The following is a 144,179-nucleotide window of genomic DNA, read 5'->3' as shown; positions in this document are numbered from 1 at the left end:
TGCCAGGGGTCTTGACCCAAGTCAGAGCCGCAGCAAGTGGCTTTCTAACCAAGGCTAAGTTTCTCCTTCTGCTGCTCATTTCTATCTATCTACCTACCCTATCAAGTTCATCATTTTAAGCTTTAACATGTAAAGAGCTTGGGAATTGTCATTCCTATTCTTAAAACACCAACAAAATAGCTGGACAGATAATAACTTTTATTATACACATTAGAGAACTGAGGTTTCAGTTCTGAAAATCTGGAGAGATAGATCCATCCATGGAGAGACAGACTAAATCTTCTAACCTGGACTGGAAGTCATTGGAGATCTAAAGTGATAGAAATACTTAAATGGTAAGTTTGCCTAATTGCTGGAGGATGAATGTAGACTGGCTTAAGAGTGACAAATTACTGGAAGTTGCAGTCTACTTGTTTGTGTTGTACTTCCAAGAACCACACCAAGTTCTTATAATGTATATCTGAGAAAGATTCCCTCCTGGCTCTAGTAGAGGGAAGGGGAAGACTTTTCAACAGCACATACATACTCTCCAAAGGAAAGGACTAGCCTACACCTTATTCCAGCTGGGGGAAAGGGATTCCTTCTACTCTAATTATCTCCTGTCTCACCAAAAGGAAACAAAACGAAATACAGCAAAACAAAAAAACAAATATAATCAACAGGGGTCAGTTTCGGATTGGCACTATTTGGAAATTTCACACCCAGAGAAGAGAATAGGACAAAGGAAGAGAAAGCTAAACTACTGAAGAAAGACTTGTGAAGGTCACAGCCCAAGGACACTGAGTGACTAAAAATGTGTGATTTTGGAATAAGATTATAGAATGCAGCCTCTTCCACCTTACTACCACATCAACAACACTTAAGTATAAAAACAGTGGGTCACATCTGAAACGGCTGTAAGATAAAGATTCTCTCTAAGGAAGATTATTTAGGGAAACCCAAAGTCAGCAGCTTAGACAAAAACAGGAACATTAAAGGAATGTGAATTGTTTGTCACCTACAGCTATAGGAAACATCAAACACATCCCAACTCCTAGCCAAATTAACATTAAATCTCACAATAAACATCTCACTATTACCTGATAAAAACTATGCAGCTTTCAACAAAATTGATTAGAAGGCATGTCAAAAGGCAATAAAAAAACAAAGTCTGAAAGGTAAAAGGAATTGTCATAATCAAACCCAGATATAACACACATGTGGAGATTATCACACAAGGAATTTAAAGTCACTATGGTATTACGTTAAGGGCACTATTGGAAATAATAAACCATGCAGGAATAAATGAGTATTCTAAGGTGTATGGCAATTGTAAGAAAGAATGAAAAGGAAATTATAGAAATCACCAACACTGTAAGAAAAATGATGAATTCCTTTGATGGATTCATCCGTTCATGACATGGCTGAGAAAAGAATTAGTAAGCTTGAAGATAGATTAATTGAAATGGAAATAAAAACATTAAAAAAAAACAGAGTAAGAAAGAACTGTGAAAAAATTTCAAAACATATACATTGCACAAAATTCGAATAGCAAAAGCAGAAAAAAGAACAACGTGTAATGAGTATTTGAGGTAATTAAAGGCAGATTTATTTTTTAATTAATGATATATATATATAAAACCCCAGATTCAGGAGGCTAAAAGAGTGACAAGCAGGATATATACCAAAACCAATAACTATAACACATAACACATCTAGGTGTATCATATTCAAAGTGTAGAAAACTAAAGACAATCTTCAAAAAAGCCAGAGGGTGGAAACACCGTAATTTTAGAAAAACAAGAATAAGATTTATATGACTTCTTGTCAGATGCCATGCAAGCAACAAAATACTATAGTGAAGTGTTTAAAATTTTGGATTAGAAAAACAACAACAAACAACAACAAAACAACCATGAATTCTATAGCCAGTGAAATTCTATTTCAAAAGTAGAGAAATAAAACCTCTCCAAATAGATAAAAACAAAATAAACTTTTAGGGAATTCATTGCAAGCAGACCTGCCTCAAAGAATATTAAAAGAATGACTAAAAAATGGCCAGAAACTTAGATCCACATAAAGAAAAAAAAAAAAAAAAAAAAAAAGAGCATAAGATAAAGAATAAATGAAGATAAAATTAAATCTTTTATTTTTCTTATTTTAATTTATATTAAAGATAGCTGTTTAAAGCAATAATAGAAATAATAGCAATGTGTTGTTGATTATAACTCATGAAAACGTGAAATGTAAGACATCAATGTCACAAATGAAGAATAGCAGGGAGAATTTGGTTATAAGGTATCTGGACTACATGGGAAGCGGTATAGGTTTATTTGAAGGTGAATTTAGATTTGTTAATATATATGAGGTCAGGTAATTAAGTTTATGAACTTGTTTCAATGCTATTACTAACCTTTTTTTGATATCAGAGGGATTACTCATGATGAATTTGTACCAACTGGACAAACAGTTAACCAAGTTTACTATTTGGAAGTGCTGAAAAGGCTGTGTGAAAAAATTAGACAAAAATGGCCTGAATTTTTTGCCAACAATTCATCGCTCCTGCATCATGACAATGCACCAGCTCACATAGCACTGCGAGAGGGGTTTTAGCCAGTAAACAAATAACTGTATTGGAACACCCTCCCTACTCACCTGATCTGGCCCCCAATGACTTCTTTCTTTACCCAAAGGTAAAGGAAATATTGAGAGGAAGGCATTTTGATGACATTCAAGACATCAAAGGTAATAAAACAGCCCTGATGTCCATTCCAGAAAAAGAGTTCCAAAAGTCCTTTGAAGGGTGGACTAGGCACTGACATCGGTGCATAGCTTCCCAAAGGGCGTACTTCGAAGGTGACCATAGTGATATTCAGCAATAAGATATGCAGCATTTTTTTTTGAATGAGTTTACGAACTTAATTGGCCAACCTCATATATTATAAATACACATGGAATGTTTGAAAAACTGTCACAATTAAAAGGAGCCTAAGTTAGATATGATGACTAAAAGTAATATGGTATCTTGGATGAGATCATGGAACAGAAAAAGGACATTAGGTGAAAACTAAGAAAAATCTAATAAAATATGGTCTTTTGATGATAATAATGAATCAATCATTTTCATTAACTATAAGAAATACACCACACAAGTATTAGCTCTTACTGTGGGAAACTGGTTGTGAGGATTATAGAAACTCTCAATGTTCTTAGCAACTTTTCTGTAAATCTTAAATGATTTTAAAATAAAATGTTATGTGAAAAGTGCTTGGCATTTAATATATGACGAAAATAATCACTTAAAATTATTTAAAATGTGTTGTAATTTCACAATAAAATTATATATAACATGTAGCAAATAAATGACTCACCAACAAATCTCGGCCTGATTTTGTTGCAAAACAAGACCAAATAAAATAACCTAACTTACATAATTGGTAAGTTAATCATAATCATCAAAGAACACACCTTAGAATAAATGATATTTTGTTATTAGCTTGATGGTATATACAAAAAATTTAAAAAAAAAATCTTTGGAATCTCAAAATATATATTCATCATTTTTAAAGGAATTACTTTTTGCAGAAAGTTACAATGCACTTTAAAATGTATTTGGTCAATCTCCAAAACCAGGGCCAATACACAGGAAACAGAAAATATTTTAAATAACCATTGTGAAATACTACTTTTCTGTCTTAAAATATTTGGGACATCCCCGAGATTGCCTAAATTTCAATAACCAGGAGCTTACTTATCCTCTTTTTAAAGTCTATAAAATCTGACTGATGGCACAAATATGATGAATGGATTCTTTGAAGAAATACACTGGGGATGCCAAAAATATATATACACATTGTAAAAGATGTTATCTTAAAATTTGTATACATTCTTTTGGCACCCTCTGTGTATAGTACATTCAAAGTAATGAGATTCCGTTAAAAAAAATGACGCTATTACATTTCTTGGGCTCTACACAGATCTGTGGGGAAGTAAGAAGACATATACTTAACAATTTTCCTGTCTTATATGCAGCTAACTTGGTCAAAATAGTAAAATTCAAATGAAGCCTATCCAAAAGTTCTCTCATTTGAATGATTTTGAAATATTTTTAAATGGGTCATTTTGCCCTTAATTTTCAATGTTTCTTGCATTGCTAGCACTTTTGAAAAATGCCTACTAAAATGGCCAATTTAGGTTGATTCCTGGTAGCTGAAAAGAATTTTTAGAGTCAGTATATCTCTGATGTGTCTTTAAAATCCCTACTTTTCAAAATGAGAAATTGATAGGTTATTTTAGATATCTCTAGATGAGGATGGATAACCATACACAATATTAAAAAATGTGTCTATGAGTAGGACCACATATGAAAGATTCTGTTTTTTGTTTAATTTGTTTTGTTTAATCTGAATTATTCTTGACAGAGGAATTGGGAGATTTTTAACACATAATCAGATCTTTAACCCTTTTGTATTGTATCTCCTGTTACTAATTTGTCTTTTAGCCTTATTACTCTATAATTAAGGGGAAAAAAAAAAAGCCTGGTGGTCTGGTGTTTAAACTCAATGACCTAGGAATACCTGCAGTTGAAACTCATTTTCTCAGGAAAGCAGCAAAGGCCTATAAATACTTGGGGCCACAAATATGAAGAGAGTAGTTATCTAGCTTTTTAAAATAGTCATTTTGCTCATGCAGTAATCTAAACATTTTTGAATGATTTCATTTGAGAAAATTGTGTAATCTTCTGTATGTCGGGAATTAAAAGAAAGCCTGAAACTTGCCTTCATTATATAGCAGATTCATATATGTACATTAAAAAAAAAATAGTTTCAGGTGTACAAAACAACATAATGATTAGACATTTACACGCCTCACAGATTGATAACCCCACCAAGTCTGCGACCCCTCTGACATCGTACATAGCTATGTCAATACCATTGACTATATTCCTTATGCTGTACTTGACATCCCATGACTATATATATTTACAAGCTCATTTTGCAAGGTCATCGTTACCCTGATTTCAAAACCAAAGACATTTTTTAAAAAAGAAAACTATGGGCCAATATCCCTAATGAACATAGCTGCAAAACTCCTCAGAAAATATTAGCAAACCAAATTCAGTAATACATGTAAAAGATCATATGTCACAATCAAGTGCGATCCATTCCTGGTATGCAGGGTTGGTTCAATATCCTCAAATCAATTAATGTGACACCATATAAATAAAATGAAAAATAAAAATCATACGGTCCTATCAATAGATGCAAAAAAAAATTTGACAAAATCCAGCATTCATTTATGATAAAAACTCAGCAAAGTGAGAAAAGAACAAACATATCTCAATATAATAAAGGCCATATGTCACAAAACCACAGCTAATATCATACTCAATGGGTAAAAGCTAAATGTATTCCTCTTGAGATCAGGAACAATACACGGATGCCCGCTTTCACCACTTTTATTCAATATAGTACTGGAAGTTCTTGCCACAGCAATCAGACAAGAAAAATAAATAAAAGGCATCCAAATGGGAAAGAAAGAAGTAAAATTGTCATCATTTGCAAATGACATAATACTATATATAGAGAAAATTTTTTTAACTTTTTAAAAATTTATTTAAGTGTGTTTTTCCAGGACCCATCAGCTCTAAGTCAAGTAGCTGTTTCAATCTAGTTGTGGAGGATGCAGCTCATAGTGGCCCATGTGGGCGTTGAACTGGCAACCTTGTTATTAAGAGCACTGCACTGTACCAACTGAGCTAACTGGCTACCCCAGTACTATATAGAGAGAACCCCAAAGATACCACCAAAAAACTATTAGAAGTGATGAATGAATTCAGTAAAGTAACAGGATACAAAATTAATATTTAGAAACTGTTTGCATTTATATACAACATAGCGAACTATCAGAAAGAGAAATTAAGTAAATAATTCAATTTATAACTGCATCAAAAAATAAAATACTTAGGAATAAATTTAACCATATATGGGCTTTTTTAGGCTTATATAGGTATTTGCTTTAGTTGCTGATATTTAAAAATAAGAATGTTTCATGTAAAGATATGAATTCTAGCTTCTTTGGAATAACAAACATATTGGTTGAGCACTCTGAAAAAGAGTGTTGGAACTTCCTGGTCTGGTCCCATTTTGTAAGTCCATTTGGGTTATTTGAAAACCAGCTTCTAGAAAGGATTCTGAAAAATTTATGAACAATATTGATTTTCTATATGTATTCAAGGGAAAAAAAATCCATAGCTTTCATGTCTATAGCTTTAGAGAAAAATGGTCCCACTCTAAAACTATTGCTCATGTTAAAAAGCAAGTATATTGCTTTTTACACACACATTCATTTTATCTTTTCTCCACTCTTTCACCCCCATAGTTCTTGATTCCAAAAATGTTCTTTTAACAAAGATAAATATTTATAAGACTTGACTCACAACATTGTTAATCTGCCCTCAATTTTTTTCTTCTGCCACACAGAACAAAATAATTTAACCTAATATTTAATATGGGTTCTCTCATATTGACTGTCTCTTCTGTTTGAACTGTAGCTATATCATCACTTTTATACTATAAGCATTATGTGGTTTTAAGATTCTGTTATGTAATCACAGGTTTCCTATTCTTTGTCATGTGTGACTTTAAAAAATAATGCTAGTAGGAATTAGAGAAGCATCAAAAGTAGACACAAATAAAAATGATTCTTTAGTTTAGAGCCCTAAAACATATAGTTTTTAAAATGTTAGTTATAAACAAAACTATAGTTTTTAGATAAGTTCATACCATATTTAACTTTTTTACTTCTCTATATTGCCTAGCTTTTCCCTGCATTTCATTTACACAATTTGAAGTTTGAGTATCAGGTTCAGCCTTTCTGTTTGCCTCATAAAAAAAATACAGAGATTATTCCTTATATCAGTCAGTAGACATGTCCTAATTTAACAAACTGTGAGTGAGAATTTGTCAAACAAAGTTTATTCTTCACCAAAATTTTAGATTCCTATTGAACAAGCCCATTTACTCATATTCCAACTGACATTGGCATTGTTATTTTTCATTCGATCAGAAATCCAGTGTAGACATTTACAAAACAGACACTTTGTAAATGTCAATTTACAAAAATTAGACATTTACACATTTAGTGTAAAATTGCTCTACATCAACTCTTAGAACATACTATTCAGTTGTAATTATTTAACATATATACAAAAACAATATTATAACGATATGTGTGCTCCGATTATCCCAAACTTTTAATTTGACTATGGAAAACAATATTCAAAGGAAATCATATGTAATAGTATATTTTTTAAAAGCAGATGAAACTGGGCTGTAAGATTAGAACACAAAATGATGATCACTTACTCTGTCCCCTTTCATAGTACCCCTCACTCAGCACCCCAAGCAAGTTCTATATAGCCAGTGGAATTTGAGAAGTTAAATTTCAAAAAACATTGTGTTACGTAATAGTGTTTCCTTGGCAAAAATTTTATGTTATCAATGAGTGTTTAATAAATAGGTTATACATTTCAATGCTGCTTATCAAGAATTTATATGAGTACTGTAAGAGAACTTCTATACCATGGGAATATTGACAGCACTTGAGAAAATGCCTCAATCATAATACAATTAATAATAGCTTCTGTTTTTAAAATAGATTTCCATTATTTACAAATAATTTTTCTAACCGTCATCTGTTTAATCGCCACAACAATTAAGCATATATATATATATATATATATATATATATATATATATATATAATGCTGAAATGAAAATATATTTAAGTGGTTATGCCATATGCCTAATGTCTCATTAGAAACAAGTTAGAAAAACAACGATGGTTTTTGTTTTTGTTTGTTTTTTATGTTTGTTTTCATTTAAGCAGTTATTTATTGATCACCTGCCATTTGCTACTTTTGCTACTTACCTGCCATTTCTTGTTTTGGGAGGTAGAAAAATGAATTAAGACATTAACTCTGCCCTGAGTGAGCTCACAACTTCATAGGAGGTACTTACTATTATTATTATTAACTTTTAACTGTAACACAGTGGGAACAGGATATGTACCATAATAAAGTTATGTGCAAAGCAATGGTGTGCTGGGAAATCAATGGCAAGGGGGTTGGGTAGGTTGGGTGTGGGAGAGCCCTAACTTGCCGATTCATACCCACCGTGGCTAATTTCAAACTCCTACCAGTTTAAATATTGGCTTGAAATTTCTGAATATTTAATATTCTGTTCTCACAAGTGGGTATAAGACAGCTTCAATTTACCACTGGAAGTATGGTGGAAGCATAAGGAAGGCAGCAATGAATTCTGCCTGGAATGAGGGTGGGAAAGGACCCAGAGCAGAGAGAATTTGAGCTAAACCTTGAGGATGAGCAAGCAGGTAGAGCAGAGAACAGGGAAGAAGAATGGTCTATGTGGAGGGAACATTATGCACATTTAAGAACGATGAGAATTCATGGTGTGCTGGGGCTCTAGAAGCTGAGTTTACAGTGAGCTAAATTGTTAAAAACCTTGAGTGCTGAGCAAGGAGTTTTGATTTCGTTATATAGAAAATGGGAGCCTCTGGAGGGGCCCACACAACTATTTAAAGAACAGCTAATAAAATAGCCCAAGCACAGATGGATTCTGCCAAATGTTTAGACCTTCTACACACATGGCAACCTAGTTATTTTTAAGAGTTATTTAATACTCTGATAATAATCGTTCTCATCCCTTATGTCCTCCATTGTAATTATCTGATGAAGCAACATAAGGGATAAAATATATGGTATGAGATTTAGGAGAATGAAATCAGTTTTAAAAAAAAAAACATATTAAAGTGGAAAGATAAGCAATGAATGCAAAATTTTACCAATTTAGAAATTTCTTTTTAAATTTTCTTGTGATAAGGTATCTCTTCAGACTGAATCACCTAAGATCTCAGTGGGTTTTCGATTGTAGCAGTTATCTATGTAGATGGCATTTATTATTCCAAATTTTGTCATATTGGTAAATAATACTGAGATGTTAAACATCCACTTTATCTTGGTGAAGCCAGTCTCTCTTGCTTGATAGTCTCTCTTTATGCCACATTTAATAAAACGTCTGAACAAAGATAACTAGTATCTGAATCTAATGTATCAGTGCTTCCTGAGGCAAAATTATAAGGACAGAATAGACAGAGATATTCAGATCTGGAGTCAAAGTGATGTTTTTAGGTGGACTGGTTTCATGGTTAGACATATATTAAAAGTTTCAAACTCAGTGATTTTTATATAATGTGTTTCTCCCATCTTGGAAAAGGACAACCTCATAATTCATTCTAACAAAACTATCTGCATTTTAGTAGTAATTCCATTGGTCAAATGTTTTTATTTTTCTTTTTAATCTCTGCTGAGGGAAAATAAAAACAGATTGCCAGAAAGGCTTATAAATAATACTTCAATGTAGCAAACAATTTTACTTTTGACACAGTTTAAAAATTTATTAAAGAGTTCGTAAAGTAAGGTCAGGCACTGAAAATTTTTACCCCTGGGCAAATAACCTCCCTGGTTGAATATTTGTGGATGACCACCAATAACATTACACCTGGTTTCATTCAAGCAAGATTCTGTGAAGTTAATTTTTTCAATGAAATTAAATAAGCTCCACAAAGAAAGGTATGATTAGGATCAAATAAAGATCATTTGACAGTCAAAAATTATTTTCCTTTCAGTACTGTGGTCCCTCAGATACTAATACTACTGGTTGGCAAGCTGAATATTTATAATCCCCTTCTGAATCTATATCCTATATATTTGGAAAATTGTCCCTTTCTATCTTTTTATTTATGATTTTGTCCATTTGGAACTAGCTAAGACTTTAGTTGCCATAATGGAGAGGATAATAATGGAGAGTATTGCTAAAATTCTTTTAGGGTAAATATAATTATCAAACTATCTAATATTCCCCATAGAAGATAGCAATAGCTTACTTATTAAGTTATCCTTTTGTTCCTTTTCATTTCAATTATCATATGCATCAAAGCTTACTGAACCAACAAAATGAACCATTGGAAAGTTCTACAAGTCAATCAGATAACTTTTTAAAACATTGGATCTTAGTCATAATGTTTCCTTAGCAAATTATTAATGATTTTTTTTAATATTGCCAAAATCTAAAACAAATATTAAGACATAATTATAAGATCATATACAGCTATCTTCAACTAAGGGATTATGTTTAAGAATCCTTTATATACCACATTTATATATATTCTGTTTAAGAATCCCTTATATACTACATATATAAATTAAACAAGAAGCATTTGCTCCTATTTTACCTGTTTTGGGATGTTATACTGGGAGATATCTTCTAAATGACTGCTACATTTTTTTTCCTTCCTAAATAATCAAAATTTTCTAATTTTATCTGCTTGTTATTTAAAGTCTAAAATATTTGTTTCTAGATACCCTGTGTCAGCATTTGGGACATGTACCTTTTGAGCAGAGAGCTAAGTATTTGCATTGGCTATTTTTTGAGGATGGAGTTAAATTCAGTCATTTATTCTCATTCCAACTTTCAATTTGGCAGTTAATTAACAATTATCCTATTAAACTAAACACTTTAATCAAAGAAATGTACTAAAGGTAATGTTGGCAGAAAAACGCTTCTACATCTGTTCAATTTAGAGTTCTAATCTTACTCATGGCTAAAGACCTGTTATTTTTTTTTCCTTGTCAAAATATATGACTGCTTTTATGTTAAAAGTATCAATATGTAGCCTTCTGAACTTCTTCATTCTTTTACTTGTTATTTCCTGCAATTTCAATAAAAATCTATACAAATTACTTTTCTACTTCTTCCCTAATTTGGTAAGCCTTATCAAATACCATTTGTATTTGTCAAACATTCATTTATATAATTTCAATAATCTTTCTTCTGTCATACATTCATTTATATAATTTCTACAACCTTTCCCCATAATTATTAAATAATATTAAATTTATAAATATAAAAAGTAAAATTTCAGAAATAAATAAAAATTAAAATTATAAATTGTTTCTCAATTTTCTGTATCTATTTGTGTGTGTAAAATAGAGGAAAAGAGAGACAAAAAGACAGATTAAGAGAGACTGAGATGAGAAATAAATATATTATTATTTTTAATATGATCAACATTTGAAATATTTAATAAAGATATTTATCAAATCAGGCAATGCAATAGATTTATTTCAAAGGATGTGTCTGTATTAAGAATACTATTTCAAATCTGCCAGTATAGACAAAGTCTGCATAAGGCACTTCATTAGAAACCTTAGCTGTTGAATTAGGATGCTGGAATAGCATTTTGTAATCTATTGTTATATTATAACAACAGAGTGAGATTAGTTTTAGAGTATTAATTTTCCTCTTTTCCCCTTTCTTTACTAGTACCATTATTTAGAAACTGTTATTTGTTAAATGTTAAGCCATTTGATGATATAGGCACAAATACTATGAATACTTTCATATCATAAATGATTTGGTGCTGACAAAATATCAAAGGATTTTGTATTTATCTTCATCTTGTAAGCCCAAGAAGATGATTTGGTGCTATGAATCCAGAGCACTTTAGAATCAGACAGATTTATATTTAGATTTAAACTGCTATTTTTCATTAATTCAAGCTTTACTAATAAAAATGCTTTATTCTGATAAACTGTACATGCATATAATTGATTCAGATATAATTTACATTCCATAAAATTCACCCTTTTGAACCATAAAATTCAGTACAATCACCACTACCATCTAATTTTAGAACATCTTTATCACTCAAAAGAGAAAACCCATAGCCATTTTCTGTCAATCTCCATTCCCAACCGCCATCCCCACTCCTTCAAAATCACAAATCTGTCTTTATGGTTTTGCCTATAAGTGAACATTTTATGAATGGAATCATATAACATGTGAGCCTTTGTGACTAGTTTCATTCACTTAGCATGACATTTTCAAGGTGTATTCATGTTGTAACATGTATCAGCACTTCTTGCTTCTTTATGGACTAATAATATTGCATTGTGTTTTCATTTCTGTTTATTTCAAAGTGTTTTCTAATTTATCTTGTGATTTCTTCTGTGATATATTGATTATCGAGGAATGTGCTATTTCTTTTTCACCTATTATGAATTCACTAAATTTCATTTTAATTTAATTTATATTAATCCCATTGTTATCCAAGAACATCTTTTTAATGACTTAAGACCTTTAAAATGTTTTAAGGCATGATGTATTGCCGAAATATGGCCTAATATATAATCTTGATTTATGAATCAAGGAATTTAGATTCTGGACTTTCCTCATCACTACCATGGTACATCTTTTAGTGTTTCTTGGCCTCAGTTTTCTCAGCTATTATGGTTTGCATTTGAATTCTGTTTCTGTAATTAAGAACAAATATATGTCTTGTTGTGTTTTCTCTAGAAGCCTTTGTTAAGATTTTAGTAAAAGAAGAAAATGTCTTTCCCCAAATTGTCAAAACTATGCTTTTTTATGAGGGAGCGTAGTTTCCCCTTCTCATGTGTTTATTCTATTGTATCTTGCAGTGTCCCATATTCATTACATTTCTGTCTATTTGATGGCATCCTCTGTGGCTAAGAATTATACCAAACCTCACTTAGAGTGTGGTGGTGTATTTTTAACCAAAGCATTTCAGATGTGTCTCCAGTAATCTGTGAATATATTTATTATGTTTTATTTTAATTATAATCAATTTAGAATTGATTGGGGCTCTTTCTTCTCTCAAAAGTGGTTTTGGCATATGCTGGGTATAGGAGACATTTCCCTAAATATCATCTTATTTTTATCAAATGAATATATCATTTAGACCTCTGCAAACCTTCAAATGTTTACATATTCGAATTTTAGTTTCTCCTGATAATATTGAAGTTGAAAATATAACTGTAAAATCTGATGTTGTTGAAGGTCAACTTTAAATAAAATTACTGTTTGTATGTCTTTTTCATGTGCTATGTATTTGTTTATTTCTTTTTTCATTCTTGATATTACTTTAAAGGTTTATTTTATAAAAAATAACTTTTTCTTTTTTAAGTCTCCTCAGCTTCATGCAGTTTGGGATTTTTTTTTTCTTTTTGTTACTTAAATTTTAGATATGGAGAGATTGAGCAATTTTTATATAGAAGTGATATAAATTGATTGTTGCTTTCCCCGAATTGTCAGACCTATAAAATGAGGAAAAGTGAGGAGAGCAGGACTGGATACTTTATAAAATAATATGTACTCTTATATTCTTTGCTAAGATTGTAGGGCTTGAGAATAATAATGTGAATAGCTAACACTTCCATAAATTGAAAATGCTGCCAGATACTGTTCTGAGTGCTTTATATATATATTAATCCAAAGAATAACCCTAGGATTTTTAAGACTCTTCACAACAACCCAGTGGTGTGAGTAAAGTTATTATGCTCATTTTACACAGGAGAAAGCAGAAGCACACTGAGGTTAAGTGTTTTTCCTAAGGTCACACAGTAGACTCCAGAGATGGTGATCAGACCCACTGTGGAATCACATAAACTGTAACAATGGAACAAATTAGACAAGGAAACCACAACAGAGGCCATTATCCTCCTTTGGCTTGCATTGCTATTTCCTCCTTGCTGCTTGCGGTCTTCAGAAAAATTATTTCTCTGTCCTATTGAAGTATAAAATTAGGCTCCTCTTCATACTCTGGCTGCAGTGTCAGGCTCTTGTTTTCCTAGCTCTTTGTCTTAGATGAGTTTTAAAGCAAATATGTTAAGTGGGAAAATCTAGCTGACTGAGTTTTCCCATCAATTGTAAACATTTTCAGTTTGTCAATTCTACATTAATTTGAACATTACTTAAGAACATGCAAAATTTGTGTAACGTAGTCCACAGATTTTGATATGACTTTGAGTTCATTTGGAAAAAAAATAAAAGCTCTTTTTGTTTGTCTCATAATAGTTCCTTCCATACAGTGCACCATTTTTTCCTATAGATGTTCTTATGGCTTATTTTAGGCAAACATCTCTATATGGCTACTGTTGGCTGACATGAAAATTCTCAGGGCATGGTATATATTATATATACAGATGGTGCCAAAAAAAAGGTATACACATTTTAAGAAAGGAAAAAACTATATTAAAATTGCGCTGATAGTAACCACTTTAAGCACCTCTTGTAATTGCAGAAGTCAAATGTGACCTGCATTCATCTTTTGTTATCGGCATATATTGAGTATGAAAATTTCAATAGTTTTTTCCTTTCTTAAAATATGTATACATTTTTTGGCTACATATACATATAAATATGTATATACATATATATTTATACATATATGTATATATACACATATATACATATACATATATACATATACATACATACATACATACATATATATATATATATATATATATATATATATATATATATATATATATATTTGCTAACAATGGCTAGCAAGTTCCAAGATGACGGGACCTCAGGAAATCATAGCCTATGAAAATAAATTATAGAATAAAGTACCATTTGATGTCTTGCTTGTTTAGTTATTACATAAAACTAAATTTAGTTATTACGTAAAACTAAATTTGTAAAGTGTTTTGTTAACATTTTTTGCTAGTTAGTTTACATATGCAACTTTTGAAGTGGGATAGCTTCCTAGCTACATTTAAAGATAATAAACCAGGTACAACTAAAACATCACTTCCCTTTATTTTAGAAGAACTAGAACACATCCCAATATATATACCCACATATCCACAAATCACATATGTGTGTTTATTTTCTGTAGTTGTTAGGAATCCTAGGCCACTCCCAAACCTTTTATTCTTTCTGATTTTGCATCCTAATTTGAGCAGGAAATACAGATTGGGTGACTGTTTTTTAAATGTTACTATCCAATGTCATTTGGACATATTTACCCATTTATTAATGTATTATGAACATGTTGAGTATACATTTTATGTCAAGCATTAAATTAAAACACTATGATAAAGAAATCAATTAAGGTCATATCTTCATAGATCTTACATAAGGAAAATAGAGAAAATCTTAATGAGATAAAATTGCAAATTAACATAAAATTTTAACTGTGATTAAGTGTGCAAAGGTAGACTGAAATATTTAGAATGCATTCAAAATATTTGCTAAATATTGCTATTAGAATCTACAATACATAAGATTTAATTAGCCAGAAGGCATTTGTGCAATCTGAAGGAGAATGGAGGGTAAGAGGGTGACAGCAAACTGTCTGAACAATCTAGTAGCCTACTTGAGAAGATAAAAAATAAACAGAGATTTGAATAACAGTGTAGAAAAGCTGTGTGCTGATGTGTGGATAGAGTATCCCTAAAGGAAGAAAGAGGAAATGCTCTCTTTGAGGCATCTTGGGCAAAATAGTGTGCTTAGCATGTTGGAGAACTAGCAGGAGGCCAGTGTGGGAGTAAGTGCAGTGACAAAGATTCTTTCCTTGTCCCACCTCTAGCCAGGCTCCTCTGAGCCATCTTCTCTACTAGGCCTCTACCTTGGCCTCTAAAGACTTGAACAAACACTGACATAATTTCTAATACCTCAAAGTGGCAATCCCTGGGATTATCCTCGCTCCCTCAAAGTGCCTGCATAAGAAAACTCTAGGCTGCCAAAGAATTTACTATTTGTTCTAGCCAAAACCTGCTGAAAGGTGGGAGGGTAGGAGCCTGACTATGATAAATGACAGTTAGCACGCCCAGGTGAGTTTCACATGGACCCTCCTTCCCATTTTTTGTAATTTCTTTTACTTCCTCGACTCTCCTCAAGTCCTGCCATTCCTCCTCCCTTCTTTCTCCTTCTCCCTTAAAATACTCAGTGGCCTGTGCACAGATTACAGTGGAGCTCAGCTCTTTGTCTATTGTCAATAGTTAACCAAATCAAATCTGTTTTCACCACTTTAGTTAGTGATGAAAATCTCTAAGTCAAAGATATTAGATAGGAGCCTGGTCACATTGAGGCTTGTAATCTATGGTTAAAACTCTGGATTCTATTTAATATAAAGTGGGAATCCATTAGAGGTTTTGAGCTGAGAAGAGGAATGATAAGACTTACGTTTTCAAAGAACCTGTCTAACTGCTATGTGGAGAAACATCTCCAGATAAGCAAGAGAAGAACTTGAGAGACCAGTAATAAAGCTGTTTCAGTGGTGCCGGCAAGAGATGGTGGTCTGTTGGTCTAAAATACTAGTGGTGGAGAAAACGTGAAATGATAAATTTTGGCTATTCTTGAAGACAGTGCTGGTTGGAATTGTCAATGCATTATGGGAGTTAGATTTTAATATGTGAGGAATGTTTATATACATACGGAAAAATAAAATATGATTTTATACTCTGGTCTAATACCTGTGTCAAATTTATAAATGATGGCAATATCATTCCAAAACAAAGATTCCATGGAAAAAAGATAGGGGCTAATTTATAAAATCAGACACATGGTATGCATATCCCACATGATTTTTTCCAGATTAATTAAAAGTAACAACTGATAAAGATAAACAAACTTAGTGGACTCGTTGGCAGATAAAACTGAAAGGGCAATATAGTTGAGGAATGTCTTATATAAGGTGACATATGCTGTTCCCAAAGAAATACTTGTTTTTCTTAGACATTGAGAAAAATAAGAATACAATTTAAAGAGACAGTTTTTGCTTTCAGAAAATATATTTATATGAAAAACAAATTTAATAAGCCAGTTGTATCATCAACTAGAAATAAAGTTTCTACTCTGGTAGTCACAACTTTGGAAAGTAGAAAAAGTAACTAAAATGTCTGGGAACTTTTTAAGAGACAATTCATGCCAAAAAACTTTGCTTTATTTGTTATAAGTATCATAATCTTCATCTTAAATTTTATTAAGTAGCACACATTTATGATCCTTTTCCAGACACTAAGAATAATTATGTATTTTCTTTCATCCATTAACTCACCCAGTATTATCCAATGAACATGGAGATATGCTTAATGTATTTGTCACTTCTGCAGTGGAAAAGGCATATATCTGAAAATTTACCAGAGAATGGTTTGAAATAGCATGTTCTGTTTATATTTGAATAATTGAAAAACTGCATTATTTTTATAATGCAAAATACAGAAAGGAAATGTCACAAAATGTGTTTTAAACGCCTAATTGAATTTCTGTGAATTTATACTAACCAAGAAGTTTCTTAGGGAAAGTTAAAGTGTCAGAGTGTGCGATTTTTATGCTTATCCAAGAAAGCAGACTTCTAAGGATTTCATATACTTGACAACAGATGGACCTAAATTGAAATCCTGCTTCTATTATTTATAAGTTCTGTTACATTAAGCATGATACATAACTTCTCTGAACCTAGGTTTTCTCATCTCAGAAATGGGGTTAATAATATGAATTAGATAGATTCTTGTATAATTTAATCATACATGTATATACGTAATCGGAATAGAGTGCTTTTCAAATTTCATTGAAAGGCTCTAACTCAATAAATGTAGATTTTGGGGGAGCTGGGCTTAAGGTAGTTTACTGTCTAGTACTTTTAACAAGAAAATAAGTAATATATTACAATTTTTCTAATAGCTGTGTTATTGTAGCTAGTGTCCAATTTTTACTTACTTATAAACAGTCCTGCATTCACATTTCATGATAGACACAGAACTCAGTGAAATGACATCAAGCAAAAGATAAAAAGCAAAAATTAGTGAATTGGTTTACCAAAAATGTATTCTTCTGTAGGTTTCAGTCACTCGGCCTACTGCTAGAGAGTCAATGAGGTTCACACATAAAGCATACTTTCTCCGAACCTGTCAAGAACAGTTTTGAAAGAACATTTTTGGCAGCACAGTATTATTTTTATGATTTTTGCTCTTCTATATGTTTCTTCAAAATGCCCTCTAGGAAAAAAAAAATAATAACAGCTCTTTGCCAGTATTCCTAAGCTATATTTGCTGGTCTTTATAAGATTGATTTATAAAGATCTTGTACTTATTTTGTTAGATTTATACCTAAGTATTTCATTTTGGGGATGCTAATATAAATGACATTGTATTTTAATTTCAAATCCATGTGATTATTGCTGGTATATAAGAAAGTGATTAACTTTATATATTAACCTTGGGTCCTTCAAGCTTGCTATAATCACTTACTAATTCCAGGAATTTGTTTTTTGTTTTTTTTTTTTTTGATCTCTTTGGATTTTCCAATAGACGATCCATCATGTGTGAACAAAGACAATTTTATGTCTCCTTTTCTAATTTATATACTATTTATTTTCTTTTCTTAGTGTATTAGCTTGATTTCCCGTACTATTTTGAAAGAAATAGCAGGAGGAGATGACAATAGGAGATGACAATAACTCATTAAAAAATTCAATGTGTTAGGTGACAACTGTGATAATCATCTTGAGTCCCTCCAATAATTCATGACCCATAATTTAGTAAACATTGGTATAATGGGAAAACACAGAATTTACTGTTAGATAGTACCATAGCCTGGGTGTTTGTGTCCCCCCAAAATTCATGATAAAATCCTAATACCCAAAAGGATGTTATTAGGAAGTGGGGTTTTGGGAGGAGATGGGGACTAATTTCTTATTTAAAAGTTCCTAGACAGCGAGCTCCCTTGTTCCTTCTACACAGCATAGCAGGTCCCCACCAGATACTGAATCTGCTAGCATTTTGATCTTGGACTTCCCAGCCTCCAGAACTGTGAGAGATACATTTCTGTGTGTGTACGTTACCCAGTCTGTGATATTTTGTTATAGCGGCCTAAACTGACTAAGACAGATACTGTGTTTCCCCGAAAATAAGACCTAACCGGAAAATAATCCCTATCATGATTTTTCAGGATGACATTCCCTGAACATAAGCCCTAATGAGTCTTTTGGAGCAAAACTTAATATAAGATGGTCTTATTTTAGGAGAAACATGGTAGGCGTTCGCTCAAATTAAAGTACCAGTGCCATTATCTCTAAACCTTGGGCAAGTTACTTGATTTCTCTGTATCCTAGTGTTTTCTCACAATGCTGAACTAATATACTAACTTTAGAGGGTTGTAAGCAAGCTTGCAAATAATATATGCACTCAGTAATCTATAGCTTATACATTATTTAAATCCTAGGATTTGGAAGCCTTTCCTGAGCTGCATGCCATGATTTCCTTTTTTTAATCTCTAAAAACATGTAGAGAGGAAGGTGTTAAAAAGGACGTAACCTAAATATGCCAACAGGTTATTCAGACCTTATATTGAATAGACTGTGAGCAAGTTGAGGGCAAGGATTATATTTGGTTTATATTTATTTAGTACCTAGCACAGTGTCTAGATATGGTATGCACTCAAAAAAATTTGTTAAATCAAGTAGTGAGCTCATTAGGGTTTATTACTTGTACCAAGTACCTATTTCCAACTTTTTGATAAGAGTCGTGATTTTGAATCTTCACTTTTTCATAGTAAGATTAAAAAACAAACAAACAAACAAAAAACTGAAAAATAAGTATATCAGCCAGAGAGATCTTAAAAATGCAAATCTGATGAGGCGCACAAAAGCTTTAAAACATTTCAACAGCTCTCTCTTCAGCATCTCATTTAACTTATGGAAAAACTAGTCCTAATGGAAGCTTGCAAAGTTCAACATCAGGAGTGAGTGAATGTTTTATGTAAAAAGGCCATGTTGTAAATATGTTAGGATTTGTCGACAAAATGTCTCCTATACAACCACGCAAGTCTCTTAGTGTATCATGAAAGCAGCCATATACTCGTAGACACTGTGTAAATGCATGAGCATGGTTGTGTTCCAATAACATTTAATTTTTCAACACTGAAATTTGAATTTAATGTTATTGTTTTGAAGTGTCACAAAGTATTATTTTTCTTCTAATTGTGTTTTCAATTATTTAAAAATGTATAAATCATACAGAAAAGACTTTTCTAATTTCCCAATTGAAATCAGGTTTCTTTGTTATGTTCTTCTACAGCACTCTCTACTTCGTCCTTCATGGCACTCATATTAATGGGTGATTTTGTTTTGTTTGTGTGATAATTAAAAAAAATATATCCCCTTCCATTAGTCTGAAAGTTCGTGAGGGCAAGGTTATTTTGCTCAATACGACAGTTACCTCAGCCTCTTCGCCAGTGCTCAAAGCACACTGGACAGTTAATACAATTCGTTGAGTGATTTAATGGCTCCTTGTCTATGAAACTCTTATAAAAAAAAAGGTTGATTGGTAAATGCCTTAACTGAAAATAAACAGGACTAGAAAGAACGTAGATTTACATAACAAAAAGGTTAAGAGATGTTAACAACAAGATTACCTACTGTATTCAGACTTAATCATCTTCATTTTGACAGACCCACCAAGCTAAACCTCAGTTGACACTTTGTCCCAAGTTACCATACTGGCGTTACCCTGGGTCACCATATTAAATTTCTGTTGTGATGCTCACAGCAGCTCCATGGAACAACCACCATTAAAATGTCCATGTTATTGATTAAACCCTTAAGGATCATATAGTGGTTCAGTGAATTCTTCTATATAAACAGTTAGTTAGTGGCAGAATTGAGGTTCAGCCCAACTTAAATTTTGTTATTCAAATTGGTAATACTTTGATGACAAAGTGAGGCTGATAAAGACTTGATGTCTTATTCTTTTTGTCTTCATCAGCTCGTCATGGCCCTCAATTTTGTCAACAACACAGTTTAGCAAGGAAATTGGACCTTTCTCAATCAGAATGATTAGCATGAATGAAAGAGGCAGAAGAAGGCATGCGAAAAGTTACTTTTCTATTCCAAATTATTTATCTGGTAAGCCATGGGGCAAACATATGTTTATTCTAGGCTCTCCATTTAAGTTACAGATCTTCTAGTCACAAAAATTTTCCATTAATCCAAGGTCTCTATTGCAATAGATGCACATTTATATTACACAAAACTCATAGCAACAGACAATAGTTTAGTGGCTACCAGAGGGTAAGGGGGGGAGAGGGTGTTAGGTGAGAGTAAAGGGGGTCAAACATATGGTGATGGAAGAAGAACCGATTCTGGGTGGTGAACACTCATGTCATATATAGATGATGTATTACAGAATTTTACACCTTATATCTATGTAACTTTGCTAACAATCATCACCCCAAAAAACTTTAATTAATACAATATTAAAAAAAGGTATAGAAAACCAAGTCATCCTTTCTAGGCAAAGGCAATAGTTAACATTTCACACAGGATGTCCCAATTTATTATTACTTATCTGTGGAATTTTTAGATGCATGCCATTTGCAATCTACAGTCAGATACCTAAATGTATCAAGATAACAACACATTTGGGACAAAAAATAATTTGGGTTTCTAAGAGTGTGGATTTGATTGTTAAGAAGGACTAAGGGTATATTAAGTAGAACACTGCTAGCACATATAAATCTACTTAATTACACTTTCTGATCCTTACACATCTTTCTCACACTTGTGATGATCTTTGTCATGTAGGATATTTCTGTTAATTTGTGATTAAAGATGAGACAATTCAGGATTTAACACATCATTTACATGTACATAATTTCATGTGTGTTTGTATGTATGTGTCCCAGCTTGAACTAAAGAGATGATTTCATATCTATTTAGATGTGTTACAGAAACATTTGGTAGATTGTGGTTTGGTTGGGATGCAGTAGTCAAGTGTGTGTGTGTGTGTGTGTGTGTGTGTAGGGGGCAAGTTAGTGGAAACAGTAATAACGATGTCTTATTAGATAATAGAGTATCAGTGAGGCTTTCACAAAAAGGACAAATAATTCACTGGTTAAGAACTAGTTCTTTGGAGTGGGAGGTAATATTCTGATTGCAATGGCTCAATAATCAGAGGGCAAAATCAACTCAATACAGATGTCTGCTACTCATGCATCTGTATTCTGCTTTGATAGTATCTGCCCCTCTGTCTGCTTCAATAAATATATGTCAAATTTATAAATGAATGAAGGCAAGATAAAATGAACAAATAGTTTTACAAAACATAATAATTGTGAAACACACAAAAAAATTAAGGTAATACTCTCACTTCTATTTGGAACACAGGATGGCTTAGTCCACCAGGTAATGTGGTAACATTTCCTGCTCTATTACTCACAACTCAATAGAACCATGCTATCTCCATTTTATATCTGAAACACTTGCAGAATAGAGAGAATGTGTGACTCGTCCAAAGTTAAACGGATAATTAGTGACAGAGATGGGTTTTAACCCCATGTTGAGTTTGACTTTAAATTTGTAGCATATAACCCCCCAATATACTGAGTACAACTGCAGTTTATTGGTAATGTCCACATGTGTAGTGACAATCAGATATAACAGGGGTCTTAGATTAGGTAACAACCGCTTTAAGACGAGAGGAAGGCATTTCTAATAACATCAGCATTTATAAGAGGATCCAGTTCCTGTCCCAAATATCAGCAATGAATTTCTTAATGCCTGATTTTAGTGACAGTTTAGGGATATCTTTGTATTTTTACAAAGTTTTGCATTAATAGTTGGTGTAGATAGTGACCATGTGTCTAGAAGCACACGTGAGACATCGCTGAGGTCTCCTAGAAATAATGAAGAAAATCTGAATAAGCCCAGAACTGTTGTCATTCCACATTACTTATGATTTCATTAGAGAGATGAGGCTTTATTTTATAATTATATTATTTGACCCCGATGTTATTTGTTTTGAGAAAATTTTAAGTAAACCTAATCTAGCTGCATTACTACAGCCAACAAAATGTTAAATCATTCTGGGTTAGTTTACTATTTTGTATCCTAGAACTAATGAGTTTTGATTCATATTAAAATACAAGACTAGAGTGCTGGTTGATATCCTCCTTGGCTTATACGTAGTTACCAAGCATAGATGGCACTTCCCTATAACTTAGTCACCTCACCGCCTTGATTATGACAATATATATTTATATGTGTATGTGTGTGTGTGTGTGTATATATATATATATATATATACATATATATGCATACATATATATATATGTATGTATATATTATATATATGTATGCAGAGGATGCCAAAAAAAGTATACACATTTTAAGAAAAGAAAAAAACTGTATTAAAATTGTAATACTCAATATATACTGATAACAATAGATGAATACAAGTCACATTTGACTCTGCAGTTACAAGAGGTGCTCAAACTGGTTACCATCAGAATAATTTTAATATATTTTTTTTCCTTTCATAAAATGTGTATACATTTTTGGCATCCCCTGTATATACATTTACATACACACACACACACACACACACACACACACACACACATATACACATTTACATATACACACACACATATTATATATATATACATATATAATATATATATTATATATATATATTTTATTTTTTTATTTTCTTATTATCTCCTTTTTGTCAGCCTCTCAAATTAGAGATAGGCAAATTTGTGGATGGACATGAGATGAGAATTATCAAAGTAAAGGTGATTACAAGTATTTCTAGAGCTACTCTCTTGCTTTTACATAAGAAGCCTCTCCTTTTGTCTCACCTTTGATGCCCCAATTTCCTGTTGATGCCTTGATATCACTATGGAAAGGCACATATTTAGGAAATAATTTTAGTTTTGCTATTTATGAGTTAGAAAAATAAATTTTTCGTTGCACATACTCTCACTTACAAATAACTCATTCACACTTTGGGAAAAAAATAGTTTACATTTGATAAAAAAGCCTAAATGGAAAGAACTTAAGGAAAAAGGAAGCTTTATTGGAGTGAAATGGGGCATCTCTAGAAATCCAAAGCAGAGCTTAACAACTAAACTTCCGGAAGTCAAGTTGGAGCCTAGGATGCACATCTTTCCTTGTCTCTGATCTTTATTCTCTATGGAGGTTAGTTTATGCTTTTTCCACATGTCATAAAATATATTTGCTGACAGCTCCTGAACATTACATCTTAAAAACTGGTAATAAAGAGAATGGCGTGACTCTTTTTGGAGTCTAAAAATCCCTAGGAAAATTTTTATTCGATAGGTTGGCTCAGATACTTACTCCACAACCAATCAACTGTGGTCAAAGGATGAGATAATGTTGTACTAAATAGAAGCTCCCATGATAATTTTGTAAAATTAGTCAGGGAGGGTGGACATTACTATAGAATGGCACAATCTATTACAAAAAAAAAAAAATCTCCCAAAACAAAAACCATCAATTCCAACCAGCACATACTCTGTGCTAATGCTGGCTTCTGGGGTACATGATTTGGTGTAATTAATCTATATAAAAATTTGAAGCCACTATTTCTATTATCGAAGAGTGTCCTAAGATTAAGAACCTTGAAGGAGGTAGCTATCAAATTTCCAAGCCAACATATAAAGCTTTTTCTCCTAAATTAGATTTCTTTGACTTTCTTTCAGCCTATGGTTCCAATGAAAGACAGTTTTTTACATTTATTGACCACATGGCGGCCTTCTTTAAAACCAACATCTTTCTACTGCACACTTTGGTCTTGCTGGTCCTGAAGAGCCACACAATACTGCCACATATTACATAAATCCAGAAATTTTATCAAATCTTTTCCTTTCACTACAGTCATAAACCCAAGTAAGAAAGTGTTTAAAAAAAATGTGTTTCTAAAGGCATTTACCTACTGATAGGAGTTAGTTAAACAAACATTTGTAATATCAGAAGTCTCTTACAAAGAATATTTTTAAATTTAGTTTTACACATAGTTGTGATTTCTTTACAGATAATGACAACTTTTAATTGAATTGGCTTGGGTTTGATGAAGAGATCATAGTTCAATGAAAGAGTAGGGTAAATTGTGTGTGCAAAGATTAAATACGAAAAACACAAAAAATGACAGGTAAGCATATCAAGTTAAATAAAGCCCTCTTCCTTGTCAAGGAGTTCAGATGCAAATGGCTGAAATCCAAGCCATGACCTTCTCCTGTATGTGAGAAGCTTTCTAAGTGCCAATGCACCTAAAACATCATGAACTTCTATTGATCTTTTTTTTTCTTTTTCATTTCCTGAGGCTTTGTTGCATTAAGTGGGCATGATGCCAGAATAAAAAGCTCAAGTCTCAGAGTTAAAAACATGTGTTTCATTTCTTGTACCTTCTATTAGGGATCTTCAGAAATAGAAAAGTGAATATATATATATATATATAATTTAAAAATTAATATGGTGTTTACTGTATCCTAAGCATTTATACTTAACCTTCTCAACAACTTACAAGGCAGGTATTACTTTTATTCCCATTTTACAACTAATGAAATTGATATACAGAAAATTAAATCGTGCAATGTGAAAATCACACAGTAAATGACAGAGCTCAAATTCACACCCACACTTTCTCTGGAGACCTTCTCTTAACTGCTTTATACATTACTTTCATATATATGTAAGTTCATGTATATATCTGTAGATATTCATTTGCAATAAATGAAATAATTTATATTTCTTTTTTCAGTATTGAGAAATTAGTGATATACTGTTTTTGATTTAAGGCATTCACCGATTGTTGGTTTGTAATTATTTTAAATATGTATGCATTTGTCTCCTGCCTGTGGCTTTATTTTCCAAGCCATTACCAGAAGTTAGTAAAATGATCCTCTCTACAGAGCTTAGTGTCACTCAAATACTTCTGATGATAAATTGGTTGAGTAACCGTTTATAACTGTCTTTTATTGTATTTCTCTATGGAAAAAAAAAAGTGTTTTTCCATTATTTCCCCCAACATAGCAGTTCTATTATTCAAATTTTTTCCAAGATATTTAATTCCAGAAATTGCAAAAAAAGCAAGAAACTATTGAACAGCCATTCTTATTCTCTTTTATCCTCATATTAGGAATAAAATTCTAAACTGTGCGTTCACTATGAGGTTTTATCTAAACCTTGTTCTAACTCTCCCCTCAACATCTATTTTTAAAACAGCTTTCAGAGTGATTTTCATATAACATCACTTTTATGTACCAAACGGCACAATCTGTTTGACAACCTGACACGTTTGAAATTCATACTTTTCATTTTGTTAAGACTGAAACAAAAGAAGTATGTACATATTATACATATAGTGAAAAGCATTTAATGCAAGAAAAATATACTTTAAAAAAATAAAAGATCCTTCAGGCCAAAAGGTTATGTGGTAGAATTTTTTCAAATATCAATAACTTGGTAGAGTTGAACGTATATGTTTCCACTTGCTTTCTTTCACATAAAATAAAAATTCATCACTTCATAAATAATATCACAGATATTTTGGACATAGAGGAACTGCTTAAATTCATAGATCTTTTAATAAATTACGCTGGTACACTGTCAATCGTGAAGACATTTTAGCATAACTTTGTGTTTTGAGTAATGTTCTAATATTCAAAGTTTTAAGACGACTTGTAAAAGAAGGTTTAAGTATATCCATGTGCTTAATCTCTAGTGACATTAACATTTATTTAATCAGCAATCATTTTCCCTGAGCTGCAGGGACACACTGCTGTGTGTTTAAATGAGTATGAAGTCTGAGCCAGCCACAATCCTGAACAAAGCCAAATTCGGTGTTTCCCACTCCAGGTTTTAGCAACGTTCTCCATCATGAACATATTATATATTAAGAACATACAAGTTTCCTAATACTGTCCTCATCTAGCAGGAGCGTTTTCCCTGGTGAACTACTCCAATTTACCTAATCCTTTCATTGCTACATCCTTTCATTATATTTATCATATACCAGTGAAACATTAATGTGTTTCATGAAAATAAACCTTTGCTTTGTTGTGTCATTAATTTTATGAGCTTTCTACATCATGATCTTCTTCTTGCCCATTTTAAACCAGATCTCTTTGAACATACCATGAACATGGGATGTCTCTCAATTCATTTAGACCTTTAATGTTTCTCAGCAATGTCTTGGATATTTCATTTTGCAAATTTTTCGCTGTTTTGATTAAATGTATTCCAAAGTATCTTATTATTTTCTGTCTATTGTGAATGGAATTTGATGCTTAATTTTTTTGATTATCCATTTCTAGTTTACATATACAATTGATTGTTTATTTATTAAAAAAAAAAATTTTGGTGAATATTGAGTAACGGTGTGTTTTTCCAGGACCCATCAGCTCCAAGTCAAGTCACTGTGTTTCTTTGTTTTGTTTTGTTTGTTTGTTTCTCAACCAAGTTGTGGGGGGCACAGCTCAGCTCCAGGTCAAGTTGTCATTTTCAACCTAGTTGTAGAGGGCGTAGCTCAGTTCCAAGTCAAGTTGTTGTCTTTAATCTAGTTGTGGAGGGCGCAGTTCACTGGCCCATGTGGGAATCCAAATGACAATCTAGGTGTTATAAGCACTGTGCTCAAACAACTGAGCCAACTGGTTGCCCCAATTGATTATTTTTTTATATGTTGACATTTGTCTTAATTTCCTGAGACTGTTGGAACAAATCACTACAAAGTTTGTTGCCTAAAACAACAGAAATTAAGTTTCTCACAGTCCTGCATGCCAGAATTCTGAAATCAAGGTCTTGGCTGGCCGTGCTCCCTCTGCATGTTCTCAGGAGAGAATCCATTTCTTTACTCTTCTAGCTTACTGTGGCCGCCCCAAATTTCTTGGCATTCCTTGATTTGTGGCAGTTTCACTGCAATCACTGCCTCCATCTTCACATCACTTCCTTCTCTGTGTGTCTTTCTTCTTCTGTCTAATCTCCCTCTACATTCCTCTTATAAAGATGACATCATTGTACTTAGGATCCACCTAGATGAATGAGGATAAGCTCTTTTCTCAAACTCTTTAAATTTATCCTTTTTTCTTGGTAATACAATATAATATTAACTGTTTTGCCACATAAGGTAACATTTACAGGATCCAAGGATTAGAATGTGAATTTATTTTGGGGGCTGCTATTTGGCCTACTAAAATATTCTACCTGCTATCTATCTAAAATTTGCTATTAGTTCTTCTGGGTTTGTTTGTTTCTTTGTTTTGTAGATTCCTTACAATTTCCTACATAATGGATCATATCATCCGTAAATTAAGACAGTTTACTTCTTCTGTTCTAATATGGGTGGATACAAACACTCACATACACTCCTTATTGCACTGGCTAGGATATCCAGTACAATACTGAATAGGTATGGTGACAGGTGATAACCAAGTAGGAGCCCAAGCTCAGACTAGGAGAGCCACTGTCCTTCCTTTTCTCTTGCTACAGGTAGCTACTTTTGCTCACAATGCATTCAGTGTGGCATTTTTGCTGTTTGCTCCAAGTCCAGTGAGCTGTGTTCCATAGGAAAACTTGTGGTTTTCACAGCTTGTCCTTCCCTGGTAGAGATCAAACTCTAACCAAGCGAGTGGAATGAAAAATTACTGGATAAGAAGAGCACAGACTCACTGTTCTTACCTGAAGTTCAGTAAATTTTCAAGTAAAAACATTTGTCAATACGTTACCTGCTGTTTGTCCATTTCTAGAGCCCTGAAATTGCTGCTTTTGACAGTTGTGTCCAGTTTTGTAGTTGCTTTATAGGGAGAGGATTTGCCAAACTTTTCATTTCATCGTACTGAAAGTGCCCAATTTATAATATTTTATATATGAATTTCACTAAAAGTCAGGTAAGAAAGAGAAGACTGAGTATCATTTTAAAAGTCATACCTACAAAAACAAATATATCCCTATTCATCTAAATGGTAGTTGTCCTAAATGATAGTATTTTGTAATGGGAAAACCAGGACCTAATCGAACTAGATTTCAATGTGATAACTTATTAATTGTGTAATTTATAAAAGTTTACTTTATTCTCTGGTCTAAGTCTCTTCTTCAATCATAATAGAGGATCATAAAGATATTTATACTGTACATGAAATTTGTTGAAGCGATAAATAACATGCAAATGTACAGTGGTCATCAAAACGTATATATATGGACATGTACATATATGTGTGTATGCATATTCACACATGTACGTGTATAATTTTTATAAATAAAATAAAATTTTATAACACTAAAAATTCACTATTTTTTTACATAAGAAAGTTAAACATATATTAGCATCTCAGTGTCTTGATTTTATTTTATTAAGTTGCTTTGTGTTCCTTTAAAGCGAAGCTAGATTAAATTAAATGTAGTCATCATTAGAGCTGGTTACAAATATCCCCTCTTCCTTTTCTAAAGCATAGTATAACTCTACTTTCCAACCACTTTGAGGTTATTTACTACCCCATGACTTGCTTTGTCCAGGAAAGGAGGAAGGAATGAAATGTAAATACTTTGAGACTAAAGTTTTAAAAGCCAGGCATGATTTGCCAGATTCTATCTCCTCTGTCTTGATGATCTGAAAATACAAGGCTATATGCTAACCTAACATTGACATGAGTTATGGGTAAGAAATAAGCTTCTGTTTTTCAAAATCATTGTAATTTTATACCTGTTAGTTAGTGTAGCTTAGCTTAGTGTGGTCTGATTAATAGAGTTCTCCAAAAGATTAGATTTATTGGTTTACATCCTTTAATAAAAGTAATATTCAGAAATATGCACTATGGATTCATGTACCTTGAGTAGGGTTTTAACTAAAATCTAAAATTACACGAAAGTTTTATAAACACGTTTTCAAAGCCCAGTTAAAGAGCTGATGTTGCATTGCAGATGGATTCTACAGTTACAAAATAAAGATAAACATAAACAAGTAGCTTAAAATATCCAAGGTAATAGTCATTAAACTAGAATAAGCACCTGAAAATGAATATAGAGTCAGATAAATGCATATATTTAGTTAAATATTTCTGAAGATACTTTCTCTAACTGGGAAATTCAGAAGCACAGAAATAAATGCAAGTAATCTGAGTGCTCTGCACTGGCATTTAAATACAAGGAAAAAATGTTAATAGGATAAGTACCAGAAAGGATTAAGTTAAGCTAAACACCAAAGAGGATTAGTTATTATCCTGCCTTTACAGGCACCCAGGTTTCATGTGGCCAAGTAGATAGGAAATGGAACGCCAATGCTACAAAATGGGACTGTTTTTTTCTTTTTGCAATAAGCTTATATTAAAATCAGTTTTATTATGCCACATAACTGAACAAGTAGCATGATACCTAAGCTTTTCTTTGGTTAATCTAAAATGTAGTATGCTTTTCAAAACATTTTAGTAAAATTTTGAAATTTTTTCTCATCTAAAGACTGCTTTTCAAATCAACACAAAATTTGCAATTAAACAATAGATACTCTATTTTTGAAACCAAATCATTCATTCCTATACACTGAGTTAGACCTTTCTCCATTATTCATAACAATAGTAACTATGGAAATTTACTATATTTTATTTCATTTACTGTATGTATTTTATTATAATAAGTTGATATATGAAATATGTACACATCTATCATCTATTTATCTATCTAAAATACTTATATATAAATATATGTACACAAATACATTTTCTCACACACAAGCTTTTATCATTTGAATATCTCTGAAATTGAGACATGTCTAACACTGGGTGAAAACTGCTGAAGTTGTGCGGCTAGCTTTTGTCATTTCCTGTGCATACAATTGGTTGTTATTCTTGGTGGCATGACTGGACAATTTATTGCCAAAAGTCTGGTAATCTTTTATTATTTCAGTCAACAAACTGTTTAAAGGTTATTTGAGAAAAGAATGAGAACCCTAGTTGTTGTTTGAGAACCTTCAACTGATATCTTAAGTAGATCACAAACGCACCAGCATTAAATATTTATAGAAGAGGTATCAGTGACTTGGAAGAAAATGTTGGAGGCAATAAATATTAGAACACTCTTAGGAAATACTGCATCACCAACACTCATGAAACACATGGCCAATAGTATGTGTTGTGATTCACTGATTCTTCTGAATCAAAAATCAATTAAAAAAAATCACCTTTGGATACATATACATAAAAAAAGAAAAAAAGATTTAGGAACACATGAACCAATTTACTTGGTTTATAGTTTCCTTTGTGTGTATATGTAAGAATGATACAAGATTGGAAAACAATCTTAGTAGTTAAAAAAAAGAAAAGAAAAACAACTCTTTCAATAAGAATAAAACTTAAAAAGGGTGTGGCCAGTTAGCTAAGTTGGTTGGAGTGTGGTGCTGATAACACCAAGATTGACGGTTCAATCCCCGTATGGGCCATGGTGAGTTGCGCCCTCAATGAAAAGTAAAGTTTAAAAAAAAAAAAAGAATATAACTTAAAAACAATATGTGATAAGCACATTATTGTTTATTTGTGCACATTTTTTTCTTGGTGTTACATAAAACAAGATGCAGCTTATTGTTGATGGCATCTATATTTTGTTAAGTATGATAGCTTATTGTTTATAGTTTCCTAAATTTTAACATGAAAGGCAAATTCTATTGACCTCTGTACTGGAAGTGATATTCTAGCCCTTATTTAGACCACTTTCATGTGATTTCTAATTTCACAGTATAGTTTTCCACTTTAGCTTGTTTACAAAGGATGAAACAGGATGAAAATCATAAAAAGATTTGAAATTCAGACTGGTTCCTAAATATAGTCAGGTGGTTAAAAATTATTTACCGAATTTAGATATTTAGAGTAGCATTTTTTTTACCAATATCAAATTTATTTACCAATATCATTTATATATTTAAATATTATATTAAATATAATTGGTATATTAAATATTACCAATATTTATCAAATATTATATCATTGATATATTTAAATATTATATTTAAATATATTTAAATATTACCAATATTTATTTATCAATATCAAATTTATCAAAAATTATTTACCTAATTTAGATATTTAGAGTAGCATTTTATTTACAAGTATCAAATTTACCAATCACAAATAACCAAAGACTTAAAAATTTTATTAATTTATTAGTTCATTGAATAATTCTTTACTCAGTTTCTAATATGTGCCAGAAACTTTTTTTTTAATTGAAGTTTATTAGAGTGACAATTTAGTAAAGTTACATAGAATTCCGGTATACAATTCTGTAATACTTCATTTATATATCACATTGTGTGTTCACCACCCACAGTCATTTCTCCTTCCATCACCATATATCTGATCCCTTTTACCCTCATTTACCACCCCTTCCCTGCCAGAAACTTTTTAAGTGAGGGATTTCTATTTATAATGATATTTTTGTAGAGCCAAGTCATATGCTAATTTTTTTAAAAAAATATGATTTTTTGATTAAAAAAAACTTCAAAAGGTAAGCATTTATTTAATAGCATTTTGAAAGAAACACTCCAAAGATACACATTAATGGATTGTCTTCAGTGAGAGCAGAGACTATGTCTATGATTTTTAATGAAATATGTCCAGTATCTGGCTCAGTTTTGAAATTATAGTGTACATTATTAGATAATTGTTGAATAAGTGTTACCTTTACCCATGCTATCATTTGTGCAGAGACCAAATTAGAAGGGTTCCATTTCCTAAGCATATGAAAAAAAGGGGAGAAAAAGTATATAAAAGTTTTTAAAATTTACCAAACGGGGAAAATACCAACTTTGTGTTTGAGTGAGTGTGTGTATGTGTGCGTGTGCCTTTGCGTGTGCATGTGTGTGTGTGTGTAGGACATCTCTTCAATTTAGAAACAGTAAACCATTTCAAATTTAGGTATCCGTTGTCATTTAGTCATATTGCTACAATTGCTATAAAAATATAGTGTGTTTTTTTTTAATAGAAAGTTAAACTGCAAAACAGCCATCACTGCATGATATACCCAATAAGTTTGCTGCACAAATGACAAACTGAAAAATTAAGAAAGAAAATGTGGTGGTATTAACATAGACTGACAATATATCTCAATTTACCTGGGTCTTCTTCAAATCATGCCTGTTGAACCAACATAATCATTAAAAGGTATTCCCTTTCACTATCCAGTGTCCTAATTTATCCAAAAGTTATATGATCATGTGAGGTACCTATGATGATATTACAATATTTGTAGAATGATTTTTCTATTATTCAGAACAACTCCTTTATGACAGTTAGATATTTCATTCAACATTTGATCATTAGAGATCTATTTGTTTGGAAGGACTTGGTGTCATAGTTATGGTCTCTGTGATATTAAATCGTAACCTCTTTTTATATTTTTTATCATACATTTCTTTGTATATAGGGGGCATATATATTGAGTAAATAAATAAACTTCTAATTCTTCAGATGAAACTCAGTTATAAAACTTCTTAGAGCTTGAGTGAGAACATACTCATTTTGTAGCACAGCTTCAGTTTTGAGACTTTTTGTGAAGACAAAAATCTGTGAGTACAAATGAGTAATAATTTTTGTACATAAACACATACATATAAAGGGAAATATTATGGATAGGAATGTGCAAGAACTGCTGTCATACTTCCATGAGCAGGCAAATACATATTCAACAAATAATCCATAGTAAAATTTCAGTATAAGAAAAAAGCATGTTCCTAAGTGCTACATAGAAAGCAGTCCAGAGTTTCTATGGACATAATTTCCATATAACTCTCTTCAATCTAGGTTTTGTTCCAGCACTTTTAGAACTCAAGCCATACCAAATAATTTTATTTTTCCTAAGAATATCAGAGTTATCACTAGAAACTTAATTCTAAAAAAATATGACACCTCTTCTCTAATTTGTTAAGATCTCCTATTAGGAAAACAAAACAAAACAAAACCAAAAAACAAACAATTACAGTGTTCTAATTTTAAATACAAACACATAAAATTTGCTTCCAGTTTCAGCTTCAACTTGTAAAGCTTGGATGTCATCAATACTGTTCTTACAATAAGAAAAGCCTAAATAAACTGCAAACCCACCCCTTCTCTTGGACCCATTAAAGCAATGAGTTTACATGACAAACTGCCACCTAGAAATCTGGAAAAATGGGCAAATCCAAAGTCATGGTCAAGATCTGCCGTGACTAATAACTTGAACTTCATTAAAATTAAAGTTTTCTGCACCGTGATGAATACTGTTAAGAGACTCAAAAGATGAGCTAAAGAATGGGAGAAATTATTTGTAAAACACAGGTGTGATAAAAATATTTATCCAAAATATTCTAAGAACTCTCAAAACTCAATGGGTCAAAATCAAACAAGCCGGTTAAGAAATGGGCAGATATCTCACCAAGATAGAGAGTTGCCATTTAATCATATGAAAAGATGCTCAAAACCATTTGTCATTAGAGAATTAAAAATTAAATTAACAATGAGAACTATTACAGACATACTAGAATAGCAAAAATCCAAAAGTTGACAATATCAACTCTTGGGGGAATATAAGAAGCAATAGAAAGTCTTAGACATTGCTGTTGGGAATGTGAAATGCTACAGCCACTTTGAAAAATATTTTTGTAATTTCTTACAAAACTAAACATAATCTTACCAAAATATTCAGCAACTGTGATCCTATTTTCACACATAGTTTTGAAAACTTATGTTCACACAAAAACCTGCACATAAATTTTTATCACAGCGTTATTCGTAATTACCAAAATCCAAAACAACATGTCTTTCAATAGGTGAATGGATAAAAACCTGTGGTAGCAAATACAATAAGATATTATTCAGCAACAAATAAAACTGAGCTATCAAGTCAAGAAAAGATATGGATGAATCTTAAATGCAAATAAATACCAGAAATAAGCTTGAAAATGCCACATGCTTTATGACTCCAAATATATGATATTGTGGAAAAAGCAAACTATAGAGACAGTGTACAAAGCAGAGGTGACAGAACTTTCGGGCAAAGGATGGTGTAGATTGAATAAATGGAGCAGAGGCTGTTTTTAATGTGTCAAAACTGTTCTGTATGGAACTTAAATGGTGTGTGTAAACAACATACTAAGCATTTGTCAAAATCCATAGAATTTGACAGCCCAAAAAGTAAACCCTAATGCATGTAATTAAAATAATAAATTAGGAAGTCAGAGAATACCAGTTTGGAATGCAGAATGTGATAAAAGAATAAATGCATTAAAAATGTAATGAAACCACCTCACTGAAGAGGACGAGGGTGGGCTAAGGTGCTGATTTAATTTAAGTAACTTTGGGAATGAGTGGAGTGTGTTTAAGACTAAAGGCTAATAGAACTGCTGATGATCACTGTATTCTAATTGATAAATGTATTCCCCATAGGGATAAAGGTTAACATTTCTAATACTACTAAACATGTATATTGGAATTGAACAATTAAGTAAATGGATGGTAAGTAAGGGAGTCATGTTTCTCACTGTTGTACGGGGAGGTTAAAGATAAGCAAAGGGTAGGGAGCTATAATAAGACATAGGCTAATGGATTAGAGTTGGAAACAGCAATGTGAACTCATATTTAGTTTTATATAGATATAATTTACATATATATTAATATATATCGGGGATGCCAAAAAATGTATACACATGACTTGTGTTCCTCTTTTGTTATCGGTATATATTATTACAATTTTAATACAGTTTTTTTTCCTTTACTAAAAGGTATATACATTTTTTTTGTACCCTTTGTATATCTATATGAAAAGGCCTAGAGTAAATTATACCTCAGTAGCAATGAGTGCATCTAGCATCCAGATCTTGGTTTCTGGTACCATTCTCCAACAAAATAAACCAGGTTTCTTGGAGAACTAGCTGAATCCAGGAATGGGGCGAGAACTATACAACATGAGTCTGTAACATCTTGTAACAAAATAACGAAGTCCAAACAAAATACCCATCTGCTACCCCTTCCTCCATCAGTGATACAATATGTCAAAGAGATATAGGAGTCAAATGAAAGTGCTCTCAATAGCTATTACTGAATAAACAAGTGAAAACAGACAAATCTTTGGTACAGAAGAATTCCAAATAATTTCCATAGATACCACACCCTTAAGGAAATGGAAGGCAATTCTCCACTCCTTAAGTGTGGTCTGCAACAGTTGCTTTATTTTAAAGAATATTATATGAAAAGGGAGAGAAAAATAGTAACTTTACACTGGAAAAACCTGACAAATGCTACCTCAAATCAGGTGATCAAGGTTAACATCTACAGTGATACTTGTATGTCATATTGTTTGTACCCTTGATATATGATGAGGATGACACTTTACCTCTGTGATCTTCCTCTCAAAAATGCATTACCCTGGTATAATCATGGTTAATCTAAAACATGATTACACACAAATCCCAACTGAGGAACATTCTACAAAATACCTAATCAGTAATCCTCAAAAATGTCAAAGTTACCAAGAACAAGGAAAACATGAAGAATTGCACAGTCATGAGAAATAACTAAGAAGACGTACTGACTAAATATGATGAGGTATTCCTGATGTATTCTGGGACAGAAGAGACATTTAGGGAAAGCCTAAGCATATCCAAATAAAATATGGATTTAATTATTAATAACATATCAAAATTATTGTGACAAATGTATATCTGGCTTCCTTCCTTCCTTTTTTTCTGCCTTCCTTCCTTCCTTCCTTTTTCCTTCCTTTCTCTTCAATCATTTACCTTCTTTGAAAAAGCTTGATACAGCTGAGAAAATTTTTTGTTTAATTGTATGAAGGAATATTAATTTAAAACTGTCTACATAGTATTTTAGAATTTGGAAACTGGTGGGCAAACTGATTAGTTTTCAAGTGGGGGAAAATCTCAGACCTTTCATAGTTCTCAGCACAATTGTTGTCTCATAGCTTCTTCCAGAGAACCCAGTTTTCTCTACATTCAGCCAAACTCCCAAATGAATTCAGGTACATGAGTAACCTCAGCTACATCCCAGGCAACAGAATCATCCTCCAGCTGAGTCCAGTCTTCCCACATAATCCTGAGAAATAATAAACTGTTTTAAGTCCCTGAGTTTTAGATTTGTTATAGAATAATAGATAACTGAAACAGCAACAAAGTTTAGAAAGAGCACCTAAATCAATACAAATATTAATTGCAACACATAAATGAAAGAGGTGAAAAACCTAAATCAATACAAATATTAATTGCAACACATAAATGAAAGAGGTGTTTTTCTCTCATGATAAGAGAGATGTTTTCTCTTATCTCTCACCGCATAAGAGATACCTGTTGGTTGATAAACATTTGAAAATATATTTAATTTTTTTTATTAATTTGGGGTTGAAAATGAAAAAAGTATGACTTCCTACCCATAAAGTTTATAATACTTAATACATTTGAAATTCTAAGTGCATATGAATATGTGTTTGGTGTTTGTGATTTAAAAAATTGGAAAAAGTCCTAACTCCTTTAACAAGATAATGTATAAAAAAAGGTGACGTACATTCAGAATAGTGAAATTGAATCAACCTAAGCTACATGTATCAACCACAGAAAATTATAAAAACACAATGTAAAGGGAAAACAGTTCAAAAAGGTATACATATACTCATACAGTGTAATACTATTTTCCTATATTGCTTAAATAATACAAAACAAGTACATATTGTTTAGTGAATATGAATGGGTGTGATATAGTGGAAAAATACAAAAATATGATATTGTTAATGAAGAGGGAAAAAGTAGATTCAAGCATTCCTTCAAGACCAACTGTAATGCATTTGTAAATAAGTTTTTCCTGAGAAATTATGACACACATATGACAAAATATTTCAATTTCATGGAGTTATTCTTAAGAAAAACACAAACAGAATATTAATTTATCCTCAGGGTAGGAAATAAGTGTTAAACTATTTCTGAACCATACCATGTTTTCTCTTCCCCCTAAACTGCAGATTTGTGTGAACAGCATTTTTTAGAATCTTCCTGTGAGGCTTGTCCTGAGTCTGAAATGCCCTTATGATCCCATAGAGAATGTATAGAGTTTAGTGCTTCTTCTGGACTGAATTGGGTTGCCAGATTCCTTATGGAAAAGACCCAGATTAAGATTTATCCATTTTCCCTACCATCCCTAGCTCTCGAATTAATTGGATTATTTGGCTGCATGTATATGTTCTCCCCTAGCCTTTTTTCTTTAAATTTACTCTTCATTAAATAGAATCTCAGAATAATTACAAGCCTATTGTTTTATTTCCATTTTTTTCAATTCAAGCATTTGGTGGCAAAAGTGACAGAATTGGTCTCAGAAAGATTTTCTGCTTCAGATTCTGAAACTGTCATGACTCCACAATGACTGTCATGAAATGCTTGTTCTGTTCTTCTATCTGTTTTTCTCAAGAGATCACATGAAGTAAACATTAATCCATTGACTTGACTAAGACTGATTTAAATTAATAGAAGAAAATCTCCACAGAAACAAACCACTAACATGTGAATCTGTAAGCCAATTTCCTTACACAGTTCAAAAAAATAGTTTCATCACTGTAAAAGTCACACTTCCCAACAATCTCAAATTCTGAAGAAAAAAAAATGTATGCTGAGTATACATACCACATAGTTTGCTTTACCCAAGCTAAGTCTCATTTTTGCATCTTTTATTCAACTGTCAAAAAGTGCTACTCATTTTCTGTGGATGTGAGTAATTTCTTTGTGTATTCAGCTAGTTCTCTTAGTCTCCACATACCCTATAATATTATTCCTAACAACTTGGTCAATTTGTGTGTATATCACTAGCTGTGTGCCCTGAAAACCTGCCAGGCCAGTCATTTAGTAAACAGGAAAACAGCACCACTTCTTTCCTCATTAATTAGGAAAATATGGATATTTGCTGAAATGTCCTCAGTAAGTACTTTTGTGCTCCTGGTAATGTGACAAATCATTCTGGGAGCTCAGTTTCCTCATCTGTAAAATAAACAAATTCAATAGTACTTAAAATTCTTTCTATTTCATACTTCTATAATTCTACTTCAAATTTATTTCAAAATAAAATGTATAAATTAGAATTACTGTCATTGATTGTTAATTCAAAACAAGAAAGGATAAATACAGTTTATGTGTCTGTGTTTTTTTAATGAGGTCTACTTTTTTTTTTTTTTTTTAACAACAATCCCTTGTAAAAATCTGTAGGGCTTTATTTTCTGTGAAGCAAGCTTATTTTGGCTTTTCTAGATTTATTTCCTATCAGGGAAAGTAACGCCCTAATTGAAAGTTATCTTAAAATTATAATCTCAAAGGACATATTATTTCTCTTTCCATCATTGTTTTTCCCAGCAAAACTGATTCTTTGATTTACATGCCTGATTCAGATTTTATTTTATTTATTTATTTATTTATTTATTTATTTATTTATTTATTTATTTATTGCAAGCTTTTTGATTCTGATAATTTCTACTATTTTCATCAATAGCTAATATATTTGTGCACAAATTTTGAATTCTAGTTTTATTTCTGGCTACAGACAATGATCCTGTTTATTCAACCAAAAAGTATTAAAAGCATTAGGTGAGTATGATTTAGGCATTCATTTAATCAAATTTTATTTTCTACTTTTTCATATATCTCTATCTATCTCTATCCATGATGATTTTTTTTTTCTTTCTTCTTCATGGCTTTGCTTTTCCTGGTGCTCTGTCTCTTGTCAAGAAAGCCTGCCCCTCCCAATTCTCACCTACGTACAACCCAGCTAACTTGGAAGGTATGTACTGATTCCAAGTTTACCCAAATAATATCCTTCTCTAATGGTTGATCTCTTCGTTCTCTGCTCTTTGATATTTATTTTCAATCCTAAAAAGGTCAGCACTTAGTGATGTTTGTTTCTTTGTTTTTTAATAGTAGAAAATGCTCTAAATTTACAGTTGGAATGTGTGGACTCAATCTTATCACTTATTCATATAAGACAGTTAAAATGAGAGGCCTTTTCTGCAAAATGCTGATGATATTGCCTCTCAAAATACCCTTATGAGTACATGTTAATTGAAAAGTACTAGTAAAAACACAAACTATATTATTACTATTACTACTACTGTTGTTTCAGGGTGTGTCGCTTACATTGTAAACTTGAGAGTGATAATCTTTTCTCATCTTTCTCAATCTTTGTCACATTTTCAACAATCTTAGTATACAAGTAAATCTTTTAGCTTTGCAAAAATTGTAAAATACAGAAAAATAGAAGAAAATTATTGTCTTTGATTTTGTTAGGAAGAGATATGTATTATAAATATTTTGATGCATATTATCTTCTGTATAACATATGCAAATGAATACACATGTATTATCATATTTTGATTTTTTTAAAGTATACATTTAATGAACAGTTTGTTAAACAGTTAAAGTTTAGCACAAAAGAGAACAGGCTAGAGACTAAGAATAAATGATAGATATACATTGCCAAGGAAAGGGTGTATTGTAAAACTCCCATAAACAGGGCAAAGCTGCTATAGGCTCTGATGTACCATTTCCACATCTTCATGAGAGCACATTATTAATGAGTCTTGAACTGGTATCAAAGGAAATGAAATTTTCAGATTGAATTCATGAAATTAGTCAGGTTATGTACATCAAGCAGCATTTCACAAATTAATTATATGTTTAAAAGTCCTGTGACTTTATGGCATAAATGTCTGGAACAGACACAAAGTTACAAGCATATATTTGGAATTGAGCATGTGGGTTCAACAATTCAGAAAACAGATAGTTTATTATCTCTAAGGTAAATATAACTGAGTGGACTTTGTGTCTTCTCTATAGAGAAGAAAGGCAATATCTAACTGGGGATGAACCAATGTAGAACCACTTAGTTGGTTAACTCTTAAAAATGTGAAAAGCTCATGTTCAAGATTGTTACCATATAATAATAGGACTTTACATTTCTCTGATTATGCTCAGTAAGGATCTCCTTAGATATTAAAGTAGTAAATTGAATTCTGGTACAGGAATCACTACAAGTATCTTTATGCTATCACTAAAGGATATTTATCAAAATTTAATTCAGATTATTGTTATAGTACAGAAAATAAGACAAGTTAGAATCTGGAGAACCTTTAGCTAGGAGACAGACTAATGGACACCAGTTACAGGAATATAAGAGAATAGACACACAGCCACGAGATGGCCTTGCAATATTCCAGTTTCCTAGTATTATAAATAGTAAAAAATAAATAAAGGATTTAGATCCTAGATACCTAGACTGATTGGTACAGCCACTATAGAACGCAGTGTGGAGGTTCCTGAAAACATTAAGAATAAAATTATAATATGACCCAGCAATCTCTCTCCTGGGTATATACCCAAAAAATCTGAAAATATTTATCCATAAAGACATATGTGCTCTAATGTTCATTGCAGCTTTCTTTATGGTGACCAAGACATGGAAACAACCAAAGTATCCTTCGGTAGATGAATGGATAAAGAAGTTGTGGTATGTATACACAATGGAGTACTATTCTGCCATAAGAAAAGATGAAATAGTATCATTTGTAACAACACGGATGGATCTTGAGATTATTATGCTGAGCAAAATAAGTCAGACAGAAAAAGTCGAGAACTTAATGATTTCATTGATATGTGGTATATAAAACTGAAAACAACAAAATAACAAGACAAACACATGAAGAAACAAAAACTCATGAACACAGGCAATAGTTTAGTGGTTACCAAAGGGTAAGGGGGTTGGGGGCAGTAGATGAGGGTAAAGGGGATGTGATATATAGTGACAGAAAGAGAAATGACTATGGGTGGTGAACACACAATGGGATATATAGATGACATATTACAGACTTGTACACCTGAAATCTATGTAACTTTACTAACAATTGTCAGTCCAATAAAATGTAATTAAAAAAATAATAATACAAAACAAACTATATTTGTAATGGACATGTTTCTCAAGTATACATACTGTGTTTTCCCCAAGAAAAGACCTAGCCAGACTATCAGCTCTAATGAGTCTTTTGGAGCAAAAATTAATACAAGACCTGGTATTATATTATATTATACTATACTATACTATATTATATTATATTATATTATATTATATTATATTATATTATATTATACTATATTATATTATATTAATTATAAAGAACCAGTCTTATATTATAGTAAAATAAGACTGGGTCTTATATTAATTTTTGCTCTAAAAGATGCAATAGAGTTGATTATCCGGCTAAGTCTTATTTTCGGGGAAACACAGTACATATATATTCTTACTTTTTTTTACCATATATATAGTTTGAAATCAGGATCTCTGTCTTATTCCAGTGCTCAATGTAGTTTTGAATAAAGAGACTACAATTCTGTAGATTCCACACATAAGTAAGATCAAGCAGATTTATTATTTTTTTGGGGGGGGCTTATTTTGCTTAGCCTATACACTCTAATTTTGTTCACATTGTCACAAATGGCAGAAAATACCCTTGAATGCATAAAAGCTGAGAGAAGAACTGGGGTAGGGAAGTGGGGAAAATTGGGAGATGTTGGTCAAAGGTATAAAGTTGCAGTTATGCAGGATGAATAAGTCCAGAAATCTAATGTATAGCATAATGACTATAAGTAATATTGTACTGAAAACTGGCAATTTTTTCAGAAAGTAGATTTCGGGTGCTCTCATCTCACACACACACACACACACACACACACAAAATTGTAACTGTGAGGATATAACATGTTAACGAGCTTGTCTGTAGTAATCATTTCACTATAAATATGTATATAAAATCATCATAATATACATCTTAAATATATACAAGCTTTATTAAAAAATAAAATAAAATATGCAAATATTTGTTTTGAATAAATTAGTGTATGAATAGATTAATGAACAATCACTTCAACAGATCTTTAAATCTTAGCAATGGCAAGAACATACTTCTGTGATTCCTAGACATTATTTTAAAATATATGATGTTAAAAGTGAGGGAAAAATAAATTGACTGATATTTGCAATATACATATAATTACTATGAAATGCCGAATAAGCACAATATCATTCCCAAGATTACTAATATTTTCTACTATTAAAAATATTTTCTAGTACTAAAATCTGAATGGTTAATTACAGATCTCACCAAATTTCTTTCTATTTTCTTAAGGAAAGCAATTATACTTTACACATGTTCTCAAATATGAGAAAACTATATTACATTGGAAAGTGCATTGGATATGAAGTTAAGACAGTGGGTTTTGTTTTTGTTTGTTTGTTTTTTAATCTCAGTTGTACCACCTGATAGTTAAAGAATGGAAGAATAACTTCATTATCGTATGTAGCAAAATGAAAGGAGAGGATAGGAAAAGGTAAATATTTGATTTATTTTTTATTACAGCTGTGTGACATGGTATCATTAGAGGCAGTATACCAGGCTCTGATGTCAAATAACACAATACCACAAATAATTGCAAATTAATGACAGTCAAGACTGCCTGACTAAAAAGCCCATGTCTGCCCATTCTAACCTTCAGCGGTCTTATAAAAGGATGCCTGTGGAAACGAATCAAATAGCACTGGAGAAAGGTGAACAATATTTTCCTTTAAAACTGGTCATATTTCTGAATATCAACACTACTGATACTGTGAATGTTGTTTTTCCTAAATTGCCGTGTGTTGAATTCAGGATTTGTTTCCATACTTTTTTGGTACATGATACTGGAATACTGTCTATGAATAATGAATATTTCCAGTAAGAAGTATGTTTTTATCACATCATTTCAATTTAGCCTTATCAAAAATGTCAGATCAAGGGTACTATTCAATGATGAGAAACATGTAGCTCAGGTTCACACAAATATAAGGTGCTTCTGGGTGACTTATAGAAATAGTAAAGAAATAAATGTTTTAAAATAGATATGGCCATATGAAAATGATAAAGAAAAATATGCTTCCTCCTGAAAAATAATTTAGAGGTTTTTGTAAAGGATATCATATATACAGAGGGTGCCAAAAAAATGTATACAAGTTTTAAGAAAGGAAAAAACTATTAAAAATTTACAGTGCTCAATATATACCGATAATAAAAGATGAACACAAGTCACGTTTGACATCTGCAATTACAAGAGGTGCTCAAAGCGGTTACCATCAGCATACAGACACTTCTGATTATGGCGAACTACTGCTGAGCAACGCTGACCAAAGTGTTCACTTGTATACATTTTTTTGGCACGCCTGGCATGTATGTATATACAATATATATAAAAAAATATAAAATATACATAATATATATACTTATATATTTATATTTATATATGTATACTATATATATGTATATATCATATATATATATTTATACACATACATTTTTTATTGTTTTCTGCTCACTTTTCTTCTTTGAAATAAATAGTTTTCTTTTTGAGGGAAAAGTTAATAGGAGATTCACCATCTATTTTTCCAGTAAAAGTTTTACATGGAAGTATGAACAACGGATTAACAAGCACAAATTATTATTTATTCTCAAACGACACCAGATACTTCTGGTTGTGTTGTTCCCAGTTTGGTTGTACATTTACACAAATTTCCTATAAATATCTTGATATCTAATAGCTAATTCCCACACACATCTTTTCACTGTCAACTTTTACCACCTTAAGGTGTTAAGCCATTTTAGCAGTGTATTCTCTTTGAAATAATACCCAATATTTCTCTCATACTCCCATTTCTGTCCTCCGCAAAATCCATATTGTTTCATTTGATAACTGGCTCCACTGCAAATCAACTACAATGATTCTTTTTCTCCATTTTTTTTTTCTTTTTCTTATACTTGTGGTAGAGGGAGAGCATACTCTACCGTATCCAAGGGAAATTAGGTTCAAGTAGAAAAACAAATTGTCTGGAATCACTGTGTGCATTCCACATTATATAGATGTAAGATTTACAATTTATTATCTTTCTAAAATTATATTTCCTTTTAATAATATGGTTTAAGTAATTTTTCTGCACTAGTGGTAAGCATCTTTTAATATTTACAAATTATATTTAATTGGTTAAAAAATAGTGGATCTAATATTTAAAAATCATAATAGCAACTACTACTGATGAAGTATTTATTATTTACTAAGCCCTGTGCTAAATGTTTTATATATCAGTATGTCATTTAAACATCAAACAACTGTATGAGCTAGACATTTTTATTTAATTTTACAGAAAAAAGAAAAAAAAGTTTCAGGAAAGATAAAGTGACAGCTGTTGTATGTCAGAGCCAGGATTGAGCATGAATTCTATTTGACACGAAAGTGTGTGTGGGCCATCTTAGTAGAAAAAAAAAATCAGTGAAAGTCATTATGAAGTGGTTAATAATTGAGTTTCTATTATGGGACACAATTGGATTTGAGTTTTCCCCTGACTAGATGTGTGACCTTGGGCAAGTTCCTTTACAAGTTTGTTTCCTCATTAACAAATGAAAATAAAAATGGAACCCACCTCCTAGAAAAAATAATTTCCTGCACTTTAGCAGGCAAAGGCTAACTAATACTATAAAACTAATAACTACAAATAAAAAACTAATACTATAAAAATAATAATCATAATAATAAATATTGTTAGGTTATTAATAATCTGCAACTTTCTAGATTTACACATGGTCTTGATACCATGGAGGTTCTCCGCATTTCACTATATTTGATTTATTACCTTTGAAAAAGGTATATTCACCTATTCAAATGGCCAACAACATCATGTTTTCTTTGAAAGCTGCAAGATTCAGATTTTTGCTATTTCAAGCCTCCTTTAAATTTCCAATTTTGTATGCATTAAAGTTAGTAAGACTGGTCATAAATCTGCATTTAGCAAGCATGAGGGCATGTTTCTGGTATATGAAAATGTAGATATAAGAAAACATGCTGTTCAGGCCATGAGCAGGCCTGCAGCCTTGAAAATTTAGGGCCATATAGGTAGTCATGTGCTCCCTATGAATGCTGCTCATTTTTACCTTATTTTAGTGGAATTTGCTTATTTTTATGTCTTATTCCTACCTAAGCCTGTGCATTCCTCACAGATAGAAACCCTGTGATTCATCATTAGTCTACGTAACTGCCAGCACCAGGATAGAGAGTAGCTCTGAGATGTAAGATATGAGATATTAAACTCTTATGGGGATAAACCAATAACTGTTGTTTAGTTTTAACAGAGGTGAATATTTTCTCTGTCTTTCCTGTATCAATTTCTTCCACTCATTAACAATTTAACAGGAGATTTTATTTATTTGTTTTGCCTATTGTTTTGCTCCCCCGCCTCTTCTATTTCTGTCTGGGGTCTTCCTTTTATTCTTCACAAGAGTCTTCATTTTCTCTACTGAATAGGGTCATAGAGAAGCCCTCAATCTCTCTCATTCTATTCTCTAGTATAAAGCTCGCTTTTGTAACACTGATAACTGAAGTTTACCTCATGTGACAAGTTTGCCTCAGGATAGGGAAAGAAATATTCCTTTCCCTTATGCAGTAAGATGACCGAGTGCTATGGACTGAAGCCTGCAGTAACCAAGAAAATCTTGACATGCTTGGTCTTGTGGGTTCTCCTGGGAATGCTGTCATTGAGGATACCAGGCTGGTCCCCACACTGAACCCCTATGCTTGTTGCCAATCATTGATATTCCACTGAGTGCTAGGATTAGTGCAAGTTTGTGTCTTTATTTTAGTGAGGTTTGATGATTTCTGTTTAAGATAATGGAATTATGAATTTCAATGTTAGATCAACCTTTTCACCTTATAAAGAAAAGTCTTAGGAAGGCTTTGGTGCCATTTTTCTTCTCTTCCCTCTTTTCAAAGTCATATCCACACGTTCTTTCACGTTGGATTTTTATGACTGAATTTCTCAATCCAGTCAAAGAAAAGAAGATTTTTTAAAAAAAATTAAATTTATTGAAATGACATTGGTTAGTAAAATTCTATAGGTTTTGTTTCAAAAGGGTAAAATTCTATAGGTTTTGTTTTTACAATCATTCATTTGAAATAATCTAGGTGTGGAAAAATGCTCTTTCAAATATCTTTGGGCATATGGGCAGGACTGACTGGTAGGGTTTCTGACATCAGTTGGGGAAACTATCAAAAGTCCAGATTTTAGATCAATAAGCTTAGACTTAAGGACAGAGCCAAAAGGTGGAGAGTAGTATCAGTCTTGGTTTTTCATAGAAAGTTCAAGCTGGGAACTAAAGCTATGTGTGTGAACTGTATTCCCTGATAGTTTCCTTCCATATTACGTAGCTAGTCCCTAACATGTATCAAAACAGGGTGACCAAATACCCCAACAGTTATTAGTGAGTCCAGTTCAAAGTGTGACTGCTATTTGATAACTAATTCCATCACATAATATAGTGTGGCTTTGGTGAAGCAACATAGTATTTCTGATCTTTGGGTTTTCATAGTACACAATTGGGAGAATAAAATGCTATCATAATTTTTAAGAACCTTTTATGCAAGAGGACTTATACATGTTTGAATACAGAGGATGTTTGGCCTAAAATCTTAAAACCTAGTGATGAAAGCAGACAAATAATACTAACAGTAAATATTTATTTAACAGTGCTTTGGTTGTCTACAATGCTTCACCATTTACAAAACAAATTTACAAACACTTTCTCAAATCCTTGTGCGGTAAACAGAACATGGTTTATTATTTCATTTTAAAGTTGAGGATTAAAAAAGGATCTGAAAATTTTAATAAATCTATTAGGGATCTTTAATTTGAAAGAGGAATAATTAACAAACTTAAAATGGCTTAAGAGATTTTACTGGCTTATGTAATAACAGAGTATGATATTGGAGGGTAGTGGGGTTTAAGGATGACGAAATTAAGGCTAATAAGAAAATAGTTTTACATCATTTCTCGGAAATATTACTTCTTGCATTTTGCTTCATTCCAAGGCACTGAGTGGTATTCCCAAATGGCTCTAAACATACATCTTCTGGCAGGAGTAAGATGGCTGCCACCTCTCCAAACAGAAAATTATCATAAAAGTAGATTCAATTTTTCAATAATGTCTGCAAAATTCCTGAGAGTAATTCTGATTTGACAGGCTTACATTACATGCTTAATCCTCAAATAGCAGCAGGGTACAAAGAAATATGATTTGCTGTCAGTCAGGGCTTAGTGCATGGAAACCGGTACTGAGAGGTGGAATCCTTGCACTTGGACCACATGAGCAAAGAGTTGTGGATAAATAGTTAACCAAATAAAAATGGGGGCAGATGCTCAAGGAATAAAGAATGCCAACTGCACTGTCTGCCTCTATAGATAAACATTTAAAGGTATATAATGCAGGCAGCAATAGAATGCAGGTGTTATGCATACATACAAAAGAATGACTTTTTTTTTTAAATTAAAGACTAGGGGAAAAAAATAAAACGTATGTGCAAGCATGGAATGATTCAAAAGCTAAAAGCCAAAAAAAACGTTTGCATTTACTAGAGTAACGAAAGTTTCTTGAATCATATAAAATGAGCCCTGAAAAGCTTCATGAAGGCAATTTGCTTGGAGAATTTACACAGGTCTCCTTTGGATTGTCCATTTGATATGTAAAATGCTCACTGAAGTTATGACCAAAGGAATCCTATAAGTTATATTTTCAGGACAGATACATCCAGGGGAACTATTTTTCTACTCAGCATATATTTGGCTCTTTCATTTCTCCAACTACATGCATTAACAGGTTTAAATACTATTAAACAGTGATAGAGAAAGCATTAATCTTTGAAACAAGAGTATAGCTAGTTATATTTCCTGCTGAGCACCTATCAGCTCTGTAACTCTGCTGAAGTTACAGCCCATAAATGTAGAACTAACTCCACAGTAATTACTCTTTCCTTTCAGATCATCAGAAGGAAAATAACCTCATGTATTTATAGCCAGCTCTATTAGGTATTCAATGATTATTTGTTGATTCACGCATTGATTTTTCATAGAGGATGTTGTTATTTGAAGAAATGTGCTCCTGGGAAAAGATCTAATTGGATTGATTTTTATAGAAAGCAAGGCTTTCATAAATAGCTGTTTGTTGGCATTTGCAAATGTAGATTAGAGAGAAGAGAGAGGTGACTGAGAGAGAGGGAGAGAGACAGAGACAGAGAGAGAGAAACAGGGAGAGGAGGAGAGGAGGAAGAAAGGACTGAATACATTTCAGTTTAGTTTATAAATAATCTGTGGCCTTGTCCAAAGTTGAGATCAGTACATATATTTACCTTTTTAAAAACAATGTGTTGCTGTGAAGAATATATATATAAATGTGGAGCTAATTTAGTTACTTAAAGAAATAAATCATATTGGCAGCAGCCCATACAAACTATTGTTTAAAAATTGGTTGAATATAGAATTTAAAATACTAAGGTAACTGTGTTGAGGCCAATTTGGTGGTCATATAACTCTAGAAAAGTCTGACTATATTGGAAATACAAAACAATAAGTGACTTTTCATGATTATGACAAAATTTAGTAACATAACACAAAGAATTTTATTAAATTTTACTAAAGAAGTTTTATGAAATTATTTTGCAAACATGACCATAAATCCTAGCAATTTTATTAACCTCATTAGAAACTAAGTATTTCTTAAATTGTAGAAATATAAAAACATTTTAAAATATAGGTCAAATCACTTGAATGTATATTTTGTCATCACTTCTTTTGGCTCTAGGTTAAATTAGATTTATTTTTTTTTTGGTCTTGCTTCCATGTAGTCATTTGCATATAAAGAAATTATCTCAATTTTTGATAGAATAAAACGCCTAAGTGTTTTAATCAATAAAGACTACTATCAAGACGAATATGCAAGGCATGTGGAAGCTCTAGGCCACAAGGAGCTTTGGAATATGGGGTTGTGGAATGGGTTAGAAGAAAAATTCAACAGTATTTATATTCTACCTAATTCTAGGATGAGTCTTTGGTGTTACCAGTGAGATTAACAAACCAAGGAAAGATCACAACCAATTTTTAAGTACAGACAAGCCAGAGATATTCTAAAATAACAAAAAGAGCTGTTATGTGAAAGCTTAGGAAAACAAAAGTGAGGAAGATAAATGAAAAGGGGAGGAAGAGATTACAAACACCGGGTTGGGGACAGGGAAAAGTAGAAGGAGATGGAAGATAAAGAATGTAAGGAATTTTAAAAAGAGAAATCCAAACCCAGGAGTTGCTGGAATACCACTGATTGTTATATCAGGTATCTCTCAGAGGGTTTAATTCTTTGGGTTGCCTAATCAGGGTTTTCATACTCAACCCGTTTAATAAAATGTGTGGTCAATTTCTTCAAGAGATAGAAGAATAGCGAAGCCATTAAGAGCAAGCCCCTGTACCCAGACCAACTGGATTTGTGTTTTGGCTCTTGTTACTTAATTACTGTGACCTTGGGCAAGATGCTTTGCCTCAGTTCCTCATTTATAAAATGGGATTATAAAGAAATCTCTCTATGGCTTGTTTGTGTTTAACTATATGAACTATGGTATTCTGTGTATCCAGAAGAGTGTAAAGAACATAATGAGTTGTATTGTTTGCCATTGCTATTACCAGTTTAGTGTATTATTACTAGAATAATTTTCTTTTTACATTTTAATAAATTAGTTTCAAATAGTTTTAGATTTACAAATAATTTGAGAAGATAGTATAAAGAGTGCCCATAATTCAGCAACCGGTTTTCCCTATTAGCATCTTACAATTGTATGGTAAATTTTGACATTGATATGTTATTATAAAATTAAGTCTATAGTTTATTCAAATTTTCTTAGTGTGCACACAAAAGGGGCCACTTACTAAACCTGACAAACTCAGGGGAGGCCTGCAGGGCGGGCCCTACAAACTCAGAGACCAACATTAACCACATAGGATTATAAGAACATAAAACATTTCTAACTAAAAGCAGATCAAGGCATTTAGTCATATACTGGGCCTGTAGCTTTTTTGACGAAGGTCAATCTTTACCTTAAGGAAGGCTGTCTATTATCTTTTTGCATCTAAGATAACATATGCTGCTTGGAATATCAGCGGAATCACTTTTTCTGCACCTCTCAGGGCACAACCCACCACACCAGAGCAGGAGACCACTGAACGCCTCATTGTCATCTTGTCCTCAGAATGCCAGCTGCATGTGCTGTAAATGTTAATTATTAACTATCATGTACTTACCAGTGTAAAAGAAGAAAGTGTCTGTTTCACTTTTCATCCAATCCCAGAGATTTCCCCCACTTTGCTTTCTCCACCCCCTTTAATCTGCCACTAATAGATTTCATGTAACCGTCCTTATGTCTCTTCCTTTGATTCTAATGTACAAAAGAAGCTGCCAAACTGTCACTCTCTGGAGCATTTTCTCAATCTGTTGAGATTTTCCTTCCTGGCATATGTTGTCAGTTTGGCTCAAATGAACTCATTAAAATTCTTTACTGGTTTGGATGTTTCTTATGTCAACGTTAGTTTTACCTATTAACTTTGTACTGTACCAGGATTCCATCGCAGGTACCACATAACATTTAGTTTTCATATTTTATTAGGCTCCACTTGGCTGAAGTAGTTTCTCAGACTTTTTATTTTTGATGACCTTCACAATTTTGAAGACTACTGATAAAGCATTTTGTAGGATATCCCTCCACTGGGATTTGTCTGATGTTTTTCTCATGATTAGAGTGGCATTTGGGATTTTGAGAGGTAGAACACAAGAGTTTAAATGCCATTTTCATCACTTCATACAAAGGATATATATTATCAACATGACTAATCACTGTTAATGTTGAACCTGAACACCTGGCTTGAGGTAGCATCTGTCAGGTTTCTCTGCTATAAACTTACTCTCCTCCCTACTCTGCCCATACTGTATATTTTGGAAATATATCAGTATGCACAGCCCACACTTAAGATGTAGAGAGGTATATTTCACATTCTCAAGGGTTGAGTATTTACATAAATTGCTTGGAATTCTTTTGCATAGGAGATTTTTGCTCTTATCAACCGTTTTGTATTTGTTTGTTGAATCAAACATTTGTTTATATCAAAATGAAATCATGAATACTCGTTATATGCTTTGTTTTGTTTGGCTAATGAAAACTTTGGCTAATGAAAGTTCTTCTGTTGGTGTCAGTGTCCCTTTGACAAACCACTGTTATTGTTTAAGAGTGTGTAAGTGTGAGTGTCTGTGTTTGTGCGTATGTTGTGTGTTTAGCACTGTCTTACTTTCTGAAACTACAATATGCTCCAAGCTCATCTTGTAGATTCCATGTCCCAGTCTTAGAATCAGCCATTTCTCCAAGAAGCTCTGGTTCCTTTTATTAGAAAATTGTATTAGAAACCAAGCTCTGAGTGCCATGTATGCTTTCTGCTACTGGGGTGTCCTTGCTTTTAGGATTTTCCAGCTGACAGAGCAGAAAAAAATAATGGCATAGTAAGTCCTGTATATGCAAATAACTTAATACCTTCTAAATGTTCTCTCTGTCAATTAATGAAAGAGGTATATTAAAGTCACACACTTTAATAATGGATTTGTCTATTTCTTATTGCAGTTCTATCAGCATTGCCTCACATATTTTTAACAACTTCATAGACTTTAAGAAATATTATTGCTTGAAAAATTGGCCTTTCTATCATAATGTAATGCCACTCTTTATTCTTCATAATTTTCCCTGTACTGAAGTTTTCTTTGTCTAAAATTAAATAGCTACTCTAACTTTCTTTCATTAGAGTTAGTATGGTATAACTTTCTCAACCCATTTACTTTAAACTATCTTAATCTTTCTATCTTAATCTTTCTATCTGTTTCTTTCAGATATTTTATAGCTGGATATTATTTTTTATCCACCCTGCCAATCTCTCTCTTTTAATTGGTGCACTTAGACCATTCATATTTAAAATGATTGCTATTTGGATAAACACCTACCATATTTGTAACTATTTTGTATTAATTTTATATGTTCTTTGCTTCATACTCTATGGTAAAAAACTGAAAGCTTTTCCTATAATATCAGAAACAATACAATAATATCTACTCTCACCACTTTTAGTTAACGAAGATTGAAGGTTCTAGCCAGAGTAATAAAAGCATCCAAACTGAAAAGAAAGGAGTAAAACTGTCACTATTTGCAGATGACCAGATATTGTATAGAGAAATCCCCAAAGACTCCACCCCCAAACTGTTAGAACTAATAAGCAAATTCAGGAAGGTTGCAGGATACAAAATCAATATACAAAAAATATGTTGCAATTCTATCCACTAAAAATAAATTTTCAGAAAGAGAAATTAAGAAAATAATCACTTTTACAATTGCATCAAAAAGCATAAAATACCTAGGAACAAATTTAACCTAGGAGGTGAAAGACCTGTACACTGAAAATTATAAGGCATTGATGAAAACAATTGAAGAAGACACAAATAAATAAAAAGATATTCTGTGCTCATGGATTGGAAGAATATTGCTAAAATGTCTATACCACCCAAAACAATCTATAGATTCAATACAATGCTTATCAAAATTCCAATAATATTTTCCACAGAAATAGAATAAACAATCCTAAAATTGGTATGGAACCTCAAGAGACCCTGAATAGACAAAGCAATCTTGAAAAAGAACAAAGCTGGAGGCATTATACTTCCTATTATCAAACTATATTACAATGCCATAGGAATCAAAACAGTGTGGTACCAAAATAAAAATAGAGACACTGATGAGTGGAACCAAATTGAGAGCCCAGAAATAAGCCCATACATATATGATCAATTAATTTACAACAAAGGAGTCAACAATATACAATGCATACATGTCATTCTCTTCACTGGATGATATTGGGGATACTGCACAGCAACATGCAAAAAAATGGAAGTGGATCACTATTTTACATGATACACAAAAAGTTAACTATAAAACCATAAAACTCCTAGAAGATAACAAGTGCTAATTTTCTTGACATTGGTGTTGATAATGACTTTTTTTTTGGATCTGACACCAAAAGCAAAGGCAACAAAAGCAAAAATAAACAAGTGGGATGACATCAAACTATAAAGCTTCTGCACAGCAAAGGGCACCATCAACAAAATGAAAAAGCAACCTACTAAATGGGAGAAAATATTTGCAAATCACCAATCTGTAAGGGGTTAACATTCAAAATATATAAAGACCTCACACATCTCAATAGCAAAACTACAAACAATCTGATTAAAAAATGGGCAAAGTAGAGACTGAATAGATTTTTTTTTTTTTCCGAAAAAGACATACAAATATCCAACAGGTACATGAAAAAGTGCTCAACATTATTAATCATCAGGGAAGTGAAAATCGAAATCGTACTGATATATTACCTCACATCTTTTAGAAAGGTTGTCATAAAACAAACAAACTGTAACAATTGTTGGCAAGATTGTGGAAAAGAGAAGCCTTGTGCAGTATTGGAGAAAATGTAAATTGATATTCCCATTAATGAAAACGGTATGGAAGTTTCTCAAAAAGTTAAAAATATAACTAACATATGATCTAACAATCCCACTTCTGGGTATATATCCAAAGCAAATAAAAATGGGATAGTAAAGAGAGATCAGCACTCCCATGTTCATTGCAGCATTATTCACAATAGCAAAGATATGGAAACAAACTAAGTGTCATCAACAGATGTATAGAAAAAGAAGATGTGAGGTACACACACGCGCACACACACACACAGGAATTGTTTGCATCCATGAGAAAGAAGGAAATCCTGCCGGTTGTGACAATATGGATGGACCTTAAGGTCTTATGCTTAGTAAAACAAGCCAGACAGAGACAGATACTACTTGATATCTCTTATATGTAGAATCGCAATTAAAAGTTGAATTCCTAAAAACAGAGTAAAAAAAAAAATGGTTGCCAGGGGCTGGGGAGTGAGTGTTGGGGATAATAGGGAGAGGTTAGAAAAAGGATACAACTTTCAGCTGTAAATAAGGTCTGAAGATCTAATGCATAACGTGGTGACTATAATTCCTACCATTGTGGGGTATAATTGAAATTTGCTGAGAGAATAGAATGTAAATGTTCTGTCACACAGAAAAAGATAAAGATGTAAGGTGATGGATGAGTTAAAAAATGTATTGATAGTTGATGTGAGACAAAAAGTCTTGGACTGACAAAAATCATGTACCTTGTCTGTGTTATATTCTCAAAGGTTAAGTGAAGGCTACTTTCTAAGTAAAGCATAAATTAATCTGGCACATGCTGGTAAACCTGAGCTATAAATCCACTGAAGTATCTGGGAATAAATATTGAATGAGTAAATGCCAACTTGTATTAGCTTACATTCAACTTATGTATAAATTCATTTAAAAAGGTATGAAATCTTGATTATACAACTTATGTCCTTGCAGCTAAATTAAAGTGATGCTTAAATCATCCAAACATTAGCTCTTTAATCTAGAACTAAAATCAATGTCAAAAAACAAATGGAGCATTCTCAATATACAATATAAATTGGCTAAGAGTTGAACATAATTGTGGCTTTATAATAATTTGGTTACTCTTTTCCACTAATTCTATATACCTATTTTAGAATGAACTACTCTCATCCGCAGAATTCTGTGATGTAAATAGATCTGTTTTCAATGAAAACATTATTAAATGACAAAAGTAAAATGCTAGTAAAATTTATTACTTTAAATATACCAAAATAGAAATTCAAAAGTAAGAAAAAAACTTTACATCATAGTGAATATGATTTTGGCATTGATCTGTGAAAATATGAACATTTAAAATAATTAAAGGTTCTCAATACTCTGATTTATAAATTGGTGGTTGATAACTTCTATTGCAAAGATTAAGCTACTGTGTCACATGTAAAAGTATGCATTAAGATATTGCTACCTTAAGATCCTCTAGCATCTGATTCTGAGTCCATTTTGCCCAACTTTATTAAATAATGGCTATACTTACTATTTCAACAAAAGATGGAAAAGTCATCTCTAAGTATAACTTGAGAATAAACAGAAATTGTTTCTAGGGGGAAATAAAATGATTCACATGATATAATATCTAGAGTACATTTTTAAGTGAAAATAGATTTCCATTACAGCCTTATGTTTTTATTAAAAGATACCAATCAGCTGATGCAATTCTCCCAAGTGCAGGACCCTAGCCAGACTTTTAACAAATCCAGATATTAATGAACTTTAGCTCATAGTAGACCCATATTTTTGGAAAATGGATTTAAAGAAGGAGGAGCTATTTAGACTCAATGCAATTGTAAATTCTCTTGGAATCAAAAGATCTATAATTTAGTCAACAGAGAAAACTATAACAAGGAAAATTATATCAATATAGTGCTAATAAAATAAACACAGAATAGTCACTCCTTTTTACATAACTAGAAATAACTATGCTCACAGAATGTTTGAAAAAAAATATGCCATAGTTTGTAAATTGAAATAGATAATGTACAGCTAAGGGAAATCAGAGCCCATTTACTCAGCAATTGGTCCCCATCCAATCTATCACCATATGGAGCGGGCTTTTAAGTGATTAGGATATAAGTAATCCAGCATAGTCTGTATATAGTAATCTTTTAACTACTTAGTAAAAATTTAACTTTGAAAATCAAATTTTACATTGACTTTTTAGTTTAACTAAGTACCAAAGGAACAGAGACATTGAATATGACATTCAATACACAGAATTGTTAACTGAACAGGCACACAATATTTCAAATACCAGATAAAGATAATATTCACTTGCCTTGATGTTCATAAATTTCTCTATAAAATGAATTATTATTTGTCCAGGATATATATGTATATACACATATATGTTCATGTATGTGTGTGTTTATATACATATATGTATATATGCATATATATGTATACATATGTTTATATACGTAAATATGCACATACATACATATGTGTGTGTATATGTATACATATACACACACATATACATATATATACATACATAGATACATATATATATATATATACACATATATATACACACACACACACGTATATATACATATATATGTATATACCCTGGACAAATTATATATATATATGTCAATTTTTCTCAAGAAGATATAGTACAAGTAGTCGATATATAGTTTTTCATTTGAAACTAAAATTGTTTGGTTTGTGGCTACAGGAATATCATTTCATTTGCCACGGTAAGACTTACTAAAGCAAAAACTACAGAATTCCTAGTTGGTCAAGGAAGATGTTGAATATTGATGATTGATTGACAGCAATGCATATGCTATTGGTGTCGAATGTGTTGACAAAGGAAATACATTATATCAAATTACTGAGAAGTTGAAATAGTATGATAATAATAGTTACTCTTTAGAGAGTTTTAACCATGAGTTATGTACTGTGCTAAATACTTGACATACACAGTAATAGCTAACGTACATTGAATATTTACTACTTGTCAGATTACCTGCTAAGCACTTTTCTTTAAAAAAATAGCAAAATTATGAGATGGTCTCCAATATTCTTTATTTTTCTGTATATAAATCACTTAACTTGAGTTTTGGTAGGATGTGTGAATATGATGGGATATTACTATCTTACATATATAATTGAAGATCAAAATCTTTGGTTTGGAGTTAAAAGGTGTTTTATTTTTCCAGTTGGTCTAGTTAATCAAGTGAAAACTCTTAAAAGAAAGACTGCACCATTTCTAAAGAGAGAAATTATCTTTCTGGCTTTGAAGAAGTAAGCTGCTATCTTGTGAAAAGGCTTGTGAGGGTGTACCCAGCTGAGAGTCAGAAAGAAAACAGAGGTGTCGGTGCCACAACCACAAAGAAATTAATTCTGCCAACAACTATACAAGCTTGGAAGAGGACCATGAGCTCCAGAAAGAATAGTCTAGACAACACTTAAATTTGACCCTGCTGAGACCCTGAGCAGAGGATCCAGTTAACCCTTCCCAAACTCCTAACATGGAGACTCTGTGAGATAATGAATAGGTTTTATTTTAAGCTACAGCATATTTGTTGATGTATTAAGGAAGAGTAGGACACTCTTACAGTTACCTTGTTTAATTCTTATGAAGGTGTCTTAGTTTATTCAGGCCTCTATAAAAAAATACCTTAGACTAGGTGGCTTATTAACAACAGAAATCAATTTGTCTCAGTTTGCAAGGCTAGGAAGCTCCAGATCAAGGCGGTGGTAATTTTGGTGTCTGGTGAGAACCTATTTTCTGGATTATATACGGCTGTCTTTTCAGTGTGCCCTTACATGGTAGAAGGGGGAAGAAAGATTTCTGGGGTCTCTTTTCTGAGGGTACTAATCACCTCGTAAAGACCCCACCTCCAATTACCATTACATTGGGGATTCAGTCTATAGCAGAAGCATTATAAAAATAAAATGCAGAGGACATGTTAGCATCTATATGTCATTTATGGGACTCAAAAATATTAAATAACTTGCTCCAAAAATATAATTTATTACTGAGAGACCCAGAATCATCTGAGTTCAAAGTTAGACTCTCTGATTCCAGAATTACCCATGTTCTTAACAACTTACACAGAACATTCTGCTGATTTCGGTCTTCTCAATAATCCTATAAAATTGGTATTGATATCCTCATCTATAAAAGAGGATACTGCCCCATGGATAGTAAATAACTTGTCCAAAGCCACACTAATACATGGTGGAAATGCGATTTGAATGCAGGACTAAACTGGCTACAAACTTTGTCCTCATGAACAACACATTACATACAAGATTACACATGAGAGTCACTCACCTGGTTAAAGGGTGAGATGAAAGCAATCTGGAAAACCATGCTTCTATCCATTTTCAGCTTCTATTTTCTACTCTGTGATGAGCCACAGACTGCCATTGGGCACCCAAAGATTTTTGTCTCCCTGCTGTTTTAAGAGTTGATATTTCTAGAATCTCCAATCTTATTTTCATTATTAAACACTCAGATTTCTTTAACACAGCATGAATGTCATGCAGTAATCTGATAAATCACATATGAAGATTAAATACCAAAAAAAAAAAAACAAAAAAAAAACTTACAATAAAGCTGTTGCTTTTGGAGCAGTAGTATCCCAGGGAATAGATAAAGCACCATTTAAATAATGTGATTGGCCGCATGAACTGAGGTCTTTCATTGTATTTCACAAGAACTTGAAATGTATATTAAAAAATACAGTGCTATGCTGTTATAGCAACAAATTTCCTTTGCAATAAAAATTTGAAAAAAATAAAATTAAATAAAAAAAAGTTTCTATTTGGGCCTTCACAAGTCAGTGTTTTTTTTTTAAATTAATGATATCTTTAACTATTGAAAGTGCCAATGTTAAAAAAGATATGACTGCACTGAAAATTACAGTCACAGAGCCACTGCTAGCAATACATATCTTAGTTTTTGTAAATCACCTTGTTTTATACTGTTCACTTCTTTGCTGTGATCATTACTATTAAGTCTTAATAAAGAGAAATATTAAAGAACACAGCAATTTTCTGCTGGGGAATAGAAATGTGCAAAGTAAACCAGTCAAAAAAATAATAAAAATAAGAGTAAAATGAAAAAAATACAATATTTAATTATATTAATTATTAGTCATTTTAGAGTGTGAATGGCATATATGCGTATTGTTGCTAAAATCTCCGGAATTCCAGAAATCCAAACTGTGCCTAACTAAAAGCTCTAAACATTTTTAGATTAATAGGAAGTACACTGCCAAAAACTACAGCTTAGTTAAGCTATCACTAAAAGTTTCAACAGTCAGAATCTTGTATTTCTGGTGTCTCCACTTCATCAGGAACCTGTTTTATTTTATGATTTCTAAGTCTCATTGACAATCTCTGAAACAATTACTGCCCTCTGCCAAAACATCTAGGTTTGTAACCTCCTTTCCCAGGCTCATCTGATACTATCAGCCTTCACATTTTGCCTTTAATACAGAGAAATCTTTTAGAGAAAATCAATTTGTTCAATATTTCATTTTCGCAGGTAAAGATTATTTTTCCAAAACAATGAATTATTTGCATTTAAAACAGTCTATACAAATGACATTGTCCCTTATATAAATCACCTGGAAGAAGGACATAATTGATTACTAGTAACTTTTAGAGTTTTAATTTCTTGAGTTTGCTAGATCAATTTTCTTCTCAAAATATGATTGGGTCATCATGAGAGACAATGATGAAACCATGAAGAGTGCAAGTCAGATTTACTTACAGAAATAAAATAATTGTTGATAAGTCTATGTCCTGGACTTCTAGCCTTGCCTTCTAACATTTCAGGTCTCTTTGCCTTTCACATTTATCTTTTAACTTTTTTAAAGACGGTGAGTTTCACACATAAAAGTAATAAATTAAAAGAACTCGTATCCTTGCTATTCAGGCAGCAAAGGGTAAGGTGATGTAAGACTCTCAGAGATAATTAAAAAGTTTGAGATCCACTGAGCAAAATAAAATAAACATCGGCATTTAAATATACCCACTTCCACAAACATGAGGGCACACACCCAATTCCTGCAGCACTATGAATTTCTAACTAACTTTATATGATGGCAAGTTCTTTTTACAACACTTACATTCTTCTCCTTAAAAACAACAACAAAAAAATCAAAAAAACAAAACAAACAAAAAAATAGCCTTTTTCAATACCTTAGAAATCTGTATTCAGTGTAATGGTCCCTAGTTTCTAGAGGCAAAAATGTCCATGGGAGTAGCAGAGAAAAAAATAAAAAACAAAAAAGATTAGTTATTCTCCCCAGAAAATGGTAATAGTAATAAATGAAATACAATCTGACAGTTTAAATTTAATCAGTATGTCACTCTTTTGTCTTAATAGAGCAAATCACCTAGGTTGAGTACTTAATTTATTCTCAGCAGCAAGAGGTGGACAAAAAAAGCAAGAGTCACTCACTAGTTAACTATAGGACATAGTGCAATTAGAGCTCCTCATAACAATTCAAATTATATTGAATCGTGGGAAGGATTGCTAATTTAGACAAGTATAAGTCTGGAAGGCTCCATGGCTTCTGCAATCAAATATGCATTACAGGTACGTTTTGATTCTCTGACATTTCAAGGCCATAGTTTTAAGATGTTGGTATTGTTTGCAAAGCAGAGGGTTTATAATAAACATTACTCATTGTATGTGTGTCCATATATGGTTTGCTTCTTTTTTCCCCAATGACTACATTTTCAGACATTGAAAATGGCAAGGGAGAAGTAATCAATTAGTAGAGAGAAAGTCCTAAGTAAAATTATCCATTTTGTTTGGATACCAAGGGAATAGAATTAGACTAAAGGATTAGATAAACAACCTGAGATCATTTAGATTCGATTATGAGATTTACTGCAAAATGCAATGTTCATAAGGAAGTTACTTTATGATTCATTTGCCCTTTGTAGAATCATTAGAAAATGTACTTTCTATTATATGATGAGATGAAATTTGTCCATGCCAGCACTTAGTGGTAAATCTGGATTAAAAATGCTTGTTAGAGAATAAATGTTAGCAAAAGCAAGGTATCGCATCTCACATGGCTTTCTCTGGCAATGCTTTACAACTTAGAAGTGAATAAATTTACATTAAAATGGTTAGTGAGTTGGTGCTCTTAAAATTTCTAAGAACTACTACAGTTTCCAGAGATTCCTAATTACTGAGAGTCAGAGAAGAAAACCTACTTGTTTGGGAAGCTTGGTAAACATTATAATAAACCAGAAGAGGTCAATTGTTCAAATTCTCATGCAAATTGTAGATGTGTAAAATGGAAAATGTATAATTTTCTATGTAAATTCCTAGTTATTGACATATGGAATTACAGATTTTTCATTGCAGGTAAAGAAATTTTCCCTATTCAGTACAGTTTTAACGCAGAAAATTAAATGCTTATTGGAACCCAGCTACAGTGGTATAAAAATTATGTAAACCATAGAATGCTGGTTTGCAAAAAGAAGTCTCCATAAGAAACAATCAGATCACAGAGTATTGTATTGAGGGAAAATTAAGGAAGAGGAGAAAGCCAAGTGTCAATCCTGAAGGTGTTTCCAAACTTAACACCTTCTGTGTTTAATCTGAGAAGCACAATATATTGAGTGATTTTCTTTAATTTATTTTTAATTTTTTTTATGTTTAGCCCTACATACACTTAAAGTATAAGAGATATAATTCTAAATCTTTCTCCGTTTTAGTGGTGCCTATACCTTTCTTTCCTTTTTTATCTCCACTAATATAGGCAGTTAAACATTGACTGCTATTTTGCCTAATAAATAATCATAATATAAATCATCTTTATTACTTATTAGATTGTGCTATGTAAAGCGCTAACACTAAAATCATTCAGCACATATTTATAAAACATCATTGTGTTTAATGAAGTCAGTCACATTCAACAAATATGTATTAGAAATCTACCATGCACATACCATGACCTTGGGACATATCAATGGAAAAAAAACAAAAAAACAAAACAACAAAGACATACATTCCTGCCTTCTTGAAGCTTACATTCTAAGAAAGGAACAATAAAAAATATAATAATAATAATAATAATAATAATAATATGTAAATATACAGTATGCTCTAAGGGGTTAAGTGCTATGGACAATTAAAAAAAAATAGAGAAAGAGGAGAGCAATAATTTTAAATAGGTTGTCAAGGTAGTCCTCACGGAGAAGGTCGCATCTGAACACTGACTTCAAGAAGGAAAAGGGGTTGGTTATTCAGATTTCTGCGGGTGGATTTTGCTTCTAGGAGAAGGAGCATCTGGCATCAGCATCCTAAGGCTGGCGCAGGACTGGCATCTCAGGTCTAGTGTGCATGGACCAGCTTGAGTGAGGGGGAAGAAAGAGATAAGAAAATGTGGTGGGGAGGAGGGGGACTGTTCAGACAATGCCTTGCAGACAGATGTAAAGACCTACTTTTCATCATATAGAGCCCTACATAGAGAAGGTATTCTAGTGGACATCATCATGTAAATCAAGGTTCTGAACCCTGGTCTTATTGACATTTTAAGCCAGATCATTCTTTGTTGTGCAGGGCTATCTTGCTAATTGTAGAATGGTCAAGCCACATAGCTGACCTGTACTGTTAGCAGAAACTAGCACCCACAAATAAATTAGAGTCCAGATATTACTAAATGTAGCCTGGGTTGGGGGGGTTAAATTATCCCTGGTCGAGACCATTAATATAAATAAATGGTACAGGGGCACAGAAATGCTAAATACCTGATCCAGGGTCATATTTATTATCCAGCTAATAAGTAAATGTGACTCCTGATGCCACAGGTTTAATGATAAGATACATTTACTCCAATTTCTTGACTATACCATTGCTTTCTTTTCTGGTCCGTTTGAATCAGAGATAGTTGACTAGAATCATGATGTTTTAAACTCTTGAGCAGTTTTTTTATCAGCATCACATAAAGTAAAAAAAAAAAAAGAAAAAAAATTAGCTTCAAGTGGCCAGACAGGTTTACCTGTAATGAAGTCCAATACGTTAACTCACATCAGTGTTTAGAGCTCTGAGAGGAAAGTGGTTTCCAATGGGATATGCCCACAGCTGGCAAACTGGAATAGGATAAGGGAAGAGGAAGCTTTGATATACGGAAGTGCAATATCCTGTGAGGCAGTAGAGCTGTGCCAGCTGGGAATCTGCAGTATATGAGTGGCCAACCTGGTATGGTACAATGACGAAAGGTTTGAGCAAAAATACAGTATGCTTCCCCTTATCCAGGATTCACTTTCCAAAGTTTCAGTTACCCATGGTCAACTGCAATTCAAAAATATTAAATTTCTTCAACAATTGACATTCTCTGTTTCTGACATCCAACCATCGACACTGTCATGATTCACTAACCCAGGATCACCGGAAGCAGATGATCCTCCTTCTGACATATTTTCAGAAGGTCAATAGTAGCCTAACACTGCTTTGCAATGCCTATATCATTCATCTCACTTCAACTCATCATTTAGGCATTTTATCATCTTTAACATCACAAAAAGAAGGATGAGTACAGTGTAATCAGATATTTTGAGAGACCACATTCACATAACTTTTATTACAGTATATTATTATAATTGTTCTATTTGATTATTTGCTATTGTTGTTAATCTCTTACTGTGTCTAATTTATAAATTAAACTTTATTATAGGTATGTATGTATCAAAAAATAACATAGTATATGTAGGGTTTGGTACTATCCATGATTCCAGTTATCCACTGAGGGTCTTGGGATTTATCCCCTGGGGGTAAGCTTTGGCTGTATTTTCTCATTTGACACATTGACTAATAATGCTCATTGACTAAACCTGCTTCTGCTTTCTCTTCATCACTAGTCCAGTTCATATCATATACAACCACAATTTGTAATCATCATAGTATCCTATTTTTCTATTAATTTAGGTGCTTTAAGAGAGGGTCATAAGAAGCTCTACTGTATATATCACTGCAATGCCAATATAACAACTTGCATATTAAATAATGTAAGTAAACATTGATTGAATACTTTAATGATAACCAAATATGTCTTAGGTTAGTTTGGACAAAACAGATGGGATTCTTTCAAAGAAAACCATATGGTGAGTATTAAGAGTAATGCAAATATTTTTATGAATTAGTGAGTTTATGGAAAGAGAGCATACAAATCACTGAGTCTTTCTCTGTCTTACACACACACACACACCCTTTGAGAATTGTGTATCTTTACTAAAGAATTAAGAAAAAGGATCTAATCTAGTGATACCTTGAAGCTTTGTTTACTAACACTCAGTTTTTTAAAATAATGGACTTTTTGAGTGGTTCTAAATGATTTTCTATTTTTTAGAAAGGCCTGTCTTGATATTTTGAGTTCGAATGAGCTGTGCACAAATGGAGGTTAGTTTTATTTTTTTTCTTATTTTTCCCCATAGGGTTGCAGAATACGTAATAATTGATATATTTTATTGTTAGTAATGGAATTTATAATATGTAACTCAATAGCACATTTCATGTTAATGTTTCATTATTCTCATTTAGTATTATTGTGAGAATAATACTAAATTATCTTCTAGAAACCAGATTACCTCAACAAACACTAAATTTTCTGTCAAATATATCCTATGTTTATTTTCTATTACCTTCATCTTATAAAAGAATGCTACATTAGAGATTTTTTTTTTCAAAATCTGAAACCTGATCCATTATTTTTAAAGATCTGTGAAATATTTCATGGTATGAATGTATCATAATTAATCCCACCAGTCCCTTAAATGGACTTTAACTTTATATCCTTATGTACATGTTTTAGGTGACTTCATTGGTTATGCTTTGGAAAGATAAGAATTGGCTCTTCTTTTCTATGCATGGGTTATTTTGCTTCAATAATAAATATTTGTATTTGAAAAACAATCCAATAAATTATTTTTAAAAACTCATTGATTGGTTAACTTGTATTATTGGTGTTAATACAAATGCTTTCTAATTTTTCATCATTTAAAAATGTGTGACTCCTACACCTTATACTGAATACCTTATTTTAGATATGTGTGTTTAAGATACTACTTAATAAACGCAAATAATTATACCTTTATAAGATAAACTTCTGTTATTTAACTGAGCTCATAGGGAATCAAATTAAGTTTGGATTTCAAACTTCAATTGAGAGAGCATTGCCTTCTCATGAAACTAAAAGTACCATGTCTCAACAATGTCACATAGTGCAGGTAAATAACACATTTCAATAATGAGTCCAGAAGAAGCAGGATGCCTCTTGCTTCCATTCTACTTAAGGTGTCCTGACCATCTTCTACTTTGCATCACAACAAATTGAAGTAGCTTATCCCATAAACTAATGTTTGTTCGCATTTCATGCAATAGAGAGCAGGAAACTTCACTGAAGTTATTATCAGTGCTTCCATGTCTGCTGCAATATCAAAGGTGTTGTTTTGGGACTCTCTAATTCTGATTCTTATATACCTATCTGAGTGACAAGAGAGGACAATGGCTCAGAGAAAACATATTGAGGGTAAAAAGGGAATATAAGGTATTCCGACAGAAAAATGGAGAAAGAGAGAGAAAAAAATAACTTAATACCCTGTGGACACTATATATCACCCTCATTTTCATTTTGTGAAATTGGCAGATACAATATATGCCTGCAGCAGCTGTGCCTTTTTTTTCTAGACACTCTGACAGCAGAAACAGCAACTCCCTGCTGAAAGTAGCTGATGTGACTGGGGAAGCTGTGAAGCTAAGATTGGGAAAGACACCTGGCAGCGAATGTAAGGGACTGTTTTGATCCCCAAGATTGCTCAGTGTATTACAAACTTTAAAGACTCTTCTTTTTTCTTTCTGGCTAAAGTGTGAAAATATCCATTACTGACCTTCCCTGCCTATATAGAAATCCTCAATCACAAGACTGAGTACTATTCATGGTGACAAATGAAAGAATTATGGTGAGAACGGCAATAAAAAACTAGTTCTTAAATGAGCTAAAAAAAAATGCTCCTGGAATTATTTTTGGCCTCCTTTAGTTTTTTATTTACCTTTCATTCCTACCATAGAATTCCTATGCGCATGTCTTTTATATACATTTATATAGAACACAATTTTTATTTTGACTAAGTTATAGTTACAACTGCAAAATTAAGAAGCTGGCCTTCATCTCAGAAATGATTCCTGTTAAAAGTAAAAAAAAAAAATAGAGAAATGAGTCTTTTTTGGGTATGACATGGATTTTCGTGTAGGTCTATGTAAATGGTTTTGATAAAGGAGACATTGATATCCAGTTAATTGCTTCAATTCTCCCACTTTCAAAACAAAAGAAGCACTATAACAAGTTCTTCCTTACCTAAGCATAGTGGTAAGGTGTGTTATAGACTAAGTTGAATCCCACCAAAATTCATATTTTGAAATCCTAACCACCAATGTGACCCTATGGGTCCTATATTTGTAGATTGGGTCTCTGAGGAGGTAATTAAGGTTAAATGAGGACATAAGGGTGGGGCTCTAATCGAGTAGGATCGGTGTCCCTATAAGAAGAGAGACCAGACTGCACACTTTCCATGCAAAACAGAGAAAAGATCATGGGAAAACATAGTGACATCTGCAAACCAAGAAAAGAGCTGTCATTATCATCATGGACTTCTTCCAGTCTCCAGAATAATGAGAAAATAAATGTCTGTGGTTTAAGTCACTCAGTCTGTGATATTTTGTTATGGCAGACCTTGCAAACTAATACAAAGAGAACAGTAGTAATCTGTAACATCAGCTGTGACTAAGAGACATTTGCTCACATGGCAAATGGGTTCAGACAAGGCCTGGGGTTCGGTCTAGGTTTTGTGATCTGTAGCAAGTCTTTGGACGTCTCTGGACTTGATTTCCTTTACAATATAAAGTGATTGCAAGTCCTTTTAACTTGCAAAAGTCTAGGGATCTATGATCAAACACTTTTTTTAAACTTATTTTTTTCCTGCCTTTTGAAAGAATTTTGATTAAAAAAAAAAAAAAAAGACTTGAAATGGGGAGTCAGTTGGGCTTGGCAAGTCTCATTGTCACACAATTCCCAGTTTTGTTTTAGATCAGTAATCTATATAATGAAGCAAACTATCAATTTTGGGAAGTCACCAAGTCTAATTGTTTCCTAAGACTGCTATAAAAATGACCATAAACATGGTGGCTTCAAACAACAGCAATTTATTCTCACACATTTTGGAGGCCAGAAGTCCAAAAATCAAAGTTTGGGCACTGCCATGCTCCCTCTGAAGGATCTAAGATCTTCTTTGCCTCTTCTAACTTCTGGTGGCAATACGCATTTCTTAGCTTGTGACTGTATCATTCCCGCATCTGCTTTGTCTTCACAAAGACTTCTCTTCTCTAGGTGCCTCTAAGCTGTGTATTTCTTATAAAGACATCTTATAAGTAGATTTAGGGCCTGTCCTGATGATCCAGGATGATATCATATGGAGACCCTTAACTAAATTACATTGCAAAGGCCCTTTTCCCGGTTAAGATCACATTCATAAATTGTAGGGCATGGGCATATCTTTTCGGGGCCACCATTCAACCCACTACACCAAGGGAAAAAAAAATATTAGCATAAAACCTTCCTCGTATAAAGAATTGGATTTTAAAAATAACCTTTACATTTTGATTCTCTATGGTAACATTTTAAACCATAGTCAATTTTATTTATTTTTTCCTATTAGCTAGTAAAGTAGTACACATTTTCCAAAGAGATCAAAACAAATTTAAGAAGTAGAGTTTTAGGTAAATCAATTTCCAGAAAGAGGGGCTTTCTAAAAATTTAAAAGAACGTCTATGACATTAAAGACAATTGAGATCCCCACAAGTGAAAACAGAATATTTTGATATGATATTTTTGTTCTAGTCTGAGAGTTTTAGTCTTTTTTTATAATTTGCACATAAAACATTGGAGGTTACAAATACACATCTTTTTGTATTGGCATTTTTGATATTTAATTTTTGCCTTAAGTCCTAAAGAGTGAAGGGCAGAGAATTTGCATTTTCCCAAATAAGATCACAGGGCTCATTTGCTAGATGTTCATTATAAAACATTTGTTTGGATGGAAGATTAATATGTACTCTCTACCTTAAACACACCCTCTCCCAAAAGAAAAAAAAAAGGAAAGAAAAACAGACTAAGCAAAGTGTTGTGTTATCAAAATTCAGCTTTCTTGGTGTATATACAAAAATGTGTTTTATTCTTGAGTTTCTTTCACTTGAAAAATAAAATATTAATTCTCTTAAATACATAATTAATCTTCATAAACATATTTTAGAAACTATTTAGGGAAGATGACATGAGAATTAATATGTTTGAAATTATAGGACAGATACTGTAGGTTCTTTGATTTAGGTAATGATTAATGATTAATATAATGATTTTGCACTCTGATCTAACTAGGATTGGATGGGGAAAAAAAATGAAATTTCTTTGTGCTCCACTCCCCTATCCCCACTTTATTCTTTGTTGTCCAGTTTTTAGATCTTGAAACCCTACCATATACAAATTAGTTCTTTGTGATACATTTTTTTATTGATTTTATTTGTTCAATGTATGTAGTTAACAATATGTTTCTGTGGTTTTATCTTCTTGGAATCCATATTAGTCCTTAAACATATTTCATACATCATCTGTATATTGCATTATCAAAATTATATCTATCTATCTCTCTAAATATATATATATATATATATATTTATATATATATATATTTTTATATGTATATATATTTATATCTTTGGGACCTTCTGTGTTTGAAGAGCTTTGATATATATATGTATATCTCAAAGAAATGCTATAATAAAAAATGTTTTTTTTCTTCTTTCTCATTACTTTTATAGACGCAAATCTTACAACAGCCTACATGTTTAATTGGATTTTTCCAATATGCCTTATCTAAAACATATGCTTATCTATATAATCTTCACATTTATGATACATTCCATTGATCCAGTGAGCAAAGATTCATTGTTTGAACAGAATAGCATTTAATTTAAGCTATTAGTTCAACTCCTGTATACACTTTAAAAACATAAGAATATAATATTTTGCTGATTCTACAATCTTTTCTTTTCTTGTCCCACATTAATAATAGTTAGTTTTCTTATTAGAAAAGACAACCTACAGTTTGCTGAGTATCCTAATCTTGACTGCCATAACAAAATACCATAGACATGATGGCTTAGAAAACAGAAATTTGTTTTCTCAAAGTTCTGGAAGCTGGGAAGTCCAACGTGAAGGTACCTGTAGATGTGGTTCCTGGTGAAAGGTGTTTTCCTTGCTTGCAAAGGGTCCTCTGCCTTTTCACAGTGTCCTTACACGGATGAGTGAGAGTCCTCATGTCTCTTCTACTTCTTATAGGGGCACCACCTATCAAGTAATGTGCCCCCACATGACCTCGTTTAACCTTTATCACCTCCTTGCAGGACCTATTTCCAAATAGAGCCACATTGCGGATTAGGACCTCAAAATGTGAATTTTGGGGTAACACAAACATTTAATCCACAACACTGAGTTAAGTAAATAGTAGTATTGTACAGACTAAGTGAGGAATCAGAATATTTTCAAAAATCTTGTTCCTGTCTTCAAGGAAGATATGAATTAGTAGGAAAAGAGATAGAGGAAATAAAAATAATTACAGATGATTAAACCCATTGCATTGTGACCTTCTGAAGGTCATGCTTATGTCTAAACTTTCTTATAAGAATCAGTATTTTTAATTTGGTAATTCAAAAATTGAGCATTCTTAACAATGATTGAAAAACCAAAAACTACAGGATGATTATGGGGTAATTTGAATAGTTTATTTCAGGATAAGGATGGCAGGATAAAATAGTGGAAAACTTTTCATCATGCAATTAAAAAATCTGGGCAAATTTCCTAAAATTTTTCATAGCCTCTTCATTTATAAAACGGAAATCAAAATGTTTGTTCTACCTACCAAGTGTTGTTACATACACAAAAAAGCTTCAAATGGAAATTAAGAAAAAGTCTACCTGTCTGTACAAATGTAAAATTACATATTCAAGTGACTAAATTGTGAGCCAGTGCTCAATTTTTACTGTAATCATTATAAGGTATCTTAAAGTTTTTACATCTGAGTCTAGAATTTCTGAATATCTATCAATAGAAAAGTTGAGAGGAAATTCTGTGAGTATTCAACAGTGCTAGGCAACAGAATAATGAGATTAGAATAGACAAAACAGACTTGCCACACTCAAGGATTCACACATATATAAACAATAAAAACAGCAGTTGATGTAATGGGGGCAGAATAAATTTTATGGAAGATAATCTAGGGGGAGGGACACGAGAATGAGAGAGAGAGAGAGAGAGAAGGAGAGAGAGAGAGAGAGAGAGAGAGAGAGAGAGAGAGAGAGAGAGAGAGAGAGAGAGAGAGAGAGAGAGAGAGAGAGAGAGAGAGAGAGAGAGAGAGAGAGAGGGAGAGAGAGAGAGAGAGAGAGAGATTAGAGAGTGCAGGATGGAAACTTGGGACCTTCTGTGTTTGAAGAGCTTGAAAATTACAGAACAAGTGTAAAAGTCACTATCCTAGGAAAACCTGAGGAGTGTGCCATAAGCCAAGCAGACAAACGCTTCAGGGAAGATAGTTCAACCGCTATCAAGTTCATAGACTAGTAAAAGAAACCAAGTTTATAAAGAACTGAGTAAAAAGGACAAAAAAGATTAGGCTTTCATTTCATCAAACCAAATTAATTTAAGAGGATTTAAATTAATATGAAGGAAAACTAGTCAGATTTAAAATTATTTTGCTATTTTAAACTATTGTTTCTAATTACACTTTCAACTCTCAGAACACGTTATATATATTCTTCATATTTATTTATATATGTATATCATTATTTCATTAATGAAGCCTCATCAAGGATATAAAAAGAAAGGGAATGAAATAATGAGGACTTGGACCGAAATGGCAGTGAAATGCTATGAAGACAAAATTAGAGGCATGTTTTTTGAGACAAAAGAAGTGGCAATATTGGTGACGTGGAGAAGGAAGAATAAAAATGTCTACTGCTGATCTCACCTAAGAAAGTAAAACAACAACAACAACAACAACAACAACAAGGCACTGGCACAGACAGAAATTAGAAATTTTGGAAGGAGGGGAAAAATACAAAGTTTATCTGACGAGCTAATTTTGGACATGTTAAATTTACGAATAAGAAAAACGGGTATCTATCTATGGGTGACTTTTCCACAAGTCACTAGTAAGAAGAAACGGATAGATTTACTGGTTAAGTAGAAAAGGTTTTATCAGACATAATTATGCTAAAACAGAATGACAATTTAACCTAGATGATAGCCTAGTAAGTTGATTGCCTAATTTATTTGAGAGAACTTACTTTATATAAGTTTTAACCTAAGCAAATGGAAATAGTAGACATTTACTGAAGATATGCTATTATTACCTCTATTTTACAAATGAGGAAACTGAGGTTCTGATTGTTTCTGTAATCTCCCAAAGTCCAAAGTCTTGTCATTGACAAAATTGTAATTGAAACCTTGGTCTGTTTGACATTATAACCTGTGGCCCTTCCATTGGCTGAAAAAAGACAAGTAAAATGAAAGGTGTTATGAAGAGGAAGAAGTTGAAATTTTGAGACTGGGTATTGCTGTCAAGGGAGGTGAAAAAAAATGTTTTGTTATACATGTAAATGAAAAATAGTTATTTCCTTTTGTTGTAGATATAAATTCAATATAGGGTTATTTCTATGAGTAATTCATCATGAAATGTAATTTTCCCATACTATGATTTGTGTATCATATTTTGGCCCAAAAACAATAAACTTAGGAACAAATTTAAGCTAATCCTCTGATTTAAGGATTTAGGACATCATCAAGAGTACTGTACTATGCTCTTTTCAGATCACTGGTTCTCAAAATTTGCTGCCCACTGAGATCATCTGAGGAGCTTTAAACTCTTGCTTCCCAGGTTCCAGGCCCATGTTTTCAGATTTAACAGGTCTGGAGGTTGGGCCTAAACATTAAGGAGTTTAAAATCTCCATGATTCTAAAGTACAGACAAATTGAAGAACTCTGGTTCATGTCCTCTATTATTTTCATCTCAAATCCTTTCTAAAGTTTTATGAACTATTAAATATTGACATATTCATACCACAGAAATACAGTTTTTCTTAGTTGATTAGGATATCATACATGAAGATAAAGCCATTTTTCTGTCCTTCCACAGAATCATTTGTTTACCTCTGTTGTAGCATTTATAATACCACATCCTAATTAGTTGTTTCTCTCTTCCTTACACTACCGGGTAGCACTTGGAATTTGTGCTCTGTGCTTTTTAATATCTGTAATCTTTCTTTCTTTCTTTCTTTCTTCTTTCTTTCTTTCTTTCTTTCTTTCTTTCTTTCTTTCTTTCTTTCTTTCTTTCTTTCTTTCTTTCTTTCTTTCTTTCTTTCTTTCTTTCTTTCTTTCTTTCTTTCTTTCTTTTCTTTCTTTCTTTCTTTCTTAAATTTATTGGGGTGACAATTGTTAGTAAAATTACAAAGATTTCAGTTGTACAATTCTGTATTACATCATCTATAAATCCCATTGTGTGTTCACCACCCAGAGTCAGTTCTCCTTCCATCACCATATATTTGATCCCCTTTACCCTCATCTCCCACCCCCCACCCCCCTTACCCTCTGGTAACCACTAAACTATTGTCTGTGTCTATGAGGTTTTGTTTCTCATTTGTTTGTCTTGTTCTTTTGTTGTTTTTGGTTTATATACCACATATCAGTGAAACCATGTGGTTCTCTGCTTTTTCTGTCTGACTTATTTCGCTTAGCATCATACTCTCAAGGTCCATCCATGTTGTCACAAATGTTCCTATATCATCTTTTCTTACGCCGAATAGTATTCCATTGTGTATATATACCACAACTTCTTTATCCATTCATCTATCGAAGGACATTTTGGTTGTTTCCATGTCTTGGCCACCGTAAACAAAGCTGCAATGAACATTGGAGCACATGTGTCTTTATGGATAAATGTTTTCAAAATTTTTGGTTAGATACCCAGGAGAGGGATTGCTGGGTCATAGGGTAATTCTAGTAGTAATTTTTTGAGGAACCTCCACACTGCCTTCCATAACGGCTGCACCAGTCTGCGTTCCCACCAACAGTGTATGAGGGTTCATTTTTCTCCACAGCCTCTCCAACACTTGTTCCTATTTGTCTTGTTGATGATAGCCATTCTGACTGGGGTGAGGTGATATCTCATTGTGGTTTTTATTTGCATTTCTCTGATGATTAGTGATGTTGAGCATTTTTTCATATGTCTATTTGCCATTTGTATGTCCTCTTTAGAGAAATGTCTCTTCAGGTCGTCTGCCCATTTTTCAAATGGGTTGTTTGTGTTTTTGTTGTTGGGTTTCATGAGTTCCTTGTATATTTTGGATATTAGCCCCTCATCGGAGGCACTGTTTGCAAAAATCTTCTCCCATTCAGTTGGTTGCCTCTTTATTTTGCCGATGGTTTCTTTTGCTGTGCAGAAGTTTTAAGTTTCATATAGTCCCATTCATTTATTTTAGCTTTTACTTCCATTCCTTTGAGTCAAATTCATAAAATGCTCTTTGAACCCAAGATCCATAAGTTTAGTACCTATGTTTTCTTCTACACAGTTTATTGTGTCAGGTCTTATGCTTAAGTCTTTGATCCATTTTGAATAATTTTTGGTACATGGTGACAGATAGCAGTCCAGTTTCATTGTTTTGCATGTGGCTTTCCAATTCTCCCAGCACCATTTATTGAAGAGGCTGTCTTTCCTCCATTGTATGTTTTTAGCTTCTTTGTCAAAAATTATCGGTCCATATTTGTGTGGTTTTATTTCTGCGTTCTCAATTTTATTCCATTGGTCTATGTGTCTGTTTTCCTGCCAATACCATGCTGTTTTGATTACTGTAGCCCTGTAGTACAAGCTAAAGTCGGGGAGTGATACCTCCAGTATTGTTCTTTTTTCTTAAGATAGCTTTGGCTATTCGAGGTCTTTTGTGGTTCCAAACAAATCTGATGATTTTTTCTTCTATTTCTTTAAAAAAATGACATTGGGATTTTGCTGGGGATTGCATTAAATCTGTATATTGCTTTGGGTAATATGGCCATTTTAACTGTTGATTCTTCCAATCCATGAGCACGGAATGTCTGTCCATTTCTTTGTGTCTTCTTCAATTTCTTTCAAAAATGTCTTATAGTTTTCAGCATATAGGTCCTTCACATCCTTGGTTAAGCTTATTCCTAGGTATTTTATTCTTTTTGCTGCAATTGCAAAAGGAATTGTTTTTGTATTTCTTTTTCTGAGATTTCATTGGTAGTAGATAGGAATGCAATGGACTTTTGTACGTTGATTTTGTAGCCAGCAACATTACTGTATTCAGTGATTGTTTCTAATAGCTTTTTGGTGGAGTCCTTAGGGTTTTCTATATATAGCATCATGTCATCTGCAAAGAGTGATAATTTAACTTCTTCATTCCCAATTTGGATGCCTTTTATTTCTTTCTCTTGCCTGATTGCTCTGGCAAGGACTTCCGACAATATGTGGAAAAGCAGAGATGACAGGGGACCGCCCTGTCTTGTTCCTGGATGTAGAGCAAAGGGCTTCAGTTTTTCACCATTAATTATGAGATTAGCTGAGGGCTTGTCATATATGGCCTTTATTATGTTAAGGTATTTTCCTTCTATACCTATTAAGTGTTTTAATCATAAATGGATGTTGTATCTTGTCAAATGTTTTTTCTGCATCAATTGATATAATCATATGATTTTTGTCCTTTAATTTGTTTATGTGATGTGTCACATTGATGGATTTGCGGATGTTGAACCATCCTTGTACCCCAGGGATGAACCCCACTTGGTCATGATGAATAATCTTTTTAATGCATTGTTGTATTTGATTTGCTAGAATTTTGTTTAGGATTTTTGCGTCTGTATTCATCAGAGATATTGGTCTATAGTTTTCTTTTTTTGTGTTGTCCTTACCAGGTTTTGGTATCAGGGTGATGTTGGCCTCATAAAATGAGTTAGGGAGTACTGTCTCTTTTTCAATTTTTTGGAAGAGTTTGAGCAGTATTGGTATTAGATCCTCTTTGAAGGTTTGGTAGAATTCACTAGTGAAGCCATCTGGTCCCGGACTTTTGCTTTTGGGAAGGTTTTGGACTACTGATTCAATTTCATTACTGGTGATCGGTCTGTTTAGATTTTCCAGTTCTTCATGGTTCAGTCTTGGAAGGCTATATGTTTCTAAGAACTTGTCTATTTCTTTTAGGTTATTGAATTTGGTGGCATATAGTCCTTCATAGTATTCTTGGATGATCCTTTGTATTTCTGTGGTGTCCGTGATAACTTCCCCTTTTTCATTTCTGATTTTGTTAATTAGTGTCTTCTCTCTTTTTATCTTAGTGAGTCTAGCCAAGGGTTTTTCAATTTTGTTAATCTTTTCAAACAACCAGCTCTGTCACATTAATTTTTTTCTATTGTCTTTTTGTTCTCTATTTCATTTAGTTCTGCTCTGATTTTTGTTATTTCCTTTCTTCTGCTGACCTTGGGTTTCACTTGTTCTTCTTTTTCTAGTTCTTTAAGGTGTAACATGAGGTTATTTATTTGGGATTTTTCTTGCTTCTTGAGATAGGCCTGTAATGATATAAATTTCCCTCTTAAAACTGCTTTTGCTGCATCCCCAAAATTTTGGTAGGATGTATTTTCATTGTCATTTGTTCCTATGTATCTTTTGATCTCTCCTCTAATTTCTTCTTTGACCTGGTCGTTCTTTAAAAGTATGTTGTTTAATCTCCATGCATTTGTGTTTTTTCCTGCTTTCTTTTTGCAGTTGATATCCAATTTCAAAGCCTTGTGATCAGAGAATATGCTTGGTATGATTTCAATCTTAAATTTGCTAAGGCTGATTTTATGTCCCAATATATGGTCTATCTTTGAGAATGTTCCATGTACACTAGAAAAGAATGTATAGTCTGATGTTTTAGGATGAATTGCTCTATGTATGTCAATTATGTCCATTTCATCTAATGTGTCATTTAGGGCTGCTATTTCGTTATTCATTTTCTGTTTGGATGATCTATCCATTGCTGTCAATGATGTATTTAAGTCCCCTAGTATAATTGTGTTTTGGTCAATTTCTCCCTTTAGTTCTGTTAGTAGTTGCTTGGTGTATTTTGGTGCTCCCTGATTGGGGCATAAATATTGATGACTGTTATGTCTTCTTGTTTTATAGTCCCCTTTACCATTATGAAATGTCCATCTTTGTCTCTTGTTATCTTTTTCACCCTGAAGTCTGTTTCATCTGATATCATTATAGCTACACCTGATTTTCTCTGGGTACCTTTTCTGGAGACCAAAGGATGGTGTCAATTTCCATCCTTTCACTTTGAGTCTATGCTTGTCCTTGTAGCTGAGATGTGTCTCTTGGAGACAGCATATGGTTGGGTTTAGTTTTTTGATCCAATCTGCTACACTGTGCCTTTTATTGGTGAGCTCAGTCCATTTACATTTAGGGTGCTTTCCTGTCATTCTATCTTTAGTTTTCTGGTAAGGCTGTGTCTCCATTGTTTCTTTGCCTTTTTGTTGTTGTCTATTATTTCTGTGTGGTGGTATTCTATGATGTTTCCCTGTTTCTTCTTTTATTACAATATATATTTCAGTTCTGGATTTTTTTTTAGTGGTTACCCTTAAGTTTATGTAAACGAAAGTTTGATATTTAGAGTATTCCATTTTCTTCAGCACGCTTATTTTCTCCATTCCCATATTCCAGTTCAGGCCTTTACTCTCCCCCTTTTTATGTTTTGGTTGACACAAGTTGTCCCTGTTGATGGTGGTCGAATAGCCTCCTTTAGTATTTCTTGTAGTGCAGGTCGTGTATTAGAAAATTCCCTCAGCTTCTGTATGTCTGGAAAGGTTTTTATTCCTTCTTCATATCTAAAGGATATCGTTGCTGGGTATATTATTCTTGGCTCATAATTTCACTCTTTCAATAGTTTGAATATTTGGTTCCACTCCCTCCTGGCTTATAGAATTTCTCCTGAAAAATATGATGATAATCTAATGGGCTTTTCTTTGTAGGTTACCGTCTTCTTTTCCCTGGCTGCCTTGAGGATTCTTTCTTTGTCATTGATTTTAGACAGCTTCAATACAATGTGCCTTGGAGAAGGCCTGTTGGGATTGAGGTAATTAGGTGTTCTATTTGCTTCTTGGATTCAAGGATCCAGTTCCGTCCACAAGTTTGGGAAGTTCTCATCAACAATTTATTTGAGTATATTCTCTGTTCCCTTCTCTCTTTCTTCTCCTTCTGGTATGCCCATTATTTTCATATTGCTGTTTCTGATGGAGTCAGAAAGTTCCTGTAGAGTTCTTTCATTTCTTTTAAGTCTCAAGTCTCTTTCTTCTTCCATCTATGTAATTTCCATGTTTCTATCTTCGATGTCACTGATTCTTTCCTCCATCTATTTAACTCTACTACCTAAGCTGGTTATTTCATTCTTAATTTCTTCTCCTGACTTCTTAATCTCCAGAAATTCTATTTGGTTCTTTTTTAAAATTTCAATCTCTTTTGTAAAATGCTCATGTTGTTCTTTGATTGTGTTTCTGAGTTCATTAAACTGCCTTTCTGTGTTTTCTTGCATCTCGTTGAGTTTTTTCAGAACTTCAATCTTGAATTCTCTGTCATTTAAGTCACATATTTCCATATCTTTAAGTTCCTTCTCTGGAGACTTTTCACTTTCTTTCTGAGCTGTCTTGTTGCCTTGGTTATTCATGGCAATTACTGATTTATTATTTTCTACCGAGACATCTAGAGTGGCTTCTGCAACAGGTTGATAGGAAGAGGTCTTTCTTTTGTTTTCCAGTACTTGTTGGTAGAATGTTTTATTTTCTCTCCGACTGCAGTCTTTTTTTTCTCTCTCACACGGTAGTGCTATGTTTTCTCTGTCCTATTCCAGCTTCTCACACAATGGGGGGATTCCCTGGGAGACGGGCTTATCCTCTGTTAATAGTTCGCCTGGGTCATAGGGCACAGTATCCATGTGGGTATGTGGAGAGCTTTTGAAGTTCCAAATCTCTTCCTGCACCAGATTCAGAGCCCGTATGTTTCAGCAGTTCTGTTTACTCCTGCAGGGATCCTCCCAGATAGGTGGGTCCAGGGCTGGGGTGAGTTGTGAGAGGTGGCCCAGAGCAATGGAGGCGACTACCACCACAGCCGGTCCTGCTTCCACAGTTCCCTCCCCTTTGCCATAACCAGTTGAGCTGTGAATCTACGTCTGCAGTTCTCCGAACAGCAAATTTTATGTTCTTTTGATTTGACACTGCTACTGTTCAGCTTCTAGCCCTGGGCAGGTGGGGGCGGGGCGAGCTGTGGGAGGGTAGGGAGGTGGCGGCTAGTCTCAGTGCCTAAGGCTTCCATTCCGTGCTCGACAGTGAGGGCTTAAACCACTGTTTTCAGCCTTCTTCCCTCAGTCTTTGCTCCTAGGTCTCTGTCGTGAGCGTTGGTTTCAGCCGTGTTATATGCTGTCCCCTCAGCCCTGTGGGGCATAAACAGAGCCCTAGCAGTCCGAGTTCTTCCCTCTCCCGCAGCTGTGGTAGTTCTGGGATTCAGCGAGCTCAGAGCACTTAGCTAGGTCTGTGTCCTGTGCCTGCACGGCTCCGGCTCCGCACTTCTCCCTTCCCTCCTCCCCCACTTGCATGATTCGCCCACCTTTAGGTGAATTCAGTAGTGGGCCTCCTAGTCTTGCCTGTGTGCTGTGCAGGGAGTCCTTTGTGGAGTTATTGTTGTTTGATTAGTTGTAAATTCCAGGGGAGCTTTACAGAGGTTCACCTCATCTGCCATTTTGTTCCAGATCTGGTAGTTTCTATTACAGTATTATTTAAAAAGTACTTTATGAATTTTTGATCCATAAGTTGTTAAGACCAACTAGTTTTTTTGTGTGTTTTGTTTTTTTTTTTGTAGTTGAGTGTATATCAAATAAGTTGTTACTTCTATAGGCCTAAGTTAGAGGAAGACAAACTCACTCTTCCCTAACCCCAATAGAATTTTTTTTTTTTGAATTCAAGATAATTCAAACTGTTCCCAATCATATGTTGAAGACCTTAAAACTCATGCTGCAAAAGAAAATAAGTGGGGAAATTAAAGTTTTTATATGAACATGATTGGTAGTTAGAGGGTGTTATATACACAGAATTTAGGAGGAATCCCAGTGAAGTGTTTAAGAGGCAATCGACTAAAGCATACTGAATGTTTTATTTTTATCCTTGCCAACTGGGAATTGTTTTAATATTTTGAACAGGACATGAATATAGATGACTTTCTTTTAAATGTGGTTTGAAATTCTATGGTATATAAAATACTGGTGGCACTGGAATACTCTTCTTGCCAATATTTTAAACCAAAAGGGGGGAAAACACTGAATATGTTTTTTTTCTTCTTTTTCTTACCTCCCTGTTTTCCTTTCTGAAAAATTTTTGTTTAGGATAGAGTTTAGAGATCACCAAATATATATTGATTTTCATACCTTTCTAGGCTCCTGAGAGTCACATTAATCATGTATTTATTCAATAACTTGACACATACTTATTGAACGTATATTATGTTTAAATAATTATGCTGGATAATTTGACTTTTTAAATTTAGTTCTTACATTAATCCTATAAACTGTGATTATGCCTATTTTACTGATAAAAAATAAAAGTTGGAAGCATAAGAACTAAACAAAAAACTTTCTTAATATTGCACAACTAGTTAGTGCTCAGGTGGATTAATACAAATATTTCTTTCTCTGAAATCCATGTTCTTTCTATATCACCACAATGTAATTCTTAGTGTGCCTCTATAGCTGTTCAGTGTTGTCTTTCCATTCTTAATTCTGCAAGATTCCTTTCATATGTTAAGTGAAATGTGTATTTTTCATTTGTGTTGAGGGCAAACCAAAACACATTGGAAATACAGTGGGCACAAGGCCTCTGACTTGGCTCTGTCTCTCCTGAGGGGGAGCCTGTCTCCTGGCACATACCTGCACAAATCTGACTACAGCAGATTTTGTACCACAACATTATATCATATGTAAGGACAGACAATGGGATTTGTGATGGTGTGACTTGTTTAGAACTGACACTACAAGATCTCTTCCTGTGCATCTTTACTATGTATTTAGTTATAAAATCAACTTTTTATAACTGGTATCCACACAAAGATTTAATAGGATGATTGCTCATTATGAACTTCTATCTTCACACAAAATAATTTGATTTAACAATGGCACAAACTTGTGACATGGTAAAGATTTTTTTTGCTTTGTTTTGATTTTTTTGTTTCTAATGCACCGTATTTTAATTACTATGGATAAGATTATCTTTAATTTTTCTAGATCAATGCTTTACACCAGGGAATATTTTGCCTCTAAGGGGACATTGCTCAGTGTTTAGAAATAATTTTGGTTGTCACAAATGGGGAGGGGATGCTACTGCAATCTAGTAAACAACAACAGCAATAAAATCTAGTGGGCAGATTACAGTAGCCAAGAGTGCCACAACATGTCCTACAGTACACAGAACAATCTCTTACAACAAAAATAAATTGTTACGGTCCAAAAAGCCAATGGTTCCTAGTTGGGGAACCTTGCTCTAGATATATTTTTATCATTAAAACCAATTCTATATCCCAAATGTATTGCTGTGTTTTCTTAGCTGCCATATATGGTGAATTAAAAAGAAGAATAAACATTGGGGTTTACAAGTCTTGACAGACAGCTATGACATAAAACATTGAAGAGAGATACAACCTGGATAAGTATTTTCTTAAATGTTGAAAGTAGAAAATAACTGAACATTAAGAAGAGGTAGCCAAATTCTATCTAGCGGTTGTGCTAACGGGGAGTCCTAGAAGTTTGCTCTTAAGGAAAGAAAGCATAAAGGATTGCCTTTACCGTTCTTCCATGAGAGTTTCCCAGAAGCTGATTTACTGAAGGAAGAATTTTGGTATACGTATTCAATTTGATAACTAATCAGAATAAGTTCAAGCCCAGGAACTGACTTAATCCTAACAAGAACAAATGTAACTGGTCACAGATAACCATGACCTGACAAAAATAAGAGCAATCTTCAATTTCTCTAAATTGTAAATTTTATAAACTGGGTACCTAAGTACTTCACATTTGCTCTTTTAATTGCCATTTCACTGTGAAGTGACAGAAACTTTAATGCTCCTTTTGAAGTCAAAAGAGATGTTTTCCACAGCAGGTGCTGTCCATTTTTGTGAACGTAACATGTTTCTGCCCTGGCAGTTAAAAAAACGGAAAAGAGATGTGTAGAAAGCAAAAATCATTTGCTACTGTTTACCACCTGGGGGGGAAAAACTGTTTTTTTTTTTTTTCTTCTTTTTTTACATTATCTGAAGTAAAAAATAACTTTAAGTACTTTAAACATAGACTTTAACATTTGACCAGTAACCATGTCTCTTAAGAATGCACTGAGATAGGTGGTGACATCAGAAACAGAGCGGCACATGAGGGGGTACTCTTGATATCTCTCCCAGAAGTTACAACAAAGTATCACCTACGCAACACACAAACATGTCTGAGAGAGCCACACATTGAAACATCTGAAGGTGGGTGAATGGGGGTGAACAGGGGAGGGAAGGGAGAGAATGCAGACATGGAGTCCATAGGACACAGCCTGGAATGGACTACAGTGTTGGGAGAGGGGAGGACTGGGACTGCAGGTGTACTTTTTGTGGCACCAACAATCCTGCCTGAGGGATCAGCATATAACATGGCTGAGCCCAGCAATCAGGACAGAGACTCGGGGCAAACCGAATAAGAAGTAAGACAGCCCTGCCAGGCAGGAAAACAAAGCCATAGAGCTTGTCAAACTCCCCACAATCTCCCAGAGCTTGTCTGCCCCGCAACCTCCCAGAGCCAGCAGGGGGCCCCAGAAAAAAAAATGGTGGCAGTGTCAGATTAAAGTGCAGACGATCTATAGCCCAGAGAGCTGGAAAGACAGTTCCTGAGTGGCAGATGCACAATGCATCTAATTCCAGTGGCTAGTGAGGAGCTGTAAGGGTGAGGTGGCTGTTGCCAGGTGGTCGCCATCACTTGGAAGAGTAGAAAGCCACAAGCACATCTGCCACCTCTTCTAGCCGACCCCGCCCCATATTTCCCAGCTGATCCCAGCAGGGCTGCTCAGTCCCACAAGCTTTGCATCTGGATGCAGAGGCAGTACTGGGATTTCAGAAGTCTAGAACTCCATTGCCCACCACATTCTCCCAACAGGGGTGGTGCCCTGAGACAGAGATGACCTGGTCACAGAGGAGAAGCCCACCTCCCAGGAAGTCCTCCACCATGCCAAAAGACAGAACAGCACAAAAGGAAATGCTCCAGCACAACCTCCTGGAAAGCAAAAGAAAGACCTCTTCATATCAACTGGCTACAGAATTCACTCCTGTAGAGGCCCAGGAAGAGAAAAAAATCCATTAATTGCCATGAATAAGCAAGGGTAACATGGCAGCTCAGAAAGAAATTAAAAATCTCCAGAAAATGAACTTCAGGACACGGAAATAAGTGACTTAAATGACAGAATTCAAGACTGTAGTTCTGAAAAAACTCAATGAGATGCAAGAAAACTCTGTTAAGCAGCTTAATGAACTCAGAAATAAAAATCAATGAATAAAATCAATATTTTCCCAAAGAGATTTAAGTCTTAAAGAAGAACCAAAGAGAAATTCTGGAGCTGAAGAACTCAATAAAAGAGATGAAGAATGAAATAACCAGCTCAGGAAATAAAGCTGACCAAGTGGAAGAAAGAATTAGTGATTTCAAAGATAGAAATCTAGAAATGAAGCAGAACAAAGAAGAGAGAGACTTGAGAGTTAAAAGAAATGAGAGAACTCTACAAGAATTATCTGACTCTATCAGAAAAGAGCAATATAATAATAATAATAGTAATAATAATGATGATGACGATGACGATGGAGAGAAAAGCAGGAGAAGGGCACAGAGAGACTATTTAAACAAATAGTCGACAAGAACTTCCCAAACCTATGGAAAGAACTAGAACCTTGAATCCAAGAAGCAAACAGAATCTCTTCAGTCCTAACAGGTCTTCTCCAATGCACATTATATTGAAGCTGTCAATATTAATGTCAAAGAAAAACATTCTCAAGGCAGCAAGGGAAAAGAAGATGGTAACATGCAAAGGAAGCCCATTAGATTATCATCAGAATTTTCAGCAGAAACTCTATAAGTCAGAAGGGAGTGGAATCAAATATTTAAACTATTGAAAGAGGAAAATTACCAGCCCAAATAATATATTCTGCAAAGTTATCCTTCAGCTATGCAAGAGGAATAAAGACCTTTCCAGATATGCAGAAGCTGAGGGAATTTTCTACCACAAGGCCTCCATTATAGGAAATACTGAAGGAGGCTATTCAATCTGAAACAAAAAGTCAAAAGGATACCAACTATGAGCAAAATTACTAACAGACAGACAGTAACAAAAAATGGTAAGCCCTTAAGAATAGGGCACTATACACTCAAACATAACATAAAGGGGAAAAAAAGAATAAAAACAAAAGACAAAGAGAAGACAATTTGCTGCTGCAACTCAGCAATCAACACACAATATAAACTGGGATACATTGTGACAACAACAAACATCAACAGGGGGGAGAGCAAAGCACTGAATTTGCAAAGGGGGATGGAGATGAGAAACATGTTAAGAAAAAGAACTATTGTAATCTATGAAATTTTCTTTTATTTTACATAAACTTAATGGTAATAAATCAAAAAAAAAATCCAGAAATGAGACACATAAATAAAGAGGAAACAGAGAAAAAAAAAATCATAGGATACCCCAAAGTAAAATGACAGACAGGAACACAAAAAAGCGAAGAAACAAGAAGACACGAACTACCAGAAAACAAAAGATAAAATGGCTATAGGAAATTTTCATATATTAATAATCACCCTAACTATAAATGGGCTTAACTCACCAATAAGAAATGCACAGAGAAGCAAATTGGATCAGAAAACAAAACATCTATATATATATATATATATATATATATATATATATATATATATGCTGTCTCCAAGGACGCATCTCAGCTACAGGGAAAAATATAGACTCAAAATAAAGGGTAGAAAATGATAATTCAAGCAAATTGGCTTCCACAGAAAAGCAGGTGTATTCATATATATACATATATATACATATACATATATGTATATACATATATATACATATATATGACAAACAGACTTCAGGATTAAAATGGTAACAAGAGTCAAAGATGGACATTCATAATGATAAAGCAGATAACACAAGAAGACATAACACTTATCAATATACATGCTTCCAATGAGGAAGCACCAAAATATATAAAGCATCTACTAACGGAAACTAAAGGGAGAAACTGATCAAAACAGAATTATAATAGGACACCTAAAATATGCCATTGACAGCTACAGATAGATCATCCAAACAGAAAATCAATAAGAAATATTATTAGCCTTAAATGATACATTAGACTTAATGGACATAATTGACATTTACAGAGCATTTCATCCCAGAACGCTTAGACCATACATTCTTTCTAATGCACATGGAACATTTTCAAGGATAGATCATATGTTGGGACATACAACTAGCCTCAGCAAATTTAAGAAGGTTGAAATCATACCCAAGCATATTCTCTGACCACGATGCTTTGAAACTGGAGAGCAACTTCAAAAAGAAAGTGGGAAAAAAAACCACAAATATGTGGAGATTAAACAATATGCTATTAAAGAATGACTGGGTAAATGAAGAAATACAAGGAGAGATCAAAATATGCATAGAAAGAAATGAGAATGAAAAGATCATATCAACATTATTGGTATGCAGCAAAAGCAATACAAAGAGAGAAATTTGTATCATTACAGGCCTATCTCAAGAAACAAGAAAAATCCCAAATAAGCAACCTAATATTACATCTTAAAGAACTAGAAAAAGAACAAATGAAACTCAAAGTCAACAGATGGGAGGAAATAACAATAAGAGCAGAATTAATGAAAGGGAGAACAAAAAGACAATAGCAAAAAATAATGCAACAAAGAGCTGGTTCTTTGAAAGGTTAAAAAAAAATCATAAAACTTTGGCTAGACTCACTAAGAAAAATAAGAGAAGACACAAATAAACAAAATCAAAATGAAAGAGGAGAACTTACAATGGATACCACAGAATACAAAGATCATATGAGAATAATAGGAAGGACTTCATGCCATCAAATTCAATAACCTAGAAGAAATGGACAAGTTCTTAGAAATACATAGCCTTCCTAGACTGAATCACAAAGAACTGAAAAATCTAAACAGATAGTTCAACAGTAAAGATAATGAAAAAAGCATCCAAAACCTCCCAAAAGCAAAGTCCAGGACTAGATGGCTTCACTAGTGATTGTACCAAATATTCAAAGATGATTTAATACCTGTCCTCCTAAAGCTCTTCCAAAAATTGAAGAAGTAGCAATAGTTCATGACACATTTTATGAAGCAACATTGCCCTGATACCAAAAACCTAGTAAAGATAACACAAAAAAGAAAACTACAGACCAACATCTCTGATGAATACAGACACACAAATCCTAAATAAAGTACTAGCAAATAAGATACAATATATTAAAAAGATTATGTATCACGATCAAGTAGGGCTCATTCCAGGAGTACAAGAATGGTTCAACATATGCAAATCGATCAATGTGATACTCCACATGAACAAAATAAAGATAAAAAAAATCATATGATAATGTCAATAGATGCCACAAAAGCATTTGAAAAGATACAACATTCATTTATGGTTAAAACACTTAAATGGGTATAGAAGGAATGTACATGAACATAATAAAGGCGATGCATGACAAACCATCAGCTAATATCATACTTAGTGGTGAAAAAACTGAAAGCTTTTCCTCCAAAATCAGGAACAAGACAGGAATCCTCCTTTCACTAACTGTTATTCAACATAGTATTGGAAATCCTAGCCAGAGCAATCATGCAAGGGAAAAAAAATAAAAGGCATCCAAATTGGGAATGAAGAACTTAAATTGTCACTTTTTGTGGATGACATGATTCTTTATACAGAAAACCCTAAAGACTCCAAAAAGAAAAAAAAAAAAGAAAAAGAAAAGCTTAGAAACAATAAACAAATACAGTAAAGTTGCAGGATACAAAATCAAAGTGCAAAAATCCATTGCATTTCTATATACTAACAATGAAATCTCAGAAAAGAAATGGGAAAAAAAAATTCCTTTTGCAATTGCAACAAAAATAATAAAATATCTAGGAATAAACTTAACAAAGAATGTGAAGGACCTATACACTGAAAACTATAAGGCATTATTAAAAGTATTTGAAGAAGACACAAAAAAAAGGAAAGATATTCAACATTCATGGATCGGAAGAATTGACATAGTCAAAATGGCGTATTACCCAAAGCAATATACAGATTTAATGCAATCCACATCAAAATTCCAATGGCATTTTTTTCAAGAAATAGAACAACAACAACAACAAAATCATCAGATTTGTATGGTACAACAAATGACCCCAACTAGACAAAGAAATCCTAAGAAAAAAGAACAAGGCTGGAGGTATCACATTCTCTGACTTCAATTTATACTACAAAGTGACAATAATCTAAACAGTATGGTACTGGCAGAAAAACAGACACACAGACTAATGGAATAAAAATGAAAACCCAGAAATAAACCCCCACATATATGGGCAGATAATATTTGACAAAGGAGCCAAAAACATACACTGGAGAAAAGAAAACCTCTTCAAGAAATGGTGCTGGGAAAATTGGAAAACCATATGCAAAACAATGAACCTAGCTGCTGCCATCATGTACCAAAATTAACTCAAAATGGATCAAAGTCCTAACCATAAGACCTAAAACAATAATTTGCACAGAAGAATGCATAGGTACTAATCTTATAGATCTTGAGTTGAGGGAGAATTTTATGAATTTGACCTCAAAGGTAAGGCAAGTAAAACCAAAAATAAATGAATGGGACTATATCAAACTAAAAAGCATCTGCCCAGCAAAAGAAACCATCAACAAAACAGAGGCAACCAACCAAATGGGAGAAAATATTTGAAAAACAATACGTCTGAAATGAGACTAATACACAAAATATATAAAGAACTCATACAACTCAACAACAAAAAACAATCCTGTTAAAAAATGGGCAGAGCACCTGAACTGATACTTCTCCCAGGAGGACATACAGACAGCCAACAGGTATATGAAGAAATGCTCAACTTCACTAGCTATTAGGGAAATGCAAATCAAAACTACAATGAGATATCACCTCATACCAGTCAGAATGGCTGTCATCCAGAAGACAAGTAATAACGAGTGTTGGAGAGACTGTGGAGGATAAGGAACCCTCATACTCTGCTGGTGGGAATGTAAACTGGTACAGCCACTACGGAAAACAGCACGGAAGTTACTCAAAATATTAAGAATATAATTACCATAATCCAGTAATCCCTCTGCTGGGTATCTACCCAAAAAACCTAAAAATATATATCCATAAAGATATATGTATCCCTATGTTCACTGCAGCATTATTCATGGTTGGCCAAGCCGTGGAAACAACCAAAGTGTCTTCAATAGATGATTGCATAAAGAAGATGTGGTACATATACACAATGGAATATTACTTGGCAATAAAAAAAGAAATACTGCCATTTGTGACACCATTGATGGATCTTGAGGTTATGCCAAGAGAAATAAGTCAGACAAAAAACTCAAGAACCATATGACTTTATAATTTATTCATATGTAAGATATAAAACTGAAAGCAACAAAGGGGGGAAAAACAATAGCAAAACAAAAACTCAGACACAGACAACAGTTTAGTGGTTACCAGAGAGTACAGGGGGCAGGGGGCTGTAGAAGAAGGTAAAAGAGGTCAAATATATGGTGATGGAAGAAGAACTGATTCCGGGTGGTGAACACAATGCAATACATAGATGATGTATTATAGAAATGTACACTTGAAACATATGTAATTTTATTAACCAATGTCACCCCAATAGATTTAATAAAAAAAGAATATGCTATGATAATAGTTCTGCTACATCAGTAGGTTAAAGTTAAATATAATTGCCTTGGTGCAGAAGCAGGTATTAAGCTCCTATCCATAATATTGTGTCTCAGATCTCAGTTTTTATATTCAAGCCTAAGACTTCCTTTGAAAAAATGTATTTATAAGCTAATTTCAATGAGCTACAGAGACTATTTCATGTTTTAGTAACATTTCTTTTAATCCTCTTTTCTTAATAATTTATTCAAGTAACATTAGCAAAGTGAAACAATCTAAAATGGAGACGCTCAAAAAAGGAGAAAAAATTGAAATTACCTGAAGACTCATAACATCAAAGATAAGTACCATAAACCTTTTAGTGCGTATCTTTCTGGAATGTGAAATAGAAAACTTTAAAAGTTCTTCATTATCCAATTTCATTTAAATATATTGTAATCAAATAGCTGAATCAATGAATTGATTTGTGCTGGATCATTTTAATGGTATCTAGTACTTCTTCATAATTATAAATTATTGTACTAATCTCACATTTTTTAATGTTTAAATTAGTTCCAATATTATAAATAATGTTTTAATGAATACCCTGTTTAGACATTTTTGTATATATCTCCTGAAGACACTTCCAACAAATGGAAATGTTGGAAAAAGTATTCACTTTTATTAATTTTGACCAATTACCTACCAGAAAATGTATATAAAGTTCTATTCCTTCCATTTGAAAATTTGAATATCTACTTTTCAAAACTTCATACCATTTGTAGTATTTAAATTTTTGACTTTTATTATTGAAAGGCCTGGTTTAGTTTGAAATGTGTTGAGCAATTATGATGCTAAACTTAAAAAAAAAAATGTTGGTCATTTCTGTTTCTTTCTAGATTACCATCTTCTAATTGTTTAAATATTCTTGTTAAATTGTATGATTTTTTTTTGGAAGTATATAAAAATATTAATTTTGTTGCAACTACCTTTACAAATTATTATCATTCATTAATTCATTAATTTATTCATTCATTCATTCCACAGCACATACTGGCATTCAGTACAAGCTACAAAGTGTCCTAGTGGCACAAAACAATAGGTAAGAAAAAATTAGAAATGTCCCACTTCTCACTGAGCCTACAGTCTTGGACAGAGAAGTCATTATGAATTAATTAATCACAGAAAATAATGCAAAATTGTGAATAAATTAAAAAATTTTTGTGGAAAATATTTCTATCTTTTGACAGTATAATTCAAAGTGATACTTAAATGGGGGTTAACTAAAAAAGGCCTTTCAGAGAAATGCTTAGAACAAGCTGATAGGTGGATTGGTAAGCAGAGAGCATTTCTGAGGAATTTGCCAACCCCAAACCCAAGCAGTTCTATCTCCATAGGTTTCTAAAACTAATTCAACTTGCTTTGACAGATACACATGTCAGACACCAGGGCAAAATTACTATCTAGGAAACTCCAGGCTTTACTGAAGGCTTTGGTGATGCTTTCCTCTGGAAACCACTATGACAGGCTAGTAATTGATGCCAATATGCAAGCCACTTTGGCAGCAATATATAGACGGGATTTTTCAGAATCCTGGTGATGGCATGAAACCATTGAGCAATTTGGATGCACAGGACTTCAGTACAATGGGCAAGAAGCCATGCATTAACCATCAGGAAGGCTGCATTTCACCATCTGGATGGTTAATGTGACATGCTTAAAACAAAAGTATCTCTGATGCAGAAATCTTTCTCAGCAAGGAAAACAGAGACATGAGTAACTACAGATAAGTTACATAGCAATAGGGTATCATATTTCCCCAGAATAAGTGAATGAAGAGATAAAATAGTGGTATCCTAATTATTGCCCTACCAGATGTTTCCACAATTTTATAGTCTAAATTAACTGATACAAAAAAAAAATGTTCTCACTTTTCTTTATAATTAAAGTTTATTGAGCTCTTAGGAATCATTTTTGCAGAGTTGGAAGCCTATTCTTCTCAATTCAAGGTAGTTTGATTTCTACTCCATTATCTTCCTAATCTAAGTACACAGTAGGCTTACATATAATATGGTAAATGTTTATAAACCATCTCTAGATGGGAGTGGGTGAAAGGCCTCAGTTTGTAGGGTTTCTAAATTTGTGGTATAAATACTCTCAAGTTGACCAATTTAGAGCTTCTAACCTTATACCACTGAATTGGAGTTGGAAAGAGATACTCACGCTCGGCTCTAGTGCGCAGATTTGGACCATCTCCACTACAACACTCTTTAGTCCTGGATTTGACAGATGCTTGTGGTTTGAGTACTTTCTTTTGTCCTCATTAGCCTCTGCTAAGGTGTATCTTTTGCTACCTGATATTGAGAGTTGGCTTTTGGCTGCATCATGAACATCATTGGCTAGTGTATTTTTCTAATCTGATGGAACATGTAAAGCATTATGACTCTTCTGGAAATAACACAATTACTCCTCTGGATGACTCTGCTCCAAAGTTGGCTCCTGATGGTTTTGTAGCTCCTGCCATGGAATCTATAATCCCCCAAACAATTTCATGGCAGCTGGGTTAGTACTTACTTCTCTCAGAGATTTGGAGCCTGGAAAATTTTGGTTATTATCTATGTCCCATACAAGCTGAGGGAGATTTGCAATGTAGGGAGTCTATCTCAGACTCTCATTGACTAAACAGACCACATTGCCATTTCTATTCTACCGCAGCAATCTTGGCCTAGGAACAGCCTGCATTTATGTATCCATTTTGAGAGTTTCAAATCATCAGTAGTCCAAACATTTCTTATTCTTTTAGATCCCAAACCTAACAGTTGACTTCAATAAATATCATTCCTTTTCCCCTCATGCCTGGGTTTTGGGCCTAATTTAATTGCTGCATTGTTTCTGATCCAGTAATTCATGGATATAAAAACTAGCTCTCATTTCCCAGGTTTCACTCATAATAAGGAAATCCTGATATTTAGAGTTCCGTTTAAAACAAACAGAATGTTCTTCTCTCTCAATTTCCCTACCTCTTGAGATTCAAAGGCCCATTGGATTGCAGATTACTGTTTTACAATAATTTAAAAAATGTAAATGTATAAAATCAGTGTTGAGTGATGCCTTTTTTCACAATTTATCTTCTTTTCTCTTGAAACAATGAATTCCACTATCATTGACATGTGGAGGCTTTAAAAAAGAAAAAACACAAGTTGAAGTCCCCTATACCATGCTAAAATACACACTCCCAAGTTAGTTAAGTACTGGGGACACAATGATGAACAAGGCATATGTGTCTTTTGCCTTTATAGTAGTTACAGTCAAATGGAACACAGACCAGTTTCTTTAAACAACAAACAAACAAACAAAAACAGTATGCTATGCTAAGTGGGAAGATGGGAGTAATCAGTGCTAGATCACCTTATAAGAAGCACCCCTAACGTAAACTTGTATATAGTTAACAAAAAATTCCACTGAAAACTGTGATAGAGGACTCTAACAAACCATCTCAGATTAGTGTATATCAGGTGTTGGAATTTTTGAAACATTTTTGAAACATGCCATACATGTTTCATATTAGCCAAAAGGGAACAATAATTGACTTCTCTATGGTAAAGACAGGTCTTGACTACTGAGAAAAACTGAAAGATAAATAAAACAAAACCCAGAATCTCCGTTTGCTATGAAATTGATAAAAACCTAAAACTATTACCAAACAATATATTAGATTTTGAAAGTATAAAATCTAAAATATTGTTCACTTCTGGTTTTCTTCTAAACCCTTTACCAAACTATAGTCATGACTTCCTTGGCAAGATAAAATGCTCACATCTTCCTTGCTAGTGACGCTCAAATCAAGGTGTTAACAAGAGATACAAATTTCAATTGTATTAATAATTGACTTCAGGATTTCAAATACAATCTTCAGGATGGCTTTGAAGACATTTCCTCCATAAATGTTTTGTCCTTGGGCATCTGACAAAAGGTTACATTAACAATTAGAGTACATATTACCGATTCCTGAGCTGGCTAATGGGAAAGAAATTCCTGCATATAAAGTGATTATTGGTAGCACTGATTGACTGTTCGTCAAAGAAGGAATAAACAAAAATAAAGATTAGAGAGGTTATAAGATTATTGAAAAAATATTTAGCCTAGGTCACCTTTATGAATAATTCTGAAGAAAACCAGAATTTCTGTGTGTTTGGGTTAAATCTCTCAGTAGCATTATATTAGATAAAATCTGATAAAGTTTTAAGATATTCAGTCACTTACTGAAAATAACAGTAATAAACTTCTTAAATATAACATAAATATCATATTATGATAAATAACGGTTTTCTCAAACAAAAAATATTGAAAAGATTGGTACTCTTTTATATGTTTGTAAATATCTTAAATGTCTGATTTAATAAATGACGGCAAGATTTTCATATTTGTTTCTGTATTCATTCTGTTCTGCTATCTTGTTTGGTTGAGATGTATGAAAAAAAATTGTTTCAGACAGATATCACTCCATGGAAAAGGAAAAAATATTATAATATTTGATATTTGTGAATATTTATCTTTGATGCTATACCAAAACCTGTCAAATGGTAGTTACTTAAAGGAGAGTTATGAATTTTAATATGGAATCACGTAAATGAAAATCTGTGCTGTTACATTAATTGATTTTTCAATTTTGACTGCAGGATTTTTAAACATTGTGCAATGTTCAATAATCGTTCGTTTATTTATGCATATCTTCCAGAATGTTCATACATTATCAAAATATCACATTCATTAATACCACCACTGATATTCAAAAGGTATTAGGAAGCAATCAGTCACGGTCATGGTAGTTGTTACAAGTTCTACAAAATGCCGATTTTTTTTCTTGAAAACCCAAATTTTACCATTAATATCAAATACTGTCAGTTGCTTTTTTTGAAGTTAGAGGCTTATTTTTGAGAAATTATCTTCCCAAAAGTCTGAATAAACATGGCTCATCTGTTAGTTATTCTTTTACATAAATGGTGTTCAAAGAGAAAAGCATCTAGTTCAGCTGATTTTCCTCTTGTGTTTTTCCTCTTTCACATACAATAGAATCTCTATATGTATATTTTCCATTTTGTCACACACAATATGAAAAAACTTTATCAAAACACAGCAACACCCATTCATTTACATATTGTCTTCCTTCATGCTCCAACTGCATAGTTTAACTATTGGAACATATACCCTATAAATTTCAAAGCCTAAAGTATTAACTATCCTTCTCTTTACAGAAAATATTTGCTGACCCTTAATTCTTGTTTCTGGTGTGATTCCTTTCAGCCATGATTGCTGTTGCTTTGTGTATTTGTGTACAGTAAACTCCGATTTAATTTCAAAGAGAGAACATGCATTCTCCTGGTGGGCATGTAGCAGGTAGATTTTTATCCTTACTGGATTGGAGAGAATTTATGAGTTTACATGCTCAAATAATCTTACCTTTCAGCCTCACTCCTTACATTTGACTTCTCAGACAATTGATTCATCCCTCTCTGCATCTTTCCAGGATAAAAAGTCACAAATACTCTTACTGTTTTATGCCACTGCTGTGTAAGGCACTTTGGCATCATCTTTCATTTGTTTAATAAGACCCTTACTGTCATTCTCTTTAATTTTGTTATTCCAAGAATGTGTTAACATCTCTGGTTGCCTGGTTTACTTTTTGCCTTTTTTTTTTTTTTTTTTTTTTTTTGTTCCCATGAATTTAAAATCAATAAATTTTTGTTTTCTTTTCTTTTGTTTTGTTTTCTGGAGGGAGTATAAATTAAAATTATATCCAATTTATCATGCTTAAGTTGAAGTCACCAGGAGTCTTTTTCACTTTCTGTGTTTAAGATATAATTGGAGTTTTATTTGTAGCCTAATTAATGGTAATTTAAGCAACCTTTTATGAGACTTTAGTGTTTCACTTAAAAAAAAAAAATTATAAGCCTTAACCTGTAAGAATTTTGCATGTGTAAGGTGCTTCATTTGTTAAACACTGAGAAGGGTACAAAAGTTTGCTTAATATTTGTATCAGGTTTTACTTTACGTGTCTCAATAGTATGCCATTTAGTCAATAAAAATTCATGACATTTTTAACTGGACTGCAATAACAAAAACTAATTCCGGGGACCAATTTAATGCTTATAGTTTTTATTGTGCATAAAAGGGCTTTTATTGTGCATAAAATTTCCAAAGGGCTTTAACAATAAAGGCTCAGAATCATAGATTTCTCCTGTCTTCTTTCCCAAGAGAACCTCTTTTAACTCATTTAGTAGTTATTTTTGATATTTATATTCTTACACATATGTTTCTTATACATTATAGATAATCAGCATTTATAAGTTATACTACTGTTATATATAATTATTCATTGTGGTGGACCTTCCCCAAATAGATCTATGTCCTAAGCCCTAGAATCTGTGAATATGTTTATAAATATGTCACAGGGACAATGCAGATGTGATTAAGAATAAGGACTTTGATATAGGTAGATTATACTGAGATTATGAAACAGTTATATGTTTAGAAGGAAACAGAAGAATATAGCTGTAATTTTTATATAGGCAAACTTTGCTTAACAGAAACATTTAAAAAACAACACATTAACCTAAAAATACAAAACTGAACTACATTAAAATTAAAAATTTACACTTATAAAAAAAAGAAAACTAATAATAACAGTGAAAAAGAAAGCCACGGGTGGGAGAATGTATTTATAACACACATATAATAAAGGAATCAGAGTAAAAATATTTAAAGGAGTCTTATAAATGCCTTAAGAAAATTAAAGCAAATGTAACGATCAGTATACATACATGAACATATTAAAAATTATTAAATGTTGGCTCAATACTCAAAGAAATAAATACGAAAAACACAATTCAATACCACTGCCCACCTACCACAATGTTGAACATGAGAAAAACAAACACTAAAAGGCACAAACAAGCGTAGGGAGCAACTGGAACGCTGATCTCACTCCTGGAAGTGAGAATTTCTCAAACCACTTGGAAAACTCTGTGAAAGTACTAAAGCTAAATTAATGCTTACCCTATAAATTAGTAATTCCAACCTTAGGAATGTACTTAAAAATATGAGTACAGATATTCAATAAAGGTTCTGCATGAGAATATTTGTAACAACACAATTTGTAATACCTGAAAGCTGAGAACTATTCAATGTTCAACAATGGAATGCATAAATGCAGTTTGGTATAACCATACAGTGCAAATTCTATATAGCAACATGGAAGAGTGAATTATAAATATGAGCAACTTCTTGGATAAATCTCACACAAATAATCTTAAGCACAAGATCAAATCGTTTTTAATGTATGTTTTTGTTTTTCTTACTCTAAGCTCAAAAACAGGTAATATTAGTCTATGATTTCAGAAGGTAGGAAAGTGATTACATTTGATTGAGGTTAAAGACCAGAAAGGAGAGGTGAGGGTTTCTGGGATGCCAGTAAGGTTCTGTATTTGATATGTGTGCCAGTTACACAAATGTTTTCAGTTTCTGACAATTCATCAAGATGTGTCTGCATTTATTTGCCTGTACTCACACTATATTTTAATAAGAACCATCCTATTTTAAAAAAAATTGCACCCCCCCAAAGACCAAATGTACTGGCCTACCAGTTTATCAGTGAGTTATACCAAACATTTAAAATATTAAAATATATATATATATATATATATATATATATATATATGTAAAGAACTCTATCATATCTGTCCCCAAGAAAATTAAATAAATTTCAATCTACGATTAAGTGTTTATTAAGCAATTTGTTGTTTACACTATTATATACTGTGACAGTGAATGACAAATAGAACCTACATATATATTTAACGTATCCCACCTCTCCCCCATTGGCATAATTCTCATTAGAGAACATGGTCAATAAAATCACACCTGGAAACTAAGAAAAGAAATCCATGGAAATACTTCCTATAACATGAGAATAAACACCCCCAAATTAAGAAATATAAATTGTGAATATGGTACTCTTAACTTAAAGAACTCAAATAAAAAGAAAAAGAAAACCATGGACATGGAACATGGTTCCTTTTTTGATCTGTTTAAAATATAGCGTAGATTAATTCACCATTTATCATTAATTATACATTGTAAAAGAAATTACCGTTAAATTATCATGTTTCCAATAGAGGCCTGGGGGCATCAAATAGCTGATAGATTAAAATTTTAATCACCATTCTTCATCATTTAACATTTTGCTAGGCATTTTTTATGTAAACATAAGTGATGAAAACACCACTCTTCGATGAAGCTTATGATTTTCCAATTCTACCCCCAATCAGGAGAAAATGTTAGGGCTATACAATAGCATGTGCTATATTAGTTTCCTATTGGCTGCTCTACCAAATTACCACAAATTTAATGAATTAAAACAAAGGAAACTTAATATATTTACAGTTCTGGAGGTCAGAAGTCCAAAATGTGCATCACTGGGCTAAAATCTAGGCGTCAGCAGGGCTGCGTTCATTCCTGGAGGCTCTAGAGGAAATTCCATATTCTTGACTTTTTTGGTGTCTAAAGGAAGCCTCTGACTTCGTGCTCTCTCATTTACTTATGAGGATGCTGTGATAACATTGGGCCCACCTGGATAATCCAGGAAACTCTCCCCATCTGAAGTTTAGCTGATGATCCATCTTAATTCCATCTGCTACTTCAATTCTTTGCTATGTAACAAAATGTATTCAAAACTTTCAGGGACTAGAATGCAGGCATTGCAAGGGAGCCATTATTTTATCTATCACACCTCCCAATGCAATTTACTTACTGATGATTCATTCACTACTATGTCTGCCTGTGTTAATACTGGGCACAAAAACAGCTAATGATAATGTTGTCTAAATTCAGACATAATCATGAGAGCCAACGTCATTTGAAAAAAAATTGATTTGATGCTTTATTTTATTTTTTATTGAAATATAGTCGACATTATATTAGTTTCAGGTGTACAACTGATGATTTGATATTAGTGATAGTCTATTTTCAATATAGTATGCATATTCCAAGACACAAGGAGAGACTTGAAAGAAAATCAGCCCATCTTAAGGAAAAATAAAAACTGAAGACAAATTCACATTTTAAAAGAAGTGGAAAAAATATGATCCATATATGTGTATTGTAATCATTCAGGCTATTAAGTTTTATTTTTCTTACAATTGTCTCTGCTGTTAATAAGTGGAAAGTACACAATCTAGTATGTCTGCTTTTCTGAATGAAATATTCTAACTTTCAGATGTATAAATACGATACTCAATATGAAAATATTAAATCTATGATGCATTTTATTTCTAATTTGATGTAAAATTAGGAGGAAAGACATGCTTGCACACACTTAACATATATACATATAATAAATTAAATATAACAACATATTATATGTATTATATATTATATGTGCTTATATGTTTATGTGCATATCTATATCACATGAACACACATATATTATCACATATATAAAATCATATTTTACTATTTCCATTTGGTCCTTTTCTGCTTGTATATATGTATATATGTGAAACTTTGACTATATAAAGTGCATCCTTATAATATATGTATAGTATATCAACGCTTTTTCCAATGCATATTTTTCTGCTTCTGTGTATTTGAGTGTGATTATTAATACTGGCAAATATTCAAACTATATGAACTGAAATAGAAAATAAATGACTTGTCTCAAATTACTAAAAGCACAAAACAAATATGCAAAATGTAGCAAGACATTCATGAAATGCTTTAAAATCCAGAGAAAATGGAATAAGGATTAAAATTGAACTGTTCTGTACACGATAAGGATTTATTATGTGAATAGTTAAGAGTGCCTCAAATCAAGCACAGCGTTAAATGATAGTGTCAAATTCTAAGCCTGGGGCTTTTCTATCATCAAATTTCTTTCCTTGGTAGTAACATTAGGATACATTAAAGAGAGGATAAAGTGCATTTAATACAACATGAAGAAAAAGTTAATGATCCTAAAACATGATCATAGCTGCTTGTCCTTGAGTATTTCAAATAATTTTTCTCACCTGGAAAGTTACAAAAATGCTTGTGAAATATCATTGGATTTCTTATGAGATGGAAGTCTTAATTTCTGAAGAACATTAAGTGGGCAAACTCACAAACCAGATTTGACTTTCATTGTCCTCTCTATTTGATGACTGACATCAGTTAGAAAAACAACACTGAGGGAGGCATTTATTTCTTCTAAAGACTTTTGCCTGCATTGATAGTAACTTGTAGAAAGCTTTGGTTATGGCCTCATGGTCCAAAATACTTTGTTTACCATTTGAGCCAGGTTTAATTGAGAAGCAGAATTTGCATGATTTCCTACTGAATGATTAATTTTAAACAAAATTATAGCACTTTTATTGAAACAACTAAAGTTATTTTTTCCCCACTTTATTGAGGTATAATTGATATAATAAAAACTGCACATATTTAATACTTGCAATTTCATGACTTTGGAATATGCATACAATCTTAAATTTTAACACTATTATTTTATACTTATTAATACATGATATATAATAACTTTTTCAACCAGTATGAATATTATTGCTAACACTGCCATTCTAATTTTAAAGAAAGAAACAGTCTCAGTTGCCTACAATGGCATTTCAGGTCTCTCAAATTATATACAACTCTCCTTCTTTTGACAGAAAAACTGGTTCTTAAGTTAAAACTAAAAAAGTGAAATTGGTGTTTTATATTCTTTTGGATTAGTCTTAGCCCTACCTGACCTGGAACATATCAAGTACCATTGATCTCACACCATCTACATTTCTAAAACCCTTGAATTCCAAAGGATAATAGATAGGGTATTTCTGAAAGTTTCAATTCCTGAGATAAGCTATGCTCCTATTTGTTTTTTGCTCATTTGTTTATTGTCTTTTTTTTGGTCATTTATTCTCCATGCCTCCTTCGCTCTCTCCCTTCCTTTCTTCTAAGAGTGCGAACTCTTCTTACTGCTTTTCACAAAACTGATCCCACATTATCCAATAAGAATTTTGACTTACATAATAATTTATATTATATATACACACATTCTCTCTTTACTTTGGGAATTCACTCTTATGTAAAGCAGGATTTTTTTGCACTAAGCATTATTATTTCAAGTAAAACATTCTCCAACAATCAAAAATTGTCTATACATTTTTCTTTGACGGTTTGCTGTAGATCCAATCAAGATGCTCACTGCAAAGTATTGCACTCAGTTGCTGAAGAAGTATATCTCATGAACATCTAATTTGATAAATTTTATAAATATTGTTTAAGTCTCATGTTGTGCTTAAAAAATTTATGGCAAATCTTATTACCTTTAGATTTACTAAATTAATTAATCAATTAATTAATTAGATGACCGTTATTTCCAGAAACTGCAGTTATAAGAATATAAGTATGTTAAAGATAAAGAGAGAATCCTAAAAGCAGCAAGAAAAAGACAGCGGGTTACATACAAGGGAACTCCCATAAGACTATCAAATGACTTTTCTATAGAAACATTCCAGGCCACGAAGGAGTGGAACGAGGTACTCAAAGTGATGGAAAACAAAGACCTACATCCCAGATTGCTTTATCCAGCAAGACTATCATTTAAAATTGAAGGAGAGATAAAGAGCTTCCCAGAAAAGAATAAGCTAAAGAAATTTATTACCACCAAGCCAGCATTGCAGAAAATTTTAAAAGGGCTACTGTAAACAGAAGAAAGATGAAAACAATCTAACTACAAATTTAAAAAAAAAGTGGCAATAACTATGTACCTATCAATAATCACTTTAAATGTAAATGGATTAAATGCTCCAATCAAAAGACATGGGGTGGCTGAGTGGATAAGAAAGCAAGACCCTTGTATATGCTGTATACAAGAGACTCACCTCAGATCAAAAGACACACACAGGCTGAAAGTGAAGGGTTAGAGTAAGATATTTCATGCAAATGGAAATGAGAAAAAAGCTGGAATTGCAATACTTATATCTGACAAAATAGACTTTAAAATTAAGAATATATTAAAAGACAAAAATGAGCACTATATAATAAAAAAGAGATCAATCCGACAAGAGGACATAACTCTAGTAAACATCTATGCACCCAACATAGGAGCACCTAAATACATAAAACAGATATTAACCGACATAAAGAGACAGATCAACAGTAACACTATCATAGTAGGGGATTTCAGCACAACTCTGACAACAAGGGACAGGTCTTTCAGACAGAAAATCAATATGGAAACAACGGCCTTAAATGACACATTGGACCAGTTGGATTTAATCGATATTTTCAGAGCATTTCACCCCAAAGCTGCAGAATATACATTCTTCTTAAGCGCACATGGAACATTTTCCAAGATAGACCACATGCTAGGCCACAAAACAAGTCTTGATAAATTTAACAAAATTGAAATCATACCAATTGTCTTCTCTGACCACAGTGCTATGAAATTAGAAATCAACTACAGGAAAAAAACTGGAAGACATACAAATTCATGGAGGCTGAATAACATGTTACTAAATAATGAATGGGTCAACCATGAGATGAAGGAAGAAATCAAAAGATATCTCGAGACAAACGAAAATGAAAACACGACAACCCAAAATCTATGGGATGCAGCGAAAGCAGTCCTAAGAGGGAAATTCATAGCAATGCAGGCCTACCCAAAGAAAACAGAAAAATCACGAATCAACAGTTTATCTTCACACTTAAGGGATCTGGAAAAAGAACAGCAAAATAAGCCGAAAGAGAGCACAAGGAAGGAGATAATGAAGATCAGAGCAGAAATAAATGAAATAGAAACCAGAAAAATGATACAAATGATCAATGAATCCAAGAGTTGGTTTTCAGAGGAGATAAACAAATTCGACAAACCTTTAGCCAGACTCATCAAAAAAAACCAGAGACAGCCCAAATTAATAAAATCAGAAATGAAAGAGAAGTGACAACAGACACCACAGAAATACAAAAAAAAAAAAAAGAAAAAAAAATTACTATGAGCAACTATATGCCAACAAATTAGACAATCTGGAAGTAAGAGACAATTTTCTAGAAGCATACAACCTTCCAGGCTAACTCAAGAAGAAACGGAAAACATGAATAGACTGATTACCACCAGGAAAAATGAATCAGTAATCAACAATCTCCTAACAAACAAAAGCCCTGGACCAGATGTCTTTACAGGTGAATTTTGCAAAACATTCAAAAAATAATTATCACCTATTCTCCTCAAGCTCTTCCAAAAAATCCAGAAGGAGGGAAGGCTCCCAAACACTTTTTATGATGCTACAATCACCCTGATCCAAAAATCAGACAGACACTACAAAAAAAAGGTAAAACGACAGGCTGATATCTCTAATGAACATAGATGCAAAAATCCTCAACAAAATATTAATGAATAGAATTCAGAAATGCATTAGAAAGATCGTACACCATGATCAAGTGGGATTCATTCCTGGTATGCAAGTGTGGTTCAACATCTGCAAATCAGTTAATGTGATACACCACATTAACAAAATGAAAAATAAAAATCATATGATCATATCAATAGATGCAGAAAAAGCATTTGACAAAAATCCAGCAGCCATTTATTATAAAAACTCTTAAGAAAGTGGGAATAGAGGGACCATATCTCAACATAATAAAGGCTATGTATGATAAATCCACAGCTAACATCATACTTAATGGGGAAAAGCTAAAACAATTCCCCTTAAGATCAGGAACAAAACAATTTTGCCCGCTTTCTCCACTTCTGTTCAACATAGTGCTGGAAGTTCTAGCCACAGCAATCAGACAAGAAAAAAGAAATAAAAGGCATCCAAATTGGTAAGGAGGAAGTAAAATTGTCATTATAAGCAGATGACATGATAGTATTTATAGAGAACCATAAAGACTCCACCAAAAAACTATTAGAACTGATAAATGAATTTAGTCAAGTAGCAGGATACAAAATTAATATTCAGAAATCAGTTGCATTTGTATGTACCAAGAATAAAATATCAGAAGGAGAAATTAAGAAAACAATCCCATTTACAATTGCTTCAAATATTATAAAATATCTGGGAATAAATTTAACCAAAGAAGTAAAATATTTGTACTCAGAAAATCATAAGACACTGAAGAGAGAAATTAAAGAGGATACAAATAAATGGAAACACATATATGCTCATGGATAGGAAGAATTAATATCATTAAAATGTCCATATTGCCTAAGGCAATATACAGATTCAACACAATTTCTGTCAAACTACCAAGGACATTTTACACAGAAATAGAACATATAATCCAATCCTAAAATTTATATGGAACCATAAGAGACCCTGGATAGCCTCGACAATCTTGGTAAATAAGAACAAAATGGGAGTTATAACGATACCTGACATCAAATTATACTACAAGCCTACAGTAATCAAAACAGCATGGTGCTGGCATAAAAAACAGACACATAGATCAATGGAACAGAATAGAGATCCCAGAAATAAATCCATGCCTATATGGTCATTTAATCTATGACAATGGAACCAAGAATCTACTGTGGGGGTAAAGACAGTCTATTCAATAAATGGTGCTGGGAAACCTGGACAGACACATGCAAAAAAATGAAGCTGGACCACCTCCTTACACCATATAAAAGAATAAATTCAAAATGGCTTAAAGACTTAAATGTAAGATCTGAAACCATAAAATTCCTAGAAGAAAATATAGGGAGAAACTTCACAGACATTACCCAGAGTAAGGTTTTTACTGATATATCTCCTCAGGCAAGGGAAGTAAGAGAAAAAATAAACATGTGGGATTACATCAAACTAAAAAGTTTTTTTCACAGCATAGGAAACCATCAATAAAACAAAAAGCAATCCTACTGAATGGGAGAAGATATTTGCCAACGATATATCCAAAAAGGGGTTAATACCCCAAATTTATTAAAAAAACTCACTCAATCCAAAAACACAAACAACCCAATTTAAAAAAAATGGACAGAGGACATGAAGAGACATTTTTTTTAAAAAGGACACAGATGGCAAACAGACATATGAAAAAATGCTCAACCTCACTAATCATTAGAGAAACACAAATAAAAACCAAAATGAGATACCATCTCTCTCCAGTCAAAATGGCTATCATCAATAAATCAACCAATAACAAGTGCTGGCAAGGATGTGGAGAAAAAGGAACCCTTGTGCACTGTTTGTGGGATTACAGATTGGTGCAGCCCCTATGGAAAACAGTATGGAAGTATCTCAAAAATCTGATCATGGAACGACCTTATGACCCAGCAATTCCACTCGTAGGTATCAATCCAGAGAAATCCAAATTCAAAAAAATGTATGCACCCCTATGTTTATTGCAGCACTATGCACAATAGCCAAGACATGGAAACAACCAAAATGCCCATTGGTAGACGACTGGATTAAGAAACTGGTACATTCATACAATGGAGTATTACGCAGCCATAAAGAAGAATGAAATCTTACCATCTGCAAAATATGGATGGACCTAGACAACATTATGCTAAATGAAGCACGACAGGCAGAGAAAGACAAATACCATATGATCTCACTTACATGTGGAATCTAAAGAAAAGAATAAATGAAAGAACTAATCAGAAACAGTCTCAGAAACATAGAGGAAAAACTGAAGGTTGCTAGATTGGAGGGGGGGTGAGGGTAAGGAGGAAGGTGAGGGCATTAGAAAGCTCATTCGGTGACCACAAGATGGCCAGGGGGATATGAAAGTCAATTTGGGGAATGTAATGTTGTAAAGGTTTTGTAGGGTATCTGATGGATACTTGTCTCATTAGGGAGACCACCTCAGGGATGATGTAGATGCCTGATCACTGCACTGTACACCTGAAGCTGAAGCTGAACAGTAATGAATGTCAACTACAATTATATATATATATATATATATATATATATATATATATATATATATATATATATAAAAATATACAATTTATATATATAATTGTATATATATAAATATACAATTATATATATAAATTGTATATTTATATATAAATATACAATTATATATATATATTTACAAGAAAATATACATATATTTACAGGAACTAGAGTACAACATTAGGAACAGAGACTGTGGAAATGTAATGGCTGTGTGCGATGTCAGAGGGGTAGTGGATGGGGGGAGGGGGTTGTCACTGTGTGAGGGATAGAAATGATAAATGTCTAACTAAAAAAAAAATGAAAAGGCAACCTGTAAACTGGGAGAAAATATTTGCAAAGGAGTTAATATCCATAAAGTATATAAAGAAGTCATATAACTCAATAACAAAAAAAGGAAAAAGCAATCCATTAAAAATGGGCAGGAAAAGTAAAAGAATATAAGTATGTATTCATCTAAGCTGAATTTTTTTATAACATATGTCTTTTTAAATGATTGGCTGTTTTGAACTTCAGAGAGTGCTGCAAGTCAATTAGACACAATTTTCTCTCTCTCTCTCTCTCTCTCTCTCTCTCTCTCTCTCTCTCTCTCCTCCCATAAATGAATAGATATATGATATATGTGTGTGTGTGTGTATATATATATATATATATATGCACCCATATGTATGTATTTGTATAAATGTATATATAAATGCATATATATATATATATATATATATGCATATGTATGTTTATTTATTTATTTGTCTCTCTCCTTTTCTTTCTCTCTTCTTTGTATATTCCTCCTGTCTCTGCCCAAAAGTCTCAACTGTTTGGAAAGTTGGATTTTCTTTTAGTATGTTTTATAATTCCAAATAAAAAAAACTGTAATCAACAATTCTATTTTCTTTGATACAACTCTCTCTTTTTATAAACAGTTAGGTAGGAACAGTAGATAATCTATTCACTTCTGATAGCTACAACCTCACACATGAACAGTTTAAGGAACTGTGGTTTCCCAATGTGTTTCTGAACTATTTTGTCTAGAGTTATAATGCTATTTTATCTGAGATTTCTAACTTTCCCAATTCCACTGGATTTTGACTTCAACATCTATGCTCTTATTTGAGCTTTGCTTCCTGCCAGCTTAGAAAGCAATTATGTCTCATTGAGCTGGCTTCCCCAGGAATTTCTGTCTACAACAGAGTGTGTTGTCAAAATTATTTCTAAGCAGATACATAAATAGAAATATGGAATGTTCCATATTATGGCTCAAACTCCATCTCTTCCACATTAAGGGGATGCTTTCTTGATGATCAGAAGGGTAGGGTGGGATGAACAACATTTTACGCAATAGATCATTTTATTTTTATTTGTATAACATAATGGTTATAATTATCTGACATATCCTTCATGTTTCCAGCCCTTTAGAATCAGCTGCTGTTTGGAGTTTCCTGTTTTGACCCAATGTGACTCATACTTGTTTTCAAATATTCATGGACATAATAAATTGGCTACTTGGTATACCCGGTGGGAAATTACCCACCAGGATTCTGCTGCTCCATGTGTCATTAGGAATTAACTATCACTACCCCATGCAAACCCCTTTTTTGGAACTTGGCTCTTGTCTAATCCTTCGCATTATGACAGATATAAGTCATATCCGTCTTTTTACTATTTGTAAGTAGTTTGAGTGAAGGGAGGAAAACTCTTGAGGCAAAGTAATTATGTTGAATTGCTTGGTTGTACTAAACAGAACTAATTACAGTTTAATTGAATTTAACGCTCAAATATAACTATCATTTAATTATTTTAATAACAACAAATACCTGTTGAAATGTAAATGTGTGATTATCTTATAATCATTTTATATGAAAATAGATAGGTGTTCTTTTCCAGAAATCAAATGTGACCAAAACATATGAGGGTTACAGTACGGTTCAGCCTTCTGAGAGTTACTCATTGTTCCACTATTTGGATTTCCAAAATATAAAATACAAATTGCTGAATCAGATAAACTGACCTTGAGGAAGGATTGACTTGAATTGTGAGTGTGGGGACAGAGCCAGGAGTGCAGTTTCCAGGCTCTTGGCCTCCAGTGGAAAGGTGCTGGCTCAGGTAGTAAATGGCCATCAATTATGATTAGATGGCCATCAGCTGTGGCTAGTTGGCTGTCAGCTGTAACCAGTGAGCCATTAGCCACTAATATAACTTCTGTGGCTACGCTAGCAGGAAATGGGGCTAGCAAGAAGATGGTGGCTGAGCTAGCAAGTGCGGATTGTAGTTAGCAAGTGGGGTTGGTTGGCAGAGAAAAGAAGATGGCAGGTTGGGGATAGTGTGGCTCCTTCTTCTTGTGTCTCCAACCCAGCTGCCAGGGAGACTATAGTGGTATGACTCCCCTATCTATGGCTCCGTGGGTGTTCCTTTTTGGCCTCAGTAGATTCTGCGTTCTTATGCGGGGAGTGGGAGCTGAGACCCCGCATGCCACCCTGCATGACAGTGAGGCACACTAAATTTATCTATATATGTTAAGATGAAGCTCAATGGAACATACTTCAGTTCACAAGTTCATTCAGTGTAGAAAATAGTCCTTAAAAATCGTATTAAAAATTACCCGCAGTGAAATGCAACTGGTTCTCTACTAGTCCCCCTGCCTTTAAAAACGGTTGAATTTTCTACAACAATACTTATTGTATTGAAGAATCAGCAATCAACCTTTGAAAGCGGGAAAACAACAACAACAAAAACCTGTTAAATTGTGTGCTCACCACACAGTGATGTTATAATAAAGATGTTTTATTATAAAGTTATATGCCTGAAACTTATATAATGTTTTTAATCAGTGTTACCCCAATAAGTTTAATTAAAATGAAAGATGTAAACATTCTAAAAAAAAACCCCAAAATACCTGTTAAATTGAACAAAATGTACGAGACAACTGTTTTCAGATATTGGAGAAAAGGGAAATTTACATTATGAGCTCGTTATTTGCCCCAGATCTCTATCTGTGGATAATTTCCTGGCTATGTCACAGGTAAGTATGGCACAGAGGTTCTGCTAAACAAAAGAGGCAGAGTTCAGGGTTCTCGGGGCTGCTGATGTAATCTCTGGAGTATAGCACTGGAGAGGAGGAAGCAGATCAATGTCGAATTCTGATTGGGGTTTTTTTCCCAAGAAGTTGGATAAGAGCTGGGCTGCATAGATTCAGGGTAAGACAACATAAGGTATATCAAAAAGTAGTTTTTATAGAGTTAGCAGTAGAATGGATGTACTAAAGATCAAACAGTTCCTGGAGATATTAGAATTCTTGCCCAGTCGGAATGTAGGGCCAACATTAGTATGAAGGCACCCCAGAAAGACCAAATGCCCATGCTCTAGAATAAGACTTACCCTAGACCTACTCTAAGAAAGTCTACAGAAAACCTAAACAGATTCACAGGGAAAGTAGAGTTTGTATTCTGAGTCCTGCCAAATTAGAGAATTGGTAAATTTCTTGGGCTTTCCACAAATTTGCCTTAACAAAATATAAAATACAAAAACAAGCCTCCAAAAGTTCAGTATTACTAGCCAGTACTTGAACTGTCTCCTGAAATAAATGTCAATGTTCTTATGAAGAAAATAAGAGAAACTGAGCCTCTACAACGGATTAGCCCATATTATAATTAAAAAATAAATAAAAGTTATTCAAACCTAAACTGAATGAAAAACAGACAAAACAAACCTCCCAAAATAACTATTTGTCTTCCAATGATACTCAACTTCATCTATCTACAGATGAATATTATGCTGTATTTGGGGTAGCCTACTAATCAAATTTTATTGTGTTAGATCTCATTATCTTATAGACTATTTACAGTTATCTGGTAGATATTTATTTTTCTAAGTTCTTTGTGGCTGCGATTTTATAGTTGACTCCATTTCTGGTAATGCGCGGGTGTGGGGACAGAGCCCCAAAAAGCAGTTTCCAGGCTCTCAGCCTCACATAGAAAGGTGCTGGCTCAGGTAGTAAATGGCCATCGACTGTGATCAAATGGCCATCAGCTGTGGCTAGTTGGCCGTCAGCTGTAACCAGTGAGCCATTAGCCATGAATATAACTGCCGAGGCTAGGCTAGCAGAAAAATGGGGGCTAGCAAGAAGATGGTGGCTGAGCCTGCAAGCGGCACAGTGAGGGTTGAGAATTGTGTTGCTTCTGGTTCCTGTGTCTCCAACCCAGCTGCCAGTGAGAGTATAGTGGTATGACTCCCCTACCTATGGCTCCGTGGGTGTTCCTTTTTGGCCTAGCCGTGTCCTGCGTTCTTGTGTGGGGAGGGGGACCAGAGACCCCGCCGGACGCCCCGCATTACAGCGGGGTAGCAGTTCAGTAACTGAATTTGCATGTCATATCATCAATGTAATAAAAGACTTCTTAAAAACAATAATTAAACCTAAATTTTTAATATTTATGAAATAAAGAGTCCTAAAATTAACAATTTAATTTAAAAAAACAGCAAAACATAGTTCATCTAGATAATTACCTATAATAAATCCTGAATAAATTTATGATGACTTTATATTATTGCGGTGTCTTTTCACCGAATCACCCACCTTTAGGACATACATTAAAATCTCTTTATTATTTTAATCTCTGGAATTGTTGCTACCTATATTGTCTTTAATTAACACAAATGAATAGTCAGTGAAGCTATCAAGATTTCTTTCATTACTCTGTTGTATATTTAGAAGTTTCCTGAGAAAGAAGATTTCTGTTCTCTCAAGAGTGAAAAGAAAAGGAGTCTTTATTAAAGAATTGCCTGACTAAAAGGAACCCGATGCTGAGTTCTTCCAAAAATCCAAAAATGCTCTGGTAAAATAGATGCTCAATCTATGGGAAGCTCATTTTCTCATGAGAAAGATTATCTCATCTTTGAACAATTCTCATTGTTAAAAATGCACTGGAATAATTTGTGTGTTGTGTATGTGTGTGTGACTGTAGCTGCTGCTCATCATTCTAACTCTTGCCAATGGTCTAACCATCATGGTGGTTAGGTTCATATGCCACCTGCTTCATTGAATCTTCTCATAACTAGCCCATCATCCATCTGCTGCTATCACCTCTAACTCTAACACTGTGTAAGAATCACTTGTTGGCTTATTTGTTCATTATTTTTTTTCTTCTCTTTACCTCATCCTTTATCAAAGTTTAAAATTATTTTCTTCCACTATTGTTACTACTATAGAAATGCTGACTTTTGTTTCCCCTTGTAATAGTAAGTCCTTTGGTCTGAATATAAGATTAGGCAGAATTTTCCATCTTATGGTGAGAAATGCTGTGACAAATGAAACATTTCTGAAAAGACTTTGTGATATGCTAAATGTTATGTATAACTATTTCAAGTTTTCTTTTTTTTTCTTCTCATTCTGAAAACATTTTTTGAACAACTATGTCTTGAAACTCGGAGGTACCAAGGGAACTCCAATGAACAAATAGATATGATCTCTGTCATATTGAACTTATAGTTTGGTGGAACAAGTAGCAATTGAACAAGTAGCAATTGAACAAGTAGCAAAAATCACACAATTAAAAAATTACAATTGTGCTAACTAATGAGAGATATAGAGGAATAGCTGTTGTAGTCTTAAAGGGTCATACATAAGAAAATCAGTAACAGATATGTTTATAAGATATTTGAAAAAGCTTTACAACTTATATAAGTTAATTTATTTCCAAAAGTCTTCATAGAAATTTGGTTTTCAATTGCATTAAATTAATTTAATGAAAAGCATGGTTATATTTTATTTTTGTCTTTGCTTTTCTGAAACATAAGGTTTATGATAACCTAAATATAAGCAAACACAATGAGAGACTTAACTAGGTATCACAATTAATATGTCCAGTAAAGTTCCTGTTTTTCTTTGAGGCAAAAGTGAGTAAGTAGTAAATCATATAGCTTGTATAGTAAGTCATGTAACTTGTCTTTTCAGAGAACTAATGAGTAAAAGAAATACTTAAAGTTAGCATATATGCCAGTATTATATTAAGCTTCATTCTCATTTTCTTTCTCCCTCTCTTTCACCCTCTTTCTTTTTCTTTATCTCTTTATAATCTGATTTAATGCAAATAATAATACAATATGTAAGAACAATTCTTTCTCCCCTTCAAACAGGCAAACAAAAACTTTAAGACGTTAAGTAATTCACTTAGGACAACAATTTCGGTAAGTGGCACAGACTAATTCAAATACAATTCTCCTGAAAGAAAACCTATGCTCTTACTTGGTGGGTTGTGATATCACAGGTTTTTAAATGCTTACCTTGGACTAGAGATTATTTTAGGTAAGAGAAAAACAAAGATAAATTCTATATGAACTTGATGCAGTCTTGAAGTAGGTAGATATAGTAAAGGAGGACAACAATTTCTTAAGACAGGAGAAGAGGAACTGCCAAATCACTTTGAGTTAGTGGGTTCAAAAAGTTCTCACACAAGAGTCATCCTTAAATTCAATCTTGAGAAAAAGGCAGAGTTTGCCCTCTAGAAATTAGGTGTATCTGAAAGAACATTGAAGGAAGTAGGAATAAGAAATATTTTAAAGTTAAATTGGGGACTTATAAGGAGACTTATATAACTGGTTTGTAGAATGCATTATTAAAACATTTTTCTGAAAAAAATATAGGGAGTTAGAGAACCATTTTTTTGTAAGCAATGACAAAGTTTTAATTTAGGTTAATTGCTTGTTGATTCTCAATATGAGAAATAATATAATCTTAATTTTAATTTGAACTATTAAAAAACCTGCTGTCTTATTTTTCTCTTAATATGCTGCTTACGTAAACCTCAATTTTGAAAATATCCTCAGTGGGGTAAAAATGTACATCTGTTTTGAGGGAAGAGTAATAGATGTCTCAAAGTAATCGATTATACAAATTGAGATTTCAAGTTTGCTTTTTCTATTTGTTTATTAAATGGCTTTGAGAAAATTTGTTCAACATCAAATCAAAGAGGTTTGTTGAAATTGTATTAGGTATTTCATGACAATGCATAATGAGCTACTGAGTGAAGGATTAGTTACCTCTGTTGTTGAATAGTTACAAAGAATGTTAGCCTACTTTATTATCAGCAGAACACATACACTTAGATGTTCTCTGTGTAGTTTGACATCCCAAACAAAGGAAAACAGTGTTTTCCTTTTTCCATACGTAACCCCTAAATGCTATATCAAGAGCCAAGATTACTCACCTTTTCTAGTTTGGCATGCATTTCTATTCAAGAACATTTCATGTATACCAAGAACCGATTTGAGCAATTGCAATCATCATTTACTCCTACCCTTGCCCCCATCTATACTTAAATCATCAACGCTTGTTAACAAGCCAGTTATTTTCAATGGGGGTGTTATCTTCCTCTTTCTAAAGACTGAGACAACAGGAATGGATAAATGCTACATGGTAAATGGAAGATTACAATTCTAAGCTGCTGTGGCCTGAAATGTGCATACCCCATCCCCTGCCATTCAATTCTGTGTTGAATCTCTAATCCTCTATGTGACTGTATTTGGAGATACCATGTTTCCCCGAAAATAAGACCCATCCAGACAATCAGCTCTAATGTGGCTTTTGGAGCAAAAAATTAATAAAAGACCTGGTCTTATTTTACTATAATATAGGACCGGGTCTTATATAATATAATATAATATAATATAATATAATATAATATAATATAATATAATATAATATAATATAATATAACATAATACCGGGCTTTCTATTAATTTTTGCTCCAAAAGAAACATTAGAGTTGGTTGTCCAGCTAGGTCTTATTTTTGGGGAAACAGGGTAGGGACTTTAAGAAGGTAATTAAGGTTAAATGAGGTCATAAAAGTGTGCTCCTAATCTGACAGGACTACAGTTCTTATAAGAAAAAGAGATAGGAGAGATTTCTCTTCCTGTGTACAGAGGAAACACTGTGTGAGAATACAATGAGAAGGCAACCTTCTGCATGCTAGGAAGAGAGTCTGACCAGAAACCAACCTGGCTGGCACACTTGATCGTGGACCCGAGACTTCAAAACTGTAGGAATATAAATTTCTGTTATTTAAATCACCCCACCTGTGGTAATGCATTGTGTCAGATCCAGGAGAGTAATGCAAATGATAAGCAGGCATTTTCTAGGATATAGCAATAAGAGAAATGTATCCACAAACACCTAAAAGGCTTCAAGAGAAATATATCTTGTAGCCCTTTGCAGATATGTTTATAGCACAGAGACTCTGTTAAGTGGGATTAACTCTACAGAAACCCTATTTGTGTAGCTTCAACAAAATCTAGAGTTGTGCTACTCTGTATTTCCATTGGTGTTTACTCTCTGAATCTACCTTGAATTAGCTTATTGCCAATGAGTTACCAGCAAATAACTCATAAGTGTAACTTATGCAACTCTTCCCTTTTTCAAGTTGCCGAAGATATGGAAAAATTGGACTGACTTTTAAAATATTTTTTTAAAAAATCTGTCATAGATAAGGCAGCAAATAATATCTATACTTATTAGACTGACAGATTATTTAGCATAATTGATTTGGAAACAATATAGTCAAATCCTTGACCCTCACCACCAGCTTTTTGCTTTGAAAAAGTGATTATCTAAAAGCCTGTTTATTTATCAACAAGTTAAGGAAAATAACAACTACTACCTGGATTTTGTGCTGATTAAATGAGAAAACTACATAAACCAGCAGTATAGTGTCTGATACATAGTAAGAAATCCATCAATGCTTGATATGAACCATTAAGAGAAATGTATAGCAATAAATATTTTAAGGTATATGGACATATTATGTTTTATTCCATTTTGATTACATTCCTCTAATTCTATGTCTGTATTTTTCTTTTATAAGAAGAATTTTACTTAAATTCAAATTTTCTAATGTGACATTAAGCAAGCACTTCTCTTGCTTACTAGTAAAATAAATTACTAGTACATTTAGGAAAAAAAAAATTAAAACTCAGAATTCCCAAGTAGTATGTACGTGTTTTAAATGTGCTACTCAGAAAACCACAGCATTGACTCTTATCTTCCCAAACGCTAAAACCAATAATTACCAGTTCTTGATATATTATTAAATATAATTATCTTCATATTATATTAAATTCTTAGACTCAATTTAAGATCATAGACAATTAACATCATAAACAAATAATTCTCTCAGTATGGCACTGATTAATTTTTCTCCCGACAAGTAGTGTTAATAACTGCAACCTTAAGAAGCTTAAAATATTTCATTTTTTATCTCATTTTGTCCTTAGATCAAATTTCTAATGAGAACTATCATTTCCATTTTAAAAGTGAGGAACTAAAAATCTAAAAGTTAAGTCTTTTCCTAAGTTTGCTATTAAGTGGCAAGGTTGAGGGAACAACTCCAGACTGTCTCATTCCAATGTTCATGCTATTTTTACTGCTGCTAAAAATTTAGATTTGATGAAGTGTATATCACACATAATTCTTTTTTTCAGTATGTGCTTTTTTATTGTTTTGATTCTGTTTATTATAACTGACATTGGATTGCCTGTAAACAATTTCAACTGATACTATACCTGGGATAGAAGCAAACTCTTAGGATAATGACTGCAAAACTCTAGTGTAGTAACATCAACATTATTTGTAATATATAAGCAATTAAAATATAAAATAAATTATAACTAAGAAACATTAGTTTTAAGAAAATAGGCCTGGGTAAAAAAGTACTGTTAGCGAGTGCAGCTCAGATAAAGCTAATATTTTTAACATTTGGAATTACATGATATACCTAAGTATATGTGAACTTTTGCTGAGGTAATAGAGGTGAACCATAATTATAAAGGAAACTCAATGCCATTAATTTACTAAAGATAGAAAAAGCGTTTTTAGCAGGAATATTCTTCTGCGCAGATGATTATTTAAATATAATGTCAAAGATTCCAGATTTTACAAACTCAGATAATAAATGTAGGTGATACTAACACCATTATACTGGGTTCTTTAGTGATTAAAGTATTCCAAAAGATTCTCTTGTTTTAATCAATGCAAGAACATGCAAAACATAAATTAAGTAAGGTATTATTTTACCTAGTTTACACGTGATTAACCTTTAAAGGAGATGATACTGGCTCAAGTTTTGCTTTCAAATTAATAATACATTTTTAAATCAAAGGGATTTCTTCAGTAGCAATGTAAATGGAATATGTATTTCAAATAAAATTTCTTCTGTGCCTTTTAAAACCACCTACTGAAAAATAGATCCTAAAAATAAACAAAAATAAATAAAAATCTATGAAACCACAATTTCAGGATTACGATAGGAGGGTCAGATAAAATATGATACCCAGTTAAATTAGAGTTTCAGATAAACAATGAGTATGTTTTTAGTACATATTGTGGTCTGAATTGCATCCCCCCTACAAATACATACATGGAAATCCTAATCCTCTATACCTCATAATATGACTATTGGACGATAGGACCTGTAACAAAGGTAATTAAGTTAAAATGAGATCATTAGATTTGGCCAATGTGATTGGTGTTCTTACAGGAAGAGAAAATTTGGACATAGACTTGTACATAAGAAAGACAATATGAAAACATAGGTAGAAGAAGGCCGTCTACAAGCCAAGGAAAAAGGCCTCAGGAAAAAACAGTCATGTCAACCCCTTGTCTCAGATATCTTGCTCCAGACCTGTAAGAAAATGAATTTCCATTATTTAAGCCTTCCAGTCTATGGCACTTGGTTTCGGCAGCCCTAAGAAACTAATACCCTATATTTTAGTATATTTTATTTGCTAAATTTGGCAATTCTAATTATGAAAAGTTGTCATCGACTATAGTGAAGAAAATATTTGCAAAGGACCAGGTAAGCACAGTAGCTTTTAATTATTTTTGTTATTGTTGATGCTTGTAATCCTTTCTCCAGATTCTAATCACCCTTTCATATAGAGAAAAACTCAGAGTTTTATATTTCTCATATTTTGTATTTACAATTTTTTTAATTCCATGGAAAAAAAAATTCAACTGTACTTTTTATGTTCAATATTTAAATAAATGTAGTTGTATAGGCACTAGATATAAGATACAATCTTTTGTGACCTTGCTAATCTCAAGTTTCTATGATTTTATGATATGGATGTGAAGGGAAAAAACACCCACTTTATTCATATATTTCTTTATCACATTGTTCCTTGTTCCTTTAAAATGACTTTTTCTGTTTGTTGTAGGAAACTATATATATTTTTTTAAAAGCGTGAAAAGTAGAGGACTAAAGAAAGTAGAAAATAAAAATTACTGTCAAGTCCACCACCCCAAGATAATTATTTTAACATGTTTTTGGTCATTTCTTCTACTCATTTCATTGGATTCAGTTGATTTCTTTTTTTTTTAAAGTTGTATTTGTAGTAAGGTGTGTGAGTGTGTGTGTGTGGAGGTGAGTATACATCCCCTCTAAATACCTCTCTGCCCCACCCCACATGCACATCTTATGTAGCACATCTATATGAGAGAAGGAAAACCTTTAGCCCTTTTTACCTTCTGTAGTGGCCACAAAAATGCATTTTTCAGATTTCCAACTCTAGAGAGAAAATTCACTGTGCAGCCCAGCACCTGTGCTAATGAGTTTTCACCCAATTGGCACTGAGGCTGCACTTCCTTTCGGCTTCTCTCAGATACGATTAAGTGTGGAGAGGTTCTAAGGCAGGCCAATTCCTGGGATCACAACTCCACTAACGATAGGCAAGTTTAGCTCAAGGACTCCCCAATGACCTTGCTGATTATTCCTTAGAACTTCACGGCAGCTAAGATGTTTCTGCCCAACCTATTTTCGCTCCCTTCTTTTCTTCTTTCCTTCTCTCTTTTACCTGAGGATCCTGTTTTTCAGGGGACCCAGATTATCACAGGTATCGTTGCTAAACTGCTTCAGGGATTTAGCCTACAGTTAGAAATACAACTGTGAAAAAGGCAGACAAGGTCGTTATCCAATATCTCACATTGTAATTAGAAGAATCAGACAATAAATACCTAAGTACATAGAAATGTACAAAGTATATTAGATAGCAGTAATAGTATAGTGACATTATGGTAAGAGACTGGGGAACTGTTATAAAGTGGGTGGTAAGGAAAACAGCCTCAGAAAAGATGACAGTTAAGGCAGATTTCTCTAATAGAAAATAGCCAGAATAGTTAGCATTTTTGAAGGTCAAGGGGATGATCTTCTGGGTCAAAGATCCCTGCAAAGGATGTAAAGAAGAAACAAGTTTGGCATAATAAAGACCAGGAAGAAATTCAGTGTGGCTGGAGCAAAGTGAGGTAGAGAGAATTGAGGTGAGAGATACAGGCAAGAGCAGTACCAAGGAAGGCCTTACAAAATCGGGTAGTACATTTGGACACAAACCAGTATAATATGTCTGAATATGTGATGGGGATCATTGGAGAATTTTAAGAAATGGAGTTCCAGGATCTGATTTATGTTTAAAAGACCATGATTAGCTGAAAACAGATAATCAGAGACAAGAATTAAAAATAAATATTAGGAGGCTATTCTAGTAATTCAGAAAAGAAACCAATGTGATTTCACCTGTAGCAAGGGAAAAGATGAAAAAAGGACTACTTTAGGATGAGTTTTGGCAAGAACTTACTGATGGGGTAGAGACAAAGAATGGAGAACAAAGAGATGATATAGACAACTCCTATATTTGGTGGTTCAAAATTGATTGGATAGAAGCCCTACTTATAGAGATAAAGGGGTAATGTGTGAATATATTTTGGACATATTCATCCCCTTGATGAACCAAGGAGATATTTGTATCCTGGTACATGGTCTCTGGCAGGGCTAGACTACTGACCAGGCAGAAAATAATTATCAGTGAAAAGGCCCCCTGACAAGAGAGGGATGTTTGTTCATGCCGGGATGAGGGTCAACATCCTGACAGAGTAGTGTCCTCTGTCACCAGGAGCAGCCTCAGGACTCAAGAGCACACAGCTAGATTGGCAGGATGACCTGGCATTAAGGTACATTTGTAACACTGACATTACTAGAGATGATCTTGTTTGTAGAACTTGCCCCACCTCACCAGTATAAGTCCAGAGCAAAGCTTTCAACCACAATAAAGGTGGGCTCAGCATGGAGCAAGGACTGAGTGGTGGGAAGGAAAGGAACCATTTTCTCATAGCATCTCTAGACATAGCACAATACAGATAGCCAACAGTACTTAACAAATGCAGCATTAAATAAATTGCTATGTATATGATAGACCCCAGGGCACCTTTTCCTCCTAATACATTATATTTCTGAAATCAGAATTTGTATTATTACAGTCAGGTTAAAATACATATGTCAGTCGTTACTCAGAGAAGTAATTTATGGTATGCTGTTAATAGTTATTACCTGGGCATGGGCAAAATTAATCCTATGAATCCCATGCCTGCATAGTCAACCATGAGCTACATTGAATCATTTGCATTGGTATTGCATGTGCATTTGAATTTAAATTAGTAAAAACCAATACCACTTTATATGTTTTCAAACACAATAACAACATGGTGCTGTATTGAAGAAAGTATGGACTTGAAGGTCGTCACCAACCAGGCAATGTAACTGACTTTTCTAAGTCCTTCATAATAGATCCCAGACTAGTCATGGCTAGAAGGCTATGTTGGTCTGTCTGGAAAGAGTATAATTCAAGTACTAAATATCTGTCAAAAGCTTCTAGATGACTCTCAACACAGATATTTAACTTTGAACAATGTGTAGTTCAATGAACAAAATAAAGTGAAACTCCATGTTTCACCAAAGAGGAACTGTAGATAAAATGTTAAAATCATCTGTGTGCTTTGAAAACATATTATGAATTTTAAGGAAACTGAAGCATTTAAGGCCTTTGTCATGGTATAGAAAACAAACTCTGTTAGTAATTCAGAAGACTCTTTAAACTTAAGAAATTAACCAAAATGTACACTTGATTTTATTTTGATACTAAAAAGAGAAGTGTTATGTAATAGTAAAGCTATCCTATTGTTATTAGGGAAATTTTTGATAAAGTTAGGTATATTGCAATTAATGTTTTAATCAATATTAAATAACCATTTACACAAAATATAATATTGTTTTAAAAAATATGTTCTACAACACCTAGGATTCAAAGAAGAATATTTCTGGAGCTAACTACATGTATTGACAAATCCCTGTGTGATTTGGGGCAAGGAATCACTCTGACTCTTTGTTTCTGCATCCACACCTTTCACCGATTGATGAATGAAATGAATGAACTCAAAACACAGAACACATTATACAGTCAGAAAAAAACCTCTGGATAGCTAATTAATAGATATTTCCAACTTTTAACATTATGATAGTAGCTAGAAAGTTTTGTCATTTTCTTACTGATGCTTATGTTTTAAATACAGTAATCTAAGCAATATTAATATTAATAATGAATAGTTTGGGGTGATATATATATATATATATATACACACACACACACACACACATATGTGTGTGTATATATATGTGTGTGTGTGTATGTATACATATATATATATACCTACATATATATATGTCTGTGTGTATATATATATATATATATATATATATATATATATATATGATTTTTTTCCCCAGAAAAGTTTGGCTAAGTAAAACTTTTAAATCTGAGAACATTTAACTTTGAGTTATTTTCTAGACTCAAAAATCTTCCAATTTACTCTGTGTATAACTTCAGGACAGAAAACTACCAGAAATGCTCTAAGTAGTATTTCTCAAAACTACTGTTTTCATTGTACTGCTCCCTATGGTAAAAATCTTCAATGACTCCCTTATTCTACCACAGGAGTCTAAATTACCTGATTTTAAGACCCTTTATAATCTGATTTCATACAGTGTATCTAACTTGATTTCCCACATACAAACATTTCTCTAATCTTCTCAATTATCCCATTATCCCATGAAATTGCCACAGAATTTCATGCTTTCCATTACTTAATCTGTCATTTACTCTGGAATTCTTTTCACCTATACTTTTTTCTTCAATTCCTTAAATTTCAACATCTTTCTAGGTTCTTCCTGAACCTCACAATCTCTGTAAAAACAAAATGCACCGACTATTCAAGTATCATTGATTTTTAGCTCTTATTCACTGATTCATCATGCATTTTTGATGATTTATTTAACATAATCTAAAACCTAAATATATAACAGAAAAACAAACATGGCTTCCACAAATCAAACAATCTTTTGAGTTACAAATTATGTTTGTGTGTATATATATATATATGTATGTGTATATATATATACATATATATGTATATATATACATATATTTATACATGTATTGATACATCATATATAAATATACATATTATATATTTATATATAAATGCACATTATATATTTATTATATATAAACACATATATTATATATATAATAATTATAAGCATATTTATAAACAAAAATTAAAAGGACAAAATAGTATGATGGCTTAAAACATGAACATTCAAACGATTTTTAAGGATCAAATAAAACTTTCTTAAGGCTCTGGCTCTCTCTCTCTCTCTCTCTCTCTCTCTCTCTCTATGTGCACTGGCTTTAGGCTGAGACTATGTTTGTGTCTCTTATGGCATCCAGGCAAAGTTCAGAACACATAATAATGCTTCATAAACACTCACTTATTGTTTCTTTATATTATGAAAAGAAAAATACATATATTTTTATTTTAATTGATTGAGAAACTAAAAAAGAATTTCAGAAATACAATGCAATAGTGTTATTGATGCTTCCAAAAAGCTTAGCTTCTATGGAATTAAATTTAGGAGGCCTCCACATTTAAAAGGATGGTTCCGAGTACATTGTACAAAGAAAGAATTACATTCAAAAGGGGAAGGCATGGACTGAGTCTCTGGAAAGACATAGGAGCAGCTATTAAAAATGTGGAGTGTATATTTCAGTTTAATTTAAGTCAATTCAGATACTAGGAGAATTATAAAAACATTTTTTGAAGACGGAGGCCTGAGATAGTTAACAGGTAACCAAAATGCTTAACAGGTTAGAAAAAGATTATCTCTCTTATTTGGAAACAACCAAATGTGAAATTATAAATTTAATAGAAAAACATGAAAGATGGGTAAACAAATGAAATTGAGCAAGTAGGAAAAGAATGTAGAGTCCTAAAGTGTGACAATACCATTAACTTGAAGAAATAATCAAAATGGTTAAAGAACACTAATCTGGATTAAAAGAAGATAGAGATGTTTCTAAATTTATGATACCTCATATAATACAGTCAACTCTGCTATAAGAAATAGCTTTGGTTAATTTAAATGATGTAAAACTATAATTAAGATAGGTTATTAAAATTTATTGGTATTTAGCTTTTGAAGAAATGACCACATTCTATAAATTCATTACAAAATACTCTATTCAAACCTCTGTCTAGAAAAAAAAACAAAAAAACAAAAAACAAAAAAACATTACTGATTAACACTAAAACAGCCGTGTATGGATATTGGAAAGAGAAGTTATTATTGATAATGAAATGAATAATAAAATAACTCAAACAACTTCACTACATCTTCACTTCTGGAAAAGATAGATTAGTCAACATGTATTGATTAAAATGTGTGTGTGTGTGTGTGTGTGTGTGTGTGTGTGTGTGTGTGTGTCTTTGTGTCAGATTATGACTTATAGGAGAACTTTGTGCCACGTTGTCAAAAGAGTATAGATATTACCTATCTAATGTTCAATTTTAAATGGAGTCTTAAGATTTGAGAATTTGGGGGTAACATTAAACTATGCATACTTATATGTAGAATATTTATATTCTACATATTCTACATATTATTAAGATAACATATATATTAAAGCTCAATAACTAAAAAACAAATAGCCTAATTAAAAGTGAACAAAGTATCTCAATAGATATTTCTTCAAAGAAAATACACAAAGACTAAAAGCACATGAAAAGATGCTCTATATCATTAGCCATCAAGGAAAGGAAAATGAAAACCACAATGAGATGGTACTTCATAGCCAGTATGATGGCTATAATCAAAAAGATTAATAGTTATATGTGTTGACAAGAATATAGATAAATTCATCCTTCATAACATTAATGGTAGGAATGTAAAATGTGGCAGCTATGTTGGAAGACGTTCTGGCATTTCTACAAATGATTAAAATATATAACTCACAAATTCCACTGTTAGGCACATATCAAAGAGAAATCCAAACATATGTTCCAGTGAAAACATACACATGGCTACTCATAGCAGGATTATTAATAATAGCCAAAAAGTGAAAACAAACCAAGTGTCTCTCAACCAACAAAAGGATAAATACATAAATAATAAGTAAATAAATGTAATATTATTTGGCAATAAAAATAAATGAAGTACTGATACATGCTACCACATAGATGAATCTTGAAAATGTTATTCTTAGTGAAAAAAAGCTAAACACAAAAAACCCGTATCACATAATTACATTGATAAGAGATGTTCAGAATAGGAAAATCTATAGAGATAGAAGGTAGGTTAGTGGGAGCCTAGAGTGGGATTGGGGAGTAATAGCTAATTAGAACTGGTTTTTTTCGAGGGGGCAAAGAAAATGTTCTTATTTGATTGTATAAATGGATGCACCGTTCCGTGAATGCACAAAAAACATTGAATGGTACAATTTAAATGGGTAAATTATATAACACGTCAATTATACGTTAATAAAGTTGTTAAAAATAGTGTTTGCAGAAATGAAAAATTCCACCGAAAAGTAGTTATATTCCATCAGATTTGATACAGGAAGCTTTACATTTTAGAACACACTTTTCACATAATATGGCCGAAAATGGTAATTACTAAGTAACCAATGAACATGCCACTCTACAGAGGAACAATCAGTTTAAAATGGCTCTGCAGTAACCCGGTGAAACATAAGCAGGATAAGAAATGTCAAGTTAAAAACAATATTTCAGACTGAATGAAGTAGTGCAATTTTTTTAAAACCAATCATTTTCTTGTGAATTTCTGCAAGTCTTGAGAAATTGTAATTTAATGGGCTATGTTTGTCCAGATTGAGGTAATTTCAATTTTTTACGGTGAAAATCCATACCCTGGGATTTTAGGTGCATACAAATCATGAATAGTATTTTTGTATGAAAGTAAACTGGCATGTAGTTTTTTAAAACAATATTACCTCTAGTTTACAAACAAAGAACATTTTGTATTTCTGGCTTCCAGCTATTTGTTTCCAAATATTTTTTAAAAATATAGTGCTTCTACTGTGGAGAGTAATTGCCATTTTCAAGGTTGTTTTTAGCTTTTCTGTTTTTAATTTGTCAGGTGAAAAAAAAAAGGTCTTGTTAAACATTTTATATGGTGTAGAATTCACCATCAATTGTAAATTAGTAAGATAATGCTAAGATAATGGGCACCTTCTTCATAACCTTGGATCACTAGGTCTCAAGTGATCCATGTCTAAGAGTCTGATCTTTTAAAAACAGAATTATTCTCTGCTTATGATTAGAATTGATTTAAGATACCAAAGGACATCAGTCCTCATCACTTCTTGAATAAATAATTCCATTATTGGTAGCTTTCCATAAAAAAATGTGTTTTTACTATCTTTTATTGTATTCCTATTATTTTTGTTTGATTTGAAAGTTCTATATTCCAAATCTATTCTTCCAGGAGTTTGCTCATATTTTTAATACATACAAACTTTTATTTCTTAAAATCATCTAGAATTAGTCAGATTTGATATCCTTTCTCTTAGAAACTCAACAGACTTGGCACATAGTTTTATATCTCTCTGTCATCCAATATATATATTGACATCAGTTGTAAATTTATACATATATAATTCACCTATATAATTTATTATTAACGTTTAGACTTAAATTGTCTTTTGGTTATATATTTTTGCCTTTACTGTATTTTCCTTTTCTTTTTGTCGTAATAGCTTTTCTCAAATAGTTTTTTTAAAGATGGATGATCTACTCATATATATATTTATTTTTATTAATCTAAAAATGTCTATAATACATATTTGTCCTTGAAAGACAATTTATGTAGACCAGGAATTTTATGTATAAAGAATTCTTATGCAGCATTGTGAAAATATTTTTTCATCCCTCCTTGTATCAAATATCACTGATAAAATTATAATACAAATAGTCTCATTTTCTTTCCATTAGTGGTAATTTGTCCTTAACTTTTGTAGCTATTCGAGTTTTATTGTTAGTCTCAATGTTTTTAAGATTTACTACAGTGTGTCAATGTGTGTGCTTTTTTCTTTTTTTTCCACTTCTCAATTTCCTACTTAACATTTGCTGAGTTTTCTTGTATGAGATAATTTGACTTTTAATTCCAGAAAAAAATTTAATTATTGATCTTTTCTCCCATTTGTCTTACTGTTCATCTGAAAATATCATTAGATGACTATTGCCACTCTGGTTTGTTGGACATCTCTTGATTTTATCTGTACATATATTTGCACTGCATTCAGGGAGAATTCGTAAGTCTGATCATTTAGTCACCATTCTTTCATAATGGTGTCTATTTAGCTAATTTGCCTTCTATGTTTTAAATTATTTCAAAAGTTATACCTAATTTTCAAGAACTCGTAATTTATCTTATTGTTCATTTTTGTTTTGTCATACTTTTCTGTTTTTGTCTCATAATTGCCACTTATTGATTTAGGGAGGTAATTCCATCATTGTCTTTCTGATCTTCGTTTGAAAAACCTATTCAGATTGTTATACTAAGTATTCGAGTTTGTTCTCCCATTTGAATGTGTTTTCTCCTCTTTCATTGTTGATCTTAAATATCATATTGGACTGTGCTCTTCTCTTCCGCAGCATAATTCTTATACATGCATTTGAGACATCAGTGTTCTCCTGTTAAGTGGATAGCTTCAGAGTTCCAAAATTGGGATGAATAGAGCTTACTATTGAGCTCCAAGCACTTCTGTTTTAATGTAAGCAGAAGTGCCTTCCTTAATATTCTGATGGAGAATAATCAACCATAGTACCCTAATACTTGAATATCGTCCAAAGTATCTTCACCAAATGGATTTAAAAACTGCTTATGAAGTACAGACGGCCTTTGTAAAATATAAAAGTAAGTTTTAACACTTACTTGGAGATTGAATAAAATAGCCAGGACATAAAGAAAAACAACTCTGCCAACAAAGCACTGACACCCAGAATATATAGATTATATTCTGTTGAATGCTTTATTTTTGCTTAGACTAAGGTCCAAAAAGAAAACCAAGAGAGTGTCTGGCATTAACATGTACATTCCGATATTAATCATTTTGTATTTCCTCCACACTGACCTAAGGGTACCGTTTTAGATGTACTGTAGTTTCTTTTTAACTTATTTACATGCCGAGAGATCATAAAACCTAAAGATTTCTTGGAAAACGCTTACATAGATTTTTGCCTTTCAGAAGAAAATAAAGATAAGTGGAAACAGCTACATACTGAATGATACAGTATAAAATGCTAATCTTCCATTTTTCAAGACAAAAGTTGAAGGATGTGGGATATATTGAGCAGCCACAGAACACATTAACGACAACAAAAAAATATCTCAACAGACAACACTTTAAAGTTTATAGCACATTTTGGTGCATGTGGAGTCCTGATCCTCCAACTCTCAAAATTTATAGTATGGGGAGAAAAATGCTTCTGCAAAACAAATCCCAAAAGCCAATGGACTCTTTTTGGGTTTTAATTCCATAACCAGCACTGAATCAAAATTTTATAGAGGAAATCAAGACACATAACGTCAAAAATAAATGAGAAAATAAAAGTACACAAAACAATGTGATGTGGAAAAAACAATCATCATTTGGCATCACATGGAAAAAAAAATCATCATTTTTGGTTATTGTATTTCAAAAAATTGAAATTAATTCCAGCAGTGCCTTAGAATTATTAGAATAGCTGTCATAATCAATAAATACATAGGTAGTTAAATGCATAAAAGACATGATGACAAAAAAGAGAAAGAAAGGAAGGAAGGTTGGCAAGCCACAGGAGGTTGAAGGATTGGATTACTATAGACATGTTTACAACATTTGGGGGATAGGCTGGATAAACAGAAGTCTGGATTCTACTAGTAAAGACCACTTTCCCCCCAAGTCAACTTTACCTCTAACTCTCATTTTATACATGAATTTTTACTTTTCATTTGTGTTCATTATTAGGTATAAAAATATTAGTAAAGTAGGAATAAACCTTAACGATAAAAATAATTAATTTTAAAGAAGAGACTCACTTTGTATACTCAAAACAATCACCGTGTATACACAGTCCAATCTCTTTCCACTTTAACATTAACTAGTAATTTAATTTTAGGCTTATCATTTTTACTTACTGTTTTAGAATTTTACCACTTAGGTTTGTATCACTACAAACTAAATCTAATTTTGGAAGTTTTGAGGACTTTACAGGAATGAAATAATTTGCCTTTTTTCGCTCAATGCTGTTTCTGATGTTCATCTGTGTAGTTGAATGCAGCACTGATGAATTCATTTTTATAGACCTATAGAATTCTTCTGATTAACTATATAGCATCCTTTATCCATTATATTTTTGATGGTTATTTCCATCCATACAGTGGGATTGCGTATTCTTATACATGTTTGGGGTGCATATATGTAAGAGCTACTATACGTGTCAATCTAGGTGTGACTTGCTTAAAGGTATTTACATATTCAATTTTATAAATTAATGCTAAATTGTTTCCCAAAGTGGTTGCCACTCACACTTGTATGTAATTAGTAAGTCATCTCATTGTATCATATCCTCTATAGCACATTATTGCAATTTTAAATTTTTCTCAAGATTTGGTTTTTGTAAAATTGTGCCAATTCTGTATTATTATTTAACATCATTATTTGTTCAAGTCACCTCTTCTTTTGTCATTTGCCCCTCCTTGACTTTTTTTTTTTTTTGGTTTTAATTTGATTTGATTAAAGCTTTTTTTATTTTTTATTTTCTCTCCCTTTACTTTTTAACTTCTCTTCTTTTAATGGTTACTCTAGAAATTTTAACTTGATAATTTCATACAGCAAACTCTACAGTTTATAAAAACTCTATCCTTTCCAGGTATTTCAGGACTGTTGGAGCAATTTTATCATCCTCCCTCTAATATATAAAATTTATTGTCATAAATTATTTTTACTATGTTTGATAAGCTCTCAAGACATTATCATTTGATGCAATTAATTGGATGATCCATTATCTTTATTTATCATCTGACTTTTTAGATCTTTCATTGCAATTAATTCCATTTTGCTCGAATTATACACTACCGGATTTCCTATTGATGAAATCTGTTCTTGTCAACTCTTGGGTTTGCCTGCCCGAAAATATCCTATATTACATTTATTTCTTCTTCATATTGAAAGGTTGTTTTATTTTGTTTTTATTTCATTTTGCAAGTTATAAGATTCTGGGTTGACAGTCCTTGCATGTATTGTGAACTCATATGCACTGAAATTTATCCATTAAGAATTATTTTAGACCTGATTGTGAAGAAGTTTCTCTTACCTCTTAAATAATTTGTATTTTTTATTTCTAGGATTGGGAATACTGACAGCCTAGAATAATTTTAAATAGAACTTACTTTCCCCGCCCCCTTTCCACATCATCCCTACACTGTGAATTTGATTTCAAACTTAACTTATGTCTATGACATCTCACAGAAAGATTATTTTTTTTTTCCCATTTACTTCCCTCCCCCGCACCCCCACCATGGAGTAGGTGCCTAAGAAAGGCAAATTTCCTCTTAGGGATAGGGATGAGGAATTTGGTGAGTGATGGGTTTCTTTCTATTTCACTCTTAGGCCAAGAATATAGCCCTTAGGAGGTTGTAGTTTAGGAGAAACCTTGCTTTTATCACCTATGTATTTTCTCCCAAAAAGGATGTGGATACTAAAGCTAAAGATCACAATTAGACAAATGGCCTCAAGGTGAAATCTGGTTTATAATTTACTTATCTCTCTGAGTTCTCTTAGATTTTGACCTTAAGATTTCAATTTCCTGTCCACTGGTAAAAATGAAAAAAATCTAAAAATGTATAATAATCCAGTATTTTTAGCTGTTTCAGTAGAAAAGTTAACCAATTATTCAATGAATCAACTGTAATTCTGAAAATGCAGTTATTTCCATAAATTTATATGCTTCAATAGGAGTTTTTGTTTTTCAAACCTGAGTAGTAGGAAATATGGTTTTTCCTGAATATGGTTTTTTATGATTATAAAAATGAAAAAAAATTATAAAAAAGTGACCTTCTTGGACTCATGTTTTTTTTTTTTTCCCTTATGCTGAGAATAGTGAGATACAGGTAAGGAAAGACTGAGGAAGTCATTTCAGTGCCTGGTATATGTGATTTTTAATATACATAGTTTTTTCAGTGTGGAAATGGGGAGGAAAGAAAGAATATAGAGTGATATAAAAAAAAATCTCCCCAACTCAGCCTTTGCATAATGTGCCAACATCATATCAAAAGGTCAGTTTTTGAAAATAAGTGGTACATGTAGACTGGAATTGGGAATTAAAAAGTGAAGGAACTACTGAGAGAAATAAGGACTTGCCTCAGGAAAACCTGGAGACATCAAGGATAGTGCAACATATGTGGTGGACCAGAATTGTGGCTGTAGGCCAGGGCCAGAAGGACACCCAAGTTTCTTTTTCTTTATTACTGTATTGTTAACTTAGTAATGGTGACAATAAAAGTAGTGGATCGTGGAAAGGAGTCATCCATGAACTGATCACACTTGTATATTCCTGTTTTTTCCACCATAACTAAGATTCACACTTTGAGTTGAGTAAATTATTAGCTTTCTTGAACTTTATTTAAATCCTAAAGATAGTATAGAATACCATCCCAGAAGAGTCAAGAAGGTTATTTGTGGGACACGTGAGGTATTTTATTTTAATAGTAAAAGATTGAAAACTTATTTTTATATTCTTAATTAGACTGAAGGAGAAAGAGAAGAAAAAAGAAGAAAGACAAAAATATGTTTAGGATAATCTAATAATGGCTTTATAATAGCATGGATATACAGAACAAAATACAGCCAGTCAATGGTCTGTTGTCTTCACAACTCCATATATATGTATAATCATTTTGCGCTTTTTTTGCATAACATTTCTATGTCACATTTCCACCAATTTTCCTCTGGACACTTACTAGACTGATTTTGGAGCCACAAATCTTGTTGAATAGGTATAAAATGCTTTCAAAATCCTACATTTATTATCTTCTATAGGAAATTAGTAGAAAAAGCAAAACACAAAAAAATGAGAGCAGAAATCGCTGTTGTGAAATATCTCTGAAGGGAAATTTCACTGCTAAAGAATTTATCTTGATACGAAGATTTTCTTTGACAATCAGCACTATCAACTGTAGAGTTTTTGGCACTTCTGAGGCACTGGAGAAATACTGAGTAGTTTATATATTCCTCACTTTCAAAGAGAAATCAGTTGAATAACAGTCTTCCAGAGATAGCATTCTCTGTCAGCCTGGCACTACGAAAAACAGCAATGATGCTTCTGGTATGTATTTTTAAAAATACACTGGTTCAATTTTCTGACTAAGTTAGGTTAGTTCTAAAAAATCAGCCAGAGTGGAAGCAATCCTAAGTCTTATTCTAACAGTGCTCTGACTTCCTTTCTAAGTTCAATGTGACAAGGCTATTCTTTGTGTGCCATTATTTAGAGCCTACACTGAAGTGATATTGAAAGATAAGGCATTAATAACAGATATACTCAAATTAAATTTATATGTGGTATCAACACTTTATATTACAGAGAGTTTTTATTGGCTTGATACAAGCATTCTTTCTTTCTTAAAATCAAGCCCTTAAAATAGTTTGTTCTTATACATGAATCTATTTTTAGTTATTTTCTAGAGAAATATAATTAGTTATGAAAGAAGCTGATTATACTATTGATTTGGAAAAAGTCAGTCAGCATAGGCTAAATTACTCTGTAGTGACAAACACCCTCCAAAAATCTCAGGGATTTTAAAACCGTAAAACTGTATTTCTTGCTGTCATTCACATCCACTGAGGTTTGGCCAGCCGTTCTCCTCCTCACAGTCATCTATGACTTATGGCCACTGTCTCATATTTTGCTGGTCACTGTCTAAGAATCAAAGGAGGTTACATATCAGTCCTTATACTCATAACTCCAAAAACATATCTAGTCACTTGGTTATGTCCACTTAGAAGTCACACAAAAAGTGTACACTACCAAGGACCAAAAAGGGGAAGAACCAGAAACATTTACTGAACAGCACTTATGGCAACTACCATTTACCCTTTCGATCACCAAATAGCTGATTCACTATCCTTGCTGTAAATAATATGGGCTTACTCACTTTTTAAACAACTTACACGCACTAATGAAACAGTATCAATCCAAAAGCTGAAGATCTTTGGGTGATGCATGTTGGTCTTTACGTGGAGCTGATATGTGAAATTCTCTACATAAGGATCTGAAATGACTCTTCTTGACCCAGATAAATACGTTATCTGTCCCACGACCCAATATACAATGAATACTAGAAAACTGCAATCAATACTCATATTTCAAAAGGGGAATATGTGAGACACAACATGCAGTAATCCATAGTTTCTGAATTCTGAAATCACCACTGGGCAAAACTTTTGAGGTATCCCAACACGAATGGGTGAAACACGTTATTTGAAAATTCCCTGATTCTGCTCTGTGGAATGAGTCCCTTAGTCTAGTGTTCTCTCTGGTCCAATGCATCTCTTTAAGAGATTTTACGCATCATTCTTAGCCACATTGGAAGTTTAAATTGGAAAAAGAAAAAGAAAAAGAAAAAGAAAAAGAAATATGTATCCTCCCGATGGCTGAGTAGAATTCTCAGTCAGATTCCTTTCCAGAAAAAGATTATTCTAAGCCTTGGACAGTCATAGTTTCTTTGGGTCTAGGTAATAGTTCTTTGGGCAATGCAACTCCCTCAACAACTTACCTTCTTAACAACTGGAGCATAGTCAGTCCCATGTGCCAATAATAACTACAACCACAGTTCTGTTTGGGACATTCTTCTTTCTTTTGCCTTAAGCATAAATAATTGAAGTTTATCAGCTTTAATTGACGTGTTGTACCGTTAAAACTTTTCCTGAAAAATTGTCAATAAAGGATATTGTCTGGGAACAATATTAATTTTTTCAGAGGTTTTAACAATTAGTGTCATCATTCTCCATTTGCTGTGACCCTGCAAGGTTAACTTTGTTTTTTTTGCTTACATTTCTCTTTTTAGCTCCATCTCCATAGTTCTGAGGAGCAGTAGCCATTTCCAACGTAAATTTTTACTTATTTTTGAACTATTTGTGCATATCCTTTTGTCACTGCTTTCAAATGACCCAATTATTTACTGAAGTCATTTCTTAACGGTCAAATGAAGCAAATCACATCCAATAGTGCCACTCTCATTCTGAGGTCCAATTTCTTTTCTGAACATTACAACATCATTTACTATGTATTCTGACTTTCAAACTATCTCAGATGAGTTTTGAATCAAATGTTTTGCCACTACATAACATGGATTTCTATTTTTTCAGTTTCCTCAACTTCAAATTACCCATCCTTAAGGTACTGCCACATGTTTGGGTTTGTGTCTTTTTGTTACAGCAACATCTCTCTTCTGGTTTTGGTTTATGTGTCAATCAGGAAAGACTGAATAGGTTATGCTGTGGTAACAACTAATCCCAAAATCTTGGTGGCTCAAGCGACAGATATTTCTATTTTGCTCATTTTACATGTCCATCAGAGGTCAACAATACTGATAATTATGTCACTCTGGGAGCAAACCTGACAGAATACCAAACACTTTCAATATTCTTAATAACCAGTGAAAATAGAACTCTGAAGGGTCTCACACTGACAAGTCAATGTTTTGCCTAGAAGTGAAATGCTTCATTTATGCTCACAAATCTTTAGCTAGAACTAGTCACAAGGCTCCACCCCCACCCACCATCAAATGGGGCAAGTAGTGAATTTTTATTCTGAGGCAAGAAAGCAGGAGAACTAAAAACATTTAATGAGCAGCACCAGTGTCGACTATATATGTGTTTTGTGGTGGTCACGGATGCGAAGATCACATATAGAATATAAAAAATATGAGTGAAATATGGGCAACATAGATACTCTTATGTCTGACTATTGCACATTTTGATTTTGTCACTGGTTGTACTATTATGTTTAATTCTAAATTAAACATTTTCTTAAATACTCAGAAATGAGCTCCCAATTCTGACCAAGGAAGCCTGTAAAATGTGCTACACACAAAAGATACACCAAAGCAAACACTGCTCTTTTTAACTTAAAATGAGATGATTTTTTTCCATGAAGAAACTCATCAAAGCATGTTATTTTTAATGACTGCATATAATGAGAATAGCATATCTACTCTTTTCACCAACTAATGAAATGTCTGATATAACTTTCAAAAACAAAAACAAAAAAGTTAAATAAAAAAAAGTAATGTACTAAAGTTGACGGATTATAAATATTTTTCATGTTGTGTCTTTTGAAAATTTTGGACAAGTGTCATGTCTATGTATTACTTGAAACTGAAGTAATGAAAAACTTGAAACACCAAGCCTTTCTCACATTATGGTATGGTGACTTTTAACCTTCTAATCTCTAGTGAAAAGGATATTACACTGAAAATTTTATGACCAATAGGGATAAATATTTTAATAGAAGGTAATTAATTCTCACAGTACATGGATAAAACACACACATCAAATGTGGAATGTGCTATGTAATTCCTATGTATTTCCCTTCATTTCGACTATGGGGAAATTAATTGATTGGAAACATATAGAAGATCAATTGGTGAACGCTCACAGTTTATAATAGAGACATTTAAATATGATGATGATGGTACCTTAGAACTAGGTGTCAATTCAATATTCTTACAGAACCATCAAATGATGAATTACATTAAAATAAATCAGACCCCAGATTAACCTTTTTCAGGTGGCATGCTTTGGGATACCTAAATAAGAAATTAACAAGGTAGACAAGTTAGCAAAAAGGAAATCCCTGTTGCATTACACAAGGGGCGAAAATAACTAAGTTGTAATCACCACAATAAATATAGTGTTGCGTTATGTATCTATCTGGGGAAAGCGGGGGTGTGGGGGGGTGTCTATATATTTAATTTCCAGTTGAATTTAAATTATTTGAATTATGAAGTAAAGCAAAGGCCATTTTATTTTCTCTTAAGCCTCAGAGTTCTTTCAAAGTAAGAAAAAGAGGCCTAGTTTTATTCTAAAGACTGTAATTACATCCTTAATGGACACAAATTTTGCCAAGTTTAAAGCAGAAAACTTGACATCGAGAAAACACAAGATTTGTTGAATTTACCACTGACAAAAACAGAATAACTCTCTCTACACTCACTTTGGTGGCCACTGGCGTGATTGACTATGATGGCCTCCTTTCTGCCAGGTTTGTGGAAGAGACAATAGCAAAATAACTATTGTTTTCTGTCCCAACCCCGGCAAGTCTTAACAAACAAACAAACAAACAAATTAAAAACACTAACAGAAAAACAGAGTAGGTATCTTTCTATGCTATATATTTCTAGGCTTTGTTTTATATGTTTGAACTGCTGTTGAGCGAATTGTATAGAACAAAAGTATCTGCCACTCATTTGAAACATAAATTGGCTAAAGAAAATTATTAAAACTTTATGTTTTTAGAATAGTTTTAGGTTCAGAGCAAAATTGAGAGAAAGAAATAGAGATTTCCCATATACCCCCACCAACACTTGTATAGCTAAACTATTGAGAATATCCCCTACTGGAGTAGGACGTTTGTGACAACTGATGAATCTACACTGACACACCATAATCACCCAAATTCCTTAGTTTACATAATGATTCACTCTTGGACATTCTATGGATTTGGACATATCTATAATGACATGTATCCATCATTATGGTATAATGCAGAGTATTTTTACTGCCCTAAAAATTTTCTGTGATCTGCCTATTCACTCCCACCCCCTACCATCCCCAACCCCTGGCAACCACTGATCTTATTGTCTCCATAGTTTTGCCTTTTCAAGAATTTTATATATTGTGTTTCCCCGAAAATAAGACCTACCCCAAAATTAAGCCCCACTTAGGATCATCAGCCAGACGGACACATTTAGTACGATATGATGATGTTTCAGAAGAAGATGATGTGACTGTATTTGAATGAATGTAGATTGTTGTATGTGAAAAAATAAGACTTCCCCTGAAAATATGCCCTAATGCGTCTTTTGGAGTAAAAATTAATATAAGACCCGGTCTTATTTTCAGCAAAACACAGTCGTTGGAACTATAGTATGTAGCATTTTCAGATTGGCTTTTTTCACTTAGTGATATATATTTAAGTTTCCTCCAGGTCTTTTCATGACTTGATAGGAGCATGATTACTGGAGTGTATGGTAACAGTGTTTAGTTTTATAAGAGATTGCCATATCATTGTGTAAAGTAGCTGTATTCTCACCAATGTGTATGAGAGTTTCTGTTGTGCCACATCCTCACAAGCATTTGGTGATCCAAATTTAGTCTATTTTAATAGGTGTGTAGTTGTATATCCCTATTGATTTGCATATCCCTAATGACACATGAGGTGGAATGTCTTTTGCTATGATTATTTGCCACCTATACATCTTCTTTGGTGAAGGTTTTGTTAAAGTTTTTGCCCTGTTTTTAAATTAGGTTGATTGTTTTCTTAATGTTAAGTTTTAAGGGCACTTTGCTAATTCATATAATAGTATTTTACAAATGTGTATTCTGCAAATATTTTCTCCCTGTCTGTGTTTTGCTTCTCATTCTCTTGACATTGTTATTCCCAAAGCAGTTTTTAATTTTTCAAAGTTCAGCTTATCTATCATTTATTTTATGGATCCTATTTTTGGTATTGCATCAAAAAATCATCAACACACCCAAGGAAATCTAGGACTTCTTCTATGTTATCTTCTAGGAGTTTTATGGTTTTGCATTTTTTATATTTAGATCTATAATCCATTTTAAGTTAATTTTTGTGAAGGGTGTAATGTCTTTGTATAGGTTTATTTACTTTTTGCGGATGTCCAATTGTTCTAGCACCATTTGTTGAAAACTGTCTTTTCTCCATTGTATTTCCTTTACTTGTTCATCAAAGGTCATCAAATATATTTATGGGTGGCTATATCTGTGCTTTCTATTCTGTACCATATATCTATTTGTCTATTCTTTCACCAATGCCATACTGTCTTGATTACTGTAGCTTTCTAGTACATCTTGAAGTTGGGTAGTGTCAGTCCTCCAACTTGGTTCTTTTCCTTCAAAACTTTGTCAGTCCTGGGTCTTTTGTCTCACCTTATAGTATTTAAAAGTGGTTTGTTGGTATACACAAAACAACTTGCTTGGATTTGATTGTGAATGCATTGAATCTAAATGTCACATTGGAAATAACGGACAGCTTGACAATACTGAGTCTTCTTATCCATGAACATGGAATATCTCTCCATTTATTTATTTATTTATTTATTAAATATTTATCAGTTTAAGAATTTTCATCATGAATATCTTGTAAACATGTATGTAGATGTATATCTAAGTATTGCATTTTGGGGGCTGCTAATGTAATTCATACTCTGTTTTTAATTTCACATTTCATTTATTCATTGCTGGTATATAGGAAAGTGAGTAAATTTTGCATGTCAGCCTTGTATCCTGTAGCCTTGCTTTAATTGCTTATCCATTCTAGGAGTATTTGTTCATTCTTTTAGATTTCCTACATAGGTGCATCTCTATGCAGACAATTTTATTTGTTTCTTCCCAATCTGCATGCCTTTCACTTCCTTTTCTTATCTTATTGCATTAGGAAGTATTTCTAGCCTGATGTTGAATGGAGTGGCGAAAGGAGTCACCATTTCCTTTTACTTAATCTTCATGGGGAGAAAAAGAAAAATGAGTTTTTAACCGTTAATTATCATATTGGCTGCAGGGCTTTTGTAGATGCTTATCAAATTGAGGAAGATTTCCTCTATTCTTAGTTTACTGAGAATTTGTTTACATGAATTTGTGTCAGATTTTGTCAAATGTTTTTTCTACTTCAATTGGTATGATCATGTGTTTTTTCTTACTCACCCTGTTTATTTATTGGATTACATTGATTTTTGAAAGTTGAACCATCCTTTCATACCTGCGATAAACTTGTCATGATGTATAATTGCTTTGATACATTGTTGGATTTGATTTCTTAATATTTTGTTGAGGGTACATATGAGGTTTTTCCCATGCAAGTATTCCCTGGAAGTATAATACTTAAGACTCTGTCAGTTAAGCACTTATAAGGAATTTAAATAACAATAAGACAAAGAAAGTAAAGATACTTTAAAAGGTTTAAGACTTTATAGAATATTTATAATCTTTTAAATAAAATTATAGAAAGGAAATTTATCTTCAACTAAAGAATAAGTGATTAAATATGTGGTATTAACCTTCCTTTTTCCTTATATTTTATTGTGCATATTTCAACTTCAGCATATTAGAAAACAATAGCCATTTTATTAGTGTCAATTTGTTAAAATATATGCTACAAAATTATTTCTATGGTTTCCTAATAAAAAAATACTTTGCTTTTTTATTAAATACTTACTATGCACTAAGTAGTATTGTAAACCCTATACATAAATTATTTCACTAACATCTCATCACAAAATCATGAGATATATATTTCTATCATCATTTCAACATTATCATTATTATCCCCGTTGTATAGATGGGGGACCAAATATTTAGATAGATTAACTTACTTAAGTTCACATAACAAATACATGGAGATTATTAGAATAAACGCATATGTAAATATTTTAAATTCCAATGGCAGTACCATTGGAAATTTACCATTTGCATTACCATTTAAAATTTGAACTCTAAAGTGAAACTCTAGAAGCAGTGGAATGATTTTTATTTTGTTCGTTCACCTCACAATATTTTATACGGCTCATAGTGTCTTGCTCCTTGTATACAATGTGTATTCAACTATGGCCTGTTAATTAACTGTTAGAAATTCATAATTTTATTATAAATTTGAATCTATGTCTGACAGTGTAGTAGTAATTATGGACTTGTCCTCTGTGTTGTATCAAGAGGAAAGTTTTTGAGATACACTTTATTATGTAGAAAAAAAATAAACTTGCTTCTCTTTTTGTTGGTACTGGAATGGTGTACTGGCCACAGTATTGAAGAGAAACATTGTCAATATTTGACCAGAAGAATTGACATTTCAACTCTTTTTATGTATCCTATGAGAATAGTAAGTTCACAAGTCAGTGCATAGCCTGACCCATGTAACTGTATTTTGGAAACTAGAAGTTATAACAGGACAAGCTTATGTTCATAAGCATTAAGAAGTAGGAATCTTCCCTTTCTCTTGTTTTGATAACTGCAGCCAGTAACACCCTGCACGACCAATGTGTACTCAAGTAGGAAGGAGGTACAGAAAGATAAAATTATCAAAAAGCAGCTATATAATTGTATTGAAACATTTAAAATATTACTAAAAGCAAAAATTACATTTATTGCAATTCTTTAATATAAATTGATTTCAATTAAAATATACTTTATTATTTAATATTAATTGCGTATTCTTCCTCTTATAATGTTTCATTTTTCTTTCAAAAAGACAGTGGAAACAGGATGAATATTTTATATTTTTCCACTAATTATGACAATGAATTGTCATATGAATATTTTATTTTGAAAAGAAATAATATTGCTCCTTAAAAATGGGGGAACAAAATCACAGATATTCTTGGGCAACTTAAATCATTTGTGACAGTTCATACTCCAGTGTAATAAATAGTTTTTTTTTTTTAAATATATGCAACTTCATTATGTTTTAGTCAAAATTTCGAGGAACACTCTTCTCACTGCCTCTTAGATCAATACATTCTTCATTATTTTGAGTTAGTTTCTTAAAAATAATCTGTTAAACAGAAATGAATACTGAATATTGTGTATAGTTAGCTATGGATATTGTGTCCAGTTAGTCCTGTCTGGAATATGTGTCTCTCCGATAGTTTGCTATAGCTCTCACCTCCTGTCCCCCAAAATGGGTGCTGTAGGGCAATTTTCCATGTGATTAGCAATGATAATAAAGAAGGCCTACACTGTGCTGTGTCTATTATATACGGATTTTATTTCCTCCTTGCAACAACCTCTTGACAGGGCTTTATACATATCGAAACTGAGGACGTTAATAAGCAGCAGAGCCTATATCTGAGTTTAATCTAACTGAATTTCAAAGCCTATGTCAAACCCTCTATACCTGCATTGCAACAAAATTAATATTATCATATCCACTAATTTTATTTCCGCCAATACAAAAGAATAGAAAAGTAATGACAATGTGAAAATATCTTTTAAAATATTAAAAGAGGGTCCATATATGTTAATCATAAGGGTCATTAGTCATAAAAGGGTCCATATATATTAATCTCTGAGTTCTTTATATAAGCATATCTGTATGTGCATTTTTATATATGTATATAACATCAATTACATCTTTTCTAATTAATCATTTTTAACCGTTGGTAATTGCATATATGCTTTCCTCAAATTGTGTATTCCTCAAATTGCATATCTTCAAATTGCATATATGATTTTCCTCAAAACTTCTTAATAATTGCCCTTAAAAATAACAATCAGACACAATAATTTAAGATATTAAATAGTATTACTGTAATTATTAAATATTACATATTGCATAATTACTATGTACTATAAAATGATCTACATATTAAACATATTTATCAATATCATGTTCTGTCACTATGTTAAATCCAAAGATTACATTCATATATATTCTACAGTCTTTCAAAATATTCATAAGCATGCTATAGTCAGAAGTATTTAATCTAGGACTCGAAACAATACCCCTGACCCTCTTCCTTCTTTTTAGCCTTTTTAATTTCTCATCTGCCTTGTTTCACAGGAACTTAAGCTCTAGCCAAGTAGCAATAGAGGTACCTAGTGACAGACATAGATATTGAATCAAGAGTACTTAACACATAGTTTTCACTTTTTGTATGTTTCTAAGCATTTTGAGAAAAAATATATTTATTTTACTTTTTTTTTTTTACTTTTAGTAAATAAATTTGTAAATTGTTAAGAGTTGTACATTATTAATGTTAAAAGTATTTTATCAAAACTGTTTTGTGCAATCATGTGCCGCTTTACAACAGGGGTATATTCTGAGAAATGTGTCCTTAGGCAGTTTTGTTTTTGCTAACATAGATTGTACTTACACAAACCTAGGAAGGGATAGCCTAGGAAGGGACAGCCTGTAATCATACGTGCTATACTTTTACAGGACAGGCGGTGCAGTAGGTTTGTTTACACCAGCCTCACCACAAAACACGTCACTGTAACTGTAGTGTAAGCCCTGACAGCTGAATTTTATTTTTGTAATGCAAGTGCCTGACTAAGCTTTGATTGCTGAGGCATCCACTTCAAAGAGGTATTCATTTTAAAGAGGCATCTGTCTTAAGGAATAAGCACATCACCAGCGACAGAGTCAGATAAAGAACCAGGCTCTCTCTACCACTGAGGCTTCTGTGTTTTAGAGATCTTGGTTGATTTCGTTATCTGACCATTTGGGCTTCGTGTTTGTTTTCAGTCCTCTGCTTAAATTCCAGATTGTATGTTTTAAATTCACCAATAGTGAGTCAACGAAGCTCTAGGCCTCCACCCTCAACCCCAATAAAAGCTCAACCTCAAGCCTGTGCATCTGCACTCCCTCTTTCTCTCTCTCTTTCTCTCTCATCTCCACCTCCCACAAAACCACACTGTGTGCCCCCTTGGCATACCTCATAAGCTCCAGAGCCTATAAGTAATAAACTCTCTTTTTCTTCAAAGTTTCCGGATGGTTACCCCTGAAAGGTGTCTCACAGTCATAATAAGAACCACAGGGGTCAGTCTGGTGGTAACATTGGTTTAAAAAAGGGAGATGTCTGGGAAGCTCCAGGGCCCAGGTGACTAGCCCACTGCATTGTCAACCGTAGACTAAGACCAGCACAAAACAGAAAGACATTGTCGCAACCTATGGGAATCACGACACTACAACCTGACTTAAGACAGCTAAAAAGGCTATGACATCAGTAGGCGATAGGAATTTTACAACTTATGATCTTATGAGGCCACCATCATATATGTGGCCCGGTCCGACGTTATACAAAGCATGACTGAACTTAAATTTTGTAGGTATGCTTATCTTACTCTTTTTTATTTAATTATGTTGACAAATCATAAATAGAATAATGGGTTTAAACTAAAATAGATATTGTAAAACAGGTGCTTTGAGGGAATATTTGCTTAGATAAAAGACAGCATATTTATGACTCAGTGAAAGAAGATTAAACTAGTGAGACCACTATGATGCAAGCAATCAAGAAAGTTTGGTGATGATAGAAAAAACATGATTTGGCAATGTTAGTAATGATTTCGTCAGAGGATTTTAAAAAATATACTGTGAGTAAATAGATTTTATAAAAAGAGAGCCACGAACTGTATGGAATTAAACTTTCTTTTGGTCACGTGCCTCTCAAGGAAAAATGGTTGGCGGAAATCATGGTAGATCATTGATAAACAGGAGTTGAATAAATAAAACTGCAGGAAGGTTACAATTCAGGGAGCACCCAGGCATTCGTACAATCATGTTTATCATATTTTGCTGTAGGGAGCTCTCATTTTATGAGTCAGTATCAACAGAATTTTAATGCATATGTATTTTGTTCATGTTTCAAATTACTAGGGAATATAGAATCTGATTGGCTTAATTTAGTCCAGGAGTTTTTATTTAATTACCCATCTCTAGGAGACTAGACAAAAAATAGTCACTGGAGGGAACAGTATGAGCCAAGGAGCCATTTTAAGTCGTAATGCACGAAGAAAAGCATTTGATGAGTAAATACTTGGCTGACAACATATAAGCGATGTGGATGCTTCCAACATAAAGGTGTGTAATATATTAGAAAGGCAGACTCAATCAGGCAGGCCTGGAGTTTGGAGAAAAAGTAGAGGATATAGCCTTCTAGGCCAGCTTGATAGTCATTATCTAGGGACTCCTAACAAAGTAACTAAACTCTTTCTATCCCTCACTTTTCCATCTGGAAATTGAAGATAATAATAGCACCTTGTAGTTTTGTCACAGGTTGTTTTGTGATTTAATGAAATGTCAGTAAAAGGCCTTTTCGCTCTCAGAAATAAAGGTATTATTTTCTCAAAAATACCAAATTCATTATAGAGAAAAAAAGAGTTCAGGATAAGCATTTCTACTCGTTGCCTCATTTTTGAAATAGGTAAGCGATACTATTAAAATTAGGCAGAAGGAAAATCAGGAGACTGCAGGCAATTTCTTGAAATAATTATGATTCACACAGCTGAGGTTTACTATCTCAGGGTCTGCAAAACCAAAAGTAGGAAAGATAGTTTTTCCTCTCTCTGTCCCTGGATCTCTCTCATAAGTTGTGGTAAAGGTACTAATTTCTTTGGCTGCAGGAATATATTTATAAACATTGTAAGTTGTACATGACAGTATACCAGTATCTAGGTCAACAGTTAGTATAACAAAATATAATTAGGTAGAATAGCTAAAGTACAGATGGCTTTTACATAATTCTGATCATATATATTTGAATCTTTGCAATTTGAGTCTTGCAAATTATTTCCCCCAAAAAAATTTCTATGAACTTGTATCAACATTGACTATTCAGTAGCCACCTTTAATTTGCCATCTCCTCTCTCCCTTCACATGTAACTAGGATGACAGAATGTAAGCAACTTTCCTCATTCGGTTACGTCAGAAACAAACACAGTCATGAAGATCTAAGAAGGTATCCGGTAAGTCAATTTCATTATTCAAAAACTTATCATTTCTTCTGGAATGAGTTTAAATGATTTGATGTTATTTAACATGTTGGTAAAAAACTATATTTTTATGGCTGCCCATAATTTCCTCTCTGTATCTCTCATTTCCTTTCTTCTGTCAAGTTCTAAGCACTTAGCATTGTTCTGTGAAATGTTACCCTACAAACTAGAGTGCCTGATCATACTTTGTTGAAGAGCAAAATTCAATTTAGTTCACATTTTAGGACCCAGAGTCTGGTACCTGCTTTTCCCTAATTCATTTTTAATATAAAGTGCTCTATTACTATGTCACCATAAAAATATACAAGAGGGCTCAAAATTCCTTACAGGAAACCATATTTCTGGGTATAAATAAAAGGAAGTGATTGAACCACTCTACCACTCTTGTTAATTTTATATCCAAAAATGTTGATGAGAGAAGCTCTAGAACAACTGTGCCAGTGAGTCGGAGAGACCCTGGAAAAGACAGAGCTCTGGGCCTGGGCCACATTGGAGAAGGCAGCTCTGAGATTGAGAGCTCTCCAAGAATCCTCAAGGCACAAGACAAAAAGTTTGCACTTGGGTGCAAGGTCTATCTAAGTTGGCCAGATCTTGTAGCCAAGAGAACGGAGAGGACTGGGTGTTTTGAATCCATTGCCTCTCACTGTCAGATGCCACACTGGTAGTGTTGAGAAGCCAGACAAGATTCTTCCTGGATCTGTCTACTCTTCCTACTCAGTTTTTTTCTTTGTATTTAAGTCATAGTTATCGGTGTTGCCCTGTTAGTGATTAGTACTGAGATTTTTAATATAAAGTGCTCTATGACTAGGTCACCACAAAAAATATACAAGAGAGCTCAAAACTCCTTACAAGAAACCGTATTTCTGGGTATGAATAAAAGGAAGAGATTGATTTTCTCTCCCCCAGGAGAATATGGGTGATGCCCTTCCACCCCACCCATCCTAGAGCCACTATTACTTGTTCTGAGATATGATTTTACTAAGTTTGAATGGTGTTCTTCTTCAAAACTCAATCCATTTCTTTAGTCTGTCTGCTAATTTTGTCAACAGTTGTACCACTTATAGATACATGCGTCCCTTTATAAAATACAAAACAAACATCATGTGTGAAATGGAGATACCCTTCCAAGAAAGGGACCTTGTTCTACACATCTTGAGACATAGATAAGAAAAAAATGTCCTTTGTAAGGAAAGGAATTGTTAAAGCTGGTTTTCCTGTATGAAAAACTTTAAAGCCAGTTCATTTGTTAATATTTCTTTTATCAAAGGACTGCATGAGATCCAGCTGTGCTGAAGAAATAGGAGTTAATGAAGGGATGGAAATGTAATGGATTTAATTTTGTAGCTAGTTATTTTGAAATAGGTCAGACTGGTAACAAGTTTCTTTGGCCAGAAAACAACAAAAAAGGAAAAATGAGGAGGTGGGAGGTATGCGTTAATCTTTATAAGAGGAGATGAGGAAAGCTGGAGAGTGAGTGGAGCAAGGAGTCAGGAAGATGGATATTTTTCTTTGTGGTTTTATAATGCCACCGTAGCAGCGGTGCTTTTCTTTATGGTTCTATTGAGCTTTCAAACAGGGCCTATGTGGAGTAAGTTATTGTTGCTTATGTCACGTTATATCTGATACTCCTTCAAACCTGTTCCCAAGGTTAAAGCATTCTGACTGACATAGTCTCAGCAGTGTCTTTAATATAAATTCACATCACAGGCCTTAATCTCACCAAGGAAATGCAACACTGTAAAGTGATCATTTCTTATTAATCACGTTTTGTTATTGTGTGGTCTACCTCATCCCTGGCTCTGCTTTTCTTGTGAACTTAAAGCTTATGATATATATATACACATACATACGTATATATGTATATATATACATACATACATAAATATGTATATATATTATATATATATTCAAATATATATATATATATATTTGGAAGAGTGCCTTCAAATATATATATATCTATGTGTATACATATATATATATATATATATATATATATATATATATATATATATATTTGGAAGAGTGCTCACTAGTTTTGAAAAGCAGCTAGGAGCACGCACTTCAAATTCATAGCTCCCACCTGAGTTCCCAGAACCCGTCTCCCATTTCATTTCTTCCACATGTGCTCCATTAAACCTGGAGGAACACCACCTGTGCTGCCACAATCCCAAGTGCGTGACCTCTCACATGCTTGGCATTTTTTCTGCATTAGGTGAAGTTTGACCTCACAATAGCACGAAGCCGTGCATATCATTGAAGGCACATTCGTGATTCTGCATTTTCCAAGTTAGTTAGGGAGCAGAATGATAACTATAACCATGTCATTACATAGTTGAGCATAAGATAGAATCAGATGGGAGAGGCACATGTATAGATTCAGAAATAGATTCTAACTGTGTCTTTGCCTACTTCTTTTGATCCCATATATTTCTACTGTATGATGAAAACATTTTGTGGTCTAAAATTAGCAAGAAACAATTCAACTTTATTTTTCCTACTGTCAGTGTGAAAAAAATTCAAAGAAGTTGTTAAAATAAAAAGAACACAAAAAAATTCAAAGAAGCTATTGAGAAACAAAGATGTGTTTTAAACACTTTAAAGTAAATAATGCAAGGAATCATTTCAATGCTGCTTTGAAATTCAAGAAAATAAAGATTAAAATTGTGAATCCAGAAGTCTTCATAATTCATGGGACATGGTATTTCTGAGGCTTAAAAAAAAAAAAAGAAAATACTTATTTACACACACACACACACACTATGCATCATAGGCTGACTAAAGAGCTGTCGCTAGGAATCCAAATTCTACCTATCCAAGCTATACCTGACATGTCAGGAAGGCAGAGTTGTGTGAAGTCTAACCTTCCATTAGGCTGTGGTAAATTAGGAGCAAGGTCTGTGATTCTAGAGTTAGAATGCAGTAAGTTTTTTATTTGGCTTTCAGCCTTCTTGGTTTAAGGCTGTCTTTGCTAAGTAGAGTATGTCTTAATGCTAATGACTTTTCTTTGTCAGACAGGGGCAGTCAGGTACAAGGGTGCATGTCCTACCATGGAAATTTGGATGAAAAATAACTTGCTGTCATTATTTTTGAGGATACAA

Source organism: Rhinolophus ferrumequinum, chromosome 5 (assembly GCF_004115265.2).
Source record: "Rhinolophus ferrumequinum isolate MPI-CBG mRhiFer1 chromosome 5, mRhiFer1_v1.p, whole genome shotgun sequence".
Lineage (NCBI taxonomy): Eukaryota > Metazoa > Chordata > Mammalia > Chiroptera > Rhinolophidae > Rhinolophus > Rhinolophus ferrumequinum.
This window is presented reverse-complemented; position numbering follows the sequence as displayed.